Source organism: Semicossyphus pulcher, unplaced genomic scaffold (assembly GCF_022749685.1).
Source record: "Semicossyphus pulcher isolate SPU_LCO1_2020_fin unplaced genomic scaffold, fSemPul1.0.p SCAF_6, whole genome shotgun sequence".
Classification (NCBI taxonomy): Eukaryota; Metazoa; Chordata; class Actinopteri; order Labriformes; family Labridae; genus Semicossyphus; species Semicossyphus pulcher.
The window spans coordinates 26,673,389-26,795,284 of NW_027211737.1; the positions used below are offsets into that span (position 1 = coordinate 26,673,389).

The window sequence follows — 121,896 nt, forward strand, 5'->3', positions numbered from 1 at the left end:
TTAGCGAAGCTGTGAGGGCACTCAACCTTTCGGTTCTGTGAGAGTGAAAGAATCAACTCACTGCAATCAGGTGTGTGGCACTGATTGGCTTTGATTAAACCAAGGTGTGGGGAGTCTTCATATACCCTGAGTCTCCAGTGCCCTGGGCTGACTCATTATCTCACCTTCAGAGGTAGTGAGAGGTTCTCCATGTGGCTTCTCTAGTTGTCGGTGTATCTGCAAACACCAACTCAGAACTTTGTGTGTATTTGTGGTCAATTGCCTGTTTCCCAGGGAATCATTTGGGGTGCTGGAGAGTTTGTGTGACTCCAGCCTTTTGGGTTATCAAAGGCCTCCCGGGCAGCCTTTGCCTTTAGCTTCTAGTTTTCTGGGTCTCCTGGACAATTTTGGTTTTGAGTCAGCTGCTTGGCAGCGGTGATTTAGTTAATCATTTTAGTGCTTTATTTCATTAAGGAAGCCTGTAGCGGCTCTATACAGTTTCGTTGTCTTTTTCCTCCCCTTTCCAATCTATCGCTACTGCGATTTTGTGGTTATCCTTCTGGGATAACTTTGAGACACCCTTGGGTCTGCACCTGCGTCATTGGTACTAACTCTCAGAAAAACGAGTAGTTACAGTTCTCTTGTGGTACTTTTGGAAAGGAAACATTACATTATGTAACAATTATCTCAACATCTTTTCAGTGTCCAAGGTCTTCCTGTTATAGCAGATACATTGAAATACTTTAGCAGAGACATCAGTTTAGATGGGGACACAGGTGGGCATTCAGTATTTTACTCAAGGGCAGAAGTGTGGATCAGACCTGAGACCAATGTGTAACACAACTTTAACACTAAACAAATCTCTCTTAAAGTGTGTATTCTGCATCGGCAGAGCCACAGTGGATTGCATTGCTAAACATCAACATTATAGTTTATTTGAGTGTTCCTTTATTTTCCCATTTTGTGTCTGTTAATGGTACACTATTAAACAGGCAAATATATGACATGCAGAAATGTTTCCGGTTAGAATGGGAGTGAATGTTGGTCGTCTCAGAGGGGAACTATTAAAATAAGAAATATTGTATAGAGAAATGATGATTTTATCTGGAGAAGGGCTCATAAACTGTTCAACATTAATCTGTGCAGGACTGACCCTCTCACAGTCCTCATAAAGTTTGGATTTAATGCCGTACACAGGAAAATATGTAAATTTTTGTTATATAATAAGAAGACAGAACCAAAAGGTCTTTTTCCTTTTTTGGTATTTTATTAGTAAATGTGTTTCTGCACCTCCAAAGACAAAGCATAAGCTTTGCATCTGTATGCACACACACTTTTATACACTGAAACTGCTTTTATATCTTTTATCATCAATTATTGAGTTGTGTGTTTTTCCTCAAACTTTGCTCATTAAAACTTTGGCACTTTTCCCTCTGTTACAGCGTCTATCTGTCCAGATCTCTGCGCTTTCCAAACAGGACAGTAATTGCTGTCAGTTTGTCTGCAGATAAATAAACCTGTGTTTGCTCTCCTGGCTCCCTCACACTTATGAATATATGTGCAAACAGTATCCGATCCTCGGGGGCCAGGGCATTAGCATCAGTTTGGCCTCACAATGGAAATGCTGCCTTTTGCAACACTTCAATCAGACACTGTTGAAAGCAAAGCCACAATCCCCTGCACCCCCCACCCCCCCTGCCTGCTCAGCCCGCAGCTGTCTGAATAATGAAGTCACCTCTTCCTTTTGGCTTCAGCCCAGGCGTAAAAACAGTATCACAATGAGAATGAATGAGGGTCCCCTGCTTGTGAGACGGATGTGGTGTCCTTGTCTATCCAACCCTCCTCCAGCTCCTGTCACACACGTCTCACCCGCACCCTCCCCTCCTCCACCAGCCCATCACTCACTGTCACTGTGTCGTACAATCTGAGGGAAAATGAAACCTTTGATGCAGACTAACCTTCACTTTCACCTGCGGCGACGAGCCCACCTGCTATTGTCTGGTGCTGAAGTATGCTGCACACACATGCACGCTGACGCTACACACATGACGCACACTAACCTTAATCCCCATCTTTAATCCTCAACCCCAAACTTCAAATGATAATCCGCCCGGAATGATCTCTTTGGGTATGAAACTGTCACTCAAAGGAGGCATGGATTCAAAGATCCATTGGGATTGTTGTGTATCCGAGATGATCACAGCCTCCAGGCTCCGTAAATATGCAGTCTGAAGTCTGAGTTTTTGCATTTCTACCTTTAACAAAGAGTTATTCTAACCACAATTTCAAATCATTATCTGAGGACTCTTCTTCTTCTGGACATACACATGCACAAAAACCACTTAAAGCCGATGAAGACGACGGCTGCACAATAAGTAGCAATTTAATCATCATTGTGAAAAGTAGTTTCTTCTCCTCCTTGAGGACAAACCTTCATTTTTACTTTTTACTAATCACATAATGAGGTTGTAATTTGGCCAAGGGAAAACCTGTTACCGCAGCAGTAAGCCAGAGTGAAGCCGTGTAACTGCTTATTTACAGTGAAACTGAGACTCACCAGAAACAGATGAACGGGCGCTCCTCCGGGGGGATTTGATGAACCAAGGAATGACGGCATTTATTTTGCTGACATATCTGGAGGGGTGAAATTCGCTTCACTTTTGATCTGAACAAGTTGCTAACTGGCCTGTAAACAGTGCAGCACAGGGAAAAGGGAAAGGAAGGCTGGAAGTCCTTATCGCTAACCGTGGTCTAAACAGGACACGGCCTACATGTTCACCGCTGCCTCGATTTTTATGTCCTCTTCATTCTCAACACTTCGCTGACTAATTATATTCTGGATGTAGCTTCAAATGCGTATTGTTGTCCTGTCCTTTCTGTCGACTTCTCTCTGATATTCGGGAACTATTTTTCCAGAAATGTACTATTATTTCCCTTTCAACATCTCTCACTGTTATAGCTGAAAACAGCATAATATTTACATGCAGGTGCGAAAGCTTGACAGGCGTAGCAACAGTAACCGGGAGGGGGACTTAGCGAAGGGTCAATTGCGATGCCAAGACTCATTCTTATCATCATCGTTATTTTGCACAATGACATCAGTGAATGTTTTTATTTGCTTTCACTGCCAAGAGACCTGCTAAACTGTTTTTCATTGTTTTTATGACAATGACAAAGTTTCTAATCTAATCGCAGATCACAGATTTTCCTCATACTGTACGGGCCTAATTAGTAACGTTTATGCTTATGTGATGTTAAAAAGTGAAATGGTGAAGCTTGTATATTTAAAATGAGCTGTTAAAGATCTATGTTCATATGTGTGTGTGTGTGTGTGTGTTTGGAAAGGAGTTCCATAATAATATAGTGCTTGCTAAGGCTACATGGTCATCAGTTAGCATTGCATCTCAGCCAACATTACATGCATGCTAACTTCTAACTATGATATAGATAGAAAAGCATTTTGTAGAGAAATTAATTCTTTTTCTGCTCCTCCTGTGATTCTGAATCTGACGACTCAAACATCTTGTTGTGTGCTAAGCGAGGCAGAAGTCAATCAAAAGAAGATTTTCCACTCCTCCAGCTTTGACAATGAGCTGCTGTTTGAGCTAGGTTTCTAAAAGTACCAATCAGATTCTTCGATGTAAACAGAGCTAAGCCATGTCTAGCATTTGGCTCTCAGTCTCGGCCGTCAGCCATCTGCACTGTGCTTACTTGGAGTCGGCTGTAAATCGACTCGGCAGGCGAGCCTCGGTGGCACAGAGCCGTCCCCCACTGAATCCATTCACTCTTCCTGGAGGGTTAACGTTATTCTGCTGGGGTTACGTCCAGGGAAACCCATACTGCTAGCATAATAATTTTCTGGTTCAGGCTGTTTCCTGACATAGAAGCCGTGAGACATTGCCCTGGCGGTGTGTTTGTAAACCTTGTCGGAGGCCAGAATAAGATATTACCTTGGGAGGGCTGGAGCGGTCGTGGTTTAGAGGACGCACAGATGATGCATTGCTTATGTGAAATGATTAGAGGCAAAGAAGCATGACATGGTGGCAAGAGCAGGCAATCTCTCAGAGTAAACCAGCTGGAAACCAAATTAAAAAGAGCCTTTGGAACATGCACGCTGGATAGCACGGCTAACTGCAGCAAAAAGGACTTTTTCATTTTCCATTGCCTCCTAAAACGCTCCGTATATCTGGGCTTTAGGAGAGTGGGGAAATGGATTGGACACACAAGGAAGCCTCTTGTGAAAGCGACAAATGTGTTCAGTGCTTTCAGGTTAGACAGCACTTTTTTTAGCTAACATCCTGCCGTGTGTGTGTGATGTCTGCGTTAAGAGGAAGAGGAGTCAAGTTGTCAGCCATCTGAGATTGTGATCTGTAACCACATTTAACTTGTAAATTTTTTATTTGGAGTGCTGAACCTGAAATCGACTGCAGGGACGTAAGAAGACAAACGCCTCGCTCAGCCAATAGATGGCTTTATTGGAGCGTTTGTCCCAGTCGCTCATGGTGGATGTGTCATGTGTAAAAAAAAAAACCCTCAAATAACTCACAACTTTTATTGCAAGTTTTTAAAAAGCTGCTGTAAAATCAGGCATTTTAGGCCGCGAACACACCCACAAAATCCTTGATGGACTTGTTTTTATGGGTTTTGGATAGAAAAGTTACCACCCTCCAAACACCAGACAGACACACCAACCCATCAAACAAGTATATTGAAAGCTTGACAGACAGGATGTATGAAACCTGTCACTGTTGGCGTTGCAAAGTTAGTATAATGGTTGTCAAAAAAAAGTGTTACATAAAATAAGAAGATTGTGGGCGTCCATCAAACAAGTTTTGATATTTAAGTTAAAAGCAAGTCACTTTAAAGTCGAGACACATTTTTGGCTGGACATGAGAAAGAAGTGAGAAAGTGAAGAAGTTTGTTTCTGGCGAGAATCACTGGAAAGCTTTCAGGTTCTTTCTGCAGACCTGTTAGTGGGCGGGCTGGAACAGTCGCAGCACACAAGGCCAGGAACCTGATGGAGGCTCGAGGTGCTTGTAAGTGCAGCAGAAACAAAAGACAGGCTATTGTACGTGTGCTGCTAGCAACGGGCTTTACAACAGTACAAAAGAAGTGCGAAGTGAGCTTTATGTAACACCCAGCCAAGTAAAGTTGACGCTGAAATCTTTCGAGGTGATGTGAGCGCTTGGAAAGAGAAAGAGGAAAAGGTGGCTCATCATAAAAATGATTTTATTATCCTAATTGTTATCAGAGGACGGATATCAATTGTTCACTTTTTACAATATATTACTATCATTAGACTGTTTTATACATTGTTTTATATATTAATAATTTTCAAATAATTTGTACATGCTTCCGGGACTGACATTCCCTGGTCAGATTAAGCAGAAAAATGAGGAAAAAGGCACATGATTGCTCCTGTCAGCAGTGAGCAATACAGTCCAAAGAAACAAAGAACTGTCTGTGTGCGTGAGCGCAGGTGAGACGCCTCCCGGTCAGATGATGGGCAGCCCTCTATGAAGACTATTACAAGCCTTACCGGGGCAGAACAATGTGTCCAAAGCAATTTTCCAAATCACAGCCCAAAATAATCACTGTGATGTCGCAATTGACGGCAATCATTTCTTTTGATTTGCTCAGATGCACTCGGAAAAAAAACAACACGCTCGCGCACACACTCTTTCTCATCTTCAAAGATCTGAGAGTTTTACAGTAGAAACAAAAGAATTAGGAGGTTCTGAAACACCTTCGGGGGCTGCACTCAAGTTTCTCTGTTCTATACATGTAGCTGAATGCCAGAAATGTTGGTCATTTCATACAGAGCAGCTTGCCTCAAGGTCTCTGTGAACGCACAGCTCAGTGGAACACATCAACTGATCAGATTCTTCTTTAAGACTCGGCATTGGAAAGCTTTGTGGCCTGAGGGGGAGCTCAGTGTGCGCTGCAGTCTGGAGTGTGAAATACCACACACGAGCACCACCAGTCCTCGCTCCTCTCTGAACTGTCCACAGTTTGAGATCCAACTGCGAGTTGAAACTCTGCCCAAAGTGTCTCAGAGGTCGTTCTCTGGCTTCAGTGCCTCGGATGCTTAATCCAGTTCCGAATCATCCACTTCTGACCCGAGCATCTCTGGACCACCAGGCGAAGGCCAAAGTTGGCATCTTTGGACATTTCCACCTCCAGGCATCGACCAGTGTCCCGGCTGATGATTGGACCATTCTGCAACAGAAACACAAGGGAATATGAACAAGTTTGCACCATAAACACAAGTATGAGCTGTTATTGGGCATTCAGTAACATTTCTGTCCTATTCCCTCCTCCATCAGATGTATTTATTATAACCTGTGTGAAGTCCCACAGCCTCTGGGAAATCCTTGAAACAGATTCACATTTTTTCAGTCTGGGTGTGCGTCCTCTGCCATCATCAACCAGACATTTCGTGTCGGGCAGGAAGGTGGTCGACCCCAGGGGTCCTAGCTGGAGAAGCCCCTCGGTCGAGTAGCGGGCAAGCTGCAACACAGAGACACAATATGCAACATGTGTGACAATGCTGGACGCAGGAAACTGCCAGCAATCATAGCATCAAATATCAAACACTCAACTTTTTTAGGGAGCAACATCACATCTACGTTTTCATACAAATAGTTTTATGCGCTCTGTGATCTTTATGTGTAAGTCACAGTGTCACAAGCACCACCTTCAACAACCAAGCCTCTGATTAAATATAATAGAGTAATTAAATTATAGGACAGTAACCCAGCTGGAAATGTTTTGTTCTAAGAACGTTCTGGGAATGTTTTGAGCGGGAAGTTTTTATTTTGTTCCCAGAACCCCTTTTAATAGCAGGAGAACGTTCTCTGGACACATTTGCAGACAGTTGCAGTGAGAATGTTTAAATCACATTTCAGGAACGTTTTATAAATCCTGTTCTGATAGTTCAAGTCAGACTTACATCCTGAAAAGATCCTCAGAATGTTGCAGTGAGCATGTTCTACCTTTTTGTTTTTATGTAACATTGAGCAAATGTTTTCTAAAAGGCGTTCTGACATCCCAGGCCTCAATAACATCCTGAAAATATCTCCACAATGTTTCAGTTAAAATGTTTTGTCTTAGTTTAAGTTTTAACGTTACAAGAACCTTATTTGAAATGATCCTCAAAACGTTCTTTGAATATTAGATTAAAACGTTATTAAAATATGTTATAAAAAAGTTATATTAGATTAAAACATCACAACTTGAAGGTAATGTAAGTCAATGTTATGGGAATGTTCCCTGCTAGATGGGAAGCCAGTAAGATCACATGACTGCTTTGTTATGAAAAAAATATTTTATTTATTTGTTCATGTATAATTATTATAATCTTAAACTCAGTAACCTTCCACTTAGAGTATCAGGCTCTGTGACACATGAAGCATCTGACAGGGTTCCCTTTTGTAAATCAAACCCTTTTTTTCAGTCTACAAGATTAAAAGCTGCTCGACTGAGTCTCCTCATTACACATAATATGATGTTTTCATATACAGCAATGCACAGGAACCACAGTGAACATTCCCCCAAAACTTGATCCCTCACTGTTTAATCCTGCACATGAAAGGCTCTGTCAGATAAGTATCTATTACGCAAGGATACAGTAGAGATAGCATTTATTATTTATAGCAGTGATCCTCTCTGAAAAATGAGATGCCAAAGATAGGGAGGTCTTTAGAACGACAGCAGGCCTGCTTTGAGGGGAGCACACATTCATGACTGTCCTGAATCGCGCACGCACGCACGCACGCACGCACACACGCACGGCATTCGCATTCTTTTAAAGCACAGAGCAGGCAGCTTTGTTACGTTATTTACATTCCTGCAAAAATCAATGTAACAGAATGACTCTGAATCTCGACAGCTGAAAAACTCTATGGAAGCAATGTCCATTCTGTTCTGAAAAGATATTGTGTTTTGAAAATGTGTTTTCTACGGGAATATGCTCTTTTTTTTTCAAATGTTCAGAATTAGGCTGCAAGGTGGTGCAGTGGTTAGTGCTGTCGTCCACCAGAAGGTTCCTGGTCATAATGCTGGTTTGGACGTAGGGGGCATGCTCGCAAGGCGAAATCGATGACTCTAAGATTGCCCGTAGGTTTGAGTGTGAGTGTGAATGCCCGTCTGTCTCTCTGTGTCCGCCCTGTGATTGACTGGCGACCAGTCCAATGACAGCTGCACAGAACTCACAGACCTCACAGAAAGCACCGACACCGCCATTTGCCACTGCTGCCACCAGCTCGATCAGGGGGAGAGGTGTGTGCTGGTTATGCACAGGCCTAAAAAAGAGGTTCTACCACCTGCACCAAGTGTAACAGGTGCATTTGTAGCGAGCACCACGTCACATGCTGGAAATGAACTGGAAATTGTGCCCAATCAGAGAGCAGTTTCCTCGTGCATCAAAACTTTTGGTCGGCTGGTAAAAGCTGCCGTATGAACACAAACCAAACTCGAGGCAAAATGCAACATTGTAACAATTTGTTCTTTGACTCGGACCAAACAAACGGACTTTAGGTGTGAATGTGCCCTTAAATACTTGATTCTGATTGGTTAATTACAGCATTCCAAGATCTGTTCTTTCTCAATAACAGAGTGTTGCTATGAAGAACAGACCGCTGCTCGGGATTCACTCTAATCACACAATCCGGAGGACTAACTGTTCTCATATCAATCCGCCGAAAGACGTCCGGTTAATATGACGTCGGCTTGTTTACAGAGGGAAAAAAGAAGAGAGACAAAACAGCGGAGAGAAAGCAATAAAGGTTAAACAATGCAAAAACTGAAGGCTACAACAGAGTGATCTACAAAACAGGACACGGCGGAGTTTAGAGACGGTGAATGGAAAAGAAAAGGTCAACAGATTGACAGTGACGAGTCAGAAAACCTCAATCAGGTGCTGCGCTGATTCCTGCGGTCCCGTTCACCGTGTCTTACGTCACCATCAGTGGAAATGTTCACATTTAATGTGAGTTAAACAGCTTGGCTCATTTTAAGAAGGCTACAGAGTTAACTGTTGCTATGGGCGCAGCTCTAACTGTGAGTGTAATGGACTCTCTTTAAACGGAAAATTGAAAGATAAAGATTTTTCAATTAATAAAACCATTTCCAAATGAATATATTGCGTCAAATGTTTGATTTCTTAAGGCAGTCGGCGTGTAATAAGGGGGGTAATGCATAGAGAGAAGGTTGTTACAGCGGAATGGAACCCTGGCAGCGTGAGACAAGTCCCTGGCGCAATTATTATCCCTACATGACACATTACAAAGGCAGGTCCTTGTGACGACCAAACCTGTTAATAAACACTGTTGATTATCATTGTTGTGGTCCTGTTAAAGTAAGTGTTCAAATTGTCTTAATCTTAGCATGGAATACTGTCTCCAAACTTTATCTGAGTGGAAACTTTTGGTGCATGGATGGAGAAATTAGAGCTGCAGGAGTTGGAGAAGATTTTCTCCCTGTGAAAAGAGAGAATGCAGGTGGTTTTTAATCCAGTGTTTGGCCTTAAAGAGCCCCTCAGAACAAATAAGAAAACCATGAAGCACCATCTGCTGTGTCACTCAAGGTTCTCTGGAGCCGGTCGGTACGTTCAGGATGCTGATCAGGATCAGTCTTTTGGCAAAAAGTATTAAACATTGAAGAAATATATAAACTAATGAAGACACAGAACAGGGTGAACTTCATGAAGGCTGTTTTTACAGGCAGATTGAATAAGAATTGAATTTTGTGTTGCCGTCTCGGGTCTTTTGGAGGTTACAACACTAAGCAGGTTTATCCATGGTGTAAACTATGACTGGGCACAAGAAAGCCCCAACATAATCCCCACTAATACCTGTTTACAGCTCAGTCTGGCAGCCTTTCATACACTAATACATTTAAAATGGGACCATAACAAATAATTAACGCACGGAAATGATTCAGCCGAGCCAATTAACCCGAGCCTCATGAAGCAACATGAGACGCTCCATTGCTTCCCGGCGTCGTGAAAGTTTTGCAGCCACCGTTTGGAGGTCAAGCTAATCACAAGTTTCTTAATTGGCTCATAATGGTGCAACGGCGTGACAGCGTCAATGTAAGATGGAGTGTTTGTACACTGCATCGGGTTGTAATCTCCACCTTTCCTGTACCTTGCTCTACCGGGAAGTTTATGCTGCAGATTATGTCTTAAGAAGGCCTCTGCTGTGGAAGTGGCACCATCAGCACCATCCCCTTATGGGACTACGACATTGCAAGGGATTCTGAGTAAGCTCCATATGGGGGAGACTTAAGAGGCTTCAAAGCATAAGCAGTGCAGAGAAGGTCTATCAGCACCATGCACACCCAAGAGCGCAACACATAACTGGGATTCCTTGTGACAAGAAACTGAAGCTGTACTCAGACTGTTGTTGGTATTATAGAGAAAATTCTGCACTTATAAAGGATGAGAAATACTCTGGATTCTGTCAATAGCAAAATAATTAAGATGCAAATGTGCTGCAAGAATGGAAAATGCTTTAAAGTGATAAACTCAAAGATTTTCATTTAAATAAATGTCTGTTAAGTCACTATCTATCGCCGAATGAGGTAACACAATGGTGACTGAGTCTATGGCCCACTGATGAAAGCCTTTGCATTTGCAGTATTACAGCCTGTGTGTCTGGTGCGACTTTCGTGGAAAAAAATCACAAGCGGCGCCCAGTTAGTGACACGTTTTCCATCACCCAGCGGTGGTTGGTCTGCCAGAGAGCGTAGGCGGAGCTAAGCGGCTGCTTTTCCGGTCTCTGCAAGTGTTGCGAGTAAACAGTAATCTACTATGGCTGAACAAACAAAGAAAAGATGGATGACTACAGATACAACTTCAACAATAAGTGAAAATCCAAAGAAAAAGAAACAAACTCGACGCTCAGATGAAGGCAAACAGACTGAAAAGGAAAGCGACCGTCAGCGAGGAAAATCGAGAGTTACAAGCGGAGCCAACCGTGGACGTCACACATGCAACACTGTCTGGATATCTGGGAAGTGTGCTCCCGCAATTACCGTTTATCACCAAAAGGTGCTGCCAAAGAGAACGAAACAGATCTTTGAGATTATAACTTTAAATATAAGCAAACTACTTTAATTAAACTCTCATTAAAGGTGTTTAAAGCAAGCAGGTTAGTAAAACATTTGGCATTTATCTGTCCTACACTGTGTTTAGCTTTTATAAATGTCACCATGCAGCTACAAAATAACCACAGACACCTCTATACACATCAGACTGGTCGGTGTTCTGCCTGTTTATGCAGGAAATTGCAGATGTCTCGCTTTTTTGAAGAGCTCATCAAGAGAAGATCTAAGAAAAGAGATGCAGAAGCCAGTGTGTGTGCACGTGTGTGTTTGTGAGCAGTGATGCAGGTTTTATAGCTCCTCCATGTGGCTTTCACTGCATTAAACTCTTGGACAGAGGTGAGACATTATCCATGATGTAGACTTCCACTGGGAGAGCCGGCAGAGAGGGAGTCATTCGTCAAAAACACAATACAGATTTGCCCAGTTATATCTAAGTAAAAAGCGAAATGGGATAAAAGCAATGCATGTTGGCCATCACTGTAATGAAATAATACAAAGACATAAATTAATCTGCATCTGTTTATTTCCCCCCCGGGGATCAGGATTAAAAAGTCAGTGGAGCTTTACATTACCGGACCCCACTGAGCTCTCTGGAGGAGAAAACAGGAGAGGCTGCCGGGCTGCCGGCCTCCCTCATGTGACAAATAATGAAAGTGTCAGTCACCAGCAAGAGAAGCGGTTAGGAAAGGTTGGATGTGTAAGAAAGTGTCGCATGAATAGCATTTGCATGATTTGTTTCAGGATAATATATTTGTTTCACAGCATGAAAGGAAAATAGAGGCACGAAAACAAGACGGCGTCCCCTCCACCCACAGAGCCATTTGTTCTGGTATTTATTCAAATGAATTGTTAGGCTGAGGCTGAGCACACTTGTTCTGTTTTTTAACAGAATGTGACTGAATATTCATACGACTGCATGCACTCTCACCTGGGAGCGGCCTGGTTTACAGTGTTTCTGCAGAGCAGCTCAAACTGAGCTTTTGATGATTTCTAAATTCTGCTTTGTAGCACAGAACTTCTCTTGAGTATGATATAAAATTTACTTCTGCAGGTGAGATGTTTTTGTCTAAGAGGAGATACGTTTTCTTCTGATTTGGAAGATTTCAGCTTTCAGGAGCGTTTTGAATTTAAAAACACACATTTGGAGAGTAAGAAGTTTAATTCCAGCAACAAAGAAGCTGCGGTTGAAAGATTCAAGTGGGTTTTAATTCTGTCAAAGTGTTTTTGAAATAGCAAGACTGTGAAAAACCTGCACAACCATCCATCCATCATCTATACCGCCTATCCTGTTCATGGGGGTCTGGAGCCTATCAAAGCTGTCACTGGGCGAGAGGCGGGGTACAACCTGGAGTGGTCGACAGTCAATCACAGACTCATGGAGACAGACAACCTTGCACGCTCACATTCAGACCTATGGGAAATTTTAGACTCAACAATTAACCTCACGAGCATGGGACTGTGGGAGGAAGCCGGAGTACCCAGAGTGAACCCACACGTGCACGGGGAGAACACGCAAACTGCACACAGAAAGACCTCCCGGTGGAACCGAGCTTTGAACTAGAAGACTTCTAGACTATTTGTCAACACCTCAATAATTGAGCATGTTAAATGTTTGGTATTGGTTGACTTAATGATTTAGTACCAATTAAATTAGATTAGAGAAAGGCAGTCTTGTCATGTTCCTCTCTGAATGGGAAAAAGAGACAAATGATATCATGTAATCTGACTGCTGCACACGGATTACTATATTAAATAACGTATAGATATTGATGGACCATTCCCAGTGCTGAAGGTGGAGCGTTCAGCTTTATAACATGAAAAGAGTAATGCTAAATCCTAACAGTGGTATCAATAAAACAAAGGGTTTAGTTTCTTCACATTTTCAGATAAACTGTAGCAATGGCTGCACGATCTTTGACCTTATTTACGACTTGGACCCCACATCATGTGCAACTCAAGTTCCACACTTTTCAGGTTCTTCCTTTTACCCTGAAGTCTTTCTTTCATTGTAAAAATGACATTTATCAGTGGTCCTCCACCTGTGGTAGACTCGACTGAACCTCCTGTGTCTGTTTTAGAGCTGGATAACCACCTCTTTATTCAACTCAGTTTTAGGGTTTCACCCAACTTCAGTTTTAAATCTAAGAACAACTTGTGGGTGTGTGGCCGCTCTAATGAACATCTCTCTAGGTCTAGTTTTCCAACCATAAGTCTCATGACTTTTAGATACTTGTTATATTAATTTGACCTGAACACTTCTTAGAATGAGTCTGCATCCTGTATGACTATTCCATTTTCATTCATGTTGTTCACAAATCTAGAGTATTTCCTATATGCTGTAGCTACTTGATATAGAGTATTGATTTTAAATCAGCCCTAAAATCTGCTTCTTCTTTAAAATCTAAGAGTGTCTTAGCTGTTCACTTTAAATCTTCAGCTGTGTTGTGTGTGAATGTCTACAGTTTTGTTAAACAAGAAGCAGTCAGACAAACATATTTCTCTTTATGGCACTGCTGCTACCTACGCTTATTAAATCTAATTTGATTTCACTTTTGAGGGCCTTTAAAGGGGGAGTAATTACCTTCACCACATCATCCTCTGATCGTGCTCTGATGTTAAAATGCAGAATATGTTTGTTTTGTTTTTCAGGTAGCAACACATAAAAATAAAACACGACATGACTGACTGCAAGCTTAACTCATTAAATTATTGACCGATTGTCTGATGGACACGGCTACACAACGCACAAAGCTGTGAACGTGGACACATAAGAAGAGTTCATGAGTGTGGTCTGACCTGGGAGGACATGCCGTGGCAGGGGTACAGAATGGCTTTGTCATCGTCCTCGGAGCCCTGGTCCAGGCAGTACCCGCTGGCTTTGCTGTTCCTCACCTGAAAGAAAACACAGGAGGTTAATTAGGGCATTTTAAAAGAAATCATTATGGAAGAGATGAGATAGATGGTTCTTGAGTTGATGAGAGGCACATGGTCATCAAGATTTACAGTTGTTTTCGAAGAAGCATTTCCCAATGGCTGAGGCCCCTGTTCGTCTAGTCTTCAACGCTCACCTCAGGAAGACTTTCTTGTGCCTCCTCGAGGGGGGTTGGCGACACAGTATCCAAATCAACTATGTTCAAAGCCTCCATAGTAGAACAGGCTGCTCTGGGTTGTGTCCAGAAGGTTGTCGGCCTGTAATGGCAGCACTCAAAGAACCTACTGGCAGACACTGGAGGTGAAGGAAGCTGTGCAGACAGAGGCCTTTTCAGGCAGTTACCAGGCCACCAGAAGGCCTGTGGCTTAGCTGGTTGTGGAAGCAGAATCCCAGGTGTGGGACAAGTTCAGGGAGGCTATGGACTTCGGTTGGCTTTCTGGCAAAATGTAAGACAACTCAGAAGGGGAACGCAAGGCTTTAATCAGGCTGTGTCAGAAGGGGAGAAGAACTGCTGAGCAGGACTGGGGATATCGTCCAACATCTCCTCTGATGACGAGGCAGAGTTTGAAGATCCAGAGAAAGACTCACATCCTTGGCAGAGGTCCCCAAGGTAGTCAGAAAGCTCCTCAGTGGCAAGGCGCCAGTTGTGGAAAAGTTCTGCCCTGAGATGAAGAAAGAAAGCTTTGGAAATCGGCTTTTGGCTGACCATCTTTTCAGTCTCACGTGAAGGTCTTGGAGAGCGCTTGTGGTGTGGCAGACCGGGACGGTGGTTCCCATTTAAAAAAAAAAAAAAAAAAAGAAAAGGGGGAATGTGTGCTCCGACTATCTGGGCCTCCCAGAGAGTTTATACCAGGGTCCTGCAAAAGACACTTCGGCCAAACTCTTTTCCCTTACAGTGTGACTGGAGAGGAGTTTGGCCATCCAGTTCCTGTATTTGTAACCACTGCACAAAGACAAACATGGTGCTAGTGGGTTTTGCCTCCTCCGCTGTCAGTTGTCACTGATTTCGTTTGTGGTGTTCAAGGACAGAATCTCAAGGGGACTTTAGAATTGTGCTTCTGCTCTTTGCAACTTTCTTTTGCTTCATCAAACTCTGACCTCCTGCAGGCAACGGGGAAGTTTTGAGACCGGGCCGGGAAAAGGGTCTGCGTAAAGGCTGTGGTTATCTGGCGGAAAAAGCTGGATTGTTACCTCTATGTAACAGCCTCGAGTAAAAGAGTTCAAGTGTCTTGTGATCTTGTTCACAAGTGAGGGTAAAATGGTGTGTGATTTGGACAGACCCATTGATTCAGCATCAGCAATAGGGCGGGGGTCGTACCAGACTGTGGTGATGAAGAGGGAGCCAGATGGCAAAGCTTTCAATTTGGGCGTATCCGACTGGGAGAGCCAGGGGGTACAGCCAGAATTTGCTGGAGGGATTTTATCTCTCGCCTGGCCTGGGAACACCTCTGGATCTCCTAGGAAGAGCTGGAAAACGTTGCTGGGGAGAGGGATCTCTGGACTTATGGCTTAGCTTAACATGATGATGAAGGCGAGGATCTCCTCTTTCTCATCAGCTTTAGGGCGGTCAGTTAAGAACCTGCCTCAATCTTTGTTAGGGGGAAGCTCCTTAACAGGCAGTGGATAAACACTGTACATGATAAGTCAAATTTAAAAATCTCAAATTATTGGCTACCGTTTGCATCAACCCAGAGAAATATTGGTATCACTGGAGAGTATCAGTCAAACCCTGAAAGCATATACATACCTGTCTGCATGCTGCATTGTCTCCCGTCCAGCTTGTTCAAACAGCAGTCTTATATCACCGTGCAGGAGCCAGTGCATGTTCTGCCTCTCCTTTGCCTCCAGGCCTCCTGACAGTGGTGTGCACTGAGCATGAGCTTCGGTTCAATGTGATTTGAATGCGTACGGCTTCATTTCCAGGTTGTGACATATCTATCATGTGCTGTTGTCAGGGAAGGTTCCACTCGGCTGGTCCGGTCAGCGCGGCCTATCGCGGCGCTGATGCTCAGTGACAGATGAGACTCACTTCTCCTGCGGTGGCCGTGTGGCAACACAAGGCCTGTCGACAGATCTGAAATAGTGCCACTTAAGCGGCTGCCGCTCCAAGGAATCCATTAGCTGGGTGCCAGAGCCAAAGGCAGGCGTCAGGGGAAAACAAAGGGCGAGGTGAATTCACACGGCTTTGATGAATCCAGAGTTTAATTTTGATGTATTCCGACATTTCATTTGCAGAGCGTATTGATTTTGCTCTGTTTTCCATTGTTGAAATTGCCATGACGAAAAAACCGGTGTGTTTCTGTAAATCTCCGAACAGCGTCTGACTCTGAAGTGTGTTCAATTCTTCAACCTGTCATAATCCTGTTGTCTTCCCCCACTGTGCTGAGTGCACTGCCAGGCCCGAGACAATCAGGTTGGAATGGAAAACTAATAAGTGTTTAATTAAAACTCATTCTGAGGAAATTACATCTAATCCTGAGCCGTGATGCCGCACTGCTATAGCAACAAGATTTGATTTATTTAAGTGCGATCTTTGATACGGAGAGGATGTGTTGTCATTGTGATGATTGACTGTATATGTGCACAAATCAGTTTGTGTTTGACCCTGACTGACGTGCACAAATTAAAGCAGGTATCAACTAGTTGCTGACATCTGTGTTGCTGCAAAATGTTTTTCAAAAAAGCAGAAAACAACCTGATGATGGTTCACGGCTCACAAATTAATGAACTGATGATTTTCAGTGTGTGTCGTCTGTGGAATCAGATTAGCTGTCTCAGTGTTTGCATCCTCTTTAAACCACAGCTCTGTAATAAAATTAAAGATGATGATATATTAAATTTAGCATTCTGATTATTTACAGCAATCCTGTTAGCAGGAACATTTCTCACCTCGCCGTATGTGATGGTGTTGTTATAGATCCGCATCTCTGGGTAGACGTGTTCGAGGTACCAGCGGAAACTCCGACACTGCAGCCTCTTCCTTAAGGCCAAACGCTCCGAGACATCCCCGAAATCTACCCCCGGGTTCTGTCAACACATGGTACAAAACAAAGATGAATAAAAACTCTCAGCCAGCGGGCACTTTACTTAAGAACCAAGCGAGAGTAGGAGTGCTGGAGAAATGGGAGACACAAGAGTGTTAAGGTGCTGAGAGGACGCAACAAGCGTTTAGTACAGAGACGGATAGATGCGCCTGTCATGTGGGACCTTCATTGTTCTTTCATTAGACATGATCTGTGCTGAGCAAATTCTAATCAGCTGCCTAATTATGAGCCCTCACGGCCCTCTCTGCGCGGAGGTGGTGGCTTCCCAGATTGATTAGAGGGATGCCTAATGGCTGCACTGCCTGGCACTGAGGCTTGATCCTGATGCGCACACACACACACACACATGCACACAGTCATCAGTATGTGCATATACAGAGCTCGGCTTAAATGTGCATGCATATGCGAATAAACATCCTGTTTAGATATAAACTACATGCATATGTTAGGAGAACGGCTTTCCATTGAAACTGATGCAAAGGCACACGCACACGCACACGCACACACACACACACACACATACGCACACACACACAATTCTAATATCAGCAGACAGCGTTTCGTGGCAAATATCGCCCCTCTCTGTTGGAGTCTGAAGCCAGCTGCTGAATCTGCATTCAGCATCTGCTAATCATGAAATCTAGTTGGAAAGTTTGTTGTGTTGTATCATAAAGCGACACAAACAAATGTGTTTAATTTCACTGAGATGCTGTTCAGTGTTTGGACTTGGGGCCTGCCACTGTTTTGAGTCATAAAGCCCCCCCCCACTAGAGTAATTGTGCTCTCAGTGGGTACCTCAGAACAGGAACCTGTGATTGTGTGTATGGGCGGGTTTGCAGAGCGGGGGGCGACGGTGGGTAGATGGAGTAATCGTAGCGTTAGGTCTTTGTACTGTACACAAAATAACTCTGCTCCACAGGACAGCTGGGGTAATAACGTGCCATACCACTGTGTTTGTAATTGCACTGGAGAGGTGATGTAGTCTGATTGGCTAGTTTGTCAAAGGTGCCCCCTCCTCCCCCTCCCCCCGACACGTCCTCCACGCTGCACACACACACAACCGTTTCCCCAGTTGGCACTTCCTACCTGTTCTTCGTGAGCTCTCATGTAATGATGTTTGTGCCAGATTTTAGACGCCATGCAGGCATCAGCAGCACATCAGACCTGTGTGTGACTGCTGCACAGCCGGTTATTATTTTGTTATGAAAAGCAGTGTGTAGGTGTGTGTGTGTGTGTGTGTGTGTGTGTGTGTGTGTTGTTTTGGGCAGCGCTCAGAGGCCATCGCTGACGTCCTTCACTGACAATCAACCCATTCTGCATGGCTGAAGAGGCAATGAGGATTGAATATTAAACTCTTTATTAATGAAAGGAGCTGTTTATTATTTTGCAGCCCATCTTGAAAGACCCCTGAAAGCAATTAAGCTAAAGTGATGTGTATGAAAATAGACTGATTAGATATGGAGCTCCTCTCTCGTCCGCTCGGAGCCCGACTCGTCTGCTTCCCCGCTCTGCCTTTGCTCCGCTGCCAGTGTGAAGGTCAACTGGGATGAAATCTGAATTTTGAATTTCTATTGACTCGTGTCTCCGGAGACTCCGGGCTGCCCGTCTGAATGAGCAAGCGAGCCCGGGAAGAGAGGGGGGCACGGGGGAGCTCTGGGATTCAGGGAGGGGGAGTGTTCCGAGGCTGAGAAAAACTTACATTCATGGGAATGTTCCAGGCCATGTAGACGTGGGATTTGTATTCATCCATCCACACCTCAGCCGCCCGCAGGGCATTGCGCTTAGCGTAGTAATCTATGTCATTGTTGTAGGGCTTCTTGGTCCGCTCGATGTGGGCCACTCTGGCACACGGCAGGACTTCCATACTCCCTCCGCACTGCCAGACCTAGACAGCAGCAGGGAAGAGAGTGCATGTGGGTTTACACAGGAATATCTTTTACAAGCTCTTTAAACATACTTAAACGTAATGGGTAATGCTCTAATATGAACAATTATGCCATTAAAATGCCCCCTTTTTCCGCTCATGAGACATCATCCTGGTAGCAAGAAACAAAAGCCGTTCCTTCACCATATGTTGGCAAAAACACGAGGCTGTAGATCAGACGGATTATCAGGCTTCTCAAGTGGAGTTGTTTTTGAAGTTTACACGAACATTTGAGACAGTTTCCTCCAAAATAAAAACCTGTCACCATCTGAATCTGAACGTCAGGCAGCTCGAGGATTCAATTATACTTCCATCCATCCATTATCTACACCACTTCTCCTGTTCAGGGTCGCAGGAGAGCTGGAGCTGAGTCCAGCTGTCATTGGGCGAGAGGCGGGGTACACCCTGGACTGATCGCCAGTCAGTCGGCTCAATTAAACTTCTATTTTGTTCTATTGTATTCTATCTTACTTCCAGAGGGTTAGACATTTTAACTGCAGGTCATTTTAACATCGTATTCACAAAGTTATTGGTGAGATCTTGGAACTCCGAGCCGTCAGACAAACAAATAAGTTTTTAACAAGTTCGAGCCAATTTCAAAGTCAAACCAAACGTAGATGTTACAGAGTCAGTTTGGTCCTTGTAAAAGAAAAAGAAACTGTTTGCTGGCACAAACACGGCGAGCACTGAAGGTCAGTGTTTACGCCGGAGCTTGCTCTGTGAACTGTGAAGGATGTTTGCAGCTGTTAATGTGTCCTAGGAGTCTACTTACTTTAGTGCTTGTGTTTCTTGCAACATTTGACTTTAAGAGGAATGGAAAAAGAGTCCAGTGAAAGTTTTTTAAAGCCTCTTCTATAAATCAGTCTTATATGTGACAAAACCAGACACAGACACACTCTATTTATTACAGTAAAAACTATACTGCAAAGACTCTGAGCTTATTTAAATACAGCAGCAAAGGTCAAATGTGTGTCAGAATGCAGCAGTAGCAACATTTCCAAACATCTTCAGTCTATAACAAGCCATCGACTCTCTCATGCTGCTTACTGTTAACATATACAGTAGGATGTCTGCATGGAAAGTCTGCCAAATATGCACAACACAAAGTGAATAGAGTGACAAAGTGCGCATGTAAACCCAGGGAGTGTTTCTCATTCTGCATGTTGTATTCAGATTGAAGATTTCGGGTCAACTGTTCACATGGGGGGTGATCCATACGATCTGGTGTTTACATGCGCTGACGCATTTAATCGGAACAACTGTGTGACATGCGCACATTATGCATTTGGACAGCTGCACTTATAAGCTCTTAAAATGGTGGCACAAGAAGGTCCAAATTTAACACGGACGTACAAGTAGTCCTGTGTATGTGTGTGTGTGTGTATGTGTGTGTGTGTGTGTGTTTCTGACAAGCTTGTCGGGAGGTGCTGCTCACAACAGCAGGGGCACAGCACGAGGGGAGGATGTTGATATGTTAATCGTGGATGAGGATCATGGACAGATAAAATAAGAAACATGACAGAATTACCGAAAAGTTCAACGCTTCTCACCTTCGTTCCGTCTGGCCGTCCAATAATATTAAGTTCTCTTAATGTCTGAATTTAAAATATGCTCTCCCATGTTGTCCACTTTAACTTAGATGGTGACATCGTGTGAAACGTGCATCACCACCCATTTGCGTCAAGACGGAGGGCATGCGCAGAAGAACGCAGTCAGGACGTAATCGGGTCAAATCGTTACATGGTACAATTTTTCATTTGGTCGGTTTGTGAAAAGGTTAAAACTTGAGGCCTTCACGGGTCCACCGGAACCCAAGGACCTGGATGGGTTCGGCCCGGGTCCCAGCTTTCAAATAAAAGGCGGATCCAGTTTGGTTCCGGGTCGCACAGCTCCGGGTCTCTTTGGGTTCAGGCATGAAATTTTGGACCCGTGAGGACCTCTAGTCTAAACCACCCCTCCTCATGTGGGCCTTTTTATTCAGATTGAGGCGTTTATAAGGAGCATTTTTCTTTGGTTTGAGCTTTTAAACCGATTATAATCGGAACATCACGCTCCATGTGAACCCAGCTAATGAAAATCCTTTTTCTATCAGACGTTCCTCGACTGTTATTTTCTGCTGCGGTGAATGAAAGAGCGCTTGATAAGTGAATCTGTGAGTCTATGGGCCATAAATAAAGACCTCAGAGAGTTGCCTATGACAAACAGAAACCCCTGAGTGCTGTGTGTAGTGGATAAAGAGTCATATATAAAGGGAGGCAGTAAGTATATGTCACCTGGAAAAGCATCAATCAAAGCAGGTAGTATTGATTGAATGTAGACTGCAGAGATGTTGGGACATGCTTGAGGTAGGAAAACAGTGTCAGGCAGTCACATGTTAGTCAGAGAGACATCTCTAAGAGTGCAGGAAGGGAACTGAAATAACATCCTCCATTGATACACAATATGCAAATGTGCACATCTCTGCCACGCTGTGGGAAAGTGGCCCAGGAGTTACAGCGTCATCACAATGCCACAGCATATGGTAATGTCCTTCCAGCCGTACAAACTGCTGAGCCTCCACCTCCCACAGTCTCTTAATGATGATCGCCACAATGCGGAACAGATGCTCTGATCCATTAACTTCTCTCTGAACCCAGAACGACACCCCCTGCAAGGTGGTAAAGGAGGAGACGGCTGCACAACTCTTTTCTCAATGTAGTCCAGAGCAGGGGTGAAGCGTGCGCTGAGCTGACCGTGTTTATTAAAGGAGGTAAATACAGCTTCCTGTGCTTAAGGGCATCTACACAATAATCATGTTCGGAGGGGTTTATTGAAAGCTTTGTTCCCTTTGTCAGAGCAGTGCCATTGAACTCAGCATAGCCACAAATGAGTACATCAAGTACGGGCCTTTCATCCTCCTCCATCTGTGTACTTTTTCTATGACATGACCCCTAAAACTCTAAGAATCTCGCTCGCTCGGGTTCATCGATAATAAATAAGTTTGAATCTCCATGAAAGACTAATTAGAAATTCTTTAGTAGTTATTCTGCACGTCATTCAAGGTGAACCAGGAGCTACTTATTAAATTAAAAAGGGAGGCAAATGTGTCCCATGGTTTTGTTTTTGGCAACAGATCCCATGAAAAGACAAACAGGAAAAATGTTTGTCTTTGCCCAAAGATTTACTGAAGATGTCATTTTTTTAAGGAGCAGCTCCAGTCGTGTTTTAAGACGTATAAAATGCTCTGCTTGAAATAATAAAATGTGTGTGATATGTTCTTTCTACAAAATACGTTTGATTACCTTGTAAAAACTTTCCCAAGTCATCCTTCTCCCTCATTAAAAATTCCTTAATCTGCATAGTCCCCGCCCACTATGCACATTTCCAACCGCCCCCTCCGTCGCAAAAGCAAAACACGTCTCTGCCATTGTTAAGTGGCAACTTATTGAAACTTAGCTAGCTTGAAATGTAGTAATAAGTAGTAGTAACATTAATGTTAGTAGTCAGGAGTGAGTTTGCAAAAATTACGATGACAATTACAGCTGGCTCGCGCATCGTCAAAGTGGTTGCCATAGGTTACACATAATGATATGCATAGCGTCACCCCGTCCATTAACGGGATTGGCTCCTTAGGTTTGTGACGTCTCAAACCTGCCAATCTGAAAACGTGTTGTTCAGCCTGTCCTTGGTACACTGCAGTTTAAAAGCAGACAGGCCCAGCCATGGAGATGACTCGTTATTTTGCAGCTGAAATCATCACTTAGTTACTTTTTCATAAAAAGTCATCTACTCTTGGCAAGTAGCTGCGTACCAACAGAAGGTAAACCTGCAGTTGAGTCGGTGCGCATGCGTAGCTAGCTAATTCAGCTAGCGAGACGACAGAGAGGACAGCATTTACTTCTTGGCAATATCCCATTGTTTTTAGGTGAAAGGGAGAAGAACAGCATGACAGTAAAATGTAAGTTGTGCCTGGAGGATAAGTGCTTGACAGCTGTGAAGAGCTCGACTTCTGAAGTGGCATCAGCAGCTAAACACAACTCCACTACACTGGTGGGACTAAGAGCCTGTGTTGTGTTGTTTTCATTGAAACAGTTGTGCCCAATGCTGTATGCCTCTGCTCAGTTCACTGTCAGATTGTTAGCATCATAAAGAGCTGTAAAGGTTACATTGCGTCTGTTGTTCCTGTTATTAGGCTGCAGAGTTACAGATTATGGGCCGTAAACGAGGCTATGCAATGACGGTAGAGTCAATACATTAAAATGTAGGCGTACAGTAGAAAGAGGGTTACTTTCCTGAGTAGGTCATGCAATAACGTTGCAAGTTACTTTTAAAAGTAAGGTTACCCAACACTATGTTTTAAAAAACAAACAAACAGCTGGGTACTGTAGTTTTTTTTTAGGAATTTTTGCTGAAATGTGAGAAAATAGTGCATTTCTAGGGACTATTTTCAGCCATGGACAAATACACATTTGGTGTTCTTGTGAGCACTTCTGGCAGCAGAAACGTGTATGTGGGATTGTCTCAAAATAAACAGCAGGGCCCATGTTTCTGGAAATGAAAGAATATGTCACCCAGGGAAACGATGTGACTCACTGATGTGTTTTTAATTGTTCTGGGCAACTAAAGGCGTTAATGATGTCAGGCTCTGGGTACGCAGAACTCGTTGGAATGACTGATATGAATTATATTTTGGTTTTATTTGTTTTCATGGGAATTGTTTACAAAAAGAAAAACAAAGAATATAATTAGATAATATCATAGTTATTTCAGTTTCAGTTTTTTCAGCTACTGCTCAATTAGTAAATTTTTTATAGAGAGGACAGGGGATCGTGTTGGAAACAGGGGGAGAGAGAATGGGGGAGAACAAGCAGCAGAGGGCCAAGGTGGGAGTCTAGGACTGTGGCCTCTGTCTACGGGCTGCTGATTTAACCGCTGAGCAAAACCGGCGCCCCTTTTCCAACTGCTCTGTGACGAGACCCAAAGGATACCAAATTAACTTCCAGATCATCCGTCTTTCTTACCTGGCAGTGTTTAAACAGCCTGGGCTCAAGTAAAGGCAGTAAAAAGTCAGATCAAATCACCAGAGATACCTGCACTCACCTGCGCTCCTGTGGGCAGGCAAGATGTTTGAATCAGAAAGCCTCGAGCTATTTGGCCAACAGTGCAGCATTCATAACTATGAGACACAGTCCCGGAGCCTCTTACCTGTTCCCTAAATGCTCAAAGGTTTGTGAAAGCTTGTGTTTAATTGTATGATACTCTTTGCGCTCTTACTTTGAAACCCTTAATTGCCCTGGCTATGTCGTTGGTGGAGTAGTTCACTGGTGCTGACCGGAGCTTAAACGCCTCCACTGACTGGCTGACCCTTCATCTTCACTGCTGATGATCCACAGTGACCCGGGCCTAAAAAATCCATTAGTACTTTGGAGTAGGCTTTGCCTGCTTTGCTGCTGCCCATGGTAAGTGCAGCTTTTCCACAGTAGCCTTCATGGTTGGTGCATTTCTGTGGGTTCAAGTGCAAAACCAATTTAAGGCTAAGTCTTTAGTCCTTGCAGAATCCACCCATCACCTTTTGTACCGTGGTAAGCTCTGTGTAATGCCGCCTTTCTTCGGTTCCTCTATTCTGGTTTCCTGTTTAAAATCGATAGTGTGTGTGTATGTATGAGTGTGAAAGTATCTAAGTGCTTGTGGAGCACTCATGGATAATTGAAAATGTGTATATGTGTAATTGCAGTTAGCAGTTTGACCGGCACTAAAAGCAAATTGGAGATCAATATTTTCTCAAGCACCATTTCCAGAAGGTCAGACACCGACAGACATCGTCGCTAACCGGGCCTGTGAGGCAGCCTTTAGTTTTTTAGCATCACATCCGGATCCATGTGTCAGAGGACAGAAGCGTGTTTTCAGTAACAAGGAGAGATAAAGGTATTTTCCTCATTTATATACATGTAATGATAAAAACACAGACTTTCAAGCACGTCCATTAAAGGAGAAGTTTGGTGATTTTAAACCTGGGCCCTAGTTTTACAAATGTAGGTGTCAAAATGACTCACAGGAACAAAAACGTTTCGAATCGGTCCAGTAGATGGCCTCCGCAGCAGCCGCAATGGCTGCAACATAATCCCCTGGGGCAATTGCACCCAATCAAGGTACGTCCACTAAAAGTGCTTGTTTCTGACACTGACAGGCTCAGAGTGTTACTCCAGGTGTCCGACAACATTACAGAAATGATTCCTACAAAGATCGTCCTTTTTTTAAAAGAGTAGATCCTTTTTGTGTAACCAGAAACTGAAGTCTCGCTCAAGGAGAAGTCTCCCTCTGAAATCCAGCAGCTGGTGAGATGTTACCTGAACAGGACGGTTGAAACCTGAGTCAGAGTTGGAGAGAGATGTTGGTAGAGGTTGTTGTGTTACAGTGTGTACAGAATCGTCCGTATACTCTGGCTCAAATAAATAGGGACGGCCATCGAATTCAAATGCCTCATCTTCATCGTCGAAATCAGGTAAATATTCAGCCACGGCTTTTGAAATACATTCTTGCTGGCAGTCCTTTACGTAAACGAATCCTCTCTCCAACTCTAACTCACGTTTCCACCGTCCTGTTCAGGTAACACCTGACCACCCGCGAGATTTCAGAGCGAGACTTCTCCTTGAGCGAGCCTTCAGTTTCAGGTTACACGAAAAGGATCTTACTCTTTAAAAAAAGGACGGTCTTTGTAGGAATCATTTCTGTAATGTTGTCCGACACCTGGAGAAAAAATCTGAGCAGTGGCAAAAACAAGCACTTTTAGTGGACGTACTTTGATCTAGCGCAGTTGCCCCAGGGGATTATGTTGCAGTCATTGCGGCCGTATTGTGGCTATGGTGGATGACATCTACTGGACCGATTCCAAAGGTTTTTGTTCCTACGAGTCATTTCGACACCCAAATTTGTAAAAATAGGTTAAAAATACCAAACTTCTCCTTTAAAAGAAACATATTTATTTTTCTTTCTGTTTTCCTTCTTGTACGGAGAAGTTCCCTGCACATTGTGACCACCCCAGGCAGCTGATAATGGCACTGTAAGGCTGTAATCATCCAAAAATGCATAATTTCCTTTAATTATATATCACCACAGGGTGTGATACAAATCAAATGCTAAATAAACGGCAAGACACTACTTAATGTGATATCCAGCAAAGCTAAATGCTATATTATGCCAATTTTACTAGCTGTGGGTGTTACAGAGCTGAAAGAAGCAGCATGGCTGAATAAATTGAGCTCCTGTAGCGTCTAACATACTAAGCTGTGTTTACCTCTGGGAGCCTGGCAGAGTCTTAGAGACTGTCTATAAGCCCACTGTATGTGTTTTATCTTATGCGGTTTACCTCAGACGTCAATATCCCTCAGTAGTCTGTGTGATTATGTGTGTTTGGACAATGTGCAAGCGTGCGTGATGCCGACAAAAACATTTTAAATACTGAGAGCACTTTATAAAGAAGACGAGGAGGAAGAAGGAGGTTCTAAACCTGCAGGATGCAACATCCATTAAAGCAGGTACAGGGCCTAATGTAGTGATGCTTCTGTGTTTAAAAGCACTTTACATTATACTTGGTCACTGAAAGGAAATCGATCGATCAATACAATGTATGCCGTGTGCAAAAACAAAACCCTCGACAGGTTCCTTTCCCAGCCATTACATCTGGTGATTTGGACATTCAGATAAGGATTCCATCTATCCTTAAGTACGCATTCAGAGCAATGACTGTATATAAAGATGGACCACGCGTCTCCATCTCCTCTTGTTGTACAAAAGTGAAGCCAAAATACCCCCACAGTGGGCGCTGCCATCTTGCAAATTTGGAGCCAGAGTCTGCACAGCAGAGCCGCTGGAGCCGCGGTGCTGACGTAACGCCACTTCTGCTAACCAAACACACATTTCAGTTACTGATTTTCTTTGACAAAGTCTTTGCATCAAGCCTCCGCTGAGCCAATACAAGAGTCTGGACATGAACGAGGATTGTGTTTGTGTGCAGCAGCAGTGTCAATCTTAACTCGACTCAACCTCAGTCCTCAGGCATCTTTTCATAAGCTTATATTCTGAATCCAGCTTCCCTTCACCTCTGGGTGCAGGCCTGGCAGCAGCATGAAATGAAAATACTTGCACAAGTTTTACTGTTTTAGACCTCATGCATGTTACATACACAATGTATTTGACTGCATTTAACTCTGTATCGTGTTTATTTCAGCTCTCTGAACTTGTGGAATGCTTAACAGAAGAGAAAGACATTTAAATGCCACGATAGAGAACATCTGGTCGCTTTGTTACTCTCATTCTTTGAGTTAAAAGACTGTCTGGAAAAGCGCAAAGCTAATCACAAACTAATTGTGCATCAGTGGGAGGGAAAGGGGAAGGCTGGGGTAAATGTCTTGCAAGGAATCTGCGAGGAATCAACTCTGCTTTTGACGGTCATCAGCGCTGATGTGACCTTCTTCCATGCACAGAGAATCACCGATCTGTTTTTATGGAGGACAAATAGAACCGCAGATTGCTGACACAATCAATCAGGTCAGTGAAATTTTAATTATCCAGCCCCAAATCACAAATCACAAACTGTCTCAGGGGTTGTATAGATTGTACTGCAGGTCACACCCTGTGTCCTGAGAGCCTCTGGGTAACAAAAAAAACCCTCTTAGGGAATTAAGGAAGAGCCACATGGGACGGGACGCGACCTAAACTGAGCTGCTGTACTCACCAATGAAACTGAAATACTTTATTTAAATACATCTTTCTGCAGTTATGGCCTGTGCCTTTAATTATTCTAACATTATGTAAATATAATAAAATCTAAATACCAAATAAGGCTGATTAATCTTTTACCTCTTGTGACGCCCCTACACACGCCCTCAGGACTGCATTTCCGTGAAGTCCATTTGGCCCTGACCCCTCATAACACTGCATTGTGCATCATTAATAGGAAGCACTTAACACAGCGCACTTTGATGTAGTGGTAATGTAATTGCTAATTTAATTTAATTGTCTCTGAACACGCAGTTAGTTAATTGCAGCTGGACCATTTGCGTGATAAGCTCCACAGGGCTACAGAAAACATCGGCCATAAAAAGCATAAAAGCTATTAACAGCAGTAAACAGGTTTCCATCAGCACCATTACACAATACGATCAATGCAGTGGGAGAGTGCAGCACGCTGACGCTTATGACAGACAGGTTTAGGCAGGTCTGGTCGTACTGTACTGCAATTTTCATGACAAAAAAGAAAGTGAAGATTGGAGGTAGATAATATTTTGAACAAGAAGAATCAGGTGAGTGGCGCTCAACCTGAGGCAACTTTGCAACGTTTGAATCAACATTTAAGAAATGTAAGAGTGTATAGACAAATACTCTATAGACCACTTCTCTGAAGTAGTGCTCTTAAATAATACATATAAATAAATATAAAGTTTGTGGACTTTCTGGCCTTCGAGCAGACATGTTAATTGGTCCCCAGTGTGTCAGCCTGATGGCTGAGCTGAGCCTGCCATCAGTTGTGGTTGGGCCTCACAGAGATAAGTGGCTGCAGTTTAGGTTGTGGCTTAACATCTCAGAAAATAATGTTGGGGTCATGGATCTGTTAAGTGTCTTTAATATTATTTTTGGCATTGCAGCCATGAGTTTGTATCTGTCGTTGTTGCTCTGTTTGTCTGTCTCTATCCCTCTCTTTCTGTCTCTCCCTCTCTCCCACTTTCTCATAAGTCTGGTTCTGCTCACGGTTTCTGCTGTTTTTTCCTGCCACTGTTGACAAATGTTGCGAAGTACTGCTCATGGTGGATTCATGTTGGGTCTCTATAAATAACAAAGAGTTGGTCTAGACCTGCCCTTATTGTAAAGTGTCCCGAGATAACTTTGTTTACGAAGTGCTGCTATATAAATACAAATTGATTAATTGAGGTAAGAGGAAACAATAATGGTGCTCCAAGTAACAAAAAAAGTCAGGAAGCAGGAAGACACACAAAACACAAGAAGCATAAAACACCATGTACGAATCATTTCAAAGATGAACATAGCAAAGAGCACAAGTGTGAGGCTGATGAGTAAAGTGGACACAGGTGAACACGGGGAGCGGAGAATGTCAAGTAATTGCATGGCTGATTATAACGGAACATGTGTGTGGTTGGGGAAAGGAAGTCACGTCTGAGGGCGTCTGGTGGAGAATGGCAATGGAATTTGGGAAGTGGAGTGTTACTGTTTAGGTAATCTCTGTTTACACATTCTGCATAAAAATGGGACTGGATTTTAGTACAGGAAGTGTTTCCGCTTGTAGTACGTTTATACTGCAAGCCAGTCACATATCAGCAGGCTTTGGTTGCATGCAGTGAAAGTAGGTAGAACGCAGTCTGCTGTAACAACATCCCGGCTCCCCTCGGCGATCACCTGAACACGATTTAACTTCTTAACTGACTTGTGCAGACATAAACAGACATGTGCAGCAAGTGCAGCTAATCTGCTCAAGATCAAACATTTTCACCTGAGCCACAAAGTAGCTTGACGTGTCACGAAAGCCGTTCAGCGTTTAGATTTCCCTGACTTCCTAGAATGCATCAGAAATGATGGATCCGACCTCCGTTCAACTAACGAGCATTTTACAAGTCGTTTTCTTCTCCTCTTGAAAACAGACCTGACAAAGCTTCATTTTTACTTTTTAATAATCTGCATCATGATGCTGAAATTTTGGCAAACCGCTCGCAGGTTTCCATCAGAGAAATCTCCTCCGGGGGATGTAATGAAGCAAGAAATTACCGTTTATTCACAGACATATCTGGAGGGGCGCTTTCGCTTTTGATCTAAACACACGGCCGCTTCAAGAGTTGTTAATTGGACTGTAAACAATGCAACGCATGGAAAAGCTTTAGCTAAACAGGAATGCCCAAAAAGTTTGCCGTAACTTCCAGAGGGTACATCATCATCAGATGATCTCAGATGGGTTCAGAGATTGCTGTTTTGAAGGAACTGGGAGACAGACTGTGGCACAACAGCCCTCACAGAGGAGTGCAAAGCCAAGGTTCAAGTGCTGTTTGACCTCCCAGCAGGCGCTTCTGTAAGGAATATATAGACCGTTTGAAAACAGCCGCTGGTTTCAATCCCACCAGTGAAAACTTAACTCAAACTGTAAAGATGAATCAGACTTTTTTCACTCAGTGGTCAAAATGGAAAATGGCAGAGGAGAAGAAGCCAGCGAGCAGCTAAGAACCCCAGATGGAGATGATGAAGGGGAGCGCTGTGGTCATGCAGAATTAATATCATGCGTCATCTTTTCCAGACAGCGGACGTACTTGACAGACAGGTTGGGAAATTATCCTGCAGCAACATATAGGAGCTGCAGGTTTGCTCAGATGAGAGCAGCAGCAGCCTGAGGTCAAACCGAGTTCATCCCCACTTTTCTCGGCTCTTCCCTGTGCATGAGTGAAACAGCGCTGCCACAAACAGAGAGCAAGAGATGTAAAGATGTGCTGGGGTATAATTTTGAGCATTACTGAAAGAGCTTTTTGCTGTGCGCTGAAGGAACAACTCATTCAGGGGGTGTATTGATCTTTTCTGAAAGCCGAAGACACAGCAGTCTGCTTCGTTCTGCTAAACAAATATACAAAACTGTGTCCTGATGTCTGCGTTTCTTCTTCTGTGACTTTCTCACCTTGACAGACGCAGCTTCATGTTGCTTTCAGGGTTATTTTGTTTAGAGTACAAAAGTGTTGATATATGTCTTTATGTGCCTGCATACAAATGTATCACTCTTCAGCAGCATATTATATCTGACGTCCCGCCCTCTGTGCCTGCTATTGGTTTAGTTGTTTGGCTTCCTGGTTCAGGAGCCAATGGGCAGAGTCGGGGAGGACCGTTAATTTAAGTGGCTTCCTCTCTAACTTCTTGCTGTCCTCTCAGGCCTCCGCCAGCTGGTTTGGTAACATCAGTGTTTTGTATGCACTCATCACTCACTTCACCATAGACTGTATAAAAAGATGGACGACATGGCAGCTCCCTAAAAGGGAAGCTAAAACCATTCTAGTGCCCCCTGCTGACTGGCTGCAGTATAGGTCATAAAGCCCGCCTCCTCCATGTTAACAGATGGGACATGAGTCAAACTATAAAATCAAAATACACGTCAAATAATTGTTTCTCAAACATGGTTTCTGTTATTATAGTTAGTTCTTATCATGCTGATTTACATCCAAGTGTTTATTTTTCTGACAAGTTTATTTTTATTTAGTTATTTGATGCTGTAAAAAGGATGATTGACAGCTCGGTTGACAAATCCGGCTCCTGCAGCCAATCTGTTCCTGATTAGCAGAGTAGAGGACAAACGACGAGAGGAGAGGTGACTAAAACAATCACTACAGTCATTGTAGTTTACATATCTGTGAACGTCTTCAGACCAACACAAGAAGCTGCTCTGCTGCAGACTGAGTCGACGTGAGCGATCGGTGCCATCTTTTCGGTAAGTTAAATGTGTTTTGGTAGCAGAGGGGGCGGTACATCAATACCTCAGCTCCAGTCTCCATCTCTTCTGTGCAGACTCTGGCTCCAAATGCATAAGATGGCAGCGCTCACTTCCAGGGGTATGTAGGCTTCATTTTTGTACAGTGAGATCCAGCAAGTTTAAAAGTGGGGGGGTTGTAAGGGTAGCACACGAGCAGGGCTCTGGCTCTTTTGGTGCCCTTGGCGAGTTTAGGATTTGCCGAATGGAAACTTTGAGAGCTGTTAAAAACTAAACGAAAGGGGGGAAGTTGTGTCCTCTCTGGTTCACTGCGGGACAATAATTGGCTGCCAATCTACCTGCTCGCTTTAAGTTTCTGCATAAAACACGATAAAAATGCATTTATTCCTCCTGTCATTTGTTCCTCTCCATATGGAGCAGAAGATAATTACTACAGAGTCATTACTGCTCTGTTGGCAGAACACTGGGAATAACTTTATATAACTCATCTCTTCACTTTCAAACTGCCTCATTTATTCAGTAATTCTCTCTCTCAGTGTGCAGACTGTGATTATAGAAGCTTCAGGCAGCTCTGCGAGCGCTCTGTTTCCGTCTAATCACAATGCATTTTAAATAATCTCAGATCGATCTAAACATCCATTCCTTTTTACTCTGGCTCAGTCTGCAGGCAGGTGACATTTAAAACCTGAACACATCGTCATCATGCAGTGTGAGCGTTATAGTGAACATGCATTAATCCAGCAGCTCCCAGTCCTGGTTACGGATGGGTATCATTAGGATTTTATCAATACTGATACGGCTTATAGATATCGATACTTATGGATGCTCTTATCGATACTACTCTCCATTACTTGGTGCAAAAAACAAAGACAAGTCTTTATCCGGACGTCTGATAATGTGCCCTGTAAGAGGGGGTTGTAACTGGGTTTGAGGGCTGTGGTCCTCTCCCTACAGTAACAACAGTTAACATTAACAGTAAATGTGGTAACAGTCAATCAAACAATACAAAAATAGTTTTCTGGTTGTCATGGCAACTCAAAATTCACACTTACGCGAGCAATCACTTACTAGCACGCCTAAACCAACTGGACTGCAGTGAAGTAAGTCTTTAACAGTAACCATGGCGACAGCTCTGTGACATTCTGCTGAGTCACTTTCCCTCGTTTGGGGTAACGCACAGTTAAATTTGGTGAAGTGAGCCTAAGCGCTCGAACGCTTTTCTCTGTCCACCATATGGACCAGCATGAGACCACAACAATGCAACATCACCGCCTGACAACGCCAGCAGCTTCGTCATCACTAGGGGAAGGATGCCAGCTACGTTAGAATGAAATGATTGAAATAAAACAATAAGACTGATTGTTAATGTTAAATATCGATTGGAGCACCAGTTGTCCATGAGCTTATCTGTAATTTTAGTCCCGACCAATCACATGCCTGTACCAAAAACTAACAGTTCTCGATACCCATCCCTACTTCTGGTTCTTGAGTATACATCCAAGCAGGTTTTCCGTCCTATCAGCTGCTGAATATCTGTCATGTTCATGCCAAATATTAACATTTCGTTTGTATATTTCCATTTTTCTCTTGGCTTTTACTGGTAAACAACTGGAATTTTCGGCTGCCTGCGAGACTGAACCAAAACATCCGAGGTGTGGGCAGGAAAACCAAGAGGAGCTGAACAGGCTAACATGCTCAGAGAAGCTGAAGCTGGCAGATTTTCGTGATACATTTCTGTGCGTGGCCCTGTTCACATTTTATAAAGTCTTTTGATCCATTTTAAGAATAAAAATATTGACTATAGCAGCTTTAAGTTCATGTCAGAAATATCTGGAAAAAGAGATTTACAAGTTCCTACACCTGTAAAATACATATATATTTATTTACACACATTTTTCTGTCTGTGACATAATCTGCACATAGGTAGACAAACTGTAAGGGTACAATAGGACTATGCATCGATCATTTTCACTGTCTATTTTTGCAGAGTAGCTTACCAAGCATGCAAAAAGAAAAAGAAATAGCTAAGACACCTATTTTCTAAATGATGCTTCGCTGCTTGAGCTGCGATGCTCATTCAGGCTGTGTGCCTTAAACTATCTTATATGGTGAAGGCCTTTTTGGAGCTTTTGGCTAGATACCTGCCAAAATAACAAGCATGTTTAAAAGTAGAGAGGCGAGGTTGTACACTTGTTCTACTCTTCTGCTAAGCTTTCTCTGCATCACTTGTGTGGCTAACAAGCAGGCAAGTCTGTAGATGTGTTGTTGTTGTAGAGTAACGTAGCTGCTTTGTACGTTGTCGACAAAGAGCCTTCAGTTTATTGGCTGGTTTTCCCTCTAAGGTGAAGACCCAGAACGTTACTCCATATTTATAGCAAACAATGCACCACGAGTTCATTGATAGGTCAATAGCGCAGGCAAGAGGTCAAGCATAAAGGGAATTTTTAGAGTCATGTTACACGTCTGACAAACTACTTCAAACAGCCTGGTGCTTCAATACAGCAGTTAGAGAGTGAACTTTTCCTCCCTGTTTGAAACGATGTTGAAATTTGGAATAAAAAGTGACAGCCCGAGCGGGTACAAGGCCGCCTTGCTAGTAGAAAATCTATTCTTAGTAAAGCTAGGTGGATTCACACGCAGACCTGTGTCACAGCACTTCCTTCAAGTTAGCGCTGAAATTTTCACAATTAATTTGGCAGCCATCCAGAGACCTGCTGCACCCACTTGAGATAATGAGTTGTGTGTGCTGGGTTTCGTCGTCTGGGGGATTTTAATACGTCCCGTTTTTTAATTGAAATGCTCGCCTATCTGCAATCTCTACACCCAAGGGATTTCTTTTAGCAGAAAAATAACCCCGAAAGTCTCGCTCGTTTCACAGAAACGCCTGGAAAAGCTTATTAAGGCGGCAGGCGAACCAAACGTTGATGTCTCTCATCGTATTTCTGAGGTTATGGTGTGAAGACATGAACACATCAAGACAAAAATCAAGTGATTTTATGGGAGATAGTGGACTTAATCTTCCGTGAGTTTCCTGTGCTGTGTTGCACTGTAATGTGCTGTTAACGCAGCATATATTAAAAGCTCTGGTGCCACTATGTATGCAATGTTTATTCACACCAGGGCTCATTTACAGATGAGAAAGCTGTGAAAAGCTGGAATGAGGGACGAGAATATCAACGGGGAAATACAGAAGCAACATGCTGAGTTAATACACGACTGATTTAAGGCATCAGATCAGAATAACACACATTTCTCTGTAAACAGGAATCTACATATGTGTCATTTCCGTTCTCCGCGTTGGCATTTGAAGAGTTAAATGTGCATTAAGTAATTTATGACTCATCGACCCTCGCCAGCAAAGCAGGAAACGCACCACCGACAGGTCCCTGGCACCGCTCAAAGTGGCCTTTAATTACCATGAATTATAAATTCACATTTTTACAAAAGCACAAACAAGTTGCTCATTAGGACGAAGCTCCGACAACAAAACACCGGGCTCAGAGGTTAACCGGTGCTCACAGTCGAGGAGGAGGAGGAGGCTGGAAAAATCTGAGCACCGAGCTGAGAATAACCTGAAGTCTAACCTGAGTCACTCTGTGTTAGGTAACACGGAGCCCGATCCTCAAGTCACATTTAACCCAGCTGGCATTTGATGATGTGTAGCAGCTTGACTGAGCCCTCAGTGGTGTACACAATGCTCTCAGCTCTTTAAAGGCACCATGAGGAGTGTTTGTCAGGAGCACAACTTTCAAAGTTTGCCCCGCCCACCTTTGAATAGCCTTGTCCTCAGGATCTGTTCACTCGTATTAGCTTTTGGATACACACCCGCTAGCTATCGGTTGATTTTCAGAAACATCAGAAACACAGAGGGGTCAGAGGTCAGGGACTCTGCAGTTACAGACAACACAACACACTTATAGTCGATTCTAGTGGAGAGATAATTGTTTTGTTTGAAGCTGTACATTGTTTTCTTTCTCAGAAACATCCATTGTACCATTAAAATAAAGTCTGGAAAGCACAGAATTTCAATGAGTTTCTTTTGTTTGCATGAATCACAATGAATCATAACCTCTCTTATATACACTAAATGTGCAGCCGCATTGAGCAGCTTGTCAGGTTAACTTTGAATAGACCTTTTATAACTGGAAACAGGGGGAAACAGCTTGAGTTTGTCCGTAGATGACAAAATCTGCCCTCCAGCACATCCACAACTGATTCAATGAGATTTCAAATTGCATTTTTCCAGGAAGTCACTGTACCCAGCCTAGAAATACAACCATCAGCCATAACATTATGACCACTGACGAGTAAATAACATTGATTATCTTGTTGCCTCTTGCCCCTGTCAGTGGGTGGAATATGTTAGGCAGCAAGTGAACATTTTGTCCTCTAAGTTGATGTTGGAAGCAGGAAAGATGTGAGCGACAAGAGATGGCTCGACGACTGGGTCAGAGCATTTCCAAACCTGCAGCTCTTGTGGGGTGATCCTGGTCTGCAGTGGACAGTATGTCTACCAAAGTGGTCCAAGGAGGGAAAACAGGTGAACCCGTGACAGGGTCATGGGTGGCCAAGTCTCATTGATATACTTGGGGAGCGAAGGCTGGCCCGTGTGGTCCGATCCAACTGAAAAGCTACTGAAGCTCAAACTGCTGAGAAAGTTAATACTGGTTCTGATAGAAAGGTGTCAGAACACACAGAGCATCACAGTTTGTTGTGTATGTGGCTGCGTAGCTGCAGACCGGTCAGGGTGCCCATGCTGACCCCTGTCCTACGCCGAAAGCACCTACAATGGGCACGTGAGCATCAGAACTGGACCATGGAGCGATGGAAGAAGGAGGCCTGGTCTGATGAATCATGTTTTCTTTTACATGGCAGAGCGGGTGCGTCGCTTACCTGACGAAGACATGGCACCAGGATGCGCTATGAGAAGAAGGCAAGCCAGTGGAGGCAGTGTGATGCTTTGGGCAATGTTCTGCTGGGAAACCTTGGGTCCTGCAATTCATGTTTCTTTGACACGTACCACCTACCTAAACATTGTTGCAGACCAAGTACACCCCTTCATGAAACAGTATTCCCTAATGGCAGTGTGGCAGGATAATGCACCCTGCCACACTGAAAAAACGGTTCAGGAATGGTTTGAGGAACACGACAACGAGTTCAAGATGTTGACTTGGCCTCCAAATTCTCCAGATCTCAATCCAATGGAGCATCTGTGGGATGTGCTGGACAAACGGGTGCGATCCATGGAGACCCCACCTCGCAACTAACAGTACTTAAAGGGATAGTTTGGTTTGTTTGAAGTGGGATTGTATGAGATACTTATCAGTCTGTGCTAGCCGCTGCACTTTCTGACACAAACAACTGACATACGGTATAAAACACTTCACACATGAAGGACAACAATGTCCTCTGGTCTCCACCTTGAACGGCACTTTGTCGTTTCCATAATATTGTATTTTCTTTAGCTTGTTGTCTCTTCTACAAACCGCTGGCACAAACAGCTGATCCGACACCGCACGCTGCAGGCGTAGTAACACGTATGTGTTAGCTGTTTTCGCCTGTTTCAAGTCTTTATGTTTTTTTCTCTACTGGGAAGCAAAAATAGAGTACTTCCAAAAAGTTAAAGTTACTCATGCCATACACAACAAGACCTTTTGATGACTTTTACTTCAGTTGTTTGATATCTCACACTGGACAGAATCGTGGCCATGTTAGCCCTCTTTCCTCTCTCGTCTTGCATAATACGGAGTGATGTTTCAAAGTGTTGTCGCTGAGGCTGGATCTGAGCTCCCCATCAGTTCAATTCATGCTCTCTTCCTGCCTCTCCTCCTCAAACACCCATGCTGTTGATGGTGAGACAGACGGATGCAGAGGCCCTTTTAACCGGGCCTGTCAAAAGCTAATTCCATCCAGTTGCTGCCCCTCGCCTTTGATACGCCTGCCGATTCGCTGGTGCAGCCAAATCAGTGCGTGCTCGTACTTTTCAAATACATCGGCCTTGTCGGATCATTTAAAGTCTGAGACATCTCACAGAGACAATTACGTGGAGAGATTATCTAATGCTCAGATAATGATGAGCTGAGCCGGTCCGTGTTGTTAAGTGTTACTGTACTTCCTGGTGATGATACAGTCCAATGAGAGAGCTTTTAATGAGAGCTGCTCCGCGAGATTCAGTCACTCTGAATCACAGAATTTATCTGAATATATCTTAATTACCTCGTCAAATGAAGGCGTGGTTTTCCGCTGTCACTCTGAAAGTGTTTTTTAATGAAGTTTATGATTCACACGAGGAACAGGAGAGCTAACAAGGTCTGTTTAATTAATTATCCCTCCGGCCCTGAAGACAAAAAGAGCCGCAACTCTCCGAGGTACGCTGAAGCTGAACAAGACCTGTCATGTTTCCAAATCCATTTGAGGATGAGCAGTACGCCACATGTCATGGTAAATGGACTGTGCTTATATAGCCCTTTGTATAGACACCCATTCACACACACATTAACACACTGATGGCAAAAGCCTAAGTGCCAATCTCCAATCAGGATACTATAGCCATTCATACACCAATGGAGCAATTCGGGGTTCAGTGTCCGTGGAGTAAGTAAAACCCCCAACCTTCGATTGAGAGACGACCGACTCTACCACTGAGCCACAGCCGCCCCGTGTTACACGTCGAACATAAAGTATGCCCTCCAAACACACAATGTGTGGAGGCGTAAATTAAGAATATGGCCTGCGTCAGCAGCACCTGAGGCAACAACAAGACAATATAAGCTGAACATGTTTTATAATGTCAGCCTATAAACACAAAGCATATGCAGAGCTGCGTCACTTCACCAGATGTGGGCCGTAAGTCCTTCAATCGCAGCAGTGATTCTTCTGAAAGAATACCTGGTCGAGTCTTGTGTACAGAACCTTTACTGCTGCATCTATTCTCACTCGTCGGTCCTCTCTGCAGACTGCATACAGTAATGAACCGTGGAGTAAGTAAACCTGAGTCCATTAAGCCCTACAGGATTGATTCAGCCACTAAATAATGCAGCTATTGAAAAAGACAAATGCCCGATCAATACCCGATGCTATTGTTGCCTCGACATGGGTGTATTGATGGAGAGCGGATGGTGCCTCCCATGTTGAAGCTCTTCAGTGCTGTTATAGAACATTGAATTCATCAGGGATGGAAGGAGCGGGGCTGTAGCTATATCAAGACAAAGGCTGAGCACAGTCGAGACAAGACCAGGGCCGACAAGCTCTTCTACCAAGGATGCTGAGTTTTCTACGAAGGCTAAGCTTTCGTCTGTAACAAGTATGTTTCTTAAATTGGATAGAAGACATGTCTTAAAAGGACTCCTTTAATGCACCACAGATACAGTACCCACAGGAGTTATATATGAAGTCAATAAAGGATGCCGCTCTGCACCGTATGGATCCACCAGATTGTTGGGTTTATGGTCCCTTATCCACAGCGTTCCTCATAATGGCATCTATCCAATAACTTACAGCATTCGTCTCTTCCTTCTCACGAAGTCGACTCAGATTTCTCATCTTTGCAATGACTCAGTTGGTTGGAAAGGCCTCACATATGGTCAGCGCTCAGTGTCATCAGTGCTGCTTGATGGACACGAGCACGCCGGTGATTCTGAAGCAGCCAGAATGGCCGGTGTCCACAGATGGCCGGGGCCCTAATGCCGCCTCATAACGACATTCCCGACCTTTCAAGGTGACTGCTTTCGCCGTGGAAGGCTGCAGACTGCAGAGGTCTAAGGAAAGCACTGCAGAGGTTTGGTCAGTTCTGATTGGGTGCATGTAAGAAATGCTGTATCTGAATGTTTGAGTACATAAGAGAACACAAACACAGACAAACACATGTCCATTAGCCAGCACAAGAGGATTCATGATGTAATCTGTTATGAAAGGACAGAGAGAGTGCAGACAGCTCTGCTTCTCCCAAATGGCATTAATGTTACCTGCAGGCTGCGGTGAGTTATCAGGGGTGGCTATGATAAGCCTCAAGCAACTAACCTTTTGATATTTACTGTGTTTGTCCCGGGAAGGATCAGTGTCAAATCCTGCATTACCATCATGTTTCTGCATTCTGGAGTTGACAGCAAACCACCAACCAAACCACCCAAAAACACAACACCTGGCAGTCACTTGCTGAATCTCATGGTTCTGTATGACTATATATAAATGTAGGACGTGTCTCCACCTTCTCTGGTTGTACAAAAGTGAGGATAAAATACACCCTCGAAAGCCGGCGCTGCCATCTTGATCATTTGGAGCCAGTAGAGATCTGCAGATGAAGCCGTGGTAATGACGCAGAATTATTTTCAGTCTTTTCATAGCTAGCGAAAAACTCCTCACAGGAGGTTTAACGTTAGCAGTCAGTAGTGAGTTTGCAAAAGTTACAATGACAGTTACAGCTGGCTTGAGCATCCTCGAAGTGGTTGCCATAGGTTACACATAATATGCATAGAAACCCCCCGTCCATTAACGGGATTGGCTCTTTAGGTTTGTGACATCACAAACCTGCCAATCAGAAAACGTGTTGTTCAGCCTGTCCTTGGTACACTGCAGTTTAAAAGCAGACAGGCCCAGCCATGGAGATGACTGCTTATGTTGTCCCTGATATGTCTTGTAGCACATGAAAAACACCACATGGAGATGTTTACAAGGTTAAACTCTGAATTATCACTGGAAGAGTCCAGACTAGGACTTTGTGATACAAGTGATGATCGGACTATAAAACTGATCATGAGTCTGTGAGACTTTTTACTGTGTTGTGACTGTTCGGAAGTTGCAGTGGTTAAAGGTTAATGTGTGTAGCTGAAGGAGAAGTCAATGAAGCACTTTCCCATCTTGAATCATGCTGTTTTCACTTTGATCAATTTCTAGCAGCATCAGCAATTTTAAGGCGAAACACAAGCAGACAATTACAGCTCTTGCAGTCCCAACCTGCTATCGGCATAATCGCTGTGGCCCGAGGGTGTTGTTTAACACAAAGGCTACCATACCTGTCATTCCACCAGAGGTATGGCGTACAAGGTCAACAACAGACAGTAGCAGTCTAGTTTAACCTGGACAACAATCCCAGTATCATGAGATCAAAAGGAAAAATCAAGTGGAATAAACTGTATCTTTGAGACACACATACTGTATATGAATTGGAACGATGCATTGTGTTGTCATGACACTCAACAAGGCAACACATCTGGCGCGTGCCAACTCTCTTTGAGTCCATTTGTATCTACAAATCCAGATGGTTTGTGAGGTTAATTAAGCGTGTTAAAGTGTGCAGGTATCAGTGGGGCAGATGTTCCCAGAATAAACTAAAAGCAACATCTGACTGCATCCAGCGACTGCTTTGAAGCAGCACCTGTTATTGTTCCGCCGTGAATAATGCTCACTGGCTCCTCTTGAGTTCAGACTTTTATTTATTTATTTTATCGAGGCAAAGTTACCATCTGGAAAATAGATGGCCTGTGATATGAGTGGTGGGTGGCAGAAGATGCAGCATGCTGTCAGGTGTGCTCCTGGGTTTATCGTCTGGTTGATTGGTAATTGTTGCATCTTACTCAACAGCTTATGCATCTATTAAGCAAAGATTGTGAGAGCTAAACAAAAACTAAAGATATTTGATCATGAGTAAAGCTTCTTTGTTACCAAGTGTCACATTACATCACAGAGAGTGGAGAGTTTGTTCATTTCCAATCTGCTCTGAAGCTGAAAATAGTTGCTGCAAAAGCTGACGAGATGAGAGTCTGAAACTTCAAATTTGGTGCAATATTGGAACCCGTCTATCGTGTGACAACAACACAGCCTCTGGGAGCAATGGCGAACATTTCAGGCATTCTGGTCAGCTAGCGTTAAGCAATAAGGACTTCCAGCCAAGACTTCCTTTTCCATGCGCTGCATTGTTCAGAGTCTGACTAACAACTTGAGAAGCGACCGTGCGTTAGATCAAAAGTGAAGTGAAATTTGCCCCTTTTCTAATGATTTACTTTAATTAACGAATCTTAAGTTTGCCGAAATTTCAACATCATGATGCAGATTAGTAAAAAGTCAAAAAGCTCTGTCAAAATGCTTGTTGTTGTTGTAGTTGTTGAAGTCAAATCGATCGCTTCTGGTGCATTCGAGGAAGACGGGGAAATTTAAACGCTAATTGGCTTTCGTGACAGCATTAAGCAATGTAGTGACAATCTAAAGTTCCAATGTCCTAACATTAGTCACTTGCATAGGTGTATGAAAAGGTCTTAACACGTATCCAATGACAGTGTAGCATGAAGATGACTTTGGGTGATGTGCCCGTTTATTGCAGAATGATGAAACAGACATAAAGTGATGGCCATTTGATGAGATGAGTGATGATAAATCTAACACGTTACGAGCTTGTGGTTAAGTTACAGTAAGTTGGGGTGCTGGTTTAGCTCAGTTGGTAGAACAGGCGCCCCACATACAGAGGCTACAGTCTTCGATGCACTGAATGCAGGTCTGCTGATCATTTGGTGCATGTCGTCCCCACTCTCTACTCCACACATTTACTGTCTCTCTTCAGCTGTCCCCAACACAATACACACCCTAGTGGTCAAAGTAAATCATTCTAACAATATATTCCACAAACTATTTACAACATAAGACAACAATGAACACATGTTTAATTGGCTCCTACACACAAGCACATTTGTCTCAAGTTACAAGTTAAGATCTAGAGCAGATTGTTAGCTGCACTTGTTGCAGATGTCTGTTTATAGATTAATAAGAAGCTAAATCGCTGTTGGATGATGCCTGCCTTTGCTCACCACACGGACTGCTGACACGTGATTGGTCAATATTGCTCAGACTACAAACACAGTACAAACTGAAACCAGAACACTCCTCAAACCAAAATCCGGTTGTGTGCCTACAGATTGTACAATTTAAAGGAGAATCTGCAAATAGAGATTAAATTTGGTGTGATGAGCAGGTCTGATATAAGACTGTAACATTTGAGCAACAGTTGCTGCACAGATAGACTCTGTAATATATTTGTATTCTGCAAACACAAAGAGGGACTACTTTCTCTGTGTTGGTTAAGGCTTCGTTCTATGCATTTATTACACACACACACTCATTTTACACATTTTATACGGCCGGTCTGACACTCCGGGACCCTCTCACAAAAAACCACGAGACCTGCGGGGTTTAAGGGATGTTCACAGGAAGTATTATGTTCCCATGGAGTGTAATTGTATAACTTCTCCGCCATTTTATTAGCTTATATTTGTTTATTTTATGGCACACTGGTACCAGTAAACATATTCATCCACCTCCCACACTGTGAAAACATCACTGGACTTTTAAAACTATCAGTATTTACAGTTAATTAAAAGAAACACTGACGGAAAATGTAAAACTAAACCTAATATAATCAATATACAGAAGTGATACAGTGTAAACTCCCTTTGCTCTATAAAAATAAAGACTTCTTGCGATGCAGAGGGGACAAAGTAAAGTGTAATTACGTCCCTCTCCCGTCTAGCTGCTGCTTCTGCGACACTTTAATTAGCTCCATTCTCCTCACTGCAGAGAGATTATGACCAGATGCCTGAGGCCCAGCTCAGGTGGTTACAGAGACGACACTTCAAAGAAGGGAAAAATAGAATAATTTTGTGCTTCATTACTTCTGGAAGGAGTTCCCGGCGAGTTTAATAAATGTCACTGAGACAAGCCGGCCACCCCGTGAGATCACACTTCACTTTGTTGGATTTGGAAGTGACTGATTGATTGCACTGTTGTGAAAATGAGACAGATTTCATGAAGCAGCATGGAGGGTTTCCTGATGGCAAAATGAGCCTGTTGGCATATTGTGTAAACCCCTCCGGGCTAAGATTGGTCTTGTTTGGCACATAGAGGTTATCATCATGTTGGCTGCGCAAAATCCTTGCTAGTCAGAGGAGCCATACATTATGAAAAGATATTTATTTAAGGCATTGTACAATACAACCTAGGGTAAGACTATAATGCTGAGGCATTTATTAAAAATTAAAAATAAAAATGTTCTGCCTGTTGAAGACCCAAATAAAGCAGGTCTGCACTGGTTTGTACTGCCTGCACACGGCTCTCATGTTACACGTGATCAAACTGACAGTGATCCAAATCTAAACATGCAGCCTCGAGAAGCCGACCTTCGACCTCGGCTCACAGCACACTGAATCTGTGTATTTAACCCCGACTCAGTCTACACCATTCACTAAGTACCATGTGTTAAGTAACGTAGCTTTTGTGTTTCTAAATTAATATGTTTTAATGTGTCCTGATGTGTTTTTGCATGCACATGTAAGCCAAAAACATTAAAGTGCAATTAAAGTGGTGACAAGAAGGTAATTGTTTTATTTTTATTTTTTTTAAATGGTAATTAAGACTAATTTTAGCATTCCAGCTCAGTTTTTAGTGAAGGTCACAATCACAGCAGAATTATAATGGAAAGTTATAATTAAAAATACTCGTCAGGCATAAAATTTGATGTTTCCAACCTGTAAACAGCTGGACTCATTAGAAGACACAAGAAACTTTTCTGTCAGGTGCTTTGAAACTGAAAAAAAGGCTGAAACGCCTCCTGTGTGGAGAAGCCTTTAATAATAGTTCTTTACTGATTTCAATAATTTAATCTTGTGCAAATGATTTGTTTTTTCTGCTACTTATCTTCTTATCTACTAAAGAGACTCATTCACCAGCAACCAGAGTCCGACTCGGACAGCTGAAAACTCTCGTGGTCAAATGAGACTTTAGAGTAAACAAACATGGCGGACGACGGGCAGGAAGAATTGGCGATGATAGTTTTTGGACTTTTTACTGAAAATTCAGGAAGAAGAAAAAAGAACAAACTGTGGATGAAGTGGTGGAGACGACGTGAACAAGGGCTGCACATGTTACTTTATGCTACCCGGTTTGCTTTTGTCGCCATGGCTGCGGTTGTTGTGCTTTCTTCGTCAGCCAGCTTGCTTCCTCATTGGCTATTGTTTCTTTCCACATGATAATCCACAGACTGCGGGCTCGGCTGTCCTCGGCGTTCCCCTCACACAACAGGGTAATAGATCTTGAAAATATAGAACATGTTTATTTGTGATTTGAAGTCGGTGCGGCCATGACGGCCTTCCGAGCAGACCGGGGTAAAACCACTTTTAACATCCCTCACACCACAGGAACATCTGGAGAGATCATCTTTAGAACCATCAAAACATCAGGACTTTGCTCAAGATTGTCAGAAGGGGGGAATCAGGCCCAAAATTGGCCAGATTATCTTGTCGTGTGTACTTCGGTGTGTACAGAAAATAAGAGGATATAAGATATAGTGGGGGCTGCACGGTGGTGCTGTGTCTCCTCACAGTTTGCATGTTCTCCCCGTGCATGCGTGGGTTCCCTCCAGGGAATCCGGCTTCATCCCACAATCCAAAGACATGCTTGGAAGGTTAATTGTTGAGTCTGAAATTGCCTGTAGGTGGGAATGAACGTGAAAGGTTGTCTGTCTCTATGTGTCAGCCAACCTGTCCGAGGTGAACCCTCTCCCCCCCGAACAGGAGGTATAGATAATGGAGGGATGCATTAACAACAATGGACCTGGCAACGTGCATATATTAAGATATTGCTGCGTGTGTTTTAAACAAGTCAAACCAGTCAAACCCTGGTAGGTAATATTTATCAGCAGTGCACTGATTCACATTCATCTCTTATCATGAAGTCTATGAGCTGTGATCTAAAGATGTAAGAAGAATAATTTAAGTCGATGTAGAAACCTTCACTCCACATCAGGTGTCAGAGGAACCAGCAGGAGCAGCAGCCGCGAGGCCGACCCTTCACACATGTGATGGAGCATTATATTTGCTGACAGAGTTACGGCGGTGTAATACTCGTGCCCACAGGAACTCTGAAATGATAGGTAATGTCCTGGTCTCCTGAGATGCTATATCAGCAAAGACTCAGCAATGCAGGCGGGGATGGGAGACGCATTACAACATAAACTCGTATTGACACTTCTGGCAGAATTCATCACTTCTGTCCCCGAACATTTTTCTGTGTTTGCAGACGCAGCCTCGTGGCGGGCAGGAGGTTCTGCGTCAGACGTGCCATTTACAATTATTCAAAAAGGGGGAGATAAATTCTTCCTCTGCTAGTGGCAAAATGAAAACGCATTATGAGGTTAAGGAGCATTACTCGCTGATTCAATAAGAATACATCCAGGTGCTTCTGGTTTAATTTGCAACATGAAGCGTCAAATCTGTCAGACTGAACACGAGTGTGTTCGTGTTGTAGCTGAGGCTGCTGCATGCATCCTTCACTCCATCACGCCCAGAGCATCATTTATGTATCAGACTTCTCTCTGCTGTTTGATTCTCTCTCTGTTGGTTTCTTTTATTTACAGCTCCTATACCCTGTGAATTATTTCACACCCAAACAAACAGAAAACTTCACACGGATCTATGATTTAGTTTCCCTTCCTTTGCTTTTTATTTTATTCTCTTCCTCTCAGAAACAACACCACATGCAGAGCGCTGTGCAGTATAATCAGCCCTGCACATCCCGGCCTGCTTACAAAGAGGCCGGCCCTTTGAATCCTGGAAGCCTTTTCTTTTTCCCTACCAACAGCGAGCTACAGAAACCGGAACTCACAGTAAATTATAAATACGCCATAACCTTTGCGTGTGAACCCTGCCTTTCATCAGCCCCCTGCAGTCAGATGGTCCTAGGCAGGCTCTGCTATTGTGTGCTGCCCCGGCTAATTGTTAAACATGTTCTTGTCAATCAAGCCGATCCCAAATGGCAACTCCTCAGCCGGCACTACAATGAGCTGCCTGAGCTGCCGTAGCCTTAGAGGAGTAATTGCCGTCCACTCGCCAGAAGCCCATCTCCATTCCATTAGCGGCTCTGCAATATGAATGGTTGAAGCTGGCTTGTTGACTGCGGGCCCATTCAGGCTCGTACATGTGCTGAATGGCCCCCTTTTTCTGTGCCGTGTGTTTCATTTCCACACAGACAGGCCAAACAGGAGGAGAGGTAATTGCATTTGTGAGAGCATTGTGCTCGCAGACAGAGAGGCACACGCTCCGCGCGCCGTGAATGGAAAAGCTGCAGAAGATAGTCACGTAGTCAAAGAGGAGGCAGCAGAAGTTGACACTGTATGACGCAGTTCAACAGAGATGTTGCAACTTTATTTAGCTGCCCGAGCTGAATTGATCTCCCACGCAAACCTCGTCTAACTCGGCTGCACGGTTTGTTAGCTCCACATAAGCAGCTCTGAATGAGAAAACACAGTGTAACCTTGGGGGAAGCCGTTAGCGGTTGGCATGTAATAAATATATCTGAGTTATCTCTTTATGATAATGGTAAAACAGCTATCAGATACAGGCAGCTTGATGATAGTGTCATTATTGTGGATGGCAAAAACAACATGCTATTGCTGTGGCGGAGTGAAAACTGTAAACGTCTCCGGCGCCAATAAAAGCTCTGCAGCGATCTGTATCCCAACATCCATCCTCCGGCCTGCGTTCAAGTGCTTTTTTTTTTTTTTTTACAGGCGCCTCCGAGGTGTCGTTGCAGAAATCTGGAGATTTCAAAATGGATGTGGACGGGACGTTAAATGAAGGCGGGGATCTTTCAAGCATATCTCATTCCAATAAGCTTCAGGAGTGCGTTCAGATTCACAAAGGTTCCACTCGGCTGGAGAGAAACATTTTCTGAATTTAAACGCTCACCAATTCTTCAGCAAGCCCTTCGCTCACATGAAGCGTTAAATTCAACTCAAAGCAGCAGCAAAAGAGATTTACATTTTGCGTATACAGGCTTTAGAGCCTTTGGTTGGGCTGAAAGATTTGCATTAAGGGGATTTTTTTTTCTCTCCTCCGCTCTCATTTAAGAAACTTTGCAAAGTTTAATCACGGCTTCTGTTGACGCCCCTGGGTTTTGTATCTTAAGCTGTATCCCTGCAGCCGGGAAACGTAAGAAAACTTCATCATAATCTGCTCCAAAGTCTGAATATAGATTTCACAAATCATTCCAACCAAGACTGCACATCTAAATATTCCCCCCTCAAATATTGGCATTGTAATTATGTCTTTCTGTGGCCTTCCTCGTGTTCGGCTGCACACAAAAAAACCTCCAGCTTTGAAGGAATGCCTCATTAAAAACCAACGTTCCCTTCGGCAATTCTCAGAGCAATTCCATCTTTAGCTTAACAAAGAGCCTTTTTAATTCAGAGTAAAAGAAAAAAGTCTACATTTCAAGTTATTAAGTCGGCTTCCAGTGTGAATGCATTTCGACAGCAGCCTAATAATCTGTGCTTTCCTTACCCGCATGCCCAGCTCGATGTTCTCGCCCCCGTAGACCTCCATGCCAGGATCCAGCAGACCGATGTCTCCAAAGTATTCCCGATCAACCACGAAGGAGCAGCCGATCATCGCCGGAGTTCTGCATGAGAGGAAAGTGAAGATAATTATCAAGAAACTAAACTTTTTTTACACCCACAAAGAATACTAAAATATTCACTGCAATCAAGGCAGAAGGCAGCCAAGGTTTAAAAATGGTTCTTTTTTTAATGAGCTTCCCGGCATTGATCAACTGCGTATAAATGTCCAAGTATGAGGCCTAATGGTTTTGCTTTCTGGCTTCAAAACTTGTCAGAGTATATTTATGCACTCACTAATCAATCATGGCCAAAAGGCCCAAATTAACAGGAGAAAAAAAGTCATTTTAAGGGAGATGAAATTTGATTCCTCTGACGCACACAGACTGCACAGTTTCAGCCTCACGCTGGACCAAAGAGGCGCTGAGGAAACACGCAGCAGTGTGTTCTGTTGTGCACTTGTTGCACCACAGAGGCTCTGAACACTCGGACACAGTGAAAACAGGAAAAGGTCAACGGGAATATTAAAAACAGCTTGAATTTATCATCAGTCTATGTTTATTAGCTAAATTCTGACTCTGTCTCTTTGCAGTTTGGTGCCGTCCTGGGAAGCCTACAGTGAGTTCATTAGAGCTTTCTGCTTTCGGCTGCTGCTGAAAATGAGGTTGTTAAAAGTGCTTGTAAAAGCTTCATGTAAAACCAAAACAATGAACCTAAAGATGGTAAAATACTCTGAGTCTTAGGGGAACTGCAGAGTGTGGCAGTGTTCATTTCATTAACGAAACTTATGACGATAAATGTTCGTCAACAACCTTTGATCCACGGCGAAGACGAGACGTTGACGAGCTAAAAATAGATCTTTGATAATGAAAACTGACGACATTTGAGCGTCTAATCTATCAAAATATAAACAACGCTCCCCCCCCCCCCCCGAATCCGACCGAGACATACAGGTGAGGGTGTCCCAACTTCTGACTAAAAGTATTGACTTAAATGTGATGACTTTTTATTGAATAAACTGGACTCAAATGTTTTGAGCTATAAATGGTAAAAATGATTAAAATGTGGCTGAAACTAAAAAGCATTTCTGTCTGCAGACTGAGACGAAATCTAAAACAGCCGGCAAAATAAACACTGGAGTGTGGGGACTACTCTCTCTAGGTTCATCACTATGAACTACACTTTAAGTACTGGTAACATGATGCATTTGTAAATTATTGACGAGTGCAGCTTTAATAGATGAATTAAAAGAAGAGGAGAAGAAAATAAAACATGACACCAGCCCTACTCCCCATCTCTGTACACTAATCCAGAACGCCATGTTGACAATAATCGTCAGATTAAACTATACTTCATTATATTTTTAGCACACAAAAAAGATACAGAAATGAATAAAATCATTTTAAAAAGCCAGATTGAGCTGGTAGAGAAGGACACAGAGAAGGTTTTAAACAGTAGGAACTGGTTTCTCTCCACCTTTACTCAAAGAAATGGCCCCACTTTAGCTGCTGCCCCCGAGGCTGCTGCTCTCTGCTATTATCTGTCAGGTCTTAAGTGCTCTGGGACAAAGCTCCACAAAAAGCATTACATTCATACCCAGTATGAAGCTGCCTTATGTTTTTCTCCAAAGTGACCAATGAGTGGCTTTATTCTTCTTTCTGGAAAAGCGCCTGGGGGAAGTTCAGTATATATTATTACGCACACACACACACACACGCACGCGCGCACACAAGAGCACAATGTGTGTCTGCCAAGGCAGTTTGAGAGACATGGCAGAAGGAGGTAAGAAGGAGCTGCATTATGACTCATTGACTCTGTATAAAAGAGAGCTGTACAGTGTGCGAGCCAAAGAGAATGGTGCCTTTAGGGTTAGACTCCAGTTAAAACAGTCAGGATCATCACTGTGGAGTTTTATTTTGAAAATCCTCTATAGACACAAACATCTTTGATGCAGACACAGCTGTATACTCAGCTGGACCATCACATGTTTAGCTTCCTACTGTTCATGCTCTGAATTCTTCATGGCTTCACATTAATTATATGGTTTATACGAGTTGTGTCAATAAGTTCCTCAAATGAGACATTTTAAAACAGAATCAATGTGAGCATATAAGAGATATTTTTACTTAATGCAGATAAATGATTGAAAGTAATGGTTTGAAATCCAACCAATGACTGCATATAAAGACGGACAACGCATCTCCACCTCCTCCAAATGTACGAAAATGAAGCCAAATGTACATCAAAGTGGCCGCTGCCAATTTGGAGCCAGAGTCTGCACAGATCGGCTGATGGAGCAGCGCTATTGACGTACCGCCCCCTCCGCTAACCAGAACACACATTTTATTTGCTGGCAAAGATCTCTCATGTCGGCGCAGTCAACAGCAGAACAGCTTCTTGTGTTGGTCTGAAGCAGGATTACCATCTTACCAGAATTATAAACCTCAATACAATACTAGTAAAAAAAAAAAAAAAAACCTGCTTCGATACCACGGCAACAAAAACAGAAATCCGAGGAACAAAAAATGAAGTCATCGTCTTGTTTTTAATTTTTCCCTGCACACAGTGCTGGGACAGAGAAAGGGACTAAACACATCCCAGCTCATCTGACACACTGTTAATAGTGATGAAAGGCTTAATAAAAATATTGTGAGCTGGTTTCTGTATCTGCAGAGAGTCTGCTCTCCCTCTGTGTTTCTATTGTTCTTATTATTCTGCCGTGTTTGTGCCCTGACATCTCTGGTCGTCCATCACTGGGCAGAGGTCTGGAGCTCAGTCATCAGTCTGCAGGTTGGGACTCGGTGAAAACATGGCTCTCTCTCTGCTCTGCTCTCCGTCTGTCTGCAACAGACACTATCGTAACTTTTGCATCTTTATGAGATGCAAAAGTGACCTCACAAAACATCTTCATTTGCCGTTCTGGGAATGAGAAAAGTCCTCTGTGTCGCTGCTGTATTAAGAGCTCCAGGAGTGATGGAGGGTGGAGCAGACAGACACACACAGTCGGCGGGACGAAGCCTGACTTCGGCCTGTAAAAACTTTACCTGTACCTTCCTGCGGGGTTCTATGGAGGAGTGTAGGCGTGTAAGTTTGTTGTCTGGAGCGTAACCTCTGTGTTTTACTGCTTTATTAACTTTAACAGCGCTCGCTCTCTTTACTTTCTGTCTATGTAGCTTGACCACAGCTGCTCTTGCTGTTTCGCTCCCGGCAGCTTTGGGTTGAAAATCTGATCCGTAGATATGTTGTTTTCTAAAGGCTCGGTACCTCTCAGTCCTATCGAAGGAAAAATATCTGCGATTGTCTAAAACACGCAGTATTTAAAGGTATCTAAGTGTTGAAAATGTTGACATCCCTTGTAGTCTGAACTAAATATTCATGGATATGAAAAGTTGAATGTCTGTCGTGTTAGTGTTAGCTATGTCTCCTCCACCATTCCTCCTCTACTCTGATTATACGGTAGAGAAATCCTGCAGGAGCCATATTTGTCAACAGACCTGTCAATCACAACGTAACACCCCCTTTTTACAGCCTCAAATAACTAATTAAAAATAAACCTGTCAGAAAAAATAAACACTTGTACATAAATCAGCATGATAATAACTAACTATAATGACAGAAACCATGTTTTAGAAAACTGTATTTGCCGGAGGCGGGCTTTATGACCTATACTGCAGCCAGCCAGCAGGGGGCGATAGAGAGGGTTTGGCTTCACTTTTAGGGAGCTGTCATGTCTTTTTATACAGTCAGTGCATCCAACAAACTCCAGTAAAAACACTTTTCAATACATGCTGAGAATGTCTTCACATGAATAGCTAATTATGTCATGCCTTTGTTCCATTTAAGTTCTATAGGCCTTGTCTCATAGCCTAACACAGGCTATGCACAGTCTTTGTTTGACTTATAAGCCGGTGACAGGGAGGCTTTCAACTTCCATTATTTGCTCTCCCTGTGCAGATAAAAAGACAGACACAGCACACACTCAGCCTCCTTCACCTCATCCTTTCTCCTCTCTTGACAAGTGACCTCCCTCTCCTGTCTTCACAGTGCAAACTCCGTGCAGCTCTCGTTGAGTGCTCTCTTTAGAATAAGCTTTCCGGCAATGCAAACACTGCCTCTGTGTTTAAGCACAGACTCAGCACCTTCTGTCAGATGCTTGTGATGGTAAAATGAAAACCTGTCTGACCATATTCGTTCTTTTTGTGATGCTTCAACACCAGGTAAGGTATGATGTTGGAGCCGTCAGAACTTCAGTGGATTATGAAGAAAAGGGGAAGAAAAGGGGAACAAAAGGACAAAGTAAGTGAGTGTCCACATAGACAATAGGCCAGACTGGACACGGATGTCGTGTACAATAAAGGTCAGAGTGGCCTGTATTTTCTCTCAAGAACCAGATCTTTCAGTGTCTGCAGAACCATGCTGCAGATGTTCCATCACCTGGAGGTGGCTGGTGTCATTTTCTATGCTGTAGTGTGCTGGGTTTGCAGCCTGAAGACACATGACTGCAACAGGCTCAGTAAGCTCATCAGGAAGGCTGGTTCCGTCCTGAACTGGAGTCTCTTGTGGAAATGTCTGAGAGGAGGATGCTGAGGAAAGACCTCAGTATCATGGACAACAACTCTCAGCCCCTGCATGCCAGACTGGAGTCCCATGAGAGCGAGAACACGAGAAGCTCAGAGAAAATACAGACACAGTCTGTAAAAAAGCACAGCAAAGACTGCACTTCCTCCAGAAACTGAACTGGAGTAGGGTGTGCAGTAGACTGATGACTCCCTTTTACACCTCCATGGTAGAGTCCGTCCTTGCCTTTGCCATAATCTCCTAGTTTGGTAACCTCATTAGGACACAAGAGCAGGTTACAATGGATCATTAAAATTGCCAGTAAGATCAGTGGCATAAAATGACCTGATCTGTCCCACACGTTCTCTGAGAGAGCTACAGTACCTATTTATGTTTTTAATGTTGGCTTTAATGATGTTTTTGGTTTGGTTTGACATACTCTTGGCGTCCTGTTGTCACTTGATCTATTCTTGTATTCGTATGTGTTTTAATGTTGTTTGTAACCGAGTCTATGTGTCTGTGTTTTCTAAATGTTTTATGGTTTAACCTGGCTGCTAAACACATTTCCCCTCAGGGACAATAAAGTTGAAGTAGAAGCAACACAGAGCGCCAAAGGAAGTCTTTTTTTACCTGTGGCCATCAGACTGTGTAACTCCTCCACGTTCGGCAGGAGGAAAAATAGAACATGAAGGGACCTTTCATTTTATTATCACGTGCAACTGTTTTATTATGGCTATAATACAACTTCTGACATCATGTGCAATATTACTTTTCAATTTCAGAGGCTAAAATTTAATGTGCAATACAAATGCATATTAGTATCATGTGCATAATAATTTAACTTTCACTACCTCTAATTATCGCTGCAAATACGACGCTCAATGTAATTACTGGTGCTTACCTTTGTAAGTAACCTACTGCATTATTTTTATTCACTAGTCAATTTTGCATTCAACCCATAAACTTTACATTTTATTTAAAGAGGGGGTATTATGTTGTTTCACATTTTAATACGTATATATAATGTTACAGTGTTGGATGTCCAAACTAAACGTGGGTGAAGTTTCAGATCTGTTGGTAAAAGTATGTTGGTGTAATCCCCAGGCTTCTCAGCTCGGTCTGCAGGCTGCTGTGAACGCCAGCTTTCACACTGTTTTTTCTACTTTGTGATGTCAAAGTGCAGCCTCTTCGGAGAGCCGGCCAATCAGGAGAAAGCAGGCTTGTAGGGGCGGGGTTTCCAAAAGGGACATAGCTGGCTGAGTGGTTTCAGACAGAGGCTGTATGAGGGCCTGCGCAGAGCACCAGTGTGAGTTTTTTTAACTGTAAATGATGCTAAGCTACTCCACAGGTATCACAGAGTGAAATATGAAGCTTGAAATTAGCATAATACCCCCTCTTTAAGTTGTTTTGTGTTACTCTGATTTTGTACGGTGGTTTTGGAGCAATCTGGCTCCAGAATTTCCTTCGGCATCGATAAAGTTATTCGTTATTTAACTTGCAATATTTAGGCGTGAAAAAGTAATTCCCCTTCTTGAGCCAATTAAGTGAAGCCAATTAAATAATTGCTTAAAACCAGCTGTTGCTCTAAAAATGCAGAAAACAAAGGGGCTGCATTATATAACTGTCCAATGTTTGTTGGAAGAGTCATACAAGCGGCAGTTTCCTCCCTGACTTTTGGTGTTCAACATTCAAACTAAAAGAAATCAATCATAATAGAAGCCGAGTTCAATAGACATTGATGCAATGCGACCACATACTCTACTCTGTGTGACCCTGCCATCAGTTGTGTGTGAAGTACAACACAATCCCCAGTGGCTTTTTTGTAATATTTGATAAGTGGGTCTGACAAACCGAGCCATTGTTCTCTCTCTGTCACCGCTTTTACAACTGCTCTGCTGCTCTGGCTCTTTGTACCAACAGAGACTCGCTGCTCTGTGGTTTGTCAGACTGCAACTTTTACATGGAAGTAAGTATCTAAAAAACAAGAAGGCGTTAAGTTCTGGGCGGCGTTACACAACACAGAGTGGATTTCTTATTCAATGTCATTAGGTTTGGTTATTTTTAGTGTACAGATGGTCCGCCTGCAGGGCTCTGCCGCCCTTCACACCCCTCAACTTTGGCCCCCAAAATCATTTGCTTGCAGTATGAACATCTGATACATGCACGTGTATGCAACCTGGTAAAATAATGCCTTTCATGTATTGCTTAGCCCACTCCAAGATGAAGACACTGCTGCTGAAAGTGCTTTGCGAACCTGACAGCCTGTCTGTATGTAATTGGGCGTACAGTTTAAAGGTAGGAAATTGCATGTCTTCTATACTTTGTTCATTCGGTGATACAAGTTGGACTGATGCATCAAAACATCGGCTCCTGATTACAGCCTGGGGACTCATTTTATTCTTTGTGCATCACTTATTTTAAACTGCGTAAATTGCAGTGGTGTCTACAGTCTTAATGAAAGTTTCTCAGCCGGTAATTAAACTTCTGTTTACCTAGGGAAAGCTAACTGCATTTAAAACTGTAAGAGTTTTAAAGTATATGCTTGAGGAGTTTCTCAGACTGAAGGGGCTGGTTAAATTATGCCTCCGGCAGTAATTTCATGATGTATTGAAAATGTGTCTGTTGCTGATTTACGTTGGATGCTCAAATCTATGTTGCCTAAAGGTGATGTAACGGTATTAAGGTACAGCAGATAAGAAGAATGTACAAATATCCTTATAAAGCTTTTGTTGGAACGGGTCTCGTGTGATTTTGTTTGAAGATTTCAGGTTTCTTTTCAACATCAAACCTCTCTGTGACCATTTCTACGCCCCTCTCACTCTGGCCTGTCAATGATCACTGCACAGGCCAAAGAAAACCTCTTTCCGTTCTTGATTTTCAGCTCTCTAAAATGGTCTCACTCCTCTGTGCTCTCAGAATGTGGCAGTTTTCAGCCTTTGTGTTCCCTTGTACTCGCTTTGTTGTCGAGTGTGTCCAAACTGGCAGAAAAGGCTTTGAGCCCGAGCTCTGAATGGCTGCAGAGCGTCTGTTGTTGATGGGCAGAAACCTTCAGGAAACAAGTGGGAGAATGATTTCCAATAGAAATCGTCACAGCCGACACACTTCAGCTGCGCCTTGAGGCGATCTGTCCGCTTGCAGCAAAGTGTCGATAAGGAAACACGAAGCAGCTCCGCAGAGTCTCAGGCTTTTTCTTATCTCTCTCCCATCTCCGGTCATGCACTTGATGCTCAATAATACATGATTTTCATGGAGCTGTGATAGGACATATTAAAGTCCACTGTATAAACTGTTATCACATTGTTTGTTTGTATGAGGCCCACTGCATGAAATGAAAGGGTTATTGCTGCGCCTGCAGTGAGCTGGACTGAGCGAGGTGATGAAACTCTGCTTTTAGATTCAGTTATTGTTGCCTTTGGTCAGAATCTGACAGCATGTGTGAATGTTGTAGCTTAAAACACTATAAAACATCAGAACGCACTCTGGCAGGGAGCATTACTATGCTTCATGTAAAAAAATAAAGATTTTAAGCCGACCACATCGATACCACAGAGACAATCTGATTGCTGATCTTTGAGATCTCGTTTTTTTTTTAATGTCTTTTAAGTATTCTCATGTTCCACTGAATATTTATTATATCTTGTTGTAAACCTCTGCACCTTTTTAACATTATTGTTTAATCCATGTATTCTTTATTAATTGCTTCCCCATAGCCGTCTGATTATTTTAATTGTTGTCTGTACTTCGGCACCATTACTGTTCTCTTTTTCCAAAGATTTAAATAAATAAATGATGATGCTGTCTGAAGTGGATAAAACGCAGCAGCTTCATGTCTGCTGCATCTCAAATGTTACCTGATTCTGCAACTTTTAAAAAGATCCCCTCGAGAGAAAATCAAGTGTTTAACCTTGTAAACATCTCCATGTGGTGTTTTCATGTGCTACAAGGGACAACATAAGCAGTCATCTCCTTTTAAACTGCAGTGTAGCAAGGACAGGCTGAACAACATGTTTTCAGATGTGCAGGTTTGAGACGTCACAAACCTAAGGAGCCAATCCCGTTAATGGACGGGGTGACGCTATGCATATAACCATGTGTAACCTATGGCAACCACTTCGGCGATGCGCAGAGACGTGTTCTGTTTTCACGGCGGATTATGGACGGGACGGCGGGACTATGCAGATTCGGGAATTTCTAATGAGGGAGAAGGAGGAGACGCCATCCTCAGCAGGCTGCTTTAAATACCTGCAGTGTCATGGTACTAAAGTTGATCAGGCTCTGGCTCTACAACAACCTGGCACAGAAGCTTCCAGCTAATTTTCACCACGTCTGTTCATGATCTCTATGCATGCCCTTTGATCACATGGTGCCTTTTTTGCACTAATGCACAGAACTCATAGCATATCAGGGATCTCCTGCTGAAGCTGAGCTGCAGACATGTTGGCACGCGGCATTTTCCTGTGTTTGTTGTTACTTCTGTGATACCCTGGCACACAGTCAGCCGCTCCTTTAGAGTAAAAATAGAGCTCAAAGAGAGTGAATATTTGACTTAGAACAGGCAGGTGGCCAGAGACACAGCGCCAAATGAAAGATAATATCCAATATGAATACTTCAACAAGACACAGGATTCAGATAAAGGCTGCTGTTCTTTCACTGACCTCTGACCTCCCAGTACAGAAGTAAAGATAATGTGTTGCATCATTTTTAGAATTATCCATGTTTCCTACAAAATGCAGGGCTGGGGCGTGTCGAGCTGACTGTGGGCTGTTGGCCCATAACTTTAGGGGGAGGTGGGTACGTAGTGGTGCACTACATATTGGGTACGTAGTGGTACACACTTCTGAGGTGTGTTTGTGTTGAGATGATCAGTTCTGTAGCACCGTCTTACACTAGAAGCGTAGCTCTGTTTTAGGAAGAGCTAAGTGCATGAGAGTGGGGTGGCAGAGCGACTGAGAGAGAACGGAAGTGTGTGTGCACAAGTTACGTGAAGTGTCGGGGACCGGAGCAGCGGAAGAGCAGAGGAAAGAGTGATTGGTAGCTGTGTAAGCAACAGAACTAATGTACAGTTAAGGCTGTTTGTGCATCATAAAGCCTACGATTCCTCAAGACTCGAGCCGCGCTCCCGTGTCTTGCTTGCTGCTGGCGTATTAAAGTGACGGGAGTTAGCCCCGAAGCTAGCTCCAGCTTCGGCCCTGGAGCAGAACAACAATAAGTCTCCCCTGTGCTTTCTGACTACGGTCGGGACGCTGAAGCAGGAAAGGTGAACAACGGCTCGGCTCGTTAGTTTCCTCTATTGGTTTGTAGCAGGCAGCGTGTTATCGCCATCTGTTGGAATACAAGGCTCACTGCTTTAACCGTGAAGCACTCTGGGACTCTGGAAAGCAGATTCATCATTTGTTCTTGTGCTGTGCTTCAATTTTGATCACATCATTACAGTTCAAACTATTAATATTTCACCAGGTTAGAACAATATATTGAATTTCGGTTGAAAAGTGACAGCCCTATTTAATATATTATTAAAAAATCTGGAATGAAGCCTCTCACATGGCTGCATGTTTTAACTTCAGCTCTGAGCTCAAAATATTCAATCACTAAAAACGGCAGTGGCAATGCACAAAGCCTGCAGCAACATTTGCAACCCAGCAGAGCCATAAATATGGAGGAGATGCAAACAGAAGCTTCTTCATGCTGACCCTGACGTGACCTCGCACACTGGGCATCTGCACAGAAGCTTACAGTTACTAGACATGAAGCAGCAATTGTTCAGAAAGAGAGTTCAATCTTATTTGTACGCTTCAGAATATGACACTCCAGGTACCAGTCTAGCTTCAGTTTTGCACACCATCAAGTGAGCAGTAATCGATATGATACACACAGTTAGACTTTCGAACTGTTTTAGCACTGTCGCCCCACAGCAAGAAGGTTCCTGGTTTGAATCCCGGTTCAGCCGGCGGTGCCCTTTCAGTGTGGCGTGTCCATGTTCTCCCCGTGTATTCCTCCCAGAGTCCAAACACATGCTCCTCAGGTTAATCGGTGATTCTAAAACTCCCGCCGGTGTGAATGTGACTGAACATTTGTCTGTGTGTGTCAGCTCTGTGATTGACTGGCGCCCTGCTCGGGGTGTGCCCTGCCTCTCGCCTAATGACAGCTGGGATCTGCTCCATCCTCGATGACGGATGCACAGTTTGACTTTCAAATAAAGCTTGCTGAAAAACATTTTAGCAACATTTTGCAGAAAGATCATGGTTTGGGTTTTACTTAACGTATATAACCGCCTGCTCACGTTTGTTTGAGCCATACATCGTCCAGGACAGCTAACCCACACGGACGGTACTGCTCTTCATGTTTGCTATCTTGACTTATAAAGCGGATGAAAACTGTAAGCTAGAGACAGTGCGACACTAGAAATGACACTAGGGGGATACTGTCGTATTTTGAAGCATAGTGCCGCTGACCATGGTGCTGTATTTGATGAGTTGAGAGTGACAACAGGCTGCTCACAGAGACACACATGTATTTATGCATTTCATCAGAGAGATCAGAGCTCGGGGCAGCGAGGAGTGTTGACCCTGAGGCCGGGAGGATGCTACAACGTAATAAAGTTAAAGGACATTTTAACAGGCGTGACCACATTTGCTATGTGCATACTTCATTTCTGTATCATGTATTCATGCTTTTCTCATACTTAATCTACAATCGAGCCCAGCCAGAGAAACTGAACATTAACGAGTATCGCTGAAAGACATCACATCCACTTTGGCAGCTTCACCTCTCTTGCTGGTATGAAAACCTTCCAGTTACTGCCGTGCCTCTGTTCATGTTCATGCAGGCTCTCAGCCATTGTACCAAGCTAAATCATAGCATCATTTAACAGGAATACTGTTAAATCATGTTACATTGTTCTATTGTTATATTAGTGCTGATTGTTACTGATTTCAGCATTCATAGAAAAGATGCAGGCGGGCTCCACGGCACAGAATTTCATATTGTATCCCAAATGTGACTCCAACAGCCCTTTAAGTGTTCATGCTGACTAGAACACACTCTTACAGCTTTTCCACATAAACACACACTGATCTTCAAATTCAAATGTAATCTAGATTTCAGCACTAATTAAAGCTTGCCATACGCCTACTGTGCTGGTGAGTTTCCCTTTTTAACTAAAATACTGTTCTGAGCATTTAATAACTTTGAGTCAGTTCAGTTAATTGCGGGAGCACACTTCCCAGATATCCAGACAGTGCTGCATGTGTGACGTCCACGGTTGGCTCCGCTTGTAACTCTTGATTTTCCTTTTTCAGACTGTTTGCCTCATCTGAGCGTCGAGTTTGTTTCTTTTTCTTTGGATTTTCACTTCTTGTTGAAGTTGTATCTGTAGTCATCCATCTTTTCTTTGTTTGTTCAGCCATAGTAGATCACTGTTTACTCGCAACACTTGCAGAGAGCGGATAAGCAGCCACTTAGCTCCGCCTACCCTCTGTGGCAGACCAACCACTGCTTGGTGATGGAAAACCCGTCACTAACTGGGCGCAGCTTGTGATTTTTTCCGTGAAAGTCGCACCAGACACCCAGTCTGTAATAATACTGCAAATGCAAAGGCTTTCATCAGTGGGTCACAGGCTCAATCACCATTGTGTTACCTCATTCAGCGATAGATAGAGACTTAACAGACATTTATTTAATTGAAAAAACACAACTTCCTACATTTAATTTTCACATTAAAAGCCTACTGGCAGAGAATAACTCAAAGAGAATAATACCGCTCTATGTTTTACAGATATTTAATAGATTTTATTTTATTTTTTGGTAATTTATAAATTAAAAGCAGTATTTTTGCTTTAAAAAATAATATCCTCCTGAATTTTATGTTGGGGAAATATAATTAATACCAATTAATATCTTTAGAAGCAAAGTAGAAATGCTGTGATAACATCATTTTTACTCGTGGTAAATGGGCCGTCCTTTTCTCGTCTTGTGACCTCTCAAAGCTGCTTTTACACTACATGTCACATTCACCCTTTCACACACACGTTCACACACTGATGGTAGAGGCAGTGCCAAACTGTCAATCAATACTAATCACATTCACACACCGTTGGCTATGCCACTGGGAGCAGTTTGGGGTTCAGTGTCTTGCCCAAGGACACTTCGACATGTGACTGAGAGAGCCGGGGATCAAACTGAATTAAAGATGGCCGACTCGGATTTATGCACACACATGCTGAAACCAGACTGTATAACTATTTCCAGATTTGTGTCTGATTTTAATTAGCTTGTCTCCAGCACAGGAGGACTGACAGAGCTAATAAGCTAATGCCCACAGATACAGCATTCAGGACTCTGTGTTTGTGTTACTGGACTGACAGTTGTTGATAAGAAAATAAGAGCATTTCCATGCAACACAACACTCCGCTGCTCTTTCTCAGTCAATTAAAATTCAATATGATTTGACCTCGGACACACATCATCAATTCTGGGATTATACAGAAACATGATACAAGGCAGCACTGTCCTCCAATCAGCGGCCGTATAATGGAATGACCTGCTCGTATTCAACACACAATTACACTAATGACACTGCGTGGCGTTGGCCTCGTGATCCTGCATCTGAATGAACATATTCATCACGGTAATTAGACAGCTTTCTGCGGGAGGCCTGTGTTTGTGTGTTTGGGCGTCACATCGGACTCCAGAGCACCTTCGCTTGATGGTGCCACACATGAATAAGTCATAACCAGGCGCCATCCATATTTCATCAAACATCCTCATCCATAATAGAAGCTGCTGGCCAGCCCGGGCCCTCACCTGATGGGTGCTGTCTCATCGCCCTTGTCCAGCCACTCCTGCGGGGGGATGATGTACATACACCACAGCCCCCAGTTGTAGCCGTGGGCGGCGTTGGCGTACTGCTGCACCTCGAACGTGTTGTACTTGATGTTGTCTATGGCGGGCAGGATGATGCGGGTGTGATCCTCCTTCATCCGGGTCAGGATGGGTTCAGACCTTCGGGGAGGAGAAGAGGCACAAGTTAAGAGATGTAGCATGCAGACAGAAAAGTCTCTGCACAGATGCAAAAGGAGGAAACAGAGTGTAAGAGGAGAGCAGCGTGCTTCAGGAGAAATAATAAAGTAGTGCATATTTTCAATCTGCTCTGTAGAGCTTTAATATTGCAACAATGTTAGGAGGAATAAATCTGGTCAAGAAAGACTGGATGGATTATTTGAATTTAGAAGGAAAGCTCTGAACTATGTGCAAGAAATCACCCAAAATATATAGTTTTAAACATATTAAACAGACACTTATTCACTGTATGTCATACAAACGCTGCCAGGAGCAGCTTTGGGTGACCGCAGATGTCGTCTTAACTTTGACTCCAGCGCTGCGTTTACATGGCTCCTCAGTCTGTCGAATCAGCATTTATTAAACATTCAAAAGGATTGCCAGGATCTGTTCCCTCCTCTGTTTGTGATGTGAAGGTCCCGCAAAATGAATTTCCCTCCAACGACAAACAATATCACATCATATTCTCTATCTCCTGCTCATGAAAACAAAGTGTCAAAATGTGACACTTATCCGGGGAGAGACCCGATACGAGCTCAAACCTGATAAAGCAAAACACATTAGGTGAAAAGAAAAGGCTCGGTCTGCTCCTGGGAAAAAAAAATATCCACTCTTTCCCTTTTTTCTCTGTTAAGTTAGTTTCTGAGAACGGCCGCGCTCTCAGTCTGCGTCGCGTGGCTTTTGCTCCGAGGCAGCTCGAGAGCTCATCAAGCAGAGAGCGGGGGCCATATTCACAAAACATCAGAGGGCTGAGGGTGCCGTTATGAGGTCAATTTGGGAGAAACATTTAAGACTGATGGGCTTGTCAGTTCCAGCTTCAATACAATAAAAGTTCTTGCCTTAGTTAATGGAGTATTTTAGCACCAGCTCCGGAGCACGTGGTCTGGGTAGTCAAAAGGATTCATAAGTCACTGGGAACAAGTCACAGCGTTGAAATTGGCCACTTGGCAGACCGTCAAGTAAAAACCTTTCACAGAGTTAAAGTGGTTTTTAAAGGTGTTGCAACCCCGCAAAATGATTTGTTTTGATTAAGAGGAAGGTGCACACTCCTCTCAAACATAATTGTACATAATAATTGTTAAATATGTGCGAATTAAACATGATTTCTTATTCTATTTTCTGTGTGTTTTCATTATTTATTCCTTTAAAATGGCGGCTTGTGCTTTGAGTTCAGTATTTTTCCTTTGTTCAGTTATGCTTGAGCGTAATCAACTCGTGGAAAGGTGAGATTAAGTTCACCTGTGGTCAAGATGGCACTGATTACAGAGGTCACCTGTGATTGGCCTAAAAGCAAGATATACAAGGTGTGTGAAATCAACTGTTGGATTGATGTGTGTCAGTGTGGAGGTGAGGGCTATGAGGAGAGCCTGTGTTTTCTGTTTGAATAACCTCCATTTCTTTTGTCTCTACAGAGGACACTTAATGATGATGTTTGATATTTGATTGATAATGATTTTTTTTGCTTGTCTGGATGGTCTGAATAAATCTACAACTCAACTGGTCAATCGTCAACCTGGTTTTGAATCCTTTTTTTTGTCTCACTCACACTGCCTGTTATCCAGAAGCGTAACAAAAGGGTATTTAGGCATGTTGATGAGAACAGAATTAGTTATAGAGCGGCAGCCATTGGGAAATATGTTGATTGATATCAATCTCCTCCTCTATCTCTGCAACATATTAACTCTCATGTCTTTATCTAAAGTGTGAAGTAAGAGCTAGGAGGCGATTATCTGAGCTTACCATGAATTTGTTTCATCATCAAAAATCCTGCCAACACCACATCATTATCTAAGGTCAGAAGTATCAATGACTCTCAGAGGTCAGACTTTACAAATGATTCATAATCCAGGGTACAATACAAAAAGATCATCAGCAGGGAAATGATGGATCAAACGATAATACAAAGACTAATTTAATTTATCACTTATAATTAATAAAGTTAAAGTTTGATTCACACTGTATTATACAGTTCCCTTTGCTGACTGAAAAAATAAGAACACAATTAGTGAGTTGGGTATAAAACCTCAACAAAGATGCTTTAAGATTAAATCTCCGACTTTAAATTTAATCTCCCCTTTCAAAATCACCTGCAGGTAGAAAGCTGTTTGTAATTCGGTCTGATGTTTGCATGAGGTCTGAACCTGCAGACCACACACGCTTATGTGTAAATGCAAGTTTAAGTGTTGGAAAGGTACGGAAGCCCTAAGCGGACATGCATCCATACATTTTATTTACTCCATTTTCTCCTGATAACGAGTCATTTACGGTTGTTTTCTCAAGATCTCCACTTATTATCTCATTATCTCGAGATAACAAAGCTGGTTTGAGGTAAGCTAATGAGGTAAGTTAAGCCCGTAGACTGTATAAAAAGATGGACGACATGACAGCTCCCTATAAGTGAAGCCAAACCCTCTCTATCACCCCAGGCTGACTGGCTGCAGTATAGGTCATAAAGCCCGCCTCCTCCATGTTAACAGATGGGACATGGGTCAAACTATAAAATCAAAATGCACGTCAAATACTTTTTTCACAAACATGGTTTCTCTCATTATAGTTAGTTCTTATCATGCTGATTTACGTCTAAGTGTTAATTTTTCTGTCAAGTTTATTTTTAATGAGTTATTTGATGCTGTCAAAAGGATGATTGACAGCTCTGTTGACAAATACGGCTCCTGCAGCTCATCTGTTCCGGATTAGTAGAGTAGAGGAGGAACGACGAGAGGAGACGTAACTAAAACAATCACTACAGTCATTGAAGTTTCCTTATCTGTGAACGTCTGCTTCAGACCAACACAAGAAGCTGTTCTGCTGTTAAATACACCGATGTGTGGGATCTTTGCTGGGTTTTTTTGGTAAGTTAAGTGTGTGTTTTGGTTAGCGGAAGTGGCTACAGCGGCTCCACCTACGGATCTCTACTGCGCAGCTCTTGCTCCAAATGACGTCACCATCGCAAGATTGCAGCGCCTATCACGGGGGCTATTTTGGGATCAATTTCGTACAATGACAGCAGATGGAGATGTGTCGTCCATCTATATATACAGTTATATATTTCTATGTTAGCTTTGTGCTCTGGGGATACGAGGTACGATCATCTGACGTTACAGTAATGCAGCGTTGTTATCCTGAGATAACAAGATAAATAAGTCGAGACTCCAGAAAACAACCGTAAATTAACTCGTTGTTATGGGAAACTGAGTAAATAAAATGTATGGATGTCCACTTAGGGCTGCCGTAGAAAAGGTATTTGCATGGTTACTGTTTATATATCTGACCACAGAACGTCACAGAGCGCAGATGCTTCCTTATATTTAACTCCTTGTTAAACCACAACTTTCTATTTTTACTTTCCTGTATGAATACAGAAAATCTTCAGCCTTACAGGCGCTGGTAGATTTTTGGCCTCAGGCTCTTTGTTTAGCTCGAAGTATCTTGGGCTCAGCGCTTTCTCTCACCTTACATCCACACAAGAAGAGTAAATCTGTACCACTAATGCACATCCTGCAAATTGTTCCACTACTAACTTCAAGACCAAATGCCTCAACAAATCAACACTGCAGGAACTTTAACGTATACAATAAAGTACTCCTGATTTCCTTTTTTTTCAGTGCCATACAGTAAGATCTCTCTGCTGCTTAAAGCCTTGGCTAAGGGCAACATGGTCTTCAGATCCATATGGAACAGACGGACGCTGAAGCGCTGCTGGCACCGGCTTTATTTCTATAATCTTCTCATGCTGAGAGAAGATCTCCACCATATCTTCAAAGCAACTCCTCTCTCGCTCAATTCTACATGCTTTACTTCTGGATTTTAAAAAAAGACTGTGCAATTATAAAATGATAAATGTATCTCTCAAGAATACTCCCACACTACAACTCTCTTTCTCCCCGCCTACTGACTCTCTCTCTCCGTCTCTGCCCTCTTCCTGCTCCTCTCTCCCTCCATCTGCTGCTCTTCAAAAAGTGCAACCCATTTATCTCCCAGTAGCAACATTACTACTTATCACATGAAGGTAAGGGGGCAGAGAGTGCAGAGGGAATGGATTTAAATTGTGCTATACAATATCAGTGAAATAGAAAGCAATACTTATAGAACGAGCCTTTTTTTTTCTCCACAATGTGAGCGTGGTTGTTTAAAGTAGCACAGCTTCTGGGAGGCAGATGGCTCGTTCTGTCTTCACTCCAAAGCTGCATTAACTCATATAGGAACATGTGTGAGCGTTTTCTCCTTCGCTGTGTGGTTGTGTTGATGCCCAATGCTGTGGGGGAAACTATCTCGGAACCAAACAGCTATCGACGATACAGCCTCTGGGGAGTTATGGACAATTTTCCAGGGCTTTCAGTTTTCCAGTTAAGCGGCCAGGACTTCCTTTCCTTCGTGCTCATCATTGTTTACAGTCTGACTAGAAAAATCAGCTCCATTCTCCCTTAGTTTTATATTTTATTACAGTATTCTTGTGTGTTTCAACAAGCGTTTGTGAAATTGTTTGGTCAGCCCATATGAGCCCTCACTTTATCGCCCCGTGCCTGTCCTCTACTCATCTTGTTCTCTGGCTGCGTGGCAAGTGTCAACATGGTCCGCACCAGAGTTCGAATGTGTGTTCTCACCTGTCCAAACGAACTAGACTTTTGGAGTCCGAAAGTCCGAACCAAAGCTTTGGAAAGTCTGGTTCATTTGGGCAGGTTCAAACACACATTCGAACTCTGGTGCGGACCGAACTACCGGATTATAGTCCTCCAGAAAAAACGAGACTCGGCCCGTTTCCAAATGAACCACAGTCCGGTTTCGATTCAGGTGAAAACATAAACCGGTGGTTAGACATGCTAGCACAAAGGTAACCGGCGCTTAACATGTTAGCGCAAAGGTAACCGGCAGTTGGCATGCTAGCGCAAAGGTAACCGTGAGGCTGTCGGTGTTAGCTCGGCGGGGTGGGCGTGTTCTCGCACGAGAGAGTGAGAGTGAGCTTCTGGTGACGAAGAGCCCAGGAGGAGGGGCCCAGTTCGAATGTTTTGTTGATAAAATGCAAGAAAAAATCCTACTTATTATACCTTTAAGCATTCAAGTAAATTTAGAGGTTGTTTGATTGAAGTTAAAATAGTGACAGGATTCATGTCTTTCAAAGAGAAAACTGACATAGTAGTGCTGCCACATTTAGAGTTATATCTAGCTATAAAAGAAAAAAGGAAACATTTCTAAAGACAGACTATTGTAGACCAGGCTCTGAGCAGTAAGCTAACGTATTAGCTAACATTATTAGCTTTAAATCAGATCAGACAAAGACGAGTGTCTGAGTTAAAAAAGAAGTGAGTGTCTCCTCCGTGAACAGACTCAGTGAACACTGCTGGTGTCACTGCCAGGTTAGGGTGATAACGCTGTCACGGCTTTAACACCAACGATGTGTTGAAAGAAAGTCAACAGATTTCACTCAAACCAGATTGAAATTTCATGAAGTGAGATTTATGCAGGTCGCCTTTAACAGCAGAAATAACTCCTCAGTGATCCTCATGAAAACCGCAGCACGCAACACTTTTTCTTGCTCGGGTGGCTCACATGTTCCGCTGCGTTAAGTCCAATGCAGAATTAAAGAAGGTCTTATTTTAGGCACGAGGGCCCGGCTGCTCTGAGGCCATAAATCTGAGCACGGTTAGACTCTTGTCTGATAACTCCTTGCCTCAGAATTATTTACAGTACGAGATCCATTAATCTGGAAATTATTAATAGAAAATGTATCTCAAAGGTCAAACCTGCATCAGGCCTGAGAGAAAGCATGGTGGAGCGAATGGCAGTGGAGGCTGTCAGCATGTATTCACCATATAGGATGAGTCATCGTTGGAAGGGGAAAGACGACGATTGCGATATGGAACTGAGTATAATTCAGCCCGATGTGGTTGACTAACCCTCTCAGTGTTATGCAGATGAAATGGCAGATACAGGAAGAGGAATGACACGGGCTCAGCTGTCTAAACCAGATGTGTCCTCGTTTCCGCGGCGTCTCCATCTACAGGAGCTGCTGGCTGGCTCAGGGGGGGTTCAGGGTTCTTAAGGACGCAGAGAGATGAATGGAAGAGGCGAGGATGGAGAGAGATCTCCTCAAGGTTACAACGTGTAGAAAAAGCAGAAACCTTGTGATAAAAATTAACCAAGTCAGGAATGCGACCACCTTAAACAGCCGACAGGTTTAAAACCTTCATTCCAGCACCACATACTGTACACGATATGTCGGCCTTCAGTCAGCAAGGTTTGCTCCTGCTGTCTTTTTCAAACAATGCGATGACTCACAGGGAGAAAAAAGTGTTTGTCAGACGGCTTTGAAGCATCAAAAGGATTCAAAAAGAATTCAAAATATTTCAACCTGCAGCTTTAAAAACACTGAAAAATAATGGCTGAGCTTCACAGAGCGAAAAACATGGAAGAGATGCTGATAATTATGGAAACAGGTGCATGTAAGGATGTTTGTATTATTGGGATTATGAAACTAGATATACATGCTAGTTTTACTACAGTTTTTCAATACTTTTGTTTTTGATGATCAGAGTTCTTCCTGCGGCACCTAACAAACTAAAAGCATGATTAATTTGGTTATTATGAACAGAATATGATGTTCTCAATGCATTTAATCAATTAATTTACAATGTTACAATTTCATTTAGCAGACGCCTCTGTCCAAAGTGATGCACACCTGTGAGTTAATACAGCTGGTCAGGAAGTGCCACAAACAGCTTTTTTAAGTGATAATCTCGAAGATTTTCTTGTAAATAAATATCTGAAGAATGAGGTAACACAATGGTGATTGAGCCGATGGCCCCCTGATGAAAGCCTCGCCCAGTTAGTGACGCGTTTTCCATCAGCCAGCAGTGGTTGGTCTGCCAGAGAGGGCAGGCGGAGCTAAGCGGCTGCTTTTCCGGTCTCTGCAAGTGTTGCAAGTAAACAGTAATCTACTATGGCTGAACAAACAAAGAAAAGACGGATGACTACAGATACAACTTCAAAAATAAGTGACAATCCAAAGAAAAAGAAACAAGGAAAGCGACCGTCAGCGAGGAAAATCAAGAGTTACAACCAGAGCCAACCGTGGACGTCACACATGCAACACTGTCTGGATATTTGGGAAGTGTGCTCCCGCAATCACCATTTATCACCTATCAAGGTGTCGCCAAAGAGAACGAAACAGAGATCTTCGGGATTACCACTTTAAGTTCGTGTTGCTTATTTCTTTTTTGCCTTGTTTAACTTTTTGATTTTTTTTTCCTTTTGTTTTTGTTTATATGTTTGTGAGCACTTTGTAACCTGGTGTTTTAAAGTGCTCTATAATAAAGCTTTGCTTACTTACTAATTGGGTTGTTGTGAACAGAATATGAATGTTATCAATTAATTTAATAATCAATTTAAATTAAGTCCAACTTTTATTCCATAAAACACATAGCATCATGTTTCTGCAGCCCTCACTCTGCTACTCTTTGAGCATAATTTGCTGCATGTTCACTGCATTCTATCCGATGTGACTTGTGAGGTGAATGTTGGAAACCACTTTAACACCTCACAGCGTTAATGTGGAGGCAACACCTGTAGAGGTAACAACACCACTGAGAGGGATTTTATTCCTTAATGCAAACTAGTGCTGAGAGCACGTAACACTGAATAGCATTGAGGAGTGTGAACCTCAGAGAGTGAAGAATGACACGAACATTTGAAAAGAGCTAAATTAAAACTGTGGCTTGGACCCAAACAGGCACTTTTAAACTCTGAGAGTGTTGCTTTCTGTGTGCTCCGTATGAATCATGTGAATGTGACAGTGCGATGCGTCTTTGAGAAGAATTTAAGCCTGCAGTGCCTCCAGCCATTCCTAAGCGCATTAAATCTGTAAATGTGAGGCCGTGCACAGTCCTCCTGCCTGGCAGCTTCACAGAGCCGCTCAGACGTGTGTATGTAGAGCTCATATTAATTGTGGCCGGTCTCCTTCCTGCCATGAAAAATGCAGGATCTAAAGAAACTGAAGGTATCAGCGCTGAATTTCAATTCATTATGGCGTCAGGGCTTTTTGAAGTAGTATCGCGGTATGCAGGAGCATCAGCAGGAAACGGGTTCTTACGATGCACTGTGAGATTGCGCACTGCTTTTAAATGCATTTGCTCAGGACTGGGTTGATAAGATATAAATGTAAAGGGGGCATGAATCTCTGTCTTCTCTGTGGTTTTCAGTTCTGCCTGGCCTGTGCTCTGTGAAGCACTCAGTGCGGCTGCAGCCTTCTTTGTCGTCTCCAGACAGATATAAACACTGAGCCACCGGCAGACACGGGGAGCAAGAGGAAAAAATAATTTACTTTTGCTAAAAAAAATATTTCCCCAGCCTTCAAAAGCTCGGAAATCCACGTACCATTGAATTTAATATAACCCTGTGGCACCTGTACGGCATAATAAGCAGATAGAGCTCCATAATATTAACAAAGGAGCTGATATCAAATATGGATGTGACAAATATTACATATTTCATAATTACAGGAGGCGGAGGTGGGTTTGTATCCGTTTCCTACTTTTTTGAATTCCAGCAGTTTGTCTGATTCTTAGAGGAACTCAGCGGGTCACGCGGCGGCAGCAGAGCATTCAAAATTCATCAAAGAGTTGCTTTCTGAGGCGTGGATTTCATTACATCCTCCTCAATGACAATCTTATCTGCAGCTCACACTCAGCAGGGAGCGGCTGCTTCACTTCTAATCATTAATCGTTAATAACCTGAGATTGCAACTGTGCAGGGGCTTCAAAAACCAAATAAATATCCATTTCCCCGCGCCGCCCCTCTGCAGCTGCCGGAGTCATACACTAGGTCCTAATTACAACACGCTCCCTTTTCCTGCCATTAATTCTGGTTATGTGCGGCGGAAGCAGAGGGAGACTGGTCCCGTTTGGGCGCAGAATGGACAACCGTTGTCTCGGCGATGGATGAAAAAAAAGCATTAGAGGAGATGGATTGTGAACATTTAGCTGATGCAACACCACAATGATGATAGGCAACTATTTCATCTCCTCGCATTAAAGCAGAGCAGAGCTGTGAAATCAGATTCCAGCGCTCCCCTCGCTTCTTAACTCCTCATAAACCAACACGGTGTGAGGGAACGGGAAACAGCTGTCAACCGCACCATGCAGTATGATACAATTATGTTTGCTTTAACAGTAATGCGAACCAGCAATAGATTTCAGCTGCAAATGTACAGCACCCCGGGGGGAACACCATGCCAATGAATCACAGCAGTGCAGCTGAGAGCTGGCAGCATTGTCTCTGGCTCAGTATGCACAGGCCGTGTGTGTGCGTGTGTGTGTGCAAGGTCATTGAGGGAGACTCACCACAACATCCAGAGGAAGCATCCATCTCACTTATCACTGAATGTGCCACGGTGAATAATCATATCATGATAAATAGCAGGGCTTCTTCCATTGGAACAAACAGATAGTGTGGATACCACAAGTGAATCTATCTGAATAAAGGGGCTGCACCGAATGTTTGCACACATACAGCAGATAAAAAAACGCACACACACAGAAGATATCTAAGCAACAGGAACAAGCTTCTAGAAGATGCCTCTCATCTCCTCCGTTGCTACATCCCTTTATCCAGCGTACACTCTGAAAGAAATCACAGGGATTCTGCTCTACTTTTCATTGACTCCTGTAAATAAAACCCAACACAAGAGCAAATCTCAAGCAGCCCAACGCATAAAGAAATGAAAGCAGCTGCTTGTCAAAGGACGATGGAGGCGGGCGTGTGCGTGTCACACGCGGTGTGGGTGGAAAACAAAGGAGAGGTGTGTAAAAGTCACACGATGGCAGGAGGTGAAATAACTCAGTGTTTTCGAGCAGAGGGGGAGGTATGAGAAGGAGGAGGAAACATATACGGAGGGGAATGGGTCACGTAAGGGCACGAAAGACATGTCTATTTCTGAGCGAGAACAGACGGGGCAGCAGATGAGGGAACCACCAGCGTATCAGTTATCAGTAATGCACATATATGCAACAGAGCAACCTTCTCACTGAGCGCTGCTCGCTGGCTGAGCCGCTCGCCTCGCACAGCCTGCGGGCTGATGTTCACACGCGCTCTGCAGAAAAGTGCGCCGAGAGGCAGTGATCAAGGTAGATTATATCACTGCTTTGCAAGTTTACGAGGTCAGCGTGTGGTGGTAAATGGTTGAGTAATACGCGCTAGATGGTGGATGTGTTTGCTTTATTCGTTCTACATCAGGGTTAGGCTGACTCTGACCTTGAGTGCTTTCATGGCTTTCAATAAAATAAGAGAGATAATGACCTTCTTAAGTAAACACACTGAAGCCAAAGCTTGCTTTTAACTGATACATCACTGCCATTTTTCCTTGTCTGTAAGCTATAGAGCATGATAAGTGAACATCAGGGCCGCCTTAAGGTGTAGCTGATTTAAGCCAGGGGTGCCTAACCCCTGGTCCGCGGACCAGTACCGGGCAATAGGGCATTGAGTACCAGGCCGCGAAACCCAACAGATGTCTGTGACATTCCAAACATTCGCAGAGTCAGAACCGTGTGAAGTGTGCAAACGAACAGGGCCAACTTTGATCATGAAGCCTGACGCCTCTAAAGCTCTGTGTTTATCAGTGAAATATATGAATTACACAGCATATGGGCATATCAGCCTGTGGAGAGGAAGTTTATACTTTAACTGTGCGCAGAATACAGATAGATCACAATGTTATTGATTCAGGTATGAGCATCAAAACACACACAGGTCTGCGTCATATCTGCTCCTCTCCTAACGTCTGTCTCCTCCCCGCGCAGCATGATAACTGATAAATTCCGCGTGGATCACCTCCAGCTCATCTCAGTCACAGCGTGTGAAGACAAATTTCATGCTTTAAAAAGGGTTTTCACGGACATACGGGACCGATCGCAACGCTATTAAGTCAGGGGCAGAGCCTGAGAAACACACAGATCAGTCACTGCTCTGCATGATTATAAACTGCTCACTGCTGGATCACAATATAAATTCAGATAAACTGCTAGGATCACACTATGGATCATATGGATCGCGCCGTCCCTCTCGTCGGCTTGTCCCGTATTAAAAACTTAGATGCAGTCTCCTCACAGAATAAATACAGACACGATCCGTCTGTATTTCCGTGCGTGTGACCGTGATTTATGCGCATGCGTGTAAAAGAGCAGAGCAGAGCCAAACTACCTACGACCAGATTGAAGGCTTGTTCCAAAAGAGAAGGAAGGGTAATATGTTTCTTTGGGATGTAACTTTTCCATTAATGTTGTTTTATCTTGACAGGAGGTGCTGTTGTTTCGCCAGCACTCATCTGAAGATCCCAAAGCTTATTTTTATTCAATACAGAAAGAGAGCGAAACATCAGCAAATGATGGATAGACCAGAAGAGAGACAGTAGCAGATGATGGAGAGAGAGGATAGAGGGACACACAGCAGAGGATGGGTAAACAGTGCAGGCACGACACAGCATGAACTGTGTGTGAAAACGTGTGAAACAAGACTAGGTCAAAACCTAGAATGTGGCTGACCGCATCAGGTCAATGTGCGCTTTTCACTGCGGACGAAGGTGAGAACAGCAGCCAAGCAGCAGATGAGCAGCCCCCACCTAAGTATCCAGAGCCGTAAAGACAGAGAGTCACGTCAGTGGAGGTCCAAAATGCTCCATGATCCGCCATTGCAAGTACTGCCACTCAGTCAGTCAGTCAGTCAGTCACTCAGTTACTCAGTCACATGCAGACCCATGTGCCCAAAAAAAGAAAAAGTAAAACCATTTCAATGTCTAAGACATGCATGTGGATGTTATTAAGGTGTTAAATGTCATCAAAATAAAGGTTGTTTACATAAAAAGTTCCCTGGGATGGATTCCCCAACCCCCCCTAACAAGCTCCTTGGTCAGCCCCCCATAAGTCCCCAGATGTCCTCAAATCTGAACAAATTGTAGCAGGCTAGATCTATTTAACAGTACAAAATCAATACGGTTTGTAAAGGATTCATGTGTTGTCAAATGGCATCAATGGGATACATTTTTTTTAACATGACTTACACCTACCATGGAGGCTTTTATTTAGTACTCTTATTGGGGCGGGGGCACCAACACGGCTAAAGCCAGCCCCGGTGAGCATGGCCATAGTTGGTGGGAATGTAATATAAATCTGTGTCTGTTGGTTTGTGTTGATTTTGGCGCCCCCTGTGGACAAAGCCTCTTATCTCTTTGTTGGTTTTGTCCTGAACATGCTTCAGTGGTGGTTTTTAACAGAAGATCTCACCCTGCTTCCTTTAACAGTCACATGTATCACTCACTTTAAATGTTTGCCCTGGAAAATGTAAACAAAGGCAGCGTGCAGTTAATCACTTCATCTGACACCTACCCCCCCGCCAGCAGTTTCAGGCAGTAAAAGTAACTATATAGAAATAATCAATCTTGTCACTGATGGTCTGGTTTGCTTTTGTAGCTCATATAAAGTAATCAGAATTCATTTCAGTCTGTTCTATAACCAGCAATGATTTTTATGTTATTTTGCTTTCTTCTGCCATCTATACTCCTCATTCTTAAATGATTTGAATTTTAACCACGATTTGAATTATAACTTCAAAACAACTGAAAAGTAAAGTCCAAAGTGATCTTAATGAAAGCTGCTGGCTCAGCTGGAAACAACACAGGAGCTTTAAACACTATAAAAATATGTCAGAACAGTATTTGGCCAAAAAGATGGTTGTGTATAAAATGAGCCTTGATGAATGTAAAGTTGATTTTAAGTGTCTTTGATTAAAAAGCTGTAGAACAAAATGTGGTTATCCATAAAGCAGACGCTGATTTAACTGCATTTGGCATAATTTGAAGCTACTGTGAGAAACTTTTAGTTTGTGTTAGTTTTGGCGCCCCCTGTGGACAAAGCGATATACATCCTATCTCTTTGTCTGCAACTTTTACGGAAAGTTTCACAGCAAAGGCACTGCTGTAAATCGCTTCGTCTCGCCTTGGTCTTGTTCGCTCTTGTGGGTCATATAGACGCAGCAGTATGAATTTTTCTGTTTCATAACCAGTAAAAACTCCTCACAGTAGGTTTAAAGGATGTTTTTGGATGCAAAATAAGAAGGTTCAGATATTCAAATGTGTGCAAGAGAATGTGTATTCAGATCTGAAAGTGTACACAACAACCAGCTGGAGTCCTTGGATACAGAAGAATTTAAATCTGATTATTCTGAGCCAAGATCTGAAGGTCTGTTTCAAGTTGACAGTGTTTTTAGTCTCAGAAGGAATAGTGTGACGCATGTGGCATTTCAAGAGGCAGGTCGAGGAGGTTAAAAAAAGAAACACAAAAGGAACTGTAAGAATTGTGTGTTTAAGGTATCTAGTTAGCAGAAAAGACTGAAGTGAATCCAGGGACACTGTGAAAACATGTAGGCTGTCTCTGCTACACCTCTTCCAACTCTCCTTGTCCCCTCCTGCCTCACAGTCAGCCTCTCGGGGAACAAACGCTGCATTTCCTCTTCAAACACTGACAGCATGACAGGCTCAAATTAGGTGCCAATTACATCTGTTTGAGTGACTTGTTTTCTAGTAAACTTAAGCAGCGCGCAGACATTGGACTGAGACCCCCAGAAGTAATTTCATATCGCAAAATAAGTCCAGAGCCCGCTGGTAAAATAACGTGGGAACGCTCAACATTTGTTGGTCCCGCTTTAATTACAACCACTCACGCCTTGCACGGAGTTGGCTGTCTCCTGTCATGAGTGTGTGTTTTCTGGTCAGGGAGTGTGGTTGAAATGAGGATGTATTTTCAGTCAGTGCCAACAAAAACCCATTACTCATGATTTGAAAGGAGATGCAAGAGAGAACAAGCTTATTAATGATAAACCCTCTCTAATAATGAGGGTCAGTCTGCTGAGAAGTGCTGTCTTAGTCAGAAAATAGCTGGCTCTACGTCAAAATGCTTCGGGCGAACTACACTGCATATTTCAGCGGTAATAATCCTACATGACGTCCTTCTGTACTGACAACATAAAAAGCAAACCACAAAGGCAAAGGTGAGAAAGGACAGAGAAACAGCTCAGACCTCCTCGTGTTAAACATGACCTTTTCTTACCAGCCCGTGTTGAACTCGACGTGGGCATCAAAGAAGCCGACGACGGGGGCCGTGGCGGCGTTCCAGCCGTGTATCCTGGCTCGGATCAGGCCCTCCCGCTTGCTGTTCCTCACGATCTTCACCAGGCCGGGGTAGCGCTTGTTCACATACTGGTCCAGGTTGAATTTCAGCTCCACTGAAAGAGGGCAGATTAGAGAAGATCTCACTTTAATGACACCCAAATGAGTGTGAGTACATTAACCAGGCAGCTGTAGCTAATGATAATGTGTTTCCATGATAACTCCAGTCCTAATGCTGAATGGTCGAACCTGCTGTAAAGTCTCTGGGGAGGAAGAGGAAATGAGTGTTGGCGTTTTTAAATAACTTTTTAGCTTACAAATAACAGTTAACAGATTTGCACAAGTTGCTCGAAAAATGTAATTAAGTACACATTAAACAAGTAATGACACACTTCAACTATTAATTACCCAACAGCAAAAGCAATTTGTCCAACTAGCCGTAACAGATTTGCCCCGTCATAGGTATCGATAAACAATTCCAATGCCTCCGTACCGACTCAAACATCTCGTGTATATAAATCGTGTAGAAATAGAAAATCAGAGATACTTGTTTAGCAACAGCCAGTCTATAGGAGGCTTTTACTGACCATCAAGACCTAGCTTAGAGTTTAAACACCCCCCAACTCTGAAAAAAAAAAATGAGTAGCGTAGTCAAGACAACGTGTACGTAAGACAAAGCTGTGTCTCAGTTCAGGGCCTGCAGCCTTCGAAGGAGGCCGGAGACGCTAGAGCTGAACTGAAGTCAGATGATCTGTTCACGGAGGACTTCCTGTTTGCATCACCAGCTGTTCCCGCCCTTACCCTTGTGTCAGCAAACACTACTCCTGTCGCCTAGTAACAGGTCGTTAGCGGGCTAACTAGCTAGCATAACTAACGTCACGTAACCTATTATTTTAAAGATAATTTGTTTCAAGGGCCCTTTCAATGAATCTCGGGATACGTAGGACCGCAAAGGATGCACCCGATGGATCCTTCGTGGCCTGGGAGAAGGAGGACACGTTTGTCGGCTGTATCTGAAGAAGCCTTCGAATTGGGACAGCCTTTGACGCGCCGCTGTGACGCAATCGGCCTTCAAATACGTCCTCTGAAGGATGCAGCCGCTGAATTGGGACACAGTATTTGAGGCAGTGGCGTCGTTAGAACCTAGCCCCGAAGGTTTTTGGTCTGGAGTTGATTTTAATGTACTGTACTGGAACAGAACTTTAGTTGTAGTTGCAATTGTTATTGTGGATGTTACATCCAGTTAAGATTTCCTTTTCCACGTGCTGCACTGTTTACAGAGAAAGAAACCGTTTTTCTTGTGATTGACTTTAATTAACAGGTCTTATCTTTGCTGATATTTAAACATCATGATGCTGATTAGTAATAAGTAAGAAAGCTTTGTCAGGTCTGTCCTCAAGAGGAGAAGAAAACTACTTTTAAAATGCTTGTTTGTTGAACAGAGGTTGGATCGATCATTTCTGATGCATTCAAGGGAGTCGGGAAATCTGAACGCTGAACGTGCTGTTGAAAACTAATGTTGTTTCTGTCCATTTTGGCTCTTGTTTGTGGTATTCTCATAATGTGTTTGCCCTACAATCCGGGAGAGGACCACAGCTCGTTGGGCTATGGCCATCGCTGTCATTTAATGCTAATCACCTGCTATTTGATTTCTGTCACCTGTTGTTTGCCACCTGGACGTCTGCAATTGAATACTATGAATACACTAGTAATACAGCCTTGAAATCATGAGAGGCTTGTTGCATTTGCAATAAATCTTGTCAAGCTGTAACAGTAAATAAGTGTCATAGTTTAATCAAATGAAAAACATATCAATGTAAAAGGAAGCAGAGCATATTGTCTTGATGTTTTAGTTTATTTAAAGGCGTCCAGAGTGCAGCAGCCAGTGCGTGTGTGCGTGCGTGCGTGCGTGCGTGTGAGAGAGAGAGAGAGAGAGAGAGCTGTATTGTGTATATGTGAGTATGAGAATGAGTGGGAGAGTTTTGTTATTTCTGAAGAGATGAACAATTTAATTATGGCCATAAAATCAACAACCCCCGGCTGCCCCCCGGACCCCCCTCTACAAGGTGTGAGGTGAGCCCCATTTGTATTTGGCTCAGCCCCTGATGTTTTCAAGTCCTCAAAACACCCCTGATTTGAGGTGCTAAGATTTCTTCTCACTTTAATAGGGGCTAGTCCAAGCTAACGATCGTTAGCCACGTGGTATAGCTTGCACAAGGTCGTGCGTAGAATGAAGAGCTGCACAGTTAGCTTACTCGGATACAGCAGATATGCACAACAAAAACATGTTATCTTCTCCGTCTCGCATACATTTTGCCATATCGTTCGTTATACACGATCCAAGTGGAAACATGCTGTAATTTACTAACGTTAGCATTAAAATGATTAGAAAATGAACAAGCTGGTCACACAAAATGATGCTGAAATGAAGCATTAGGATAGACCAGCTTGTGCAATCACAGCATTTTAGATTGTATCTCCTGACAGTGAATCTAAATCACATTACTGTAACGAATTATTATGCCCGACACAGCTGGTAACAGGCCACATATGTACGATGGCAGTTTCTCAGATAGTGAGAGAACAAACAACGTGAGACATCTGTCTTGTTGAGGGACTTGTAAGTGCTTTTTAAGAAGCATGTGAAACAGATGAAGCTGGTAAAAGGCCCACTGGGGGCTCGTGTATTACTGCAGAGAAATGTTCTGGTCTTTGGCAGCTTATGTGTGTTTAAAGTCATAAAATATCATATCTAACTAAATGCAGACAGGCAGCATTCATTCGCTCTCTTAGTGAGACACTCTTCAAGGTGACGATGCAGGTTGCTGCACATGCTGACTGTCTAATGCACTCCTCTGCTGACGTCTTAATTCCAGCTGGATTATAACATCCCTCCACCTGCTCCGTCTCTCACAGATGATGCTGACTGTCATCACTAGAAACAAAGTTTGCCGGGTAAACAGCCACTTGCACAAATTGCTGTCTGTGTCTCGTCTGAGGATGGATGGCTGTTTGACTTTCTCCTCTGGGTTACTGCTGAGCGTTCCACTTTCAGAGGGAGAGATTAATAAGGACGCTTGTGGCACAGCGGCTCTGAACAGCATCCACACCTAGCTTCACAACATAAATCAGACAGTGAGAGTTAGAGAAAGGCAGTCTAATCCCCCGTCTGTGTGACTGAGGAGACGCGGTGAGAGGAGTGTTGTCAGGAATACGTTCCCAGCTGAAGGTCTTAAACATAAAGCGGCGGCTGCTGCTCAGAGAGAGGATGAGTTCAGACGCAGTGACCCTTGAAGCAAACGGACCTCAGCACTTGACACCAAATTAAAGCAACCACTGAATCATTGGAATCTCTGAATGTGGATGTGTTGTTCTCCCTTCAATGGTGCTCAAATGTTTCAGAATCAAATTGACAGTAGTGGCTGCTCTTGTCTGATTTTTCATGCGGCCTGTAAATAAATTTTTGCATTTTTTATTGGTACTTTTTTTCCTTTTTACTATCCAATATGATCATTTTGGGGTGTTTAATCCTCACAAACTGAGATGATGTAGGTTTTCTGTTATGCAAAGGAACCTCTAGTATTGAGTGACCTCCATACACAACGAGTAAAGGACATGCACTATATATAAGTGTTTGTAGCAACTGGTTTTAAAAGTTAAGTCAACATAGAATTGCCTTAAACATGTACACACGTTCTAATGGACAGCAGGAGGAGACTCCACTGGTGACAATAGAGGAAATTGTCCAATTGTTTTGAATTGAAACCAGAGAGAAAATGACCTTACGTGAGTTTGTTGTCTCACTCACTCACTACAAGTGTTCTTTAACGGAGCATGATGTTAATTTTGTAAATAATGGTCCCATTTACAGTGACAGTAATAATCTCAAATATTTTCATGTAAATAAAAGTCTGTTATGACTCTATCGCCGAATGAGGTAACAATGGTGATTGAGCCTATGGCCCACTGCGGCGCCCCAGTTAGTGATGCGTTTTCCATCAGACAGCAGTGGTTGGTCTGCCAGAGAGGGTAGGCGGAGCTAAGCAGCTGCTTTTCCGCTCTCTGCAAGTGTTGCGAGTAAACAGTAATCTACTATGGCTGAACAAACATAGAAAAGATCGATGACTACAGATACAACTTCAAAAAAAAAATCCAAAGAAAAAGAAACAAACTCAATGCTCAGATGAAGGCAAACAGTCTAAAAAGGAATCAAGAGTTACAACTGGAGCCAACTGTGGACGTCACACATGCAACACTGTCTGGATATCTGGGAAGTGTGCTCCTGCAGTTTCCGTTTATGGCCACAGGTGCTGCCAGAGAGAACGAAACTGAGATCTTTGAGATTACAACTTTAAACACACAGTTAAGCAGGATATCCTTTAGGGTAGCTGTCTGTTATTGACAAGATAAGATAAAACTTTATTAATCTGGAAGGATATTACAGTGCCAGATAGCTCCAAAAAATACAGTACACTACAAATAATCCAAAATGCAAACAACTCAAATATAAGTGAAAAGATGCTCGACAAGGACAAAGAAGTAACAATGCATATATGTTGTCCAAAAGCGTTCACTTCAGGTTCCAAAAAGTTAAGATGGTGACAGCCAAAATGTCAAACTGACTTTGGTACATCCACTATTTCTAAAAGCAGTTTAAAACACACATTGTCTCCTTACTAGCAATGGGGGGGGGGGGTCTCATGAGGCAGGACAATGATGTAAAAAGTATGCTGCAATAGAACGAAGCAGCGTAGCCATTTGGTCCCACACGACCGAGTCCCTTGTCGTTCCCACAACTGGCAAACAATTTCTGCATCTGCTCTCACAACCAGAAGCTCCGGAGTCTCTCCATCTTTTCAATTTGCATACTGCTATTGCCGTCTTGTAAATGATCCTCCTTCTTCAACCTCGGATGTTTTTAATCATCCTGTTGTGTGCCGCTCTTCTGGTTTTAGACTCATCGCATGACATGAACATCATCACACCGTCCACTTGCCACAAGGGATGTTCCTGACTGCTACCTGCTGCGTTCACACATTGGCTCAACTTCTGGCGGACATTTTAATAAGAGGCTGGCAGGAAAAGTTCCCTAAAGTCAAAAAAATGGGTCCGTTTGCATTCACGCATGCAGCCCCATTTTTCAGGAGCGCAGCACATGTGTGAAAACGGGCTTCAGAGACTCCAAAGACCTTGGAGCTTGGTTCTGTCTGCTGAAGGTTTCACACCTCTGCTACGATTCTCCTTTATCATCATCCCACCCTGCAGCTACAATATGATAAAAGCTATTAGAGTGTAATAATTACTGGGCTTTGCAGGGAAGGAGAAAAGTTATGGGCCTTCCTCTGAACCCAGCAAATAAAACATTGGACTGCATCCACGAGCGCAGAGTTATGGAGCAGGGAATACAGTTTAAAGGACTGCTTGTGCTACATAGCAGAGGATAAACAACTATCCATCATACTATGAATACAAAATGAATGCAGAGTAGACTGCGCAGGGAGCACCATGAATTCCTCTGATGACATGGGAGATTATGGAGGCTGCCGTGTTAAGGGTGGATGGTAGAGAGGTGTGGAAAGTGCTTTTGATTATTTAAACCGGGGGAAAATCCTCAGAATTAACTTACACGCTGCAAAGCTTGAATCTTATCCTCCCACATGCTGCCTCCTATCTGCTCGCTAACTAGCAGCATACCTGTTATTAAAACTAAGCCGCAGGATTGTCTTTGTCTCCCATCCAGTCGGATCGGCCTCAGAACGCCTGTCAGTTGCGTTCTGTTGTCTGGTGGAGTAAAATGATCTCCCTCGGATAACGGAGAGATTTACTTCTGCAGCACGAACCACAGGCCACATTCTTCCAAAGGAGGATTTATGGACTTGTCTCAGACACTGATACAGAAACCGGTCTGAAATTGATCGCGCTGATCGATCGTGAGCAGACTAGTGACGTTACCTGCCGGGTGAACTGCCTCACTGCAAGTAATGTGTTCATTAAATATTCAGAAAATCTGTAGACAAAAGTAAAGTGATACTCTTTCAGTAGCAACATCAGTACTAGCACTTCACTGTCAGTGGGATACGATTTTTAGAACTTTAACTTTAACATTGTTACATCGACTTCATTTTAAACTCTGCTCAGGAAAGATTACATCAATTCCAATGTTTGGTGGTTGTACTTTACCAGCTAGACGTAAACATTGTGTACTGCTTTGTGACTGCAATTAGTGACTGAATGCTGCATGTGGAGTTTACCAGACTGATTCTTGATTAAGTGACTCAATTAAAGTGGAACTAAGACAAACTGTTGCTCATTAGAGAGGAGCTGAGCAGCTCGGTTCCTGTTCCTCCATGTTACTGCCAGTGTTTTTATTCTTCGTCTTCTTCATACCAGAGACCGTATAAAAAGATGTGACAGCTCCCAACAAGTGAAGCCAATATCGGCCAATGCTGACTGGCTGCAGTATAGGTCATAAAGCCCGCCTCCTCCATGTTAACAGATGGGACATGAGTCAAACTATGAGACCAAAATACACGTCAAATAAATGTTTCTCAAACATGGTTTCTGTCATTATAGTTAGTTCTTATCATGCTGATTTACGTCCAAGTGTTCATTTTTCTGACAAGCTTATTTTTAATTAGTTATTTGATGCTGTAAAAAGGATGATTGACAGCTCTGTTGACAAATACGGCTCCTGCAGCCGATCTGTTACTCGCGGTAGCAGAGTAGAGGAGGGACGGACGAACAGACTCTGGCTCCAAATGTGCAAGATGGCAGCGCCCACTCCCAGGAATACTTTGGCTTCAAGTTTGTACAACAAGAGGAGGTGGTGCTTTGTCCATCTTTATATACTGTACAGTCATTGCTTCATACATGGAAATCTGCCTTCACAAAAACAAACCAAACTTTAAACATAGATCCAGGCCTGTGCCAAAGTTTAAAACTTTCATAACAAATACTTTGTAGTGTGCTACAACTTTGGATCTAACACCAAATGTAGCCCAGGTTGAGCAGAAGAATTTGCATTCTATATGCAAATTCTTGTCTTGTCTTCAAGGGAAATAAATAAAATTAATTTCATGGTATTTTGGGGTTGCGTGGTGGTGCAGTGGTTAGCGCTGTCGCCTCACAGCTAGAGTCCCGTTTCGGACGAAGTGGGCCTTTCTGTGTGGAGTTTGCATGTTCTCCACGTGCGTTCATAGGTTCCCTCAGGGTTCTCCAGCTTCCTCCCACAGTCCAAAGACATGCTCGTCAGTTTAATTGGTGACTAAAGCGTGAAAGGTTGTCTGTCTCTTTGTGTCAGCCCTGTGATTTACTGGCAATCAGTCCAAGTGTGACCCCTCCTCTCGCCCAATGAGAGCTGGGATAGGCTCCAGCCTCCCGGGTGGTGCAATATAAACATCTTATTCACACTTTGTTTCTGTGCTTCGTGAATAAGAGGTGCATGACTTCACAGTTTTTTGATTATTCTGGTCTGGACAGTTGAAAAAGCCTTTCCTCTCTGAGCACAGCATCTATAAATGTTCTTTTGCAGATTTAGACTCAGTTCCTTATTTGGAGGCGACACATTATAATGGAACAACAAAAAGTCAGATGAAAGTGAGCTTAATCGGACCAAATGTAGTGCAAAATGAGGATCGTTGTAAAGTAAATAGAACAAGTCTTTTTCCAGAGTCACAATGTATCTGACAAATTTCCTACATTATGTTAATGAGTAAATCCCCCTTCAGAAGCTTTAATCTGACTGAATGTATGCAATGTTTAAAGTCATTCAGCCCCACTTTAAATTAATATTACAAGCCGCACAGAACGGCCCTCAGTTTATATCCTGTTTTCATTATATGGATCATTATGTAATCAATTTGGAGCTGGTATTTGCAGCAATTGAATCCTGTAGGCCTCATTAAGCCTTTCCTTGCTGCTAATACGCTGAACAACAATGAATAGGAGTTGTCCTGCGCGGCACGCACGCAGCCACAGCTCATCAATGTGGATTCACTTCAGACCAGTGGTACCAGTGCCGCGAATGAACCTCTCAGCCACCAATAAATGTCACCGCCGGTCCCAGGAAAGGAAACGTGTCACAGCGAGCGAACAAACATGCTTCCTGTGCGTGATTTATTATGCCAGGAGTGAGTGTGTCTGCAGCTCCGCTCGTCTCACTGAGCCCTGTTTGAATGGGAGGGGACAGACTGAGCCATCAGGAAAGGTCAAGCAGTCCAGTCTGCATGTTAATTGTGTCAATGTCCCAGACCTGAATGTGACTTTATATTAAACATGCGAATGGAAACTGAAAACATTAACACCTAGTAGTCATGTACACTGATGTCAGTGAGCTGAGCCTGTGATGCTTGACTATCTAGGCTGTATCTAAATCTAGGCTAAATCTTTTTGGACTGTTGTGTGTATGCGAGTACGGTTGAGTGTGTCCCGCCCACCTGTGCTGCCAGCTGGAGGAGCCTGATTGGTGTGAGCCGACTCAACCTTTAAAGAGCAGCTCCAGACGTGTTTTAAGAAATATAAAATGCTCTGCTTGAAATATTAAATTGTGTCTGATGTGTTTTTTTTCTGCAAAATATGTTTAATAACCTTAAAAATCCTCCGATGGCATCTCTTCCTTCTCCCTCATTAAAAATTCATGAATCTGCATAGGCCCCACCCACTATGCACATTTCCAACCTCAGCACACCTTCAGAGGTCTAGTAGAGTCCATGCCTCGACAGGTCAGGGCTGTATTGGCGGCAAAAGGGGGACCTACACAATACTAGGCAGGTGGTCATAACGTTATGGCTGATCGGTGTATATCTTTACTGATTTGAGCAGCATCCCCGGGCACTTTTCAGTTGTGGTTTGCCTCACTTTTTTGTAAATCAATCACACTTCTTTGTTTTGAATAACTCTGTTGATACCAAAAACACCTGGTTGTATGTTGTTTCCTTTTCCTTTACAAGCTGGGTCGTAACAGTTTTGCTCGCTGCAGCATCAGTTTCAATTTGTCACGTCCTCTATGTGTAGAAAACTTTATTCCAACAGTTCTGATTAGCTTCTCTAACTGAAGTGTTTGTGTGGTTAACTCGGTGAATCTCCGGGGGTTCAATTAGTGAGAAAGGGCTGCAGATTTTGAGATTTAAACAGGATATCAGAAAGTCATGCCGTTTGTTCATGAGGGGAGTTAGTGGGACACAGCAAAAAATACAGCACTGATTCACTATCACCTTATAAAACTGATATTGTGAAAAAAGCTGCACATCTACAGCTCCAGAAACACTCAGAGCAACAGAAGGATTTATTTGGAGCCATGGTTCAGGCAGTTCAGTGAAGTCCTGAGGGAAATATTGAGTTCTAGCTGCTAAATGCTCCAATGTTTCTCCTGCTAGTCGTAAACTTTGTCTGTCTGCCGTACTTCAGGTTTTTAAAGACTTTCTGCTGAACACAGACCACTTTTATTCCTCGAAATGATACCCGGGATGAGAGTAGTGAGAATGAATCGAAGCAGTGAGGTTGCAGGGAAAACAAAACAATGAATGTAATGATTGTAAAATGCTGCAATGAGCAGAGGGGAGCTGCAGTCATAGGATTCTTTTCTTTTGGTTTGTCACCATGAGCAACACCTTTCAAATATTGGTTATAGCAGATTTAACGTATGTTTGTGGGGTTTTGGGGATTTAAAGTTGGAGTTGCACCAATTTCTGGAACATTTTTGGATTAAGTAAAACTATTAGAGTGTAACAAAGTAATCCGTTAGAGTACTCTGATTACTTTTTTTGTTGTAACGAGTAATGCAACGCATTATTTAGTTACTTTTTCATACAAAGTAATCCGTTTCTTGGGGAAAAAGTACTTTATTTCCCTTTTCCTTATGTCAACTCAAAAACAGAAAAATCTTCAAAGCACTGTTTCTGTTTCTCTCCTACTTTTCGGCAGGTAGCTTCGCACCAGCGGAAGGTAAACACAGCTGTGTCAATGCGCATTCATAGCTAGCTTAATCAACTAGAGAGATGGCAGAGAGGACAGCGTTTACTTTGTGGAAATATTCCCATTATTTTGAATTTTTTTAGACCAAAGCGACAAGAACAACATGACAGTGACTTGTAAGTTGTGTCTGGAGGATGAGTGCTCGTCAGCTGTGAAGAGCTTGACTTCAAACGTCAAGAAGCATCTGCAGCTAAAGACAGCTCCGCTACACTGGTGGGACTAAGAGCCTGTGTTGTATTGTTGTCATTGAAACAGTTGCTGTATGCATCTGCCCAGTTCAGTGTCAGATTGTTAGCATAATAAAGAGCTTCAAAATTTATATTGCGTCTGTCATTCTTGTTATTAGGCTGCAGAGTAAGGGCGGGTGGTATACCGGTTTCACACCGTCACCGGTGTCACATTCTACTATGTTGTGTATTTTGCAATACCGTCAATACCGGGATAAACACAAACATTTTAGTTTTTGTACACATGTTACATAACTAACCTACAGGAAAAAAGTCGGTCTGATATCACAGGTTGCATCTCTTCTGCAGAGCACACAGAGACCTCATGCTCTGCATGCAGAGTCTGCGTCAACTACCTGTAAACATGTGCGTGACGCTGCAGCCGTCAAATATAATGTCGGCGGTGAGATTGAGTCAGACGCGCAGTTACGCAGCTTTTCAGTGACTGTGTCCTCGTTATTAGCGGAACCTCGCCCCGTGCTGTGGCCGCAAAAACGGGGCCGTTCACGGAGCAGAGCTGTCGGGGAGTGTTTACTTTTAGTTTCACCTGTTATGGGCCGTAATCGAGGCTATTCAATGACGGTAGAGTCAATTCATTCAAAGGTAGACGTACAGCAGACTACATGCCGTCCTGATAATAGAACCAACATGCGTAACGAGTCACAAAGGGGTTTAAATTTTGGTTTACTTTTCCCAATAAATAACGCAGTAACATAAGTACTTAATTTTAAAAGTCACGTTACCCAACACTGATAATAACGTAATGTTTTGGGAGGAGAAGTAAAGTCTAATTAAACTGAATAATGTCACTCTGAACGGCTGTCTTTATAGTTAAAAGAGGGTTGTCCTTCAAAAATCTATTTCAGGAACAGACTAGTGACAGTACAAAGCGTGGTGCAGACTGACATAACGAGAGGAGGGGTCAGCTTCCTTCTCTGTCTGGTCACTGGCTCTTAACAGCTCCGTGTTTAATGGGAGGCAGTTAGAGCGTCAGCGGGGGAGCCGTGATGAGCCAGTGGTGACTCCTGCTCGGCCTTCTTTCAGTATGTTATTCATGCGCCCTTTTCCTCTGCCAGCCTGCGGGAGGGAAGTCTGTTACTCTGTGCCAAGTGAAGGAGGGCCAAGTGTCGTCTGAAATCTAGTTCATTGTCCCTCCCTCTCCAAACAGGAAAGCTTTCGGGACGTGGAGCCGAGCGTCGTCAGCTGCTGTGGGCGTCATGGTGTGGAGGAAACTGGAGCTTTGGAGACAGTTGTATGCAGCGGTTTGGAAAAAGACGAGACAAATCCCTTCCCTCCTCTTCTGCTCTTTTTTTAAAGCTATTTTAAAACCTGGTGTTCAAGACTCTGCCCTCAGGGGTTCCCCATTCTCTTCAACTGTTACTCACAAACCAAACACACACAGAAACACCAGAAAACTGCGTCTCACACAAACCAATACACGCACCAAAATATGGACAGCATCTATAGCATACAAAGACTGATGTCTCTGGCAGGAGTCCAAAAACATCACACTAACTCATTTGTGGATGACGCCTTAGTTTACATTCCAGGAGGGAAGACAAAGCATGATAAATAGGCTGACTGTCTGAGCTGAATAAGCAAACCTGCAGCATTAGACAGTGATTCACTGCAGGTCTGCGGGCTGTATGATTAAATGTACACAGGAACCAATTTAACATGACACAAAAAGGAAACGATCAGATATTGGATCAAACCTCCAGAGTGATTTCTGTGACTACAATCAACTAATGTCTGGGAGAGTATTTTCAGTAAAACACTGGGGGGAAAAAGGGACTTCATTAAAATAAAAAGGTCTTACCACTGTCACTGTTGTCGTCCACTAGGATGATCTCCTTGAGTAGGTGTCCAGGCGTGTGGTTGACCACACTGTGGACAGAGCGCAGGATCACTGACAGAGCCTCATTCACGAAGATGAAGACCACAGAGATCTGAGGAAGGTCCTCTGGGTACGTCAGCTGCTTACACCTGTTAAGATAAATCAAAGGCTATTAGCTAATGTTAAAACAACCTGGAACACATCCCTCAATGAACATGTATGAGCTGAAAAAAAATGACTGCATGTATACTTTGTCTCCCTTTCTTGTTGTGACTTAGATGAGAAGATTTATTTCAGCTTTACATCGACTGTGAGAAGTTGACTACAGCAAGGACTCAGTCAACTCCTTCGCATAAAGGCTGAAAACAAGGGGAGAAACAGTTAGCCTAGCTCTGTCAAAAGGTAACAAAATCCACAGAAATTCCTCCCACTGGGGGATTTTGTTACCCTTTAGCTTTCTCCACATTTTCCCAGTCTTTATGCTAAGCTAGGCTAATAGGCTGCTGATTAGCTAACTGAAAACAGTGGGAAACAGCTGGCCTGGCTCTGTCAAATCAGTCGATTTTGTTAACCGTTAGTTTTTTTTCTGTTTTATGCTAAGCTCAGCCTACTGGCTGCTGGCTAGCTAAGCTAATACCAACAGCTAGCCTTGCTTGGTACAGGTAAGGTAAGGTTATTTGGGTGAAAATTTACCTGTAAGTGGAATTTGTTTCCTTGCAGCTTTTGTCTGTTTTTAAGCTAAGCTAACTAGCTGATGGCTATATATTTCCTATGCAGACATGAGTGTAATATCAATGTTCTCATCCAACTCTCGGCATGAACTATTTTTGTTCAACAATTCTTCTGCATAGGGCCTGTTGAAAGGCTGTTGTATAATGATTCCAACATAACATGTAGTACAGCAAATCTAAGAAACAATTCCTGCTGAAGGAAACAGTTGCCGGATTCATTTTTTAACTTCAATTATCTCACTATACAGTCATGACAGCAAGTTAAGAGCAGACGTGTAAAAGACAAGTGAAGTTAAGCTATTCAAAATTATGCTTGAGCGTCGTAAAAGATCACTCAAACATCTTAAGTCCAAAAAATAACAACAAAAAACATTAGGAAACCACGATATGACCAAAAGGAAGGTCCTCTGTTACCTCCACAGGAAGTCTTGGAACGCCCCTCAATCTACATTGGCAGCATCAGTATGTTTACCTTAGTAAACCTTCCTCACAGCAGACATTTCTATTTGTCACAGCAGGAAAGTCACAGGTGTAACTAATAACCTTAACGATGCCTTTGTTCCATTTACGTGTGCCAGTGAGCACGTGCAGTAGCAGGGCCCTGAAACTAGCACACCTGGGGTGAACGATATGCCGATATAATTAATTTGATTAGTCACACCTGTTAGGAAAGTCAAAAAGGTTCACCCATAAAGGTCTCGTAGATGAATGTAGTCTAAATCAGCTTCAAAGTTCTTCTGGTTGGAGTTTTGTACTGAATAAAGCTTGAGTAAAACATTCAGGATCACATTCCCGGCGTATTCCCATGGTGCATGCTGTCTCTCCAAAAACAAATGGATGTATCCTGGATAACTTCTTCAGTGCACAAAACCAACAAGACAAAAAATAGCACTCTTCCAAGGAATCGTATAAAGGCGCACATCCATTTGATGGTGAAGCTTCAGCTCCCAGACCTGGATGTTCTGGACTGTAAAGCGACTGCTGCAGTATGGCTGCCATACTGGGACTGTATGCTGAGGGAAGAGTAGGCGACATCTCTCCAGAGTAAGACAGAAATGTATTAATATTTCACTCTGTTTGACAGGTTCATGAGCAGGTAACATTTGGTAGCACCCACTATACTTCTTACTTACGTCATGTATCTTCTGAATGTTTAGGAGAATCTTGACTATTTGTTGTATACCAGTTTTCACATACGAACATTAAGGTAAGCTCTTATCCTTTAGTAACATGATTATGCTAGTTGGAGTACTCTTTCCAGGTTTATGATGTCTGTCAGGGGCTTCTTTGTTTAGCATTCAATTACCAGGACCACAAGTCTTTAGCTGCTCTGTGAAGCTGCACTGTGCTTTTGGATAATGGTACAATGGTTAGCACATTCACTACCTTAGTTTATTGTGTTGGCATGCTATCATTTGGTTCTAAACACACACAATAAGTACAGCTGAGCCTGACTGAATGTCATTAGTTATAAAGGTATTTCATCATAAGCTGAAGTATCTGGCATATTTGGATTTTGACCTGAGGATGAGGCTACATTAAAGGTCAGAGGATCATCAAAATGATTCATTCTGAGTGGGACAAACCAACACAGCCTTCCCTTAAGCCTCGCAGCCAAAAAAGCCATTCCCAAATGTTAGCATGTCCCAGTTACAAAGCTAAAAATAAACAAGGGCCCACCCAAACCTTTAATCAAACAACTCTGATCAACACTTGTGGCAAAGATGAATAATCTCCCATTTTCATTTCCTGAGCAGTAAAACTATGTAAAAGTGAACCTACGACAATAGAGTGCTAATAAATAATCCATCTACACGTAACAAATGCATAGTGTCAATTTTAAGATTAGAAAATAAAAGCTTTTTTTTAATTTATTGTATTAATTTATCACCTATAAGGACCCACTCTTTGGATCCACTGTAACAATGAAAACATACAGTCACATTGTCACATTATTTTTCTATCACTAATGGTCAGATGGAGCAGCCAAACCCTGGCAGACTGCTAAATGTATTAGCCTCCAGCCAGCCAAAAGCCAAACTGAGTTCATCCTCAACTGCTGTGGAAACTCACGCAGTACTGAAATGACAGAGTGCAGCTGGAGGTGGAGAGGTTCAACCTGTATGCCCTCTACTGACAGACAAACTAAACGCTAAAATCACCAGGGGTCTCATTTCGAACCGCGTACGCACGAAACGGGGCTTGAAAGTGGCGTAAGTAAATTCCCACACAAAAGTTGTGCTCTATAAAAACAAACTTGGCGGGAAAACATGTGTAATTGTAAGCAAACACTGACCCATGTGTACGTACATTTTGGAGGCAGGGGAAATTAGCGACGCAGATGGTGAGGTGGTGAACTGATCGACTGGATATTGATCCCTTTCACACATTTCATTTTACTTAACATCAAACGTTACACATGAACACCTCTCAGTTTGAAAAGATAAAAGCAAATCTTTAATAAAAGTCCTTTTAATATTTGATCAGCGCTGTCTCACCTTCACAGCCCCCCTCGGAGCACAGAGGAGAGACCGTCTCCTGAATGAGTCTAAGTACAGAGCATCAAGGGTTCTTATTAATATCTTGTAATACTGTATATATATATAGATATATATATATATCGATATATGTCAGCAAGTCGGATTTTTAGTTTTAATGAAGATAACTGCGATGAACACAACTGTGCTGCTAGGCGTACCAGAGACTCCGCGGTGTCACACACTCTGCCTTCACCTGTCATCTCCACCAGAATATTCTCACTACCTGCACGGAGTGTAAATGAGCAAAGTCTATAAAAAAGCCAGCGAATGCTCTCACAACTCATCATTTTAATCAGTCCCAAACACCGCACAGGCCAAGTTCAACGTAACTAAACCGCATACATTAAAAAGCTTGCGTTTGCACCGATCAATCTTCTATCAAAGAATATCCAGGAGCAGAGAAGACCTCTCACTGATGCGAACTTTCAGTCATAATGTGCTGCTGATGGATTCACTGGCACTGCTGGTGAATATCCAGGTGGATTGTGATTGATCAAGGGAGCATCGTGTGCAGGTGTGCGTGCACACGGTTTTTATTAATCAGAATTTTTTTTTTCTCCGCACACCATTTTCGTACGAACAGATTTAGTAAGAATTCTAAGCACTCTTTTATAAATGAGACACCTGTACAGGTAGATGAAGAACCAGGGTTCTCCATGTTCCATGCAAACATGAGCTCCAACGTGATAAAAACAAGAATCATGTGCTAAACTGAAAATATAAACTGCATAAGAAGTGGTTGTAGCCTCTTGGTTTCAAAGGCGACAGCAATCGAAGGTTCCATAAAGCCGCATTCTGTGTAATGACCAGCAGGGGGCGACTCCACTGGTTGGGAAAAAAGTGCCATGAGTTTATGGTCTCAATATCTAGTCTTAAAACAGCATTAGGTTTATTTTATGAATAAAGTTAGAATAAAACTGTGATAAATTAGTGTTTGCTTTATGGCATGGCTGATTGACTACTCTCGTCCATGACGGCCATAAACAAGAATAGAAACGTAAAAGTATATCCACCACGTCTTCATGGCAAATGGATGGCACTTACACAGCACTTTTTTAGTCTTCTTACCACTTAAAGCGCTTTATACTACATGTCACATTCCCCCTTTCACACATACATTCACGCGTTGATGGCAGAGGGGGCTTACAAAGTGCCAAGCAGCCCATCAGGAACTAATCTAATCATTCACACACTGATGGTTTTGCCTTCAGGAGCAATTTGGGGTTCAGTGTCTTGCCCAAGCACGCTTTGACATGAGGACCCTGTCTACCTCTGAGCCACAGACAAAAACAAAGATGCCGACAGCCAAAACACTAAAATCAAGGCTTCAAAAGGGTGTTTGACACATTTAGCGATGACGCCACAGTGGCACGGCCGTGCACAGACATTTTGGGGGGCAGGGACTCAAGCAAAAAAAAAGGGCACTTGCTCTACCAACATTGCATTAATTCCCACCCTGATGTTGTCACACCGCCACCATCCATTATCACACATTATGTTTATAACATGGGATCTGTTTGTATTCTACTGAACCACATTATTCCACGAAGAAACCACAGATGTTTTAATGAAAGTCAGTGTTCAGTTGTTTAAACTAATTCAGTCTCAGATCCGTGGTTTCTTTGACAAAGACAGTTAGGAAGGATGCAATTCAATGGCATTCAAACAGATGAGACCTTTCCAGCATGTACACTTGCTAAATGTGTCATGGTTCATGCTCTGCAGAATGTTTCACCCTGTCTACAGAAATGCACGCATACCTTATTCTTCGATCTTTATTCCAGGAACAGGAATAACAAAATATAAAACAAATGCAATGAATTAATTATATGAATAATTAAAATAAATTAGAAAGGAATAAACAGGCCTATATTAAGAAACAAAACAAAGAAAAAATGTGGATTTTTTTTGGGTGTTCCTTCTCAATCAGCAATCACAGGAGCATACTTCTCAGGGCCACATCTTTGAATATTTACTTCCTAAATTCATCAGGCATATTTTTCATGGACACTACTTTACATTTAAGTCTTTATATTTGATATAATAATTTTTATTTTTTTTTAATTAATTAAGGGCACTTTTCAGCTCTGAGGGCACAAGGGACTCAAGCCCCCCGTGGGTCCTATCTGTACACGTGCCTGCACAGTGGCTACATCCACCTCTTTTGTACAGTCTATGACTAAAGGCTACTGTGAATGTTGTCGATGTCATTCTCCTCCTATTCAAGCTCCATCTTTTAACCTATGAAATGCTCTCTAACCCTTCGTCTTGTCACATTCTCTTAATGCAAAAGAAGAACATGAAGGAGGTTCACTTGGTCCGTCTTCCCTCGCACACTCTCTGCTCGTGATTTCCAGTCAGTTAAACTTCGGCTGTCACTTCCAGTAAAAAACAGAATTCCCTCTCAGACATACTGAAGCTTTGAAGTCAACAATAACAGAGTTTACTGGACGGAAGCACTTAACACACACACACACACTCAGACACACACACACACACACACACAGCTAAAATCTTGTACCTCTTTCCGCGCTGCTCCGGATACAACAGCTGACAAACACATTTCACTCTCCTCTGCCTTTGTTTCTGCGTGCTTTCACATATTTTATTCAGCAGTGCTGACTCATTATGTACAGATAATGAGGTGGCTATTGTAATTGTTGTGGCTGAATTATTTACAACAGATTTGGGCTGTTATGAAACACTTGTTATATCGTTCTGTATCGGGATATTAAATTGACATGAATCATCTGCAGTGTAAACAAATCTACTTGAATAAATGCTGCCGAGCTCCTGAGGGGTTCGGTTTAACATCAAGGCAGAGTTACGACAAAGACGTTGACATATTGTGTTTGCGAGGTGAAGTGCTGTCAAGTATTAATGAGACGATATATGGATTTGTCAGAGTGCATCAGTCTCACCTGCTTTCACCGATTATTCACTGTGAAGGAGGCAACGAGTGAGGCTGAAATTGTTTCTTGCACTTGGCGAGGAGGTTATTTAAAAAGAACTCTCATCATTCTGAATCATAGATTAGTGGTGCAGCTGGTTACGACATGGCTGATGTTCTTCCCTGGTGATGTTTTATTTTTAGGTATAAAACTAAGTTGTGCCGGTGGTAAAGTCAGAATCCCGGTGTGGCAGCGCTCCCATGTTTTGTTCAAAGGCAGCAGGTTTGCACCTCCTCCATCACGCTGTGAACCATCTGAACTCTCCCGGCGCCTGATCCCCGGTGAACTGTGGTGTCAGCTTGAGTCAGCAGCATCCATGGGGTCAGGCCGCAGGGGGACGGCCACACAGCAGATGGATCCCAGCGTGGTGCTAAAGTGACATCCTCCTCTCTGCACCCAGTGGAGCCCTCCTCGTTCTGCACAGCCACTGTTCGTGTGAGCGAGCGTGTGTGAGCGAGTGTGTGTGTTCACAGGTTCTCACCTTTCAACAATGAGAATTGGCAAGAGAGAAACTAGCAATTATGTAGGATGACACAACAGATGGTATCTTATTTACTTGGGAAATTATATAGTAAATGATTTGCATATCATATGATGACATGTGGGTTTAAGGGATTTCTTAAAGGACTATTTCTAGCTTTTCCACATGGTAAAATGACTGCACTTATACAGCGCTTTTCTAGCCTTCAGACCACTCAAAGCTGCTTTTACACTACGTGTTACATTCACACACTGATGGCAAAGGCCTAAGCGCCAATCTCCAATCAGATCTATGCACAGTCATACTCGCTGGCTGTGCCTTCCGGAGCAATGAGGGGGTTTAGTGTCTTGCCCAAGAAGGATCAAACCTTCTTATTGAGCGACGACCGACTCGACCACTGAGCCACTGCAGCCCACATCTGTGTAATACAGTAAGGTACACTTGTCATGAGAACTTAAATTGCAAAACAGGGTGGGTAGTCTGACTGGGCCCTGCCTTCAGACAATTAGAAAGCAATGGGAAAACAAATAAATTATTTAAAATTTAAATAAAGCCAACAAGCCAAAAAAATAATCTTTAAAAAAAAGATTAAATGTAGCTGTTCATTGCTTAAAGTTGTAATCTCGAAGATCTCAGTTCCGTTCTCTTTGGCGGCACCGATGGCGATAAACCGTAATTGCGGGAGCACACTTCCCAGATATCCAGACAGTGTTGCATGTGTAACGTCCACGGTTGGCTCCGATTGTAACTCTTGATTTTCCTCGCTGACAGTTGCTTTCCTTTTTAGACTGTTTGTCTTCATCTGAGTGTCGAGTTTGTTTCTTTTTCTTTGGATTTTCACTTGTTTTTGAAGTTGTATCTGTAGTCATCCATCTTTTCTTTGTTTGTTCAGCCATAGTAGATTACCGTTTACTTGCAACACTTGCAGAGACCAGAAAAGCAGCCGCTTAGCTCCGCCTACCCTCTCTGGCAGACCAACCACTGCTGGCTGATGGAAAACGTGTCACTAACTGGGCGCCGCTTGTGATTTTCTCTGCGAAAGTCGGCACTGATTAAGGGACCTCGATCAGCAGATGGAGGCAGCTGTCTAATATCTTTACTATCCATGCTGCTGTAGCCAGATTCATATATATGTTCACCAGCCAGTCGCTACCTTTGTTAGTCTGCCATTTGGTAAGACCATTCAAGCAGCAGTTGTCATGTGATTCATTGTATTAAAATCCATCAATCAAACCTTTATCTAATCTTTTTACTTTAACCAGTCGACTAAAAATGTGCCCGAGTCTCTTCTTTGTGCTCCACTAAGGCGACAGTGCAGAGTCTCCAATATTTACACAGCATTGGATATTCATTCAGTGGTTGAATGTCATCGTGCCGATATAACTGCCCAAGAAGCACTCAAAAACCTTCTTTACTTTCATGACACGACACCTTAACTAAACATTGGCATTGATTCCTGCATATGAGCGACATCCTGCTGAATATAGTCTCACTGTCTAAGTAGGCCGGTAGCTGTTCTGGACTTGGAAAGCTTAATTTCATGCGCGGTTATCAATCACTTCCATTACCACAGCCCACATGCATTTGACAGCAGAGGTAATAAAAGGAAAACTAAAGCACAGAGAGTGTTTGTGATGGAGCACGCTGCGTACGTCTATCTATACTTTAAGCCCTGCTCTCGCGCTCTACTCGTGAGAGAAAAGGCACAAGTGCTATGATTGATAACCCCTCCACTGTATCATTTCAGTCCTTCCCCGTGCATTTATGCTCTCCCTCAGTAACTCCTTTGTTCCCTCTCACAGCTCTCTCTATTGCCTCTCTCAATCAGCCCTGCCAGGTCTATAAATACAATGACAAATCTGGCAGTGAGTTTGAGAGAGGGGACTTTTCGCAGCGCGGCGCCTCATTGCAGAGACATTGCCATGACATGGAAACTGTGCAAAACAAAGTAATGTATATTTCACTCCTGTTCTGTTAGACGACCAGAGGAGAGGCCGCGCCTAATGAATATAACCAGAGTTATATGTTGGAAATGTCAGAGAGGCGAGGCAGCCTATTGAGATGTGGTGTGAGGCTGGATTTCAGTGTCCAGATCCTAAAGTGATATTGTAGTTCCATTGCCCTACTTACTAGATCCAATTTAGGGCATCGCTCAGCCTTAAATTTGTACCTGTCTGCAGCAGCGGGGAAGCCTAGTAAAGCCGTAACAGGATGAGCGATCGACTCATCTGTTTGTAATGGGCCTGAGCTCGCCGGACAGCGCTCATAATTTGACCCGGAACCAGCTTTGACAGAAACAGAGCGCCAGATTAAGATGTATTCCCATCACACCTCCCCCTCCTCCCCCTCCTCCTCCATGAGCGCCTGCAGCCTGAAGTCTGCAGCCTGCAGCCCTGGCCTGCTCCCTCTGACTTCTCCCCCGCCGGCCCGCTCTTATTTGCTGTGAAATTTCGCATTAACCTCCCGTAACCTGCACACCAAAAGCAACTTTCCAATCCGCGAGCGCTCCTCTCAGAAAGATAATCGTTTTGCTTGTCATTTCTCCGTCCAGCCTCTTCCATCCAGGAGATAAACTCTAGCACTGGAAAGAGCAACAATTTGCAGCAGGAGCCCCTGCACCGCGGAGACCTTCTGATCCCATTCTGCAGTATCAGACGTTTAGGAGATGAGGTAAGCCTGTTTTCTTCAGGCCCTCTCTCTGGTTATCACCCTCCCACAGGCGCACAAACACGAGGCACAGGGTCCTGAGGCAACAATCATCAGCTGTGCTTCAATACAGATTTGACAAAAATTTAATCACATCATCGGCAAAGTGACAATACAGACAGAGGTGCGATGAGGAGTAATTGAATAAGAATCCTCTCCAAGGGGGAGAATTGGACGGTGAAAAGCAGGTTTCATTCTTCAAATTGCTTTCTTCTGTTCATGAGTGGCACAACTGAGATCTCTTTGTTTGTGTCGTGGGCATCAGTAATCTTAGCAGCTTGTCTGCCTCTATTGTTGTTCTCCACACAGCCTGATAAACTGTTTTCATACCTAAGCCTCCCAAGGACAGCGAGCGGCAGACACCATAATATAGAGCCTGCTTAAGTCCCCCTCCGGTATCTCAGTTGGGAATGTCAGTCACAGAAGTGAAGGGCAGGGGAGAGACGTGCAGGCTAGCGGGCAGTAAAAGGGGGATTACAGGTTTTTGTGCGAGAGACAATCGAGGCTGTAATTATTATGAATCAGTTTTGCTGCAGACAGCCCGCTCTGGAAAGAAGACTGGAGGATGTGCGGATCGTTCAGTCACGGCCTGCCCGTAGTCATCAAAGTCCTCGGCTCGCTGACCTCTGTTCAATTAAAAGCCCATTAGAAAGGAGGTGCCTGGTTCCTATACGTTTAAGCGCACTTCTGCAGTGCAGCAGTCACCTTTCGCCCGCAGGACATCATTACAGAATCAGAGTGAGAAGTCAGGAATATGTAAGTGTATTTCACGCAGTGTGAGGACTGGAGAAGATTTCTGCAGTGAGACTGAAGGGCTTCTACAGTTCATCTGGACGGGGCAAACAGAGAGAGAGAAATACTCTGGTAGGTTTATTTTCACGCTTAGCTTTTGCAAATGACCCAAAAGTTGCCAATATGAAGTTACACAGGTTGACGGGTAACAACTACTACTACAAGATGAAAGCAAACTCTGGTCAGTGTTATCAGCAGTTTACTGAAGCTGTGATGTACATTTGTGTTCTCTAATTCTGAGGCATGGACTGCCTCAGAATTGAAAGAAGTGGATGTAGCCACTGTGACCTCCATTTCAAGCAGGGGTGGCCAACCCCGCTCCTGGAGAGCTACCTTCCTGCATGTTCTAGGTTTCTCCGCACTCTAACACACCTGATTCTAATGTTTTCGTCCTTGGTTGATAACGAGCAGATCATTCAATCATCCTGATTTAGAGCCTCGAGTTCAACATTTTGGCCATTGCCATCTTGTTTTTGGGAACCATGTTGGGAACAGGTTGGACAGGCTGTTAGTGACTTCTCAGTCACAGGTAAACAAAAGCCTCAAACAAATCATGCTTTATCTTCAATAAAAATCCAAATGGCACCATTATTGACTAAATTAAAGTTATAATCTTCTTTGTTCTCTTTGGCGGCACCTATGGCTATAAGCAGTAATTGCGGGAGCGCACTTCCCAGATATCCAGACAGTGCTGCATGTGTGACGTCCACGGTTGGCTCCGGTTGTAACTCTTGATTTTCCTCGCTGAAGGTCGCTTTCCTTTTTAGACTGTTTGCCTTCATTTGAGCGTCCAATTTGTTTCTTTGGATTTTCACTTATTTTTGAAGTTGTATCTGTAGTCATCGATCTTTTCTGTGTTTGTTCAGCCATAGTACAGCAGGCACACAAAGCACTACACTCCTCTGTTTTAACAGCTTTTCATATTCTGACAGATATGGAAATATCAAACTTGCATTTCACAGATATATACACAGAAGTTCTCCACCAAATTTCCCTTGGAAGTGGACTTTTTAAGGGGTCTCAGCTCATCTGTTAAAACCACAAGAGTTTGACTGACAACTTTCACCCCAGCTTTAATGAACCAAACCTCCTGGACAAACAACGTTCATTAGGCAGGAAACAACCCTAAAAGTGCTCTATAGTGCCTCATCAACGCTGGCAGCAAAAGCATGGTGAAATCCTTTTTCTTTCTGGGAACGCTTCTTTAAATCGCAGGACTTTGATGTTTCTCTTGTTCTTCAAAGAGCTGCTGCAGTGACGTAATAAAGAGAAAGCAGAGAAACTTGGCAGCGTCTTGATTTCCATCGAGCTACACAATGGTACAAATTCTTTATCATATAGATTACATACTGGAAAGCAGTCAGTTTAATTGACCCGGCATGTTTTGTTTGCATGCAGAAACAACCTGTATATCCCAAATTGGCACACGGTAGATCATCAGAATCAAGAAGACAAATGTGCAGTCCAACCCCAGGAAACTACGACGCCCGTACACATCACAAAGTCAGCGTGAGAAAACACTTCCTGACCCCCCAGCACTCACTCCTCTTTTGTCTTCCGTCCCAATTTTGTTGAACTACTTGATTAAAAAGAGGAATTTCCTAAAACCCTTCCCTTCCAGAGGCACTCTCCGCTGACTTTATTAATTAGTGAGCTCCTTTTTTCTCCCCCTCCTCCTCCTCCTCCTCCTCTTCCTCCCCCTCGTTCCACTCTTGTCTAATTTTTGTGGGTGTGAAAAAGCGCTCAGAACAAAGCAGTGCGGATGAAATGAATTGTTATCCCCACTAAAGCCCTCAGAAACTTCTCTTGGCCGTCAGATTTGCTCTCAGTGCTTCCGCCTGCCGCCATTGTTCTTTGACACTGTGTGATAGAAACGCCGCTGTGGGCGCTGATTACCCCCCTCCCCAATCCCTCTCCTGCAGCACTTACAGCCGGGCTTCACTTTCTAAATATGAAAGTTATTTGAAAAGGGCCATTAAGGCCGCTCGCTGCGTGTCCACTGGGTCTCTTTCATTGAAAATAAAGAAATTCAAGATTTCTTTTATTGTAACGTTATTACAGAGCTCTTCAGCTGTCACCCTCCTCTTGTCCGCGGGCTTTCATGTCGGGATTAGGCGTGTCTAAAGCCATTTGCTTTTGTCTGACTCCCTGTGGCAGAGGCCCTGGGATACTCTGTGACTAAAATGACTGTAATACATTGCTAGAAGTGTGGAGGAAAGATTAAGCCGAGTTAGGGAAGAAGACAGAAGAAGAAGAAAATGACAAGTATTAAACATGAAGATGGCGTGTGAAGAGGGAGACTCTGGGGGGAGCGTGAATGAGGAAGGCGAGACTCACATGACAGAAGGAGGCAGCTGAAGGTGTCAGAGCTGCAGGCTGCTTTTGGGTAGCCTTGCTAGCTTGTCTGCTAACTAAACTTGAAATATTAAAAACACTCTTCAGCAACGGGATAAACTGACGTGGTTCGCTCTTCGAACAAAGCAGTGCATTATCACTGTAGGGATGCACCGATACCGATAACAGTATCGGGTATCGGGCAGTAGTATGTGGTATGTTGTGTTGTACTGAAATCCACTGAATGTGTTATAGGTTACATGAAAGTAAAATGTGTGGCAGTGTCGTGTCAAAGTTGAGTGTTACAATGTCAGCAACAGTTGCAGTTGTATCACTGTGTCAATTTACTGATACTCGGTATCAGCTCGGTATCAGATACTCGGTATCAGCAAGTACCCAAATGTAAGTACTTGTACTTGGTCTGAAAAAAAGTGTTATCGGTGCATCCCTGCTTTTAAGAGAGGGAGATGACTATCTCACTGTACAAACACTCTTTGAGATCAACACTGACTCACATTTGTAACAGAGCCTCTGGTTGGTGGAAAGGCACCAGGAATCACTTTATTGCCAAGTAGGTTTACACATACAAGGAATTTGTTTTGGTGATTTTGGTGCAGAACAATTAACACAGAACGAGAATAAAAATAAGAAAAAGAATAAGATAAAAATAGGCAATAAGAATAAAAATATAAAAAGCCACATGTATAATAGAATAACAGAACATGGATAAAGGATCACAAGAAGACATGGAGTACTGGATTTGTTATTATGGATTCACTCTTTAGAGTCTCTGTAGGTCAAGGCCGGATTATGAACGCTGCAGCTGTCTGTTACACAGTCAAAACAAAGAGTAAGCCTCGAGGACGTAGCATTCTGGAGATGTTAAAGGAACAGTAAACAATACTCCAATGTTTGTACTAAATTGCAGACCTATGAAGATCAATATTTAGTGATGTACACGTCGACACCCACGGGGGGATATAAGTTAACTGGTCAAATTTGCGGAAAAGTTGCAGAGAGTGGCTGAATTTGAGTGAATTTGTGGAATGGCACCTTCCTGGAGGGACTGTACTTTAAAATATGAACAGCAGATAGACATAGAAACTCAATGTTATAGGTAGCATCCACTCTTCATAAAGTTATCGCAAGATTGAACTACGTCATCGCAGAGTTATATATCATGCAGGCTTAAATACTGAAAGATAACATTCACACTATCCCTGAATATACTGTAAGCTACTTTACGAATATTGTTATCTAATGACGATAAAGCCTCTGGAGGTTTTTGAATGATCAGTTAAGAACATCCAGACAAAGACTTCCCGTTCCCTGCCCTGGCCATTGTTTACAGTCGGACAAGCAACTTGAGGCCCAAGAATGTAGTCGGAGTGGAGAGACAACGTCCACTACTGGATTGTTATCTGCCCTCCTATGCAGATGTGATATTCCTCTCCTCTGCAGAGAGAAATAAAAGTGCTGGCTATAAGATAACATTGTCATTTTAGATTGCATATCAAATAGTGATCATCTAGCAGTTATTATGCATTAGCCACATGACCCAGTACCTGCAGTTCCCAGCAGTCCCTTAAGGCCAGAGACATGCACATGATGGCTGCCACGCGTTCCCTGCATCTGTTTGGAGCTTCAGCTGTGCACGTCCTCAAAAATTAATGCTATGCGCTGTAAGATGCAGTATGCACATGAGTGGTAGGGGCAGTGTAGAGGCAGAAGGTGTGTGACAGGGTCAACACAGCAGCAGGACAACGATGGCAGAAAGTTCTGAGCTGACGGACCAAGTCCACATCTGTATGAAGTGTCGTTGCCACTGCACAGTAACAAACATACCTGTCAAAACAGCTGTCGACAGCTAAGTTTCATTTTAGAAGTCGACGTGGAAACCTGCAAAACTAAATGGAAGCAAGTCCGGAGCCTTTATGTTTGTTCACGGAGGAAAATGTTGGCGAAACGGAGCGGGGATGGTGCCAACGATGTGTTCTGTACTTCGAACACGCAGAAGCCGTCACTTTTTCTCCTCCAGTGTTGCCATATCTGTTGTTTACATCCTGCACATACGGTAGTTGCATACAGCCTGAGCTCTCTGGTGTGCCCTCTAGAGGTATCTTCCAGTAACATACGTAGTCCATAGACAACTATGTGAACAATTATGTTCATGACGCAGCTGGTTGTGTAAGCGAACGCAAGGTTTAAAAAACAAGTATATCTGCAGCCTAAGAGTCTCCCTAATGAGGAGGCACAGAGGAGCAGCAGTGTCTCAGAGGTGTATGGGAAGTTGACATCTGCATATCTCACAGTTATGCACATTTCATCACACAGGCTGCTCTACTTAACAAAAAGGGGATTGCAAACATCAGCCAGTGAAAATGCTGAGGCTACCTGCTAACCACAATCATTCCAGCACTGAGTGCAAAGTTTGCTTGTTGTATTCGCTCTTCTCGACGCCCTGCTCTGTGACTCTTGTCATGTAGAGTTGGTTTACAGCATGCCATGTGCTGCTGGGGGGCTGGGGGCAGTGATTGCAAAATTAGTGCCATAAACCACCAGGTGTGGAGAAATGTCCCCCGCTGGAAGCCATTAAGTTTACAAGAGCGACATTTGCATTTTTTCTGTTTAATATGGAAATCAGAGAGAGGCTGTTTTTGATCCATATGACGCTCCATACATCCCATCAACACTCTCACAACAAGGAGTTTTGTAGAGGAAGTCTTTAATAAACATGAAAACATTAGAATAAACAGCACCTTAAATTAAACTTCAAGTAAAGTAGAAAGCTATTTTAGAGATGCATCCGCTAACGTGTCCCTGAACTGTCCCTTCCTCCTTGTATCACAACAGCTCGTACCGCTGCAGCATGCATTTAGAAATAAATCTATTTATCATGAAGGGAATCAAACCCTCGTGGAGTTAGTGAACTTTTGAACTGAAGCGTTTCAGACTTAGCAAAAGCATAAAAATAGCACGAGTGCGCCGTGTACTTTTGACCTGGTCTGAGCTCGCAGGGAAGCCTTGTGAAATCCCAGTAATCCTCAACACCGCGATTTAACTACACAGCTTATCATTTCTGCCTCACCTTGTCCGACTGTTTTGGCAGAGAATACGTCCTGGGGAGTCACCGTAACACCAATCAATAGAATAAGTAAGAAAAGGAAGAAGATAAACACTGTGAGCTTGATGAAAACGCCGCTTTCCTCGCTGCAGATTGTGTGCCTTCACGAAAATAGAGCCCATCAACTGCAGCAGGGATTAAACTGGTTTCTCTAACATTATACAACCTTGCCAGGGGGGAAACAGGTGTAGAGCTGTAGATGGAAGGAGAATGTACACGACAGAAAATGAGAAGAAACAGGAGGTGGATTTACTTTTTAGGCCGGTAGTCTGGGATGCTTCTGTCCAGGGAGATGCGATCACTGAGCTGAGCGTTGTAGCCGTACTCCTCGTACTTCCCCTCGGCGTCCCGGCTGTCCTCTCCCAGAGTGGCAGCAGCTCCCCCCTGGCCAAGGCCTCCGGGGCCCTCAACCAGCCCCATGGGCTTCGCCAAACCTGCCGAGGAAACGACACAACAGAGAGACAATCATACAGATGTACACGGCAGAGTGCAGAAGCAGACACGGAGATAGACAGGTGAGGGGAGAGGCCACGCGGAGGGGCACATGACTGACATTCACTAACAGTTTGAGGAGACTGTGGTATGGCAGGGGCTCATCCATAGGGGATCATTACGCTGTCTGTCTGGGAAAAAGCTGCCAAACAACCACATGTCACAGATGTCACGGAGCAGAGGCCGACTGGGAAACTGCACCAACACCGTAGAGTCAGACGAACATGCGTGACACGTAAGCATCACAGCAGCATCTATTTTGCAATCCACACCGGCTGCGACTACAGCAAAGATGAGTCAAAGTTAGCCAACGGTAGCCGGAAACAGTAGGAGAAGAAAACTTTGCAACCGACTTGTAGTCTTATTTCTTAATTGTGCATAAATTCTGTGTTTATGTCGGATGCAGACGTCAAATGAAAATGAATGAATGGGATTGGTTTACCCAGACGTTGAGGAAATGTACATATTCATTGCTCTTTCAAATTAATCTTGCCTGCTCATCCAGCCGATCAATAACTTTACTAGGAAGCTGACTTAAATGAAGAGATCATATGGTTTAACATGGACTCCATGCTTGTGGTCATGTATTTACATAGCAGTCAATGGCTTTCTATGCTTCACTGACGCGCAGCAACAGGGAAAAATAGATGTGACGCGCAAAACGAATAGAGCAGCAGAAAATGACTCGCGTATTACGCCCGCCTCCCGCGCAGCATACGTGACAAGTGGAGATTGAAGCATTGAATAACGTATTAGCGGTGCTGAAGATGTTACCTGTGTAGATTCCCCGTGAGAAACACAGAGATACAAGCGCGACAATAGAGTCTGGAAGAAAGTATAGCACACAGCTGTAAGCAGGGCTGGAAGTAATGGACTACAAGTCTTTAATGTAATAAAGTTGTTTTTGTTTAGGGTGCTTTTGAGAGTATCTTTTACAATCTGTATTAGTACTTTTACTTGCTTTACATTTCCAGTAAGCTCACATAAAGAAGTCTAAAGAAAGGGGTCGGTGGAGTGTAGTAAAGGTTGCGTCTGGCCGGTGTTGTGAACAGGACAAACTGCACAACAATGTAACTGAATTCATCAGTGTTGGGTCTGTTAAGGCTAATACGATTGCACCTCTGCTTGGTATCAAAAATTACCACAATTACATAAAGCACAGCTCAGAGAGAACACTAATTGACTCAGATCAAACAAGTCCACTGTGCTGCTCAGCCAACAGGTGCATGCTGTGTTTGGCTAACATGCTAACTGACTTCTGCCTTCACTGAGTAATTTGTACTTTCAGTGAGATGTGAGGGGCCTTTCTGCTGTTTTGAAAACCTCTGACAGAGATGACTGCAAAGAATTAAAACCCCAAACTGTAGAAAGCAGCCGATTGCACAGGTAAAAACAACGGTCCACACTCACAGGATGCCCCACAGACGGCGAGTACAACAACAAACACAGCTGTATGTCTAGAATGATAATCATGTGTGTACACAGGCATTAGGTTTAAGTTCAATGTTAGCCTAGCATGAATTAGCATGGTCATCCTTACTCTGTAACGTCAGTAGGCCCACTGACAAAGCAGTGATCAATCCAATGTTTTGTGTATCAATTGTTTGTTACCTGTTCCTGCTCTGCCAAACTTGCGCTCCCCAGTTCAGACCAGGAGCTGACAATCAGAGCAGGACGCTGCCATTGGCTTATAAGAGGGTGTTCCAAGTGGACTGTTCCATGTGTGGTAGAGGTGGAGGGGTGCTTTGTGCTGTTCAATTGAGAAATGCTATTTTAAATGCAGTCTGAATAATTACTGAAGGCGAATGTGATTTGATATGTTTTATAATTCAATTGCATTTTAATGGATACTTTGCAGAACAGGTTTTTACCTCCAGTTAGATAATTGATTAATAATTCTTATTGTCTCTTGGTATCACCCAGCTGCTATAAAGGAGGAGGCTGGTGTCCAGCAGGGTGTTGTTTAGAGCTTATCTTTGTTTTTCACTGTTTCCATTTTGTTATTTTGTTTCTCATTTTCCTTTATTACAATTCATTAATATATTTTAGCACTTTATTATATTATTTGCGGAATTTCCCCTAGGGAAAATTAAAATATTTCTGAATCTGATCAGGGCTGCACGATGGTACAGTGTTTAGCGCTCCTCGTGCATGCGTGGGTCCTCTCCGGGGTCTCCGGCTTCCTCCCACAGTCCAGACTCTAAATTTCCCATAGGTGTGGGTGTAAGTGCGAAAAGTTGTCCATCTCTATGTGTCAGCCCTGTGATTGACTGGCGACCAGTCCAGGGTGTACCCTGCCCTACGCCCAATGACAGCTGGGATAGGCTCCAGCCCCACGCGACCCTGAAAAGGATAAGTGGTATAGATAATGGATCTGATCAGCAAGCATTGTCTTTTCTTTACATATTTTCTATTTGTCCTGGCCTGCACCGTACATAATGCTGCACAGGATGTTGGTTTGACTGTGAATAAACTCACATGGACTTCATATCGTACTTAAACCCTTCTGTAAGGCCGTCCTAACAGAAGGGTTTTATTCACAGTTTGGATATAAGGATCTGGTGGGGCAAACATCTCAAAAATTGTCCCTTATGGTTTTATTTGAAGTGCTGCCCTCACTTTGATAATCAAATAAAATTCCTACCCAAAATCCATTGGCTAAGCTAGGCTAAGTTTAAGTTGCTTACAGATAATGTTAAGTTGTTATCTATCGTATCTGTCTCCCCAAGTTGTTTACTTTCCAACTAAACTACAACAATATACTTTTGTCACCTAGCAAGTTCATGTTAGCTAGCTTATTGTGTAATAGCCGCAGCAAGCAAAGTATAGGTGCTAGTTTCAGGTGCATGTTTCTTCTCTCCTGGTCCCTGTCACCCAGAGTGTCTTTTTGTAATCATTGCTAACAGGATGAGTTTTCCTGATGGTTTGTAATGATATGTTGCACAGGCTCTTATCATATTTTGTGTCCTCAGCATGAACACTAAAAAACACCAATGTTCAAATATAGTTCTCAACTAACAGCAGCACTTAAATATTGTGATACCGTCAAGTGGCGACTGTGTGCTGCTGCTGTTGTAATGATGACGAGTGAAGAGCATTTACTAACCCTGCCATTTTCATATTGTCACAGTGCTCACCGGAGCTGCTGTCAAGATGTCATTTACAAAAGGACCTCGAGCTGCATGCACTGCTAACTGCTATCATTTTAATAGATAGTAATAACTCTTTCACATCATGGTGTACGGGAGACGCGTAGGAGAGCTGACAGCATTACCCAGACTTTAGACATGTGCTTACAGGCCTCACCAAACTGCAGCTGAGGTTTATTTGGCTTTTGTCAAACCTTTAGTCCAAGTAGCCACTAGATGTTAACTCAGCTCCTCAATATGGCCTCATTAGAGGCAGTGTGTAAAGCAGCACCATGACCATGAAGTGCTTATTTCAGCAGGGCCTGCTCCATGCATGTCCTTTTAACTCAAGAAAAGAGGCCAGATTGCGTCTGCGAGGGCTTCGTGGTGAACGAGAGCCAGTTCTTGGCCTCCTCGTGTTCGTCTTCGTCGGTCTAACACAACCTCATTCAGCGCCACATTTAATGTGTCGGACTTAAAATACCGCTCTGCTCTCATTAAAATGACTCATGGCTGTGATTTAACAGACCGTCACTTTGGTGCTGTGACAGTGACATTTTCAAATGGAGAGGAGAGAAATGGGGCGCAGAGTCAGAAATGAAATGTTGGCCGGGTGGGGAAAAAAAACCTCCTCAGTGAGTCAGACCTTTAAGGGACTGTATGGACGTTTTAGGGTGGGAGGGATGCTGAACCTCATTATATTTTCTTTAAAGCAAACCCTTCCTAAGGTTTAGAGCCTCTCAACTCAAAAGTAATTAAACATTTTTTACATGCATCTAAATACACATTAAATGTCTGTTTTGTTACCAAGCGTCTGCCTCTAAATGATACTAAAGGTATAGCGAGTGTATAACCTGTGTGAATGTATAAATGAATGGGGCACATGGGCGGCAGCTCTGTGGCTGTTCGGCACTGTGATATTTCCATCATCACACATAAGAAGAAACCGTTTAGCTGTGCTGAAAATGCATTATGTTACAGGTTAACTCTCATGTAACTGTACTGTAGCAGCACTGTGATGATGAACTGTGCAGGTTAGAACAAATGCTGCACCTTTAAGGGGAGGAGAGTAACAAAGTAAATTTACTGGAGTACTGTACTTACATATGTTTCGAGTATCTGTACTTTAATGGAGTTTTATTTTTGGGGAAACTTGTGACTTTTACTCGACTACATTTGAAAGACAGATACTTTTGACTCCACTACATTTCTATGAACGTTACTCGCTACTTTTGCTCTGACGTCAGCTGATCAATTTTCTTTTCTAAAATCTGAAAGACAATAAACTGCGTTCGTGTACTTCAGCGTGTGGTTTGTCTTAAGTGGTGTTGCCGTACCCGAACCTCGCACTTCTCCATGGTTGAACGTAGATCAAACGCAGATCAGGCAGTTCATTTAGTGGTGGCAATGATGCTACGGCAGAGAAGGATGACAATTCTCCACCTGAGCACCACCGGCCATATCTTCAGCTCATGTTTGAGGTGTTTGAAATTAAGAATTATTGGTAGCGTTTTAAACGTATGATCTGTTTACCGCGCACTAACATCATCACTGTCTATTATTTTGGAGCTGCAGATGTGTAAATCTGTAGCATGTGAGTTTATAATGTAAATAATGTTTTCTGAATTAATGTAACGTAGCAGAATGCACACATATATTCTTGACTGCACTCAAGCATCGTGAAAATACATTTTGAGATTTTCTTTAAAGTAATTTGAGTACTTGAAGCTCCTGTGAGGAATTTTCAGTTTGTGTCGATGTTGGCGCTCCCTGTGGACAAAACTGAACCTCTAATCTCTTTGGTGATTTTGTCCCGTACATGTTTAAGTGGTGGTTTTTAACAAAAATCTAATCCTGCTTACTTTAACAGTCATAAATATCACTCACTATGAATCTTTGTTGTTGAAAATGTAAACAAAGGCAGCCTGCAGTTAGTCATTTCGTCTGACACCTACCCTTACCGCCAGCAGTTTCAGGCATTAAAAATAACTACATAGAAATAATCAATCTTGTCGCTGATGGTCTGGTTTGCTTTTGTAGCTCATACAAAGTAATCAGAATTAATTTCAGTCTGTTTCTTAACCAGTGAAAAACTCCTCACAGGAGCTTTAAGTATTTTAGCACTTTAACTTGGAGTAATATTTGCCTAGGAGTATCTTATACTTTAACTTAAGTAAGTTGTGTACTTTGTCCACCACTGCCTTTAAGAGGGATCATTTTTAATCCCTACTTATTACAAAAACTGAATTCTACTGTTTCTCACAGCTGACATTACAATCCTACCCGCTACCAGACCTGATACAGACACATGATTTTGTCCTCCGCATGTGATTGAAACAAGCCTTTATCATCCATGGCACACACATGTAGGGCTTATTTTTTCACTTAAGTATTTTGATGTACTAAACCATTTGTTTGTTGTTTTTTTGCAGTACATCTTGCAAGAAAAGGAAAAAAAAGACAAAAATCTGGGGCACAGAAAAAAGCAGACAGACTCTCCCTTTATACATAGTAGTCATTAAAATGTATATAAAGTTAAAGCAGTTGGTAGTAATAAAAGCATGTTGACATGTTCTTCATGTCTGTCTCGGCTGGCTTTGACTGTTAAAACTCGATGAAGCTGCAGGATAATGTCAGATAATTGCCATGCGAGCCAAGCTTGCAGTGTGGCCTCCTCAGAAAAACGGAGCTGCGTCTGTTCTCCGTATCAACAGATGGACACACAGACAGTAAGTAAACAGCGCATAGCAATGAAGAGCTCAGCTCTCAGCCTCGGCCCTCCAGGAACTGCGGAGTAATCACCATATTTGGACGGCCTCGAATCCTCGGGTGCTACTGAAGATTTGTAATTGGAGCTGAATGGCTGCAAACCGGCTTCTCCCGCGAGAGGGATTTAGCATGCCCTGCACCAGCCAGTGTGGTGGCATTTTGACAAGCATGGGTGGGGTTCACGTCACGGACCAGCCATCTGGCAGGGCGGCCCGTGTCACACAATAACACAGATACCCTCCAGAGCCGGAGACTCGAGTCTGGAGGGCCTCTCTGTCCCTGCGTGAGTCTTGGAAGCAGGACAATGGCTGCCAGCTTTGTTTTCTGGTGGCGGAGTTATTTTCCCTCCGCTTCCTCTCTCTGATGGAAGAAAAAACTCCATTACTGGATGAGAGGCCTGAAAATGTGATGCACTGCTGTCTGCCTGAAGCGCTTCAGCAGAAGTTTGGAGATGCTACAGAAGCAATCTCACGATAGGGAGCTCGTGTTTGTGACATTAAAACGACTGATGCTCATTTGAAGGTTTAACTGCAAACTTTTGTTAATCTGTTTCAGGGTTCTGTTTTTAAGCAGCAGCTTTGATAAAAACACAGCAGACTATTGGAGGTACTTTAATTGCGCTGCTTGGCTTTGATCCATCTTTTATCTTCTCTCTGTTTTGTCTTTTGAAATCTTTTAGAAGAAACAGAACACAAGAAAGTCATGCAGAAATGGAATATGATGCATGATTTAATCAATAGCAAAACGCAATAAGCTTCTTTTAAACAGCGCCATTTTTTTCTCTACAAATGTTTGCAAACAAAAATAGAATTAATGCATTTCTTTGAGGGAAGATTTAGACTGCGTGTGTGTGTGTGTGTTTGTGTGTGTGTGTGTGTGTGTGTGTGTGTGTGTGTGTGTGTGTGTGTGGGTAGAACATCGCACTAACACTGTGAGGATTAAGAGCTATTCCCCCGGAGAGACTGCAGGAGTTAAATATGTATGTACACATGATCCTGTGAGGCACTTTGTTTAAAAGCATCCAGCAAGTGGGCTGTTATGTTCTGGTCAAAAAAAGATGACAACGACTAAAGGCCCACGCCGATCGCTGCAGCGCTGCGACCAGGATGAGTACAGATGCAGAGACACCGTTTTCTAAACTACAACAATCTGATGCCCACAGTATTCCTTTACGCGTCACCTTCCCTTCAAGTATTACTTCAAACACCGTTTCCAACGTGAGATTCACACTCCAAGCAGCACATTAGCACATTCATCATCTCACTTTGAGGCAGTCACAGCCCCACATCCGTTTCTTCCACACATGCTTCACTCCCGTCCAAAACGTTAGCGCCAATTCTCACCGTGTCAGGATATACATCTGTCTCCGTGCTCGTTCCCTAAAATCCATTTGTCCAAATCCCTCTGACGCGGCACATTAAACCCATAACCGCTATAAATTAAACAGTAACCTTCAGAAAGTGTCTGATTTGGCCTTTGTAAGACAGTGTCTCACACTCAAAGATGACCCCATTTTTAATGAAAGATTTAAGAGTAAGAGTGGATTCATGCGTGTCCATAGAGATGCAGCGAAGTCCTAAATATTGATGGTCGGGGGAGGCGGGGGGCGGGGGGGGGATTGAGCGATCTCAAGAAGAGGAAAATAACTCCTTCTAGAGAGGTTTAAAGCCTTCAAAGGCCAAAACAAATCTATGAAATATTGAGAGCTGTGGGAAGAGCTGCATTAATCCGAGCACTGCCACTCAGAACAGCAGCAGGCACGACAGGAGGATAACCAGTCTGATTTGGAAATTGGTAGCACTGGACCCCGAAATTATCTCGAAACAAAGGATTGTTGTCTCTTTGCAAAATGTAAGCCCTTGCGTAACAGTGCGAGTGGACCGAATACACAGCATCTGATTATAAACAGCACAAACTGCAGAGGCAGGAGGGATCATCTTCTGTCCTTTCAGGTCGTTTGTTATCGAGCTGTATTCATTATTTTCACATAAAAGCCTCATTTTGCTGTGGTATAAAACTGTATTCAAGCATGTATTCAATCATTTCAACCTGTGAAAGACCCCGTTCATAATTTAAGCACAGCTTCCCCTGCCTGTTTGTATCAGACTCCCATTGTTGGACTGAAAATGCATTTTCAACATGAGCAGGTGTTTTGTGTGGATTGTAAACACTGTAGAAAGCACATTAGGCCTACTATCTGTAATTATTAGACCTGCAGAGCAAAGCTTTTATCTAAAGCTGCATTCTTATCTCTTATCTGTGTTCTGAATGACACCACACGTTTTTGGAATGATCTCTCCTGTTTCTATGTCACACGATTTGTCAAAAGATCGTGATTTTGGTTAACTTACAGTTTTTTAAGTAAACTAGAACAGAAGAAAGTTAAGTAACGTTACATATGAGATGTCACTTCAGCGATCTAAATTAATTCAACTTTGAGTTTTGGTCATGCACAAGCTTCAACTCCAGTCTGCTGCCTGAAAGTCCTGTGTATGCCCCATCCATCGCCCCGGACCACCGTCCCAGAAGACTTTGTGCTTCTGAATGCTACATCATCAGACTTCCTAAAGGTTGTTATGTTGTTGGCGCGAAACATATTTCAATTTAAAGTCATTAGTTTCAAATCTGTGCTGACGGAAACTAAAAGAAAACTGAAATTTGTGTCCATAAACACAAATGTATATGGAACAATTTCAGGGCTATTTCATGAACTGGTGTGTCGTTCTATGACCGCAGTACTGCGGTTATGTGATGCCATCCGCAGCTGTAATTGTCATCCCTGCTATTTTTTGTTAATATCATAGACCCAGTGATGTTCCTCCGTACGCGTCCTGCATCTCTGACACATTCAAATCTAAAGGGATGCAGTAAACTCACTGTCAGTGCGTCCCAGGGAAGCACCTCGTCTTTCAATAGAGAGCGATCATTGGGAACAACAAACTTGTTTTAAAAATCACAATAATCAGCTAAAGAAACATGGCTGTCAACTAGCCCATCGACGAATACGACCTTCATAGTGGTTAATAAACTCACGTTTCCACCGCTCATGCTGTGCTCTCTCATGTCGATGATGTTTTACCGTCTGGGGACGCGCTGTAGTTAAATAAACAAAACATACTCCGGCAGCGGGCTGGGCAGCGGTTAACCGCCAAACCACAAGGGGGCGTTAGTGTTTCACCGCTCTTAGAAAAACTCGGTACTGTCACAGCCCACTGGTGTGCTTAATTATGGTGTGCATGCAATAAGGAAAGATCAAGACAATATAAGTGAAAACCAACACAAAGCTACTGACAGAAAGAGATTCTCTTTTTCATTTGCACGCACTTTTAAGACGCTTCCTACATTTTGTTAAATATTTTTTGGTCTATTTTTAAGTCACACAAAGATTTCAAAGGGCCAGATTCTGCGTCATGAGGTGTTTTTAACACATTCGTAGCGTCAGTCAAGCTTTATTCATCATCACACCAAAAAAATAATATGGCTGAACATCCCAAATCACTGAGTAAGAAACTCGTTACATTTTGGCAAATCTGCATCATGCAAAGTCATGCTGCATTCACTTCCAGTTGTTTCTGGTAAAGTCCGAATCAAGTGACTAAAAGGGAAGTTATAAGGAGCATCTTTATGGGTGATTTCTAGGCTTTCTTGGCTGAAGGTCAAAGGCCATTTGCATCTGTTCAGAGTGCATTATCTGGTCGTATCTGAATGTAATTGAACATGATTAAATCCTTCTGTGCGTTTCAAAACACTTTAGTTCCATTTTATCACAAATCCATTCACATTATTAATTAGCCAGCCTTGGCTACTGGCCTACATGTGCCTCCTTTATCTAATATCATCATTAAATTTTAGTAATGAAACCAGCGCGTGACTCCAGGCCAACAGTGTAAATAAGAAGAAAGCTGGCTCCATCTGAAAGAGCCATTATTGTGGGAGGCTGACTGCTGATTGTCAGGTTAGTCGCAGAATTCATTACCATGATTCCTCAAGGCTGAGCAGAATTGATTCTTATCTGTTTCTGAAACTGTTTTGTCGACCAGACCACAGCCTCATCTCCATATCATTATTGGAATATATTTCATATTATCAGGCTCCACAGCTCTGTGATGTGTTGTCCCTGCAGCCGCCATTACACCCCGCTCGACAACATATAGGCGCATGGCGATGCGTATCATTATGATACAGTCTGAGCATCAAGTGTGTGTCAGCGTGGAGGAGAGGGAGTGTGACATTTCTCGCTTCTCATCAAGTCTTTGGCCCAGCAGGCTTAGCATATAAACAGCGCCGGTTTCTTTGCCATAATTGGGCATTATAGATAAGAAACATATCTGGTGCTGCAGCTGGGCCTGTGAGGCTGCCATCCCATCAGCACCTACACACCGGGGGAAGGCCGGGAGTGACATGCATGGCTGATGACAAGAGCCTCGGTGCGACCGTGAGCCGAGGGACCACAGCAAGGCTCAAACAAGGCGCTGCTCAGAGGAGTAAAGTGAATAGTACCACGTTTAGTGAAAGCTGAAACACAACATCTGTTTTTAGAGCACTATCGTTTGTACCTTCAGTGACAGAGTGGGAGGAGGTCAAGTGGAAATGAAAACAAAGCCTGGTAGTTTCGACTCCAATAAAAGTTAGACCATCATAATAAATAGATATAGCAAATCTGATGTTTTTTATGAAGGCGTTAGATGCTTTTGTGCTCACATATTTTTACATGGGGCTGTACTGTGGTAAGCACTGTCACCTCACAGCTACAAGGCTCCTGGTTCGGTTGTTTGGGACCTTTCTGTGTAGTTTGCGTGTTCTCCCTGTGTCTGCGTGGATTCCCTCCGGGTACTCCGGCTTCCTCAAACAGTACAAAGACATGTGCGTTAGGTCAGCATGACTCTGAAAGGTGTAAACGTGAGCGTGAATGGTTGTCTGTCTTGTAAGCCCTGTGATTGACTGGAGACCTAAGAATAAGCGGTACAGAAAATGGATGGACATTGATACATATCTGAGTCGACCAATCGACCGTTAGCTGTACCCTCCTACTTTCCAGCCTTTCCCTAAAACCTGAGCTGGAAAATATAGCATGCCTTGCTAACTAGCATAACTCGTAACCCAATATAGCATTATGTTTGCTAACAAACTAGTAAGTCTTGCCAAAAGCTTTAACTTGTAAGATGAAAACATATGACTGGGAAATAAAAAGCACTATGTTAGTTTAAGTAGAGAAACGGTGTTATAATTTATCATAATATCATGTTGGCTAACGAGTCGAACTTGTTACCAAATATGACATTACATTTTTTAAAACCCCTTTACTCTTGTTACATGGAAAACTGAAAAGCACTTAAAAATACAAATATGTTAGCTATATAGCAGTACGCCTGGATCCCACAGGATCCGTGTCCGGCGCGTTCCGTCTGGGGTTGTGGCCAACAGACGGAGCCCTCGCCCACAGGAAGCGTGTCTGAACTGCAGTGCAGTGGAGCGCCGGCCCAAGCAGCTGGATTCACGAGACAAACAGCAGTTCAGTTTGCACCTCCGAGGTTGATTATCTGCTCATTTGGATATCATTAAGTGATTTTTGTGCTTCTACCATGGATGAGTACACCACTTAATTAAAAGAGTTCTTTTTTCAAGATTTCAGTGTGTTGTTATGAAAACAGAAAAAAACATGAGTCTGCACCGGTCTGTACATGGTGTTTTATTTTGAAATGACCGGATGCTCTATGCTGTAGTCAATGATGTTCTCTGTTCAGCCTGATGCGTGCTTGGAGCGGCCTCCATCAAAAATATAGTCGGAAACAGACCCTGGCGCGTGCTGTGGAATCACGAGCATTGACTTATTTGGGTGCGATCAACTCCGGAGGCGCCACACGGAACGTGCATTCATATCCATGCATTGCATACTCAATGCCCATTTCTACAAGATTTTTGTTTAATACAAATTAGTTTTAAATGTTAAAAGGTCAACCTACAACAGAGTTTTCAACTGACTCATGTTAGCTAAATTACCTAGCTAGCTACAGCTGATGAGATCTGTTACAACAGTGGCTATTTCAGCAGTTACAATTAAGATTTACCAGCGAGAAATTATCTCGTACCCTTGTCTACCTCTGTCTGAAATAAAAGATAAATACATAGAATTCCAAGTGGTCAATCTCTCACCGTTTTTTGTTGTAAATTGCACCATGTAGCATGAATAAATAGAAAGCTCTAAAGATGTTTGGTAGCAGCCATAGCTGAGGAGGCAGTGAATCAATTATTTGATCATTTCTTCACCTGTTGTATATGGGATATCTACAGATTAGTTCATTAGTTAAGTCTCCACAGTGGATTCAACATGTTCCCTGCTGTCCCTTTCCAAATAATGGCCTCTAATCTTATTTGTATCTAGTGTTCGTTTAGTCAGCCTACAGGGCATCAGCAGGTAAGTACCACATGGAGGTATTTGTTGGTTCTAATGCAGTACTTAAGGTCAAATGGTTCCTTCATAAGCTTGTTAACAAGCTTAAAATCCCCTCATCTGATTACCGGACGACGGTGGCGTCCACAGCAGAGCAGAGCTGCTGATAACCCTCATGTTGCTCATTCCTGCGCTGAACGGGCGGCTGATAAAGCTTGACCGTTGTTTTCTTGTTGGGAGTCCGGTGACAATCCATCAGATGACCATAAAAGAGGAATTCTGCGACTTGTTTATGTCCTTTAAATCTAATTGGGCCTCGCTGCAGCTCCCACGGCATGCCATTGGTAGGCAATAAACAACAGAGGGAATGGGCAATTACTTCATATCGCTGCTGGACATGGTAATAGTTATTGGCGCGCTGAGTCCCCCTCTCACCATAGTTATTCCCAGTGGCCATAGACTACAATTTGTGGCCTGTGCACGATTTAGAAAAAGGAGCAGTGACCTGGGATATGAGGGGATGATTAAGTGTGCCATTAAAGAGCTCAAGACAAATCATGGAGGGGGTGTGACAGCCGGCCAACGCTTCCGGTCTGTGTGCAGTACTGGGTACACACTGCTGCTGTCACATGAAAATAAAACACATGAAACTGTCCATTTTCTGTTTGGATTCCAGGGAGGGGAAATGTGCCTGAAGAGTTTACTTAAGGGTTGTTGATTTGAATTTGTCATGCTCACATTGAACAACTGCATTCGTTGAAATGATAAGTGAAGCTCAATTTGGAACACAGTGAAACAGCCTGACACTGATTGTAATTATTCCTGACTTTATCCGATACATTAAATTCCTTTTAGACTCAGCCTCGCTTCAAGATGCTTTAATTCTCTTGTCTCATATCTTAACTGGTGACTGAGATCGCTTATTTCACTTTATAATTACCTGATCTGCTGTCCACTTGTGCTTAACATAGAACAATGTAAACAAACTCCAAACTTGTGGCTTTGGATATCTAGCCTTAAAGTCCCCATGAAACCGCTCGCAGAGTACTCTTGGGTTTAACGTGTTTCCTGTGAAAAAGGCACTGCTATAGGGAGGGACTTGTAGCTGATATTGATTGGCGTTTACAGCAGCCTATAACACTGAGGTTTGTGATCATCACCAACATGTCATTCCATGTATCGAGATGCATATAGGATGGTCTTAAAAGGGAGGGATGGAAAGACAAGACTGATGGATGGATGGATGGATGGACGAGGTGGCTGTGACTCAGTGGTAGATTCGGTCGTCTCTCAGAAGGTTAAGGGTTCCTGACTGTTACAGTCACATGACTAAGTGTCATTGGGCAAGAAACTGGACCCCAGGCATAGCTCACCTGATTGTAAACTGGGGTCATTGCCATCAGTGTGTGAATGAGTGTGTGAATGGGTACATGTAGTGTAAAAGTGCTTTGAGTGGTCAATAGATAGATAGATAGATGGATACATAGATAGATAGATACATAGAAAAATGCAAACATAAAAAAAACATCTGTAATCAATAATCAATGGGAACTTTAAAGGAGTTGGATGCCCTTCAGCCAACACTAATAGAAAGTCACACTAATCACACTAATGACAAATAAAGACCCTGCAGATCCTTTTTTTAAAAATCCACCCACTAAAACTTGGATGAAACAATCTTCAGTTTGGAAAGCCCCACTCTGTAATCCCACAAATAAAAGTTCAGTAAGAACAGAAGTATTTTTTGTCCCTCTGTCCGTATAGAATTGTGCAGACACAGAGACTTTCTGTCCCGCTGCAGACATACTGAGGGATTGACCAGCTCAGTTACATTCTCTCTATATAAAGCTAAGTGACTGAGAGGATGCATTGTATTTTTTTGTGTGTGTGTGTGCGGCAATGCCTGCTGGCTGGATGCCAGATGCCAAGCATAACTCAAAGTGACAGAGTGACCCTCAAATAGCCGCCACAGCTCAGGCATAGTAACAAGATCCCGCAGAATCAGTCCACAGTCGAGCTGTTTGGGGCCATGAAGCTGTGAAACGTCCTTAAGTACTTGAGAAAACAGCCAAATGGACTGTCAAGACACTTTTTCTGCATCATTTTAACATTTGAATCTGGTCTAACGAGATGCTGTGTCCTCCAAAAGAAGAGGGAAGCTCTCACTTTCTCCATTTATTTTCTGTCTCTAGTCTCAGCACTCTTGAATTCAGGGTTTCACCAGCTCTCAGGTAAGAACTGTACTTTCATAACACGGTATTAAGATATCTGTGACCTCTACTGGTGACCAGCATGAAATACAACAACACAAGCAGAACCTGCATCCTCCTACACAGCCCCCCTGTGTCTCTCAGCCTCCGCTCCTGTCTGAGCAACAGCAGCCTGTAATTTACACCTATGATGAAGTCACTATTTCCCAGGAGAGAACAGGAGCTAGTAAACAGAAATGGACTTTACTGATAGATTAGAAATCAATCAGCAACACCTTGCTAAGGAGAAGCATACAACCATGCTGATTCCTCATTACTGGTCTACAAGACTTTGAAACATGCACGTGCTTCATCGAGAGGAGGTATGAGCTGTGGGACTGAGTAGAATACGTTTTTCAAAGGCAGAAATGTAGCAAAAATTCTTAGTATTCCAATGGATCAATCAAGCTATTGCAGATTTGTTGCTTTCTTTCTCTACAAAGTTAATAGAATTTTTTTAATAGTAATTTTTTTGGTTGGCCGAACAAAAAATGTATCATGTGTCGGGGCTCTCGAAGACAGTGACAAGCAATTTTCTCCTTTTTTAGAAAAGTTGACCAACGGATTAACCAATAACATGTAACCACATGTGGCTCTAATTATCACTGGTTTAAGGAACAGCTTAAAGCCATATGATTTACCACTAACACTGCAAGATTACAATGTAATACACAGGTATATTTAATATTGGAAACAGTAACTGAATTCATATAATTTGATGCATGAGAGTATGGCGATTTTGAGGACATAAAAAGTTTGTTTACTTTGTTAACACGGGTGTAAAACATCTCTGGATATCATTTCCGGATAACTTATCAACTTTGAATATTTCCAGTATTATATTCAGATCAGGCATTTCAATCATCTGTATGAATGATGGCATGTCAATCCCAGGCTGTGTCTGTGATTGTGCAGATTTCCCACAGGAGAGCACCACCACGAGTAACACAGACTCATATGTAACACAAGCTGATTTTAAACACTGCTACTCCGCTCATGAGATAAAATCTTCCCCTCGCACTAATGGCCGTGTAAGGAAATCCAAGTCTGTCATTCTGTTATAGAGCCGTTACATTCGACTCTGCTTCAAAACTCAGACAGCTTGTTAAATCTGATCTGTTTCACCAGCTGAGCCTCTGGTGAAATGAAGCGCTGACACAGAGTCTTCCCGTGATGGAGGGGGTCCTACACAGACCTGCACACATCAATACTGAACGCATAAGTTTATGTGAAGTTTACTACAAGTCAATTATGGGTGAGGGGTGTCACAGTGTGATAGGCTGTTAAAGTAACAGCCCAGTAAAGTCTGTCAAAGCACATATAGCAAGTATTGCACTGTAATACATCAGCCTGCTTCATTAGCTCCTTAACAGGCTGCAGACCTTCACTCACTGACATGGTTTCATGTTCAGAATGACACAGGAGAGATGAGGCTGCAGGGTGACAAGGGGAAAATATGCATGAGTCATACTTGTGCATGTAGACCCTTTATGCCAATACTAAGTTCTCTTCATTGCACAATGAGGTTGGACACTTTTAATAGTGTTTGCTTGCAGTTTTCATTGTTTACTCCATTATGATGATGACTTTTCTACCCCTAAGTTACAGATTTTGTTTTACCGTTCAGCTGGTTATACACCACATCCTCCAGCCTCTCCAGCCTCTGCAGAATGGACTGTCTGTCCACCAAGTTGGAAACTTTGCCATTCCTGGCTCTCAGCCTCTGGTCAGAAATACGCCCAATCTGTATGAGCTCCTCGGACCGGTCCTGGATCCTGCAGTACACCGAGAACAGGATAATCCCCACGAACACCAAGATGTTGACGGTCAGCAAAGTTTTGATTTTGCGTGCCACAGCCATGAAAGAGAAGATTGTCCGGCTGACTCAGTCAAGCCCGGCAGCTGTCCGCATGTGTGGTGGTGGTGGTGGCCTGTGACGCTTCGCTTTGCCACCTTACTGTGTGATGCAGGAGGCTTGATTTTCCGCTCGGGGAGAGAAGGTCAACTCCTTTCAGCACCACGGACAGCTCCGGAGGCTCCCTCACTTCTTAGCGGGGCATCACGGCCGTCACACGGACACTCAAGGTGGGAAAGGACGCTGGCGGACTCGGTGCTCTGAATGCTTCTTTGACGGGCTTCACTAGCTGAGAAACAGCTTGCACGCGCTCTGCCGTCGCTCGAGCTACATATTACGAGCGAGACATGACGCCAGGGAAGGCATTCAACCTCTGTAACAGCCTACGGCAACTGCAAAACATCTCTCCGCCAAATCCTTAGCCCCAATACGTCTCGTCCATCTTTCCGGAGGTGCACTGCAATGAGCGCTCGCGTGGCAGCATCCTCGTGCTATCACTGCTCTGCTGTGACATCTCCCTTCTCAAAGGCGTTGTGGTCACTCAATCCGTCCCGAAGCCCGAGCAGCGTCTGTCCAGAAAAATATGTGCATGCTTCAAAAACAAGGCGGCGTTTCTCCCCCTCTCTCTCTCTCTCTCTCTCTTCTCCCGCGCGCGCTCTCGCTCTGTCTTTGCTCTCTCCCTCCGTGTCTCGCGCTGTGTTTGTGCTCCGTCAGTCCATTGTTGTTTCCCGGGAAGGTTGTGTTACAGAGTCGGATGAGTTGAGAGCAGATTTGCCCTCAAATGCGGTTAAGGATACACAGCCGGACTCTGGCATGCTGTCTCTCTCTCTCTCTCTCTCTCTCTCTCCTCCTCTTCTCTCTGTCAGGGAGGAAGAGCCGCCGCTGCTGCGTCCTGACGTTAATCATGAATATGCACGAGCTGTGTTGGTCTCGCAGGATACCATAAACAGCACGAGAATAAAAGCAGCAGATTCATCCACTCGGTAGAGCAGCTTCTCAAAGTGTCACTTAATGAAGCGTGAAAATGTGAGCGTAGACGTGTTCACACATTCCTTTTGCTCCGTAATGCGAAGGTTAACAGTTTCCATCTCACCTCTGATGACATCGCCAGCGGCAACTTCTAGATGTAGTGCTTCATATTCATGTTGCATATAGGTTTTAATTAGCATGTTATGTAACTGCCCCCGCGTACATGCATGGTCAACCTCAGCAGTATAATCATCATTTCACCAATCACATGCTCGAATGGAGTTTGAACACTTTTACATTAGAACATATCCTGCCCGCTGAGTAAACAGCATATTTTAATCAAAGTAATCGGGAAACAATGAAGCATTCATTTTTCATTTTTCTTCATTCAACATAAAACATTTATACAGTTGCTTGTGTAAGACTGTAATCTAGTACAGCAAAACAAGGTATAAAGGTCAGAGGTCAGAGGTGAGAGATTATATTCAAAAGACCAATAAATCCCAGAACAAATTTACATTCATACATTTCTGTTCAAAATACAACTTTTATCAACAAAAGCACACTTCTCTGTGCTTCTCTGTGCTGACAGGTAAGATCACATTAATGCAGTAATGATTCTAGAGATGCTTTATCGCCCCTTTTTCCTCACCAAAGGACGGTTACACCTTGGACTGGTCGCCAGTCCATAGCTGTGTCTCAATTTTGGGGCTGCATCCTTCGAAGGTCGTGGCCTGTACGGATAATTTGTAGCCTGTGTAAAGCACCAAGGCTGA

The 121,896-nt window shown here is 43.2% G+C and overlaps 1 protein-coding gene across 1 annotated transcript; it reads right to left on the reverse strand.

The window, feature by feature from the left end:
- Positions 1 to 5,222: 5,222 nt before the first annotated feature.
- galnt9 (polypeptide N-acetylgalactosaminyltransferase 9) lies at positions 5,223 to 120,947 on the reverse strand. Its single transcript, XM_069683696.1, has 11 exons — positions 119,917 to 120,947; positions 103,521 to 103,701; positions 87,591 to 87,757; positions 75,514 to 75,688; positions 61,169 to 61,366; positions 47,756 to 47,873; positions 18,764 to 18,949; positions 16,910 to 17,047; positions 13,885 to 13,980; positions 6,322 to 6,489; positions 5,223 to 6,198 (listed from the first exon to the last, which is right to left on the reverse strand). The coding sequence occupies exons 1-11, from the start codon at positions 120,155 to 120,157 to the stop codon at positions 6,052 to 6,054; spliced, it is 1,815 nt and encodes a 604-aa protein (XP_069539797.1). The 5' UTR covers positions 120,158 to 120,947; the 3' UTR covers positions 5,223 to 6,051.
- Between the last annotated feature and the right edge of the window lie 949 nt (positions 120,948 to 121,896).

Coding starts and splice junctions, on each gene's coding strand:
- galnt9 (XM_069683696.1), bottom strand. CDS start 120,157: ATGGCTGTGGCACGCAAAATCAAAACTTTGCTGACCGTCAACATCTTG. Junction 103,702..119,916: donor GGTGTATAACCAGCTGAACG/GTAAAACAAAAT, acceptor TTTCCTCGGCAG/GTTTGGCGAAGCCCATGGGG. Junction 61,367..75,513: donor GTCGAGTTCAACACGGGCTG/GTAAGAAAAGGT, acceptor TCCTCCCCGAAG/GTCTGAACCCATCCTGACCC.